The 121,896-nt window shown below is 37.5% G+C and overlaps 3 protein-coding genes and 1 non-coding gene across 8 annotated transcripts; 1 reads left to right on the top strand and 3 right to left on the bottom strand.

Annotated features, from left to right (window-relative positions):
- Nucleotides 1-15,333: 15,333 nt before the first annotated feature.
- Nucleotides 15,334-17,730, bottom strand: METTL18 (methyltransferase 18, RPL3 N3(tau)-histidine). The gene is made up of 2 exons (XM_063106683.1): nt 17,622-17,730; nt 15,334-16,686 (listed from the first exon to the last, which is right to left on the bottom strand). The coding sequence occupies exon 2, from the start codon at nt 16,476-16,478 to the stop codon at nt 15,357-15,359; it is 1,122 nt and encodes a 373-aa protein (XP_062962753.1). The 5' UTR covers nt 16,479-16,686; nt 17,622-17,730; the 3' UTR covers nt 15,334-15,356.
- A 214-nt stretch (nt 17,731-17,944) lies between these two features.
- Nucleotides 17,945-61,865, top strand: FIRRM (FIGNL1 interacting regulator of recombination and mitosis). Of its 2 annotated transcripts, XM_063105486.1 has the most exons (24): nt 17,945-18,055; nt 20,975-21,014; nt 22,292-22,380; nt 23,782-23,886; nt 24,365-24,505; nt 25,257-25,422; nt 32,993-33,077; nt 34,854-34,992; nt 39,337-39,417; nt 40,459-40,523; nt 42,929-43,077; nt 43,348-43,477; nt 44,578-44,764; nt 45,741-45,823; nt 46,172-46,223; nt 47,565-47,654; nt 52,051-52,236; nt 54,042-54,164; nt 55,322-55,417; nt 55,977-56,090; nt 57,790-57,894; nt 58,585-58,665; nt 60,261-60,380; nt 61,546-61,865. In XM_063105486.1, exons 1-24 carry the CDS (start codon nt 17,945-17,947, stop codon nt 61,732-61,734), a joined length of 2,727 nt encoding a protein of 908 aa, XP_062961556.1. In that variant the 3' UTR covers nt 61,735-61,865. The 2 variants fall into 2 exon arrangements, with proteins under 2 accessions (XP_062961556.1, XP_062961557.1); XM_063105487.1 differs by lacking the exons at nt 32,993-33,077; nt 34,854-34,992; nt 39,337-39,417; ... (13 more) ...; nt 60,261-60,380; nt 61,546-61,865 and having other exon boundaries at nt 25,294-25,350.
- On the bottom strand, nt 45,001-45,074 carry TRNAI-GAU (transfer RNA isoleucine (anticodon GAU)). Its single transcript has one exon. It is a non-coding gene; the product is annotated as a tRNA-Ile (tRNA).
- Nucleotides 61,021-99,698, bottom strand: SCYL3 (SCY1 like pseudokinase 3). 4 transcript variants are annotated; one of them, XM_063105490.1, is made up of 15 exons: nt 99,349-99,698; nt 94,266-94,480; nt 83,552-83,737; nt 81,638-81,751; nt 79,624-79,680; nt 78,140-78,242; nt 76,776-76,887; nt 74,404-74,481; nt 72,423-72,562; nt 70,745-70,929; nt 67,372-67,543; nt 64,671-64,832; nt 63,116-63,810; nt 62,491-62,558; nt 61,021-62,029 (listed from the first exon to the last, which is right to left on the bottom strand). In XM_063105490.1, exons 2-14 carry the CDS (start codon nt 94,428-94,430, stop codon nt 62,499-62,501), a joined length of 2,229 nt encoding a protein of 742 aa, XP_062961560.1. In that variant the 5' UTR covers nt 94,431-94,480; nt 99,349-99,698; the 3' UTR covers nt 61,021-62,029; nt 62,491-62,498. The 4 variants fall into 4 exon arrangements, with proteins under 4 accessions (XP_062961560.1, XP_062961559.1, XP_062961558.1 ...); XM_063105489.1 differs by lacking the exon at nt 99,349-99,698 and adding an exon at nt 98,578-98,636 and having other exon boundaries at nt 61,021-62,558; XM_063105488.1 differs by lacking the exon at nt 99,349-99,698 and adding an exon at nt 97,024-97,151 and having other exon boundaries at nt 61,021-62,558.
- Between the last annotated feature and the right edge of the window lie 22,198 nt (nt 99,699-121,896).

A 121,896-nucleotide genomic window follows, 5' to 3' on the forward strand; every position in this document is an offset into this window, starting at 1 on the left:
AAAAGTTTACCTGGAAAAAAATAAGCATGTATGAATCGTGAATAGCTCTCCACCCATCCCCCAAAAAGGTTTAAAAGGGAAAGAGAGCAAGAAGAGTCTTGCCTGCTGGACACAAAATTACATTATAAAAGTATATTGATTAAAGCAATTTAATACAAGTGCAGCAATAGGCAGCAGAACAATGAAACAGGATAGAAAGAGCAGAACTGTACTTATGTGTGATGTATTAGTCTGTTTCTGTTGCTTGTAACAAAAATACCTGGAACCGGGTAATTTGTCAGACAATGAAATTTATTACTTACAGTTTCTGAGGCTGGGAAGTCCAGGGAACACATCTGGTAAAGGTCTTCCTTGGTGCTGGCTTCGAATCAGCAGAGAAAAGATAAACCTAGACAGGATTAAAACAACTAGCTAATCATTGGAGTGGAGAAGGGACAATAAAATGGAATTCCTACCTCACAGAGGGATTACATTTAAAATTTTTTAAAAAGTAAACCGCAAGATACTTGAAGAAAAAAAGAATTATTCATCATATAATTTCTGATTGGACATTTTTAAAAATAATGCCATGTTGTCATAAATGAGAAGTTTTTTAAATACTGATTTTTAAAATTAATTTATATTGAGACTTTCCATAAACAAAGTTAAAAAGTAAACAACGAACAGAAAAAGTATTTGCAGCACTTAACATCAAATGTGTGTGTGTGTGTACACATATATCTACATATATATACAAATGTAGAAAAAGCCTTTACAAAACAGAAAGAAAATAACGAATGCTCCCGGTAGGAAAATGGACTGCTAAAAAAGCAGTTCGAAACCAAAAAAAAAAAAAAATCTAAATTATCCATATGCATATGTGAAAAAATTCAACCTCATCAACATCACTCTCAACCAAATAAATAAATACTGAATAAGAAAATAGTATTCCCTCCCCTTTCCCTCCAAATAAGCAAAGATATGAAGGAATAGTTGGGCTGTTGGACTGTTTCTGGAAAAAAATAAAATACTTTCATCCACTAATGTTGGGCATGTAATGGGTGCAAATTTTCTGGGTGGTAATTTGACAATATAGATCAGAAATCTTAAAAAAATATTTATACAGTCTAACCTATTATTTTGGCCAGCATAATTAGGAGTGCGCACAAAGATTTAGACTCATATCACAGAATGCCTATTGCAATATTATTTTCAATACTAAAAAATTGGAAACAAATGTTTGAAAGATACAGATCAAGATTTTAAATTGTGGGGCCGGCCAGTGGCTCACTCAGGAGAGTGTGGTGCTGATGACACCAAGGCCCAGGGTTCGGATCCCATATAGGGATGGCTGGTTAGCTCACTGGGTGAGCGTGGTGCTGACAACACTAAGTCAAGGGTTAAGATCCCCTTACTGGTCATCTTTTAAAAAAAAAAAAAAGATTTTAAATTGTGGTACAGTCATACAATGAATATTATATAGCTATTAATTATTTCCAGCCCCTCTCCAAAATATAGCCCACCCTGCAACAGTCTGTTAGAATGTCCAACCACCATGAGGAGTTCAGCTGCAGAGGTCAGTGTCTCACATCACGCCTTCTTTGCTAAAAACCTTAAATGGCTTTTGACTGCCTCAAGAATAAAGGCAAAAGTCCTTAGTCAGCCCTTAAGGATCTCTATGATTTGGCTTAAATACCATTTTCAGGAACACTTCCCCAACCCAGGCCGTGGTATTCTCTCCCCCTGGAATACATTCTGCCTTTCCTTATCAAGTTTTCCTTACATCAATGCCTTCTTCAGGACTACTTTACTTTTTTCCTTAATTTAGCAGCTTTACCTCAAGACCTACCTTGACGAAGCCTGTCTTACCCACCAGACCCCGGCTTTTTCTCTGAACTCCTAGAAAAATTTTTCTTTTATCTTCCCTTTAGACAAAAAGGTTTCTGACATTTATTACCTACCCAACAAGATTTTAAGGCCTTCAAAGTCAGGAATGATGTGTCTTACACTCTTCTGTCAGTCATGGCCTTGCATGTAGTAGGAGTTTGTTAAATGTGGTTGATGGGTTAATCCATGTGTGGAAATATTAGTCCCACCAGAGAGTAGATATTATGTCTGTTCTCATCAACAATCAAAATTGAGGAAACAGCAATTCTTTAATACAGGAAAGCACAAGACATTGAATTGTGACTTAAAAAAATTCCCCCAGCAGAAGCCAACCTACTTTTTCATCTTGATCCAAGTTAGCAGTATTTAAAAAGATAGAAAGCACTAATGAGTAGAAATTTGAGTAGAAGGATTTTTTGAAGGGGCTATCTTGACTAGATCACGTTTTTGGCACTATTGGAGGTGCCATATGTGTGTGTTTACCCTAATCCTTTACCTCAGGCAACACATACAACCCACGGATTCTATGGAGTGTTATCATCAAGGGTCTGTTGGCAGCTCATGGCTCCAGCATCGTTCCCTTGCACTGGGAAGGAGACATATTCCGGCCATAAGTACTTCCCATTCTTATCCCACAGATGAGATGCGTTGTTGAACTTTGTATCATTAATCCCTCTTGGCTAAATTCCAACCCTGTTTTTTGGGGGGCATTTTTTTGTTTTGTTTTTTCACAGAGAATAATCAGGAAATCCATTTTATTTATTTATTTTATTTCTATGTTATTTATTGGCTTACATAATATTTGACTGATTTATGAAAGCACAGTATCCAGTACAACTGGCATAAACAGCTTTGGGAACAAACACAAGTAAGTGATTGTAAGGTTGTGCAATTCAACGGACAGGAGCAGAAACAGGCAGACTCACTAGAGAACAGTTTCCTAGCCATGAGCATTCAGCATGATATAGAAATTAGCCACTTATGATTTACAAAGGAAATAGAATGAGTTAATTGGTTAGGGTTTAAATGTAGATAGGGTAAGAGAACATCTACTGTACCCCAACCCTGTCTAAATCCCACTCTCTTCTACTCTGAGTCTTCACCCCTGAAGCTGATCATAGTTGGAGAAAAACTATAAACCCTTGTTCACTGGTCTCCCTTTAAAGTCATTACTAACTTCAAGCGGGCCCTTTATTGTTGCCTGCCAATCATACTACCTTCCCCAAGTTCCATTATTGGCCCACTGTCCCAGATGACCACTCCATACCATTCCCTGTCTCCTCGGACCTCCATTATCACCTCCCATCCCTGCACACCTAACTGATAACTTTGTGTCCTACTTCATTGAGAAAATAGAAGCCATTGGAAGAGAGATTCCACAAACTCCCTGTGCCTTATCTGCCCCCATACCATATACTTTGCATTTCCTCTTGTTACTTTGGATGCACTGCCCATCTGTGCATCTAAGGCCAACCCTTCCACTTAAGCTTTGAATGTAATCAGTTCTGACCAGCTCAAGGCCATGGCTCTATCAATTCTCCTCTGTCTTCCCTTTTCTTCCATAGAATCCTCTCTTTCTGCAGGATCAGTCCATCATCATGCAGACATTCTATGTATTTTCCCCCCAGCTTAACAAACCCTTCTCTAGATTCCACTTCTTCCAGTTGTCACCTCATTTCTCTACCCCCTTTTACAGAAAAACTCCTCAAACTAGTTACCTGTGATTTCTGCCTCCAGGTCCCCCCTCTCAAATTCTTTTTAAGAAAATCCATTTAAATTTTCACTCCACCCAAACAGTATGTATCAACATCAACTTTGACTTCACATTCCCAAATCCAATGGTGTTTATCTTACTTGGCCAACCTACGGCATTTGACAATATCAATCTCTCTTTCCATTTATCTCTCTATTTCCAGGACACTTTCCTGGCTTCCTTCTCACCTCTTTCACTCTTCCAGTCTTAGGCTCCTTTGGGTGCTTGGAGGTATATTACATTTTGCTATCCAGTGAATGATGACAGGTAATGGTCACTTAAGGCATCAAGTGGTCATTTCCTTATTAGCATAAAAGTAATTTCTTTCCCAACAAAAAGCATATTTTAATTTCCAATCTGACTGTTCTATGTCATCCTTTGCACTTCTTGGCTGCCCCCTTTCTGTCATTTGATCTGCTGTCAAGGAAACTGGACGAACATTTGCACTGTTGTAACCAAACGTAGTTGGACTTTTGGCTTGAGTCTTAGCTAGATCCACCAAAAGAGAATTTCTGTGAGGGACTGAGGAGTCTCCTAGGAGTAGGTTTATCAGAATTAACAAATGTGTAAATTTAAGATACAGTTAAATTTGAATTTCAGATATGCAACAAATGCTTTTTCAGTATGTCTGCTGAAATATTTTACATCAGGCAATTCTACCTGATACAGAATTAATCCATTCTCAAGACAAAGGTATAATATACCCTTAGGTGATGAAAGGGAGGTGTGTTTCTGATTATAGTTTCTTCCTTCCAGTTTTGTATCCTGGCTCTGATCTTCAATGAACTCATGACAGAGTTCACAGGTGGTGAAGGTGGGTGCTTTGTTGTAGTTAAGAAAAAAATTTAAAAACACTTAAAAGGGCTTTTGCACTAATAGAACATAATACAAAAAGGAGACAGGAGAAGTTTCTGTCTGCTTCTCACATCCGAACAATTTTGGCGTCTTGGAGCTGTGCCCTGTGGGAAATAGTGGTGCTTGGTAAGAGATGCCAGGCCCAGTGGTGTCCACTGGAAGCACTGTCAGTACCTAGCAAGCAGGTGGGGCCTTAAGGGAAGCATGGTGCCCAGGAAGAGATGGCATTGTGATTCAGCATAAAATAACGATATAAGAACATCATGGAGAAAAGCCCAGACTTCCTTTGTTTAGAGCTCAGAAATATCTCCTGAGAAATGACGGTGCAAAGCATGCTTGGATGGTCCATTGCAGACACAATTGACTAATACAAGGGCCTAAGACCCAGAGGGTAACAGTGCATAGAACCACTGCATCGTGTATTTGTGACATGAAGGTTCATCATGACCACTGTGGCTGCCCCATACTGCCCTGGAAATACAACTAGGTCAAGAGAGCCCCACAAAAAACATAAAAAGTGACCCAAGTTTTCACCTTTTGGCTTTGTACATCTCGTAGACTTCCCTAACTTTGGAGCAAGATTTGATGGCTGTTTGGGGAGTTCCTCTGTGCCTTGGTTCAATGTTCTGTTTTCTCTTGTATTAGGGATTATAGTTTTTCTCAAATTTGATTTCTTGCATGTAAATGTTAATGATTATAGAAATAATAACTAATTAATAATAAGAACATTTCCATACATCTATTAAACCATCCATCAATATTTACCAAACTCGTGTTACACATAAAGCACCAGCTAATAGAAGAATTTAAGATATGAGGTTCAAACTTTGAGGACCTTAAAATTTCTCTGGGAGGGTAATAACCATTGTAACTAGGAACCACCTATCCTGGTTTGCTCGGAATGGTCCTAGTTTACACCTGTTGTCCTGGAAAAATTATTATTTTGGGTTTTTATTTATTTATTTATTTTTGGCAGCTGGCCAGTATGGGAATCAAACCCTGGACCTTGGTGTTATCACCACCATGCTCTAAGCAACTGAGCTGACCAGCCAGCCCCTGGCAAAATTATTAAAACTGCTTCATTTTATTTTCAGAAGTGTCCCAGTTTGGATGATAAATTTTATAGTCATGCTGACTATGTTTTTATTTAAATGCTTAAAGGAGTTATACAGACACATTCTAGGGAAGTTCAGAGAAAAGAGTCATCACAGTGGATCAAAGTGTTAGGGTAGGCTTAAGGTAAGCCTTGAACAGGGAGTACAAATGTTAAAAACCAAGAGAAAAAGGAACGTCAAGTAGGCATAATGGAGTGAATAACTTCTGATGATGAAAGATAGAGATTGTTTTAAGAGGAATAGTTCTTGAGACAAGATGGGAATGATAATCTTGGCTAAATTAAGAGGAATCTTGAATGCAGAATAAGAGATTTGAGCCTTATTCTTGAGATAATAAAGAGCCATTTAAAATTGGGGGGTAAGGGCCAGCCCGTGGCTCACTTGGGAGAGTGTGGTGATGATAACACCAAGGCCATGGGTTTGGATCCCTATATAGGGATGGCCGGTTAGCTCACTTGGGAGAGCATTGTGCTAACACCAAGTCAAGGGTTAAGATCCCCTTACCGGTCATCTTTTAAAAAATAATAATAATAATAAAATGAAATAAAATAAAATTTGGGGGTAAAGGAGCAATGTGTTAAAACTGACCCTTTTCTCAGGCACCTGTGCCTTTCTCCAGAAGTCTGTTAGGGGCAGTTTGCCCTTGAAATAATCAGTGATACCAGTGAAAGTCCTTCTCAAAATTTCCCTTGCTAAGTCTTTCATGATAACCCCACTTTTACCACTTCTTTATGAAGATATCATGAGCCCTCTTCCCTTTGGACATGGTCCTCATGGTCCTGAGGTTATGTTGACAAAGACAGAGATAGTTATGTTGGCAGAGTATTAGGAGTTGTACTAATTTCATGGTGTATTTTATGCCATGGAAAATAAATCAATAATTAATTTCTTTCCTGTGTTTTAAATTAGAAAACGCATATGATGGAGTTTGGATGTATTGTTCCCTCCAAAACTCATGTGGAAATTTGATCTCCAATGTGGCAGTGTTGGAAATTGATTGAGTCATGGGGGCGGATCCCTCATGAATGGATTAATGCTCTCCCTGGGGGAGGAGGGGCAGTGGATGAGTTCTTACCTGTTAGTTCCTGCCAGAGCTTGTTGTTTATAGGACCCTGGCACCTCCCCTCTCTTGCTTCTCTCTCTTGCTTCCTCTCTCCATGTGATCTGTTTGTACCTGCCAGCTGTCTGCCATTTCCGCCATGAGTAGAAACAGCCTGAGGCCCGTGCCAGATGCAATTGTCCCAGAATTATAAGCCAAATAAACCTCTTTTCCTTACAAGTTACCCAGTCTCAGGTATTCTGTTATAGCAACACAAAACATACTAATACAGCATACAAATATATGATCTAGTATTTTCTTCCTGCACTACCATGAGATGTCCTATATACCCACTTTGGAGACCATAGTCTTTGAAAATGGGAAGCTGTTAAAGATTTTGATCAGGGAAGGGATGGGATAAAATTGGTGTGCTATGAATATTATTATCTAGTGGTTTGGGTTGAATGGATTAGCATCAGGTGGGATGAATTGGGGAAATCCTGGATTAGAGAGAGATAAACAAAGGAAGCAATTAATGAGATATTGGCAGGTTTAGAAAAGTTTGTTTTACTCAAATAAGGAAACAAAAAGGAAACACAAATCAAGAATGGCAGTTTTAAATAAGACTACCGGGCCAGATTTATATGAAAGTTAAATGTACAACATTTTATTTGAAACTCATAACTCAGTGGGGTAAACAGAACAAATATTTTCCAACATTTTATTGAAGAGAAAACTATTAGAGAGATCTTTTGTCACTTGATGAAGACATACGTGTTTACTACAGGCAAGGGTCAGACCTAGGGCATGGGTCTATTTGACTTTTATTCCTGTAGCCTTTCCACCCTGCCATACCACCTGCTCCTTTCTTGGATGATTATCTTTGCTTTGTGCTGCTGGTTCTGAGATATGCTTAGTTATTAAGAAATAACAGAAGGTCACAACACTCTAGAGTGAAGATACTTACAAGAAATATTCAAGCCTGTAATGTTCCCATTTCTTTCCCTGAATGTTTTGCAGACATGCCAGCCCCTCAGTCAGCTAGGCTAAAATAAGAATGCAGCCTGAGGCTACATTCCACTTCAAATACATCATGTATTTCCTTCCTTACAAGAAACAAACACACTTCACAGATGGATCATTATGTGTGTTAAGTGAAACCCTAAGGATTTATACTGAGGTTTGTTATCTGCTTAACCGATAGAAATGGCAGCATTTTCCCTGGCAGCATTTTCCCTGAAGCTTGGGTGTAGGTAGGTTTTTTAAAGACTGAATTTATTCTTTAAAAAATTCTTTCTCAATAAAATTTAAAACTAAAGGACTATACGGTGTTAGACTGCTTTAAAAGAATGTCGGTTTTTAAAAGTGTCCATAGAACGTATCATTTAGATTGGTAATGTGAAGTGTTCTCTTTTTGTAACTGGCCCACACAGGGAACCAAACCCTTGACCTTATGTTGTTATAAGGGTGTGCTCTATCCAACTGAGCTAACCAGCCAGCCCACAGTAAAATGAAATTTTGAAGAACTTTAATTGATGGCAATTTTTAACAGGAAAAAATAATGAATTGGGAAGTTTTTTAAGCAATCACTGAGCCAGCTTCATATCTGACTGAGGTCATATAGCTCAATGATTTGGAGCTTTGCTACTTAGGTGTTGTCCATAGTCCAGCAGCATCAGCATCACCCGGTGACCTGTTAGAAATGTAGAATTTTCAGGGCCGGCCTGTGGCTCACTTGGGAGAGTGTGGTGCTGATAACACCAAGGCCATGGGTTCGGATCCTATATAGGGATGACCGGTTCGCTCACTGGCTGAGTGTGGTGCTGACAACACCAAGACAAGGGTTAAGATCCCCTTACTGGTCATCTTTTTTTAAAAAAAAAAAGAAATGTAGAATTATCTCCTCCACCCCAGCACCTAGAAATGTGCTTGGCACAATTCAGTGAATTAATGAATTAACATGTGCTCAGAGTCCAGTGTTTTTTCATACACTAGTCTCTCTGCCCGTTAAGTCTCAGTTCTCCACCCTTCCAACCCCACTCCCCTACCAGTGTGATGAAAATTCATTTACGTTCACGTCTGAAGTCAAGTGTTGTCTCTTCTGAGAAGTCTTTCCTCACTGGTCCAGAGGAATTTCTCTTCTATCTCAGCACCGTCCCAACATTGACTGTCATTATTGCTACTCTCCTTTTTCATGTTAGTTGTTTGCTTGCATATACGGATATATGGAGACTAGTCATTTCTCCTAATAAAACAAAATCCCTGACCTTTAGGGTTGGCAATAGGGGGAGGCTCCAATTGGGAAGGGGGAAGGAGTGTTCAACTAATATTCCTCTTATGAGATTTAGGTTACTCATCTTCAGCCTATGCCCCCCCGCCCATAGCCTGCCTATACTTGGCAGAGGCCATTTGTCCCCTTACCATGAGGAACTGTCTCAATTCTTGAAGTCCAGAGTCAAAAGAAGAGAGGCAAGATTTTCTAGCTCTTTGATCAACCTTACAAGTTCTACTTCTGTCTAAAAACCTATCAAGTCACCACCACGTGATTAACACTAGGAAATATCCACCCATCCTTCCCCTTCAACTTTCTCCCTTGTATACCCCAATACAGAGATATGGTCTTCCTCTATAGCTCAAAAGGATGACCCTATCAGAAATTTGCACAGTATATGTAACGTCTTCACAAGAGGTTCACTAGTTGTGTTACTGTTTTCACCCTATATTGGAAGCTCCCCAGAAGGTATCATTGTAACTTTATATTCTATTACCAACCTCCGTGCCTGACACATGATTGAAAGTTAATATTTATTTACTGAGTGATTTTTTTTCAATCATAATTCACTGGACAAAATTATAAAGTTAAGGATATTGCTGTAGGATTGGTATAAATAAGCTGATCATAATCAATACACTGTTGAAAGTTCTAGAATGTGAAACCAGATGGGACACTGGGACAATATGCATAACTTGGAACTGTCTCGGGAAAACTGGGGTGTGGGTTATTCCAGGTATTAAGTTCAGCAGTGTTGTTCCACAGTACAAAACTCCAACTGGAGGGAAATGCCAGGGGTGCAGCAAGGTCATTTGGGCTGTCATCAAGTGCTTCTCCTCAGGCTCTTGCCAACCTTGTCTCTTGATTGTCTCCTCCACCATGAGTCACCAGCAGTTCCACCCCAGTCCCCTGTTTAAAAGTTCAGCTATTGTTGTGAATTCCAGGCAATGTCTTCACTCCCTGGGCTCCACCATCTTACCTTTCCTGGCACTCTTTCTGCTGCTCTAAATTTTTACTAATATAATTCTATGTTTGTCTCTATCCATTTTTATCTCTTTCTTCTCCTTTACAACACATTTTGTTTGTTTTGTTTTAATACATCTCCCTTTTGGGGGGAGGCTTGAGTCCAAAGCTATCAGTTATCTATTGCTCTGCTTCCTGTTAATCTCTGACCCTTCATAGATTACATTTGACAAAGTCCCTTGATTAACAAAGGAAATGCACAAGTCACAGTAAAAGGGGCATACAGAACACAAATATGCTCGGGGACGTCTGCTTATCACCCTGGTTTTATAAAAGATTCAGGAGAAACGGTTATATTATAAGATAACTGCAGGTATCTTGAATGACTATCCAACATTAGAATAAACTTTTCTTACAAGTAATACATTTTTTAACAGAAATTATTGAAAGTATGAATTGTCTTCTCTACACACAGTAAGTACTTGATGAATTCTTGATGGAATGAGAATGTGTGTGGGGATTAGAGCAGAGTCGTATCTGTTTAATTTGCAAGTACTGGAGAAAATTAAACACAAAGGGACTGGCATCTAGGAGGGGACATTTGGGAGTGAGCACCTGGCTCAATTCTTCCTATTAATAAAATACTCTAGAAATAGAAAATTTTGTATGCATGCTTATGTATGATCAAACAGTCAGCCCATTTAGGATGTCTCTTTAAATCAATTACGGGTAAACTAATTTACATTCAGGTTCTGACATTTGGCTTTGTCATTTATTTTTAAGCAATTGGGTAACATATCTGTATGATAGTAATTAATAGCAAACTAATTAAAATTACCAGAGACATAATCTCTAATGAATTTGACTCTAAGGTTATTTCTCTTAATGTTGAACTGCTAGGAGACAAGACATAAGAGTTTCTGAAGTATTTTTGTTGAGGGAGTGGTTACATAGAAGATCTTTTTTCACTTTTGGAAAATAAAAACCAGTCACAAAGTTAAGAGAGCGGTTGTTTTAATGTTTAAGATACAGACTCAAACACATTTCCTGTTAAAGGAACTAAAATGCAGAGCATTAACAACATCTGTGCCACCCTTCCTAGCAAATGTTTCTCTGAGGTATTTTCTGTAAAGAGAGAATCTTCTTGGTTCTCTCTGTAAAAATCCTGGAGAAGCTCGAAGACAGCAAAGCAAACAGGAAGCAGAGTGCAATTTGTGGACAGTTTAGGGAAGAGAAGCAAATCACTGAAAATGTATCTCCCTTTGAAGATGCTTAAAACATGGAGGGTGGAAAAGCAATGATGTTAACAATGCAGGCGTAGAGATTGGTTATTAAGAATGTGTGTGCCAGTGAGCTGACTGGGCACGGTTTGAATTTTGAGGCTTTACTCTATACCTTTCCACACAAGCTCTCTCCTAAAAAAAAAAAAAAAAAAAAAAAAGCTCCACTTAACTGCCTTACTGGAATGTCACCTGGCTTGTTTCACTGAAAGTTACCAGCCTATACTGTTAAAATATAACCCCACCTATGTCTCTTCCTGTAACTTCCTGGTCTGGAAAATAAATGCAGGAAGAGAACCCCAATTCGGTGGTAATTTCCCAAGGAAGGGATCCCTCTCTCTTGAGGGTTCCTGTGGGAGATTAACCACTTCAGGGCCTCTCACTGCTCAGTAGAGATGGGCTTTGAGTAATCCTTTGCGTGTCCGTCACCCAGGGGAAGTGGGGTGACAAATCCGTGGGGGGCGAAACAACACAAAGCAACAGGAAGAAGCATCTTTTTCTTTACACAGAGGCACCATGGTCTAGCAACAGCCTGGCTAATGCATTTAAGGTTTCATGAGACCGAGCATATCTGATTCTACTGTAAAGGCTTAAGATATGTACCACCACGGGCTGGCCCCATGGCTCACTCGGGAGAGTGTGGCGCTGGTAGCACAGAGGTCCCGGGTTCGGATCCTATATAGGGATGGCCGATGGGCTCACTGGCTGAGCGAGGTGCAGACCACATCACGCTGAGGGTTGCGATCCCCTTACCGGTCAAAAAAAAAAAAGAAAGAAAGAAAAAGAAAAAAAGATATGTACCGCCAAAGGCAAGCCTTCACATTTGCTTTTTCTATCCCATTGGTAAATACCATGGAAAAGGATAGCTACAGCATTCCTTCATATTTTTGCAGGTCACAAATTGATTGGCCATTTACCCTGTTCTGTTAGGGGTAAAATGCCCCACTTCCTTCAGTAATACTTAAGTTATCCAGATGTTCATTATAATTGTGATTTTTATATAGTCTCTTTCAGAGTAATAATTCCTGAAAAAGCACTTCCCTTAGACAATTTCCCCTATAGATGAAGAAACTACTTTCAAGGGTTATCTGAGTTCACTTTTAATTCTTCAAAAAGGCAGAAATGAGAGAACATCGAGTGGTGATAGATGTACCGTAGCTTCCCCCAACCATTCCTGGTTGCGTAGAAGCTGCATTCCTGGGCTGCAGTAAAGGATTCTTTTATGACGGGGGCAGCTTCTCCGTTGGTCTGCACACAAGTGATGATGGCAATTTTGGATGTATGCTTTTACCCAGAGAAAAGCCTTAATATCGGCAAGCACAATGCCACCATAAACATGCTGTGAGAAATTGCAGATATTCTGGCTGGAGTCGAGGCAAAGAATCAAGTTCATGGTGTCCCAGAATTTCCTTGCTGTTCCTCTTTTTCAAATGGCTGTTTATGAAGCACTTGAATAAACCATTATGGAGTGCACTGAAAAGCAAAGACAGGTTTCCTCGCCTCAAAAAGCTCATTCTCTCTCTGAGCAGCTGACAGCCATTGACCCTGCAGACACTACAGCACCTGTGTCACTGGCCATTGCATTTGACATGGGTAAGTCACAGCTCTTAGAACGGAGACATTTCCCAACATCCTGTTTCTGAACCATGGGCAGAAAGCTGTCTGTGAGAACGTGGAACTGGAACTTAGAGGATTGGCAAGTCTGAGAAATGGGAAATTTAATGGCAAAACATGGCATATATGTGACTGAGTTTTTTTAGGAACAACTGTACAAGATGTGCTCTTCATCCTTAATAATCTGCAACACCAAAGCTTCCAAAAAAAGACAATTTAGGAATGGGGAGGTAAGGGGTGGGAGTGGAATAATTTCCATTTAAACATAGGAACCATGTGATAGGAACCTTGATAAATGTTCAATATTAACTCTTATTCTTCGAAGAATTCTGTTATAAAGATACTATTCTACACAGTTTTACGGATAAGGAAAATGAATTTTAAACCAAGGTACTAGACTCCAAAACCCATTGTCTCAACACATACGCCTCCTTAAATGATTAAGTGAAACTTTTTACATGAGAAAGCTTACTATGCTCCCTTCTCCTGGATTTGTAGCCATAATTCCTATGTCAAGTGCCTTTTGCTTCCAGCCATCTTGAGTAGCTCTTTCCCCTTTGGGTTGTCTGTTACCCTCAGAATTATCTTTAATGACCAGAATTATCTACTTCCCAGGACTGGGATTCTGCTTTGATACCTTCTGCTTTTGCTGGACCCCCTCCCTGGGGTCTGAAATTAGGAATATATATATAATTTTTAGTGGTGTGCAAATAAGTCTTTAAATATGACTTTCATTTCAGAGTAATAAAAGGGTGCTTAAGAAATATTTGTGATGAAAACAGGCATTGGCAGGGTTGAAACCATTGGTCGGTAAAAAAGGGTGAAGCTTTTAAAGACTTTAGTTCAGATTCTGGTTCAAGGTGAGGAATGTGATGGGGTGCAAACTACTTAACTTCTTTGAGTCTCAGTTTATCTATGAAACAGGGATAATAATTAGAACCTAATCCAGGGCTGTTATGAATATTAAATACTAGTATATGTAAAGCTCTTCTTCCCTGCATATAGTAAATGCTGAAAATTGTTAGCTATTATGATCATTAATAAAATAGAGATGACATAAGTCAGTAGTAAGCAGGATGTGTTACACCTCTTCTCTGTGTAACAGATACGAGGAAAAGAATTACGTGAATACTCAAGCACTATGTATGCATTGAGGCCTGGACGGACTGCACTTCAGTAATTTCCTCATCATGAGGGGCAAAACTGAATGTGGCAGCCCCTTCCAAAGTTAGCCTCTTCCTTTTATTGTAAAGATAAGGAAGGTTTACAAAAAAATTCAGTTGATTTAATCATTACAAAGACATAAGGATATCGACAGAATTATGGCTAACAAATGGAAAACTAGTAATATCATTGAAACAAAGTGACATTCCATAATAAAATTTGCAAAAGGTTAAGTCGATCCACCAACAAAAGCTTGATCTCAGCAAACATTCTCTTTCCCTACAGCAGCTTTCCCAGCATTTTTACATATCAATCAAGTAACTTGTCTGTCCTTGAGTCAGCAACCTTGCTGTGTTACAATTCTTTACCTTAACAACAGAGACTAGCCTGGGGAAAGTTTCCTGTGTTTTGCAAGGTTAACATTTCTATATGTACTTTTAAGAAGCTAGGCTAAACCTGAAACTACAAGAAACTAGGCCCTGTGAAATATATTTTCTTTATAGTATACTCCACAAAGATGCTATACAAAGTCCCTAGTTAACAGTAGATGTCCAGTAAATATCACATTTAATTGAATCCGAGATATTAGGCACCTCCAAGAAAGAAAAAAATGCAACTAATTATACTATTGTTATAGATAGCACGGCAGATCCCAATTTTAGATAAGTTACAATGTGAATATTTTTGCACTAGAATTAACAAAATACTTTTTTCCTCCTTTTCTTTCCTACTATTCAATGACTGGTGGGGAATCAATACTCCCCAGAATTTGGAATTTACCTTTCCTATTCTTTTTCTTAGGATCTCTTACTCACTTGGCTAGCAGGGCTTAACCTTAAGCACTGTAAGTTTTCTGTATCACTTTTATATTCTCCATCACCAATTCCCCTTTGTTTCCTCATCTCAATGTGCATTCAACTGCTCAGCACCTTATTCCTTATTATACAAGGTAAATGAATATAAAAACAAAATGCAACAAAAACTTTTTCCTAGTTACCTAAGGCCTTCGACCTAATATTTAGGTTCAGCATCACTTAGTGATGCATATTATGTATGTCCTTAAAATCAATAGCATGGTGATCTGACCAGGCACTTCATGTCAACAAGACACTCACAAAGAAGAAATTCACACACTTGAGATAAGAAATGGCAGAATTTCCTGGGAACAATTTTATGTAATGTTGAAGGTGGTATGAAGGTCAAATAGAATTAAGGTGGAGAACAGAGAACTTTTACAAAACAGTCTCATCAAATGCTCAGGGACACTTTCTAGCAAGCACAAGGTTGCTAACATAGCTGACCTATTATTTGGATAAATGAAACTAAACAAACAACATCATAATTTCAGAAAAAAAAAAATAGCAAAACAGAAACCAAACATTGAACACAAGTTTTTGTTCATCCTGTTTATTTTACTCAGGACACTCAGTGAACTTTAACTGGAGAACTTAAAAGTTATTTCAATTAGGAACCTCTTTAATCCTTCATCAATTATTTTGAGGGTTCTAGTCTCAAATACATCCCTTTCTTCTACAAACTTCTGAAACAGATGAACACCTCCACCTACACCAAAATAATGTGCTTTGCTGGCCAAAAGCACCCGTCCATTTCTATCTAAGAGTCCAAGGAATATCTGGTGCAAAGTATTATAATAATCCGGATTGTAAATGGTTTCTGAGGTGAGAATGAGATCATATTTTACAAAGAGTTTGTCACTGCTTAGTACAAGCTTACAAAACTCAGACCACTCCCCAGAAAAGAACCGGCATTTATATAGTTCTTGTGCTACTTTTGATTTCCTGCATCTTTTCACCTCTGGTTCATTTATACTATTTTCTTCATCTTCCAAAGTAGAATTAGCCACTACATTAGGTAAGGTCACTTCATCAATTACCATACTGTTATAATCTTGAAAATGAATTTCTTTGGCCCCTCTCTTGAATGCAATTATACCCAGCAACCCTGATCCACAGCCAAGATCCAACACTTTTTTCCCAGCGAATTTCACTTTGGCTTTTGTGAAATAAGACAGGAAGTCAAAGGTACATTCCCAGATTTTTAAGCCTCCTTCATAAACACCTGTAATCAGATCAGAGTGAGAAGAAAAGCTTTTTGAAACTATGTTTTCTCCAGGGAAACTGTCTTTCAACAACATGGTTTTCACTACTGATATGTTAACATGCTGGAGACCTGGTAATGTTTCTAGGACTTTATTTTCTAACACTTTCTTTAAATCCTTAGGCAGAGCATGCTCTTTGGCAACTCTCGAGCAGGGCTGTTTTTCATGTGGCTCCAAGTTACTTAAACTGTTAGCTGCACTGAGTGGGCTGTCTGTGTCTTGAGAGAGAGCTGCATTTTTCATTGATTTATGTTCCAACAAGTGATCCTGAGGCAAGTGAAATTGTTCTGTAGAACCTTTTTGTTCCTTCTGTTTTCCTTTTTGACTATCTGAGATTGACGACTCTTTTGAGGAATCCAGGGTTAAAGCTCCATTTCCTATGGGTGTTAATTCATTTCCCAAATGGTCTTCTACAATGAAATTAAATTGAAAGGTCATCCTCTTGTTAAATGCACACAATCCTTAAAGTCAAAGAATATTCTTCCACTTCTGGATAAAATTTAATAATACACATAAATCTGTCTCAATTATTCAATTAGTTTTTTGGGGGCCAATTTCTTTTTAGCTGCTTATACACCGTAACAAATATTTAGTGATGTTTCCAAATGACTTTTTAAGAGGACTTTGCTCTTCTTTCAATTTAGCTCTGGAGAAAAAAAAAAAAAAAATGAAAGAAAGAAAGAAAATGATAAAGCAAGTCACATTTCACTGAAATGTAATATTAAACATCCCCTGCTTCCCCATATACAGCTATATTTTCTAAAAATGCTTGGAGGAGGGAATGTGGGATGGAGATAAGATATTTGGAAACACATACACACACAACCCTTAAGGGTTCAAAAGTTGGAGAAAAAAATAAACTATAAAAACAAACAAAAGAACAACAGCAGTAGCAACAACCCCCACCACCAGAACAAACATAAAATCCAAGATTTTCAGACAGGATAACCTAGCATCTTGGTGTCTTTCAGGTGTCCTGTGACTGTGCCCAAACCCATTCACCCCTTAAACTTCCAGAATTTCTTCACTTCTGTCTGTTACTGTATCAAATAGCAGGGATTCAAGATTTTATTTTGGTAAGGGAGCATCGTTTAAAAACTTGCATAGGTGTGGTCTGGTGTGTGTAAATTCATCCAAATGACTTCACTACATTTAATCCAGGCTAGCAGCCCTAAGCATCTGGGAGCCGGGGTAATTCGGGAGTAATTAGTAAAGATTAGTTTAATGGTAGAGGAGACACTGCACTGTTTATAGAGCCTGTGAAAGTGGAAGCAACTTATGGAGAATCTTCCTTGTATCTACTATGCTAGGCACTTCATACCATCTGCTTCAATTTGCACAACAATTTTGGCAGGTGGGATCGTTACTCCCTTTACATAAGGTGTACAGTGTGTGCATGTGTGTGTGGGGGGGGGGGGGCGTGGATCACACAGTTAAGCTGGCAGGAACGTGCCCAGTTTCTATCCCATCGCGCTGTAAGGCCTGGAGTCATTTCCGGTTGTACGTCCCAAGTCAAACCCGACTCAGATGTGCAATCTCAAAACCCGATGGGTAGCAAATCTAGGGGCATCCTGCTCTTACCTCTCCGCAGCGTCCCATCTCAGTGGAACGTTTACAGCGATCCAGACCGGGGGATGCTCGCTTGCCCGGAGTGTCCTAGGACCTCCCGGCTGAGAAACCTCGCCTCAAGACGCCTCTACCCGACTGAAAGCGCGCACCAGTGAGTCGAGTCCTCCGGGGGCCAGACTAGCCCGACCTCCTTTCCGGCTCACTAGAGAACCCAGCCCGCTTCTTCTCTATGGTTTTGGAGCCGGCGAAGAGCTCGCAAGGCCCGCCGGGACGGCGGGTGTTTCCGGACTGGGCTGTGGCGGGACTGGTTTGAAGCTACGCTCTCCGGCGAAAACATGTCTCAGGAACGCGCGGTCCCGGCGAGCGCCGTTCCCCTGGAAGAATTAAGTAGCTGGCCGGAGGAGCTTTGCCGTCGGGAGCTGCCGTCCGTCCTGCCCCGTCTTGTCATATCCTTGGTTGTCACGACCACTTAGAGGTGTGGGGCGGATCGCGAACCTTTCTCCTCTGCCTCCTCACACCCTTCGCCAGGCCGTGTTTTGTTACTGCGGCCTGCACCGTCTCCTTCCTTTATTGAGGAGTGACATGGATAACGAGGGAGACACCGTGGCAGATCGGAGGCATGCATGTCTGGCCTTGGTTCTGGGAAGGCTTGCAAACTTTTTCTGATCTAAGATTTTGGATGTGGGTTTTGTTACATTCTTCTGTGCCTTTAAGTATTTCTGTACTCGTTGCTTGCAATTAAGTGTAAATACTTTTGCATGGGGGCAGTGAGAGCGGCAGAGACTCAGACCTGAGCTGTAAGGCCAGCTCTGGCTCTTAATAGCTGGATGAAGTAAAGCTAGAGAGAGAGTCTGAGCTTTTATCATCTGTAAATGGGTGACGAATGAGAGTAATGCCTTTTCTCAGTATTGTGAGAATTAACGGACGTATTTCTACCGTGGTGCCAAATCTTTAAAGATGTTTTCTAAATAAAAATGTTTATTCCCCCTTCCCCTCTCGAACCTCTTTTCCTTTATTGCTGTTCAAAAAGAGTTGTTTGTTGTTGGCTTTCATTTGCTGGATTTGAGTTAGCTTAATGTCTCTGTTGTCCAGCTGCAGACCGTTCTTTAGTAGTTCATGCCTTTGTGGCTGTAAATGTGCCTGGTGTTCTAGGCCTTCATGTTAAATGGTTATTTATTATTTTTATTTTTACATCTTTGAGCAATATAAAATTACACTCAAAAGAAAAAAATGACATTCACTTGAGAGAATCTCAACGCTGCACAAATAGTTTTTAACAGCTTAAGCCTAATATAACTAAATATTACCATCATGTAAGCGTCATTCATCTAGGCATTAGCAAACTCCCAGAAGGTAGCAAAACCCTTTTTTTAGTCATTGTGTAGACAGGGAATTGCTGCTCTCAAAGAGTTTCGCTTTGGAAACAGCAACAAATAGCCACCCTCCTACTCCAAAAACATTTTTTTGCATACATAACGTGTATCAGACTTGGTGTTAGGCCTTGGGGGAACAAAGATAAGGAACATGATTCCTCTTCCTCCCCTTAAGCTTATAGGGGTACTTCACAAGAACCCAAATATGTTTTTCCTCCAGTTTTTTCCATCTGAGTAAATCGTTTCACAAACCAAAACCTCGAATCCTATCTGTCACACCTAATCAGCAAGTTCTTTTGTGTCTGACCCTAAACTGTATCTTGAATCCATCCACTTGTCTCCATCCCCACTGCTACCACTCTCTTACAAACCCCTATCACCCCATACCAGGGCTATTTTTAGTAGTTTCCTTGCTTCTGCTCATGTTCTCCTATAATTCATTCTTCACCAAAAGTTCAGAGTAAAAAACACAGATGATGTCATTTACCTTTTAAAACCACACTCAGTGGCTTCTTATCAAATTAGGAATAAAATCTGAATTTACCTTCAAGGCTCCCCATGATCTAAGCCTTGCCCTTCTCCCATACCTAGCTAGCTACACTCTATCCACAGACCATTAGGCTTACCTCCCTTAGGATCTTTGGGCTCAGCCTACTTTGTTCTTTCCCAGCCTTTTGTACATCTCATTTGGTCTTGGCTCAGATGTCACCTCCTCAGAGGAGCCTTTTCAGAGCCTTCAGTCTTAGGTAGTTCCCCCAAACCCATTGCCCTCTTCAGTTTTCTAAAGAGCTCTTTATCATTAACAGAAATTATTTTTTTTGCTTTGTTTATTTTCCACTTTTCCTCACTACACAGTAAAGTTCATAAAGGCAGGAACTTGGTGTTTTGTTCACTGTGTTATCCTCAGGACCTACAGCAGTGCCTGGCACATAGTAAGCATTTAAAAGGGCTAAAAATATTTCAAGTTTTTAAAATTCTTGGAAGTATCATTAGACAGTATTTTTTCAGCATATGGTAGTATTTTATCTTCACTGTTTTCAACAAATCGAAGAAAAGTTTGTAATAAATCCTCATTCTCAACACCCAAGCATTATTTTCATGTTTTGCATTTTACATATTATTATCTAGTCCATACTTGCATGTCTACGTAAATAACTTATGATTAATTTCGAAATGGCTAGGATTTTTTGAGCTTTAGTGAACTTTTTCCATAGGGCAAATTTTACCCTACTGAACTCAGATGACTATACCTTTTGATTGCTGCTACCTTAATGACTATACCTTTTGATTGCTGCTGTGAAAAATATGCAAAGTAAGATATGAGAAGATTATGTTAAATGTGATAGGGATATGTGTTATTCATTTTTCTTGCTGATGTATTCTTTAGTGATTCTTATATTGTTTTTTAGTAAAACATTTCTAACAATTATTCTTGGTGATATACAAGTGTATCGTTTATATGACTGTAGTTTATAATGTGTTTATAATATGATAACTGTTAATTTTTCTATTGAACATGATAATTTATTGTCACATATTTATAAGCTCCTGTTATGTGCAGAAGAATATTAGACTGATAAGGTTGGTAAGACAAGTATGCAGGTAACATGAAAAAAAGTGGTGAGTAACTTAAGACAGGTACAACTAAAGAACTATGGAAATGCTAAGGAGATAGAAATTTCTTTCCTATAATAGAAACCAGAAGTTCATGCATCATTATAATACTGTTTTTCATCTGTCAAAAATATTTCATGGCTACACATGGTTTGAAAAATTATCCTTGAGCACTTCTGAAAATATTTTCTTAAGGTATTTTCATGATACTTTTTGTTTACCTAATAAACGTTAAGTTTTTAAAAGCAAAATTAAGCCAGTAATTTGAGTCTAATTTGATTCTCTTACAGATCATTGCTTAAATTTCAATTTTTGAATTCTCAGTAATGAATAAATATCCTATTACCATGATACTAATATATTCCTTAATTATTTTACTCTATGTATCAACATTCTGACAGTTGGATTGAGCATATTCGTAAGTAAAATTACTTTAATTGTATAATTTACTTTGATGTCGTTAAGATTTTACTCCCACATATCTCAATGGATGTGACTTTACAGTTTTGTATTCCCTTTAAATTTAATAAGTTTCTATGTTATCACCTCTGTAACCTTCAGTTACTTAAAATGACCAAATTCCTTTAAATTACAGTACTTAAAGTTTTAAATTCCATTTTGGACAGACACCAGAAGTGTTGGTGATTGTGTATGTATGGTGATATACGTATAAGCACATTGTAAATGTTAAATATTAGTTGTTAGTTGTTTGGTGTCGTTTAGAAAATACTTTCTAAGTTACAAAAAGCTGATTGTCTAGGTGATGACTGATTTGTTGTTTGGAGTAAGCTGACTTTCTCATCTTCATCTGTCTTTTTCGATCTTGATTAGATTTACTCTTAGTCACGAGAGGAGGTACAGCATTAAGACTGTAGATTGCTCAGTTTACCCAAATTTTGAGTTAGCTTATTCTATTTACATTTCACTTGGTTATGGAATATTTGTTTATAATTTTAAATCTGTGTTGCCTGGTAGGGTCTAATTTTTTTAAGTAACAATTATTTTTTGTTTTGAGTATAAAATTACTCATTTTTATTGTAGAAAATTTGAAACATGCAGAAAAACAAAAGATTATAAGACATCCATTAATCTGACATGATTAAGAGTTTGATGAGAATAGTCTCATCTCATTTCTATATTTTCCTGCCAGCTTATCATTCTTTACACGTTTATATATATTAAGATTGGGATTATACTATTTTGGAAACTATTTAAACTTAAAGTATTGTGAACATTTTTTCATGTTTTAAAATGTCATTTTGGGCTGGCCTGTGGCTCACTTGGGAGAGTGTGGTGCTAATAACACCAAGTCAAGGGTTAAGATCCCCTTACGAGTCATCTTTTAAGAAAAATAAATAAATAAATAAAATTAAAAGTCATTTTAATGGTAGCAGGTCCTATTCAGTAGTACCACATCCATTTAGTTGGTCCTCAATTGGTTATATATGTTATTTCCTTCTTCATCATGATCATCTTCTCTCTTCCTTCTCTTTTCTTTCATCTCTCTTCTTTCTTCTTTCTATTATAGATACTTTTTGCTATTGGATATTTAATATTTTCTCTACACAGAATATGGCATTTTGAAACTGTACAAAGCTTTAGATTGGTACATAGTGCATTTGGTAAAGAGCAATGACCTTTGTTGACTGATGTGATTTAATATTTTTCCATAATATGTTACTATTTACCTTATAGAAATTTTGAAAATTATTGTAGAAATGTTTTTACCTCATATGAACCACCTGACATTGGAACAGACTTTCTTTTCACAAGTGTTACCAAAGGTATAGTACTTTTATTATCAAAATCTACATGTTTATAAAAGTTGAAAAATCTAGTCTCAGTTTTAGATAATTTATCTTTAGTTGTGGTTCTGTTTTTTAAATATATCAAACATATTTGAAATACAAATAAGTAGTAAAAAATGGATCTCGTGAGAATACGATGGTGTTAGTGTGATCATTAGATGATTATAAAATATTATATTTTCAGATTGTATGGATCCTTTACTAATAGAATTTAAATTATTTGTATTTAATTTTAAACACTCTTATTTTAAAGCTATTAAATGAAAATTTGGGGTGGATGATGAAGTTAGCTAAGGCCCTTTGTTTTTTTCTTCTCTGTAGTGTTTATTAATAATAGTTAAGTTTCAGTGTCTGGAAAAATTGGAGCCCACGTTTCTTAAAGAAATCTTAGAATAGAAAAAGCTGAAATATTGGTAAAATCAAGTAAGAAAAAACATTAAATTCATAGACTACGTTATTACTTTTTAGATATAAATGGTATACTTTTTCTCTGAAAGTCTTTTTTTTTTTTTATTTGAGGGAACTAAAGGTGCTTTGGTGCCAAAATGAAACAGACTTATTTGTGATAACTTATCTATTACTGGAATGGATTTCTGTGTTTAGCTTTTCAGCAGATAATCATCAGAATTTCTTTTACTCACAGTCATTGGATTCTTCTCTATCTGAAAAGTTTCTGAAAATTTATTCTTGACCACCAGAAAAAGGTTTAGCTATTGTATAGATGAAAACAGGGATGTTGAGCATAAACGGGCCTATAGGGAACAATATCCTCTTTAACTACACTGTGTTGTTATTCTTGTAATTTTTATTTTATTTATTTTTATTTTTTATTTTTATTTTTTACTTTTGATAAATTTTATTTATTTATTTATTTATTTTTTTACATTTTATTTTGTCGATATACATTGTGGCTGATTATTGCTCCCCATCACCAAAATTCTTGTAATTTTTAAGCTATTTAAATTGTTTAGGAAGTTCCGAAAATTTAGATCTTAGAGTGGCTAACTTTTCACAGACAAAAAGCCAAATCCAGGAAGGCTATCTTTAATCAGTCTAAAAAGGGAACTGGTTAGAATATAAATGAATAGTGAATATGTGATTCAGTACAAACTTATTACCACTACCAGAAAATACCCTTGTAAATGCCCACATGAATGTTGACTGGTCAAGACAGTCATCTTTTATTGTGCAAATAATAGTACTTACATTGGTTGCATCCCCCCAAAATGAATTTTGAGTGATTTTTTTTTATTGATGTTATTAAATAAATTTAAACCATAGGAATGGAAAATAAGTCAATTTCTGTTTGAAGCGTTTTTTATATGTCTTTCCTTTTCTAGTGATTTCTCTTGTTTATAACCTGATTTATTTTCACAGACCGTGAAATTGTTTGATGACATGATGTATGAATTAACCAGTCAAGCCAGAGGACTATCAAGCCAAAATTTAGAAATCCAGACCACTCTAAGGAATATTTTACAAGTAAGTCAAGTGTATTTGAAAGGGGGAGAGAGAGAGGGAGCTTAAAGAATGTGAGGATTTTTATACTGATATTGATTAGCCATGTATTCTTTATATGATGGCCCAATGATGGAATTAAATTTATAGAATTAAAGATAAGAATACAGAAACATGAATTCGGAATTTTTTATACAATTTCATGCTGAGTAAATATCTAAACTCTTACAAGAAGACAAGTCATCAGGGTAGTGTGCCCTACCTGTAATTTCAAGGCATATGTGTAGAACACTTGCCATGTGCTTTGAAGTTTGAGTTAGGATTCCAAATGGCTAGACAGTTGTTCCAATATTTGTAGTTCTGATAGACTGAAGTTCTGTGAAAAGAGGAACAGAGTGTCCGTTTTGTTTACTGCTATATCCCTAGCACCCAGCATATTGTCTGCTACTTTTTCAGTGCACAAAAAATATATTTTGAATGAAACTTCTTTCCTTATTTCCAGACAATGGTGCAGCTTTTAGGAGCTCTTTCAGGATGTGTTCAGCATGTCTGTGCCACACAAGAATCCATCATTCTAGAAAATATTCATAGTCTCCCCTCCTCAGTCCTTCATGTAATCAAAAGTACATTTTTACATTGTAAGGTAAGTAATAGGTATAAGTATACTTTTAATGGTTTAGAATCAGTAGGCAAAGGGGCTGAGTAAAATAGTGTTTGTACATGATTTACATTTTAGCCTATATTCTTGAAATATGCTTTTTCATGCAACAAAGAGCATGTATGTAAATAATTGTTTCAAAGTAAGTGGTTAAAGGAAATCATAAAAAATGGGCTTTTGAGGTTTTTTTGTTTTATCCTATTTCCCCTCTATAAAGAAGTGATAAGGATTTGTGTCAAGTCACAGAGATCCTAGAGTCATTCTGTCATACGGCATTGGTGGGTCAGTGATCAATTACCTTAATGATTAGGTGTCTGAATGTCCCTTTATAAAGGGAAGTTAACCCTTATTTAATCCCTCAGGAATCTCTACAAAAACTGGCCTAGAATTTGTGGAGCGCAAGCAGTTTTGATACTGCTATTTGTTGGGTGAATGAAAAATTGCTAATTAATAAATACTTCTCTTTGGAGATAAGATGCTGAGATGTCATGCAGCTGACCTAATGTTGTCTCCTTTCTAGTTTTATATTTACAAGATCATGGAAGTCAGAAATCACATTTTATATATGCTTATCTCTCTCTCTATATAAAGGATGTTCACTAAACATTTGTTTAGTGAATGAATATGATTCAGTAAAAAGTATTAAATTTATGATCTTTAATAGTATGAGTTAAAGTAAATTTGGCTGTTGAACTTTTTATGATTTGCTTTTTCTCTTGTTTTTATTTGTGATCAGAATAGTGAATCTGTGTATTCTGGGCATTTACACCTAGTTTCAGACCTTCTCCAAGCTCTTTTCAAGGAGGCCTATTCTCTTCAAAAGCAGCTAATGGAACTGCTGGACATGGTTTGCACGGACCCTTTAGTAGATGAGAATGATGATATTTTGAATATGGTAATAGGTGAGTGAAAAAAACTAACTTCTTAGTATATGATATATATTGACTGCAAATCATGTATTAGTTAAAATTGTTTCTGTTGATGCATGTTATCTTCTTATTCATTATGCATAAAAATATTTTCAATCTTACTGGATATATTTTTAATCTTTTAAAATTTTGGAATTTGTAAAATTGGTTTTTGGTGCCTTAACATAGATTTTCATATTCAGTTAATGTTCATAGTAGGTAATTTCCTCACAATGATTAGCAAAGAAAGGTATGCAACTTTATACCTTCTAAAGTTGTCCATATTCTGAGGCAGTAGTTTTCAGGTTTTTAACCGTAGCCCATAGTAAGAAATATAGTTTACATTCCTTCCCGGAATACCTATAAGTACATGTGTATGTTTGTGAATCTGTGTATACAAAGACACTTTTTTTGTTATAATGAAATCATACCCATTTTACATGTGATTTATTCTGTAGTATTTCATTTTTAAAGAATTGTTGATTATAACATACTTCATTGATTTTATCACTTACTGATAGATTATGACCCAGACTTTGAAAAACAGTACTCTAATGTGTAACAGTAAAGATTGCATTCATAACTGGTATGAAGAGAGTATATTGGTTTTGTGCACTGTATCCAGTATCTTTTACTCTGTAACAAACCACCCCCAAATCTATTTTAATTATTTACAATTCAGTGAGTCTGGAGTTTAGGCTGGGATCAGCTGAGACAACTTCCTCTGCTCCACACGGTACAGCTGGTTCACTCAGTTTTATGGTCAACATCACTCACATCTGGCTGTTGGCAGAGGGAGAAGTACTGAGAAAGCCATGTGTAGCACATCATCCAGCAGACTAACCCTGGCTCAGTCACCTCATGGTGGTCTCAGGGTTTCCAAGAACAGCAAGAGAGGGCAAGTCCCAATACGCAGGCACTTTTCATTTCTGCTCACCTCAATTTTATTATTGCCCCCATAGCCAAAGCAAGTCATGGGGCTAAGCCCAGAGTCAGTGTGGAAAGTAGTGGATGCAAAAAGGGCAGTTATGGCCTTTTACCATAAGCAGAGTAAAAGCGTTACATGAGTACTGTGTAAAGTAGTTTTAATTCTTCCTTGTTAGGCTTTCTTTCCTTAGCAGTTGATTTCGTGATGTTGGATTAGAATTGTAACTATCAAATATTTCCCCTATTTATAATAGGGCACAACTTTTATTCCACTGAGCATTTTTAGTTTTTTTTAGGTTATAGGGTAGGTATAAACTTCAAAAGTTAATTTTCCATAATTTATAAAAACCTTAAATCCAAAGTCTAACACTTATTTTCAATAATTATTCTGGTACAGTTATTTTTTAATTCAATCAAATGTTGAAATTTTTCAGTAGATACTTTTTTTAAATTTAATTTTATTTTACTTCTCAAAATACATTGTACTTGATTTTCATGCCCCTTTACCATTCCTCTCCACCCCGCCCCCACATCGTATCTGTGGACTTGGCTTAAATAGCTCAAGGAATTTTTGTGGTTATTTGTCTTCTTTCCCCCACCCTTTATTTGTTTGTGTGTTTATTTATTTATATATTTTTAGCTCCCACAAATAAGTGAGAAAATGTGGTATTTTTCTTTCTGTGCCTCATGTGTTCCACTTAATATAATTTTCTCCAAGTCCATCCATGTTGTTGCTAATTTTAGTATTTCATTCTTTTTTATAGCAGAGTAGTATTCCTCTGTGTAGATGTACCATAGTTTCCATATCCACTCATCGGATGATGGACATTTGGGCTGGTTCCAGCTCTTGGCTGTTGTAGATAGAGCTTCAATAAACATTGGAGTACAGGTATCCCTTTGGCATGAGATTTCCATTCTTCTGGGTATATTCCCAGCAGTGGGATCGCTGGGTCATATGGTAGATCTATCTGTAGTTGTTTGAGGAACTTCCATATCATTTTCCATAAAGGCTGCACCGTTTTGCAGCCCCATCAATAGTGGATGAGAATTCCTTTTTCTCCGCAGCCTCTCCAGCACTTATCATTCTCAGTCTTTTGGATGTTAGCTATCCTAACTGGAGTGAGATGGTATCTCAGTGTGGTTTTGATTTGTATTTCCTGGATGCTGAGTGATATTGAGCACTTTTTCATGTGTCTGTTCGCCATTCGTATATCTTCCTTTGAGAAATGTCTGTTCAGCTCCTTTGCCCATTTTTTAAATGGGTTATTTGTTTTTTTGTTGTAAAGGTGTTTGAGTTCCTTTTATATTCTGGATATTAATCCTTTGTCAGATGTATATTTAGCAGATATTTTCTCCTACTCTGTTGGTTGTTTTTTTACTCTTGATTGTTTCTTTTGATGTGCAGAAGCTTTTTAATTTGATATAATCCCATTTATTTATTTTACCTTTAGTTGCCTGTGCTTCTTGGGTCCTATTCATGAATTCTGTACCCACTCCTATTTCCTGGAATGTTTCCCCTATGTTTTCTTTAGGGAGTTTTATTGTTTCAGGGTGTATATTTAATTTCTTTAATCCATTTTGAGTTGATTTTGGTATATGGTGAAAGATACAGGTCTAGTTTCATTCTCCTACAGATGATTATCCAGTTTTCCCAGCACCATTCATTGAAAAGGCAGTTTCTTCCCCAGTATGTAAACTTGCTGCCTTTGTCAAAGATCAGATGGCTGTAGGCATATGGGTTAATTTCTGGGTTCTTTATTCTGTTCCATTGATCCATGTGTCTGTTTTTATGCCAGTACCATGCTGTTTTGGTTATTATAGCTGTGTAATATAGTTTAAAGTCAGGTAGTGTTATGCCACCAGCTTTATTTTTTATGCTCAGGATTGCTTTGGCTATGCATGGTCTTTTGTTGTTCTATATAAATGTCCGGATAGCTTTTTCCATCTCAGAGAAAAATGTCATTGGAATTTTGATGGGGATTGCATTGAATTTGTAGATCACTTTGCATAATATGGACATTTTCACAATGTTAATTCTTCCAATCCAAGAGCATGGGATATCTTTCCATCTTCTTGTGTCCTTTTTAAACCTCAACAGCGGTTTGTAGTTCTCTTCGTAGAGATTTTTCACATCCTTGGTCAGCTTTATTCCTAAATATTTTATTTTTTGGTGGCTATTGTAAATGGGCTAGCTTTCTTGATTTCTTTTTCTTCATGTTCACTGGTGGAGTATAGAAATACTACTGATTTTTGTGTGTTGATTTTGTACCCTGCACCTTTACTGAAATTGTTTATCAACTCTAGGAGTTTTTTTTTTATAGAAGCTTTAGGCTTTTCGATATATAGGATCATATCATCTGCAAAAAAGGACAGCTTGATTTTATCGTTTCCAATCTGGGTGCCCTTTTATTTCCTTCTCTTCTCTGATTGCTCTGGCTAGTACTTCCAACACTATGTTGAATAGGAGTCGTGAGAGTGGGCATCCTTGTCTAGTTCCTGTTCCTTCCTGTTCAAGATGATATTGACAGTGGGCTTATCGTATATGGCTTTAATTATGTTGAGATAGTTTCCGTCTATGCCTAGCTTGTGGAGATTCTTTATCATGAAAGGATGTTGAATTTTGTCAAATGTTTTTTCAGCGTCAATAGAGATGATCATGTGGTTTATGTCTTTGCTTTTATTAACATGGTATATCACATTTATTGATTTGCATATGTTGAACCAACCTTGCATCCCTGGGATGAATCCCACTTGATCATGGTGTATAATTTTCTGTATGTGTTGCTGTATTCTGTTAGCTAGTATTTTATTGAGGATTTTTGCATCTATATTCATCAATGATATTGGCCTGTAGTTTTCTATTTTTGATGCATCTTTGTCTGGTTTTGGTATCAGGGTGATATTTGCCTCATAGAATGAGTTTAGGGGACTGGCCTCTGTTTCAATCTTTTGGAACAGTTTGTAGAGGATTGGTATGAGTTCCTCTTTGAAGATATGGCAGAACACTGCAGTGAACCCATCTGGTCCTGGGATTTTCTTTGTTGGGAGCCTTCTGATAACAGCTTCAATCTCCTTTATTGTTATTGGTCTGTTCAGATTTTCTATATCTTCTTGGCTCAGTTTTGGTAATATGTATGTATCCAGAGATTTATCCATTTCCTCCAGATTTTCAAATTTGTTGGCATATAGATGTTTATAGTAGTCTCTAAAGATTCCTTGTATTTCTGAGGTGTCAGTTGTAATATCACCTTTTTCGTTTCTAATTTTTGTTATTTGGGTCTTCTGTCTTCTTAGTAAGTCTTGCTAAAGGTTTGTCAATTTTATTAATCTTTTCAAAGAACGAACTTTTTGTTTCATTGATCTTTTGTATTATTTTTCGTATTTCTATTTCATTTAGTTCTGCTTTGATCTTAATTATTTCTTTCTGTCTATTAACTTTAGGTTTGGATTGTTCTTATTTTTCTAGATCTTTAAGGTGAAGTGTTAGGTTATTTATTTGCCATCTTTCCATTCTTCTGAAGTAAGCATTTAATGCAATAAATTTCCCCCTTAAAACTGTGTTTGCAGTATCCCACAGGTTTTGGTATGATGTGTCATTATTTTCATTAGTTTCAAGAATTTTTTTTTTTTTTTCCTTAAAAGATGACCGGTAAGGGGATCTTAACCCTTGACTTGGTGTTGTCAGCACCATGCTCAAAGTGAGCTAACCGGCCATCCCTATATAGGATCCGAACCCGTGGCCTTAGTGTTATCAGCATCTCACTATCCCAAGTGAGCCACGAGCCGGCCCTTCAAGAAATTTTTTGATTTCCTGATTAATTTCTTCTTGGACCCACATGTCATTAAGTAGAATGTTGTTTAATTTCCATGAGTTTGTATAGTTTTCAGAGTTTTGTTTATTATTGATTTCTAATTTTAATCCATTGTGATCAGAAAAAATACATGGGATAATTCCACTTTTTTTGAATTTTTTAAAACTTGCTTTGTGACCTAACGTGTGGTCTATCCTGGAGAATGTTCTATGTGCTGATGAGAAGAATGAATATTCTGAGGTTGTTGGGTGGAATGTTCTGTAGATATCTGCCAAATCCAGTTGATCTAAAGTATTGTTTAGATCTTGTGTTTTTCTGTTGATTTTTTGCCTAGATGATCTGTCCAATGATGAGAGTTGGGTGTTCAGGTCCCCCACTATTATGGTGTTAGTGTCTGTTTCTTTTTTTAGATCTAATAGTGTTTGCTTTGTAAATCTGGCTGCTCCGACATTAGGTCTGTCTATATTTATGATTGTTATGTCTTCTTGATGGATAGATCCTTTTATCATTATATAGTGGCCACCTTTATCTCTTTTAATGGTTTTTGCTTTAAAGTCTATTTTATCTGATATAATAATAGCTGCTCCAGCTCATTTTTCATTTCTACTTGCATGATATATCTTTTTCCATCCTTTCACTCTTAGTCTATGTGTGTCTTTACAGGTCAAGTGAGTTTCTTGGAGACAGCATATTGTTGGGTCCATCTTTTTAATCCAGTCAGTCAGTCTGTGTCTTTTGAACAGGGAAAGTCCCTTTATATTCAGAGTTATTATTGAAAGGTGTTGATTTACTCTTAGTATTATACTGATTTTTGTTTAGAAGTCTTAAGTATCTTTTGTTCCTTTCTTTCAAATTTTCTGTTTGTCTTTATTTGTTGGTTGGGGTGATAGATAAACTATTTTTTCTCTCTTTTGTTAGCATTTTTGTTTTGCTGGTAGGTGTTGTTCTTTCTCGTGTATTCATGGTAGCGATGGTTGTTTTTGTGGTATCAAACCCAGTACTTCCTTGAGAATTTCTTGTAGGGCTGGTTGTGTGGTAGTGAACTTCCACAGTTTTTGTCTGTGAAATATACTATTTATCCTTCATTTTGGAAGGATAGCCTTGCTGGGTAAAGTATTCTTGGCTGGCAGTTTTTGTCCTTTAGTGTTTTGAATATATCATTCCATTCTTTTCTAGCTTTTAGAGTTTCTGATGAAAAGTCTGTTGTTATTTTGAGTGGGGCTTCCTTATAAGTGACTTGACACTTCTCTCTTGCAGCTTTTAAGATTCTCTCTTTGTCTTTGATTTTTGTCAGTGTGATTATCACATGTCTTAGAGAGGACCTTTTTGGGTTGAATGTGTTTGGTGATCTTTGGGCTTCCTGAATCTGGGGATCTGTGGCTTTCCCTATAACAGGGAAGTTTTCTGCTGTTAACTCATTGAGTATGTTTTCAATGCCATTTCCTTTTTCCTCCCCTTCAGGAATACCCATGATTCGGATATTTGAGTGCTTACGGTTGTCAGTTGTCTCTCTTAAATTTTCTTCAATTTTTTGGATTCTTTTTTCTTTTTTCTGGTCTGACTGTGATAATTCAAACAGCCTGTCTTCAAGGTCAGAAATTGTCTCTTCTGCTTGCTCAAGTCTGCTGGTTAAACTCCGTTGTATTTTTTATTTCATTGAATGAATCCTCCAGCTGCACAAGCTCAGCTACATTCTTTTTCAAGGCATTGATTTCTTTGTACATTTCTTCTTTCAGATCCTGTATGTTTTTTCTCATTTCATTGTGCTGTTTCACTGAGCTTTCTTGTATCTCATTTAGTTTCCTTAGAATAGTTACTCTAAATTCCTTGTCTGTCATTTCAAAGACTTCCTGTTCTATAGGATCTAGCACTTGTAAGTTATTAATTTCCTTTTGTGGTGCTGTACTTTCTTGATTTTTCATATTACTGGTTTCTTTCCTTGGTGTTTTGTCATTGTGGCTGGGGTATCACAGTCCACTCATTTCACCCTGATGTCTGGCTTGGATCCTGAAGGGTCTGCTGCTTCTGGACAGCAGAAACTAGCCTGGACTGGAAGTACCACCCCACCTGTCTTCACTGGCTGGTCGAGTGGCATGGAGGTCCAAAGCCTCTCAAGTTGCTCATGGAGACAGGCGGCCTGGGCCGAAAGTCCTGCCCCACCTGCCTTCACCTTGTCAGGTTCGGGGCTTGGAAGCCTGTGCCTCTCGGGTCGCTCACGGAGACGGATGGCCTGCGCCGGAGGTCCCACGTTGCCTGCGTTCACCAGCTTGTCTGGCTTGGAGCTTGGGAACCCGGAGCCTCTCAGGTCGCTCATGGAGATGGGACAGCCTGGGCCCGTCAGCCTTCACCAGCTCGTCTGGCTCAGGACTTGGGAACCTGTGCCTCTGAGGTTGCTCATGGAGACGGACGGCCTGTGCCGCCTGCGTTCACCACTCGTCTGACTTGGGGCTTAGGAGCCCAGAGACTCTCAGGTCGCTCACGGAGATGGAACGGCCTGCGCCAGAAGTGGCGCCCCGGCTCTGCCTATTTTCTCTGGCCGGCAGGCTCGGGGTGTGTGGGTCCAAAAGCTCTGAAGTCTCTCTGTGAAATGGAGAGCAACCTCAACTGGGGTCCCACGGTAGGCAGCTCCTGTCCGTTCCAGCACAGAGTTTGAGTCCTTTGTCACTGCTCCTCAAAAGCTGCAAATTGGTTGCTCTGTGGGAGAGAGTGACACCAGGAACCGACTACTCCACCATCTTGACCCCTCCCCGATACTTTTAAATATAGAAGAAACTCACCCATATGATATTTGAATATCCTAAGAGTTCTATTATTTTTCTTTGTAGTTATTCACTCATTATTGGATATCTGCTCTGTTATTTCCAGTATGGACCATGCATTTCATGCCAATACTTGGAAATTTATAATTAAGTAAGTTTGTTTGTTTTTACTTTTTATAATATATTTTCCATATCCCAAATCTTAATTATTCATAAGTTTTCTTAGATTGCATTTGAAACATTTTGTGGAGGTGTATATAATGTTTACTGACACTGCTGTCTTATAATCCAGAGAGTCTACATGTAGCTCAAACCAAATTGGACTTCTTTGCTCTGCTGCTTCTAAAATTTTTTTTCAAAAGTTCCAGTTAGCTAGTTCTTCTGAAATAATGGGCCATGGGCCAGACTAGACCTTAACCACTTGCCTGCTCATATTGTTTAACCAACCATCAAGTATCCTATTACTGGGCTTAGACAAATTAGTAACTAATTAGAGCTGAATATTATCCCTTCATTATGCACTTTAAAGTTATTCAAGTGTGATTCCATTTATAAAGCAATTTTAATCTTCTGAAACTGGAGCATTGTGAGTGGTTATTATGGAGAGTGCTCATAGCATTTATCAGCATCTTAGGAGTGGGAGCAAATACAGTTGTCATGTACAAATGGTTAAGAAACTCTACTTTATACACATGCCTAAAACATTAAAGGTCAATGTAGTACTTTCAGGTCTTAGGTGCTTTTCTTGCACCACGAGGACATTAAGTAGTCAACAAGTAATAGCGCAGTGGTTAAGAGTGTCACCTCTGAGCAGTACTGCATGTGCTTGAATCCATTCTGAGATCGCTTACTCCTTCTGAGCCCTTGGGAAATTTGGTTAATTTCTTTTTCTTTCTTTTTTTCTTTTTTTCTTTTTGCTGGCTGAACAGGGATTGAACCCCATACCTTGGTGTTATCAGCACCATGCTCTAACCAAATGAGCTAACCAGCCAGCTGGTTAATTTCTTTGAACCTTAGTTTACTCATCTGAAAATGGAAGTAATAATAATAGCACCTTTTTGATAAGGTTATCCTGAAAATTGAGTTAATCACTTTCAAATGCTTAGAACTGTGCATGACACATAGTTCTCAATGAAGTAGCCACATCACCATCGTCATCATCAGATATCTTCCACTCTTGCCACCTTCCAATTCATTTTCTACCCAGCATTCAGAATAATCTTTTATAAAAGTAAATCAGATCATATTACTCTACTGCTTCAAGTCTATCTCATTTTACTAAGACTAACAACCTGATCCTCTCTGGACTTTCCTTCAGCAACCCATCTCACACTGCTGTCTCCGTGCTCTTAGTTCTTCAAACATACAAATTCTCCTTGTCCTGGAGCCTTATCATAGCTTTTCCCTCTGTCTAGGATGCTCCGTCCCCTATTCTGCACCTTGCTAACTCCTTATCTTTAAGTTCGCTTAAGTGTTATATCTTAATGACAGCATTCTTTGATATCCTCACCCTAAGAATAAGTTAGATTAGGTCTCTCTACTGTAGCACCTTAGACTTTTCCATTTTCGCATTTATCACAACCTTAATTAACTATTCATTAATTATTCTCAGAATTATTTAATGTTCTTTCATGGTAGACCACAGGTTCCATGCACATAGAAACCTCTTTATCTTTATGCTAGACCTAGCAGAGTGCCTGGCACATAGTAAAGTTCAATTCATATTTTACATGGAATGAAAAATTAGCAACTTACTTAGACAAACATAACTGCTTCAGAAGTAAATTTGGCACATCTTAGTTATACCATGTCTAATGTATGTGACACATTATGATTTTTTTAAATGTTCTGTAAAGTAGATATTTTAGGGTCCTGAGTTATGTGATGTGTTAGTTGTGGTGATTGTATTTTCTTTTTGTTCATTTAGGCAGAGCCTCAAGCACCAGTCAGTTATAAAGAGCCAGTTGAAACACAAAGATATAATTACTAGCTTGTGTGAAGACATTCTTTACTCCTTCCATTCTTGTTTACAGTTAGCTGAGCAGATGACACAGACAGATGTGCAGGTAAAATACGGTCTAATAGCACTTTAAAAAGCAACTCTTATTTCCTCTGGCAATTACTAAATCTCATTTGAATGTATGGATCAGCCTATTTAAGAGGGTTTTTTTTTTTTTTTCCATTTTTTAAAAAAAGTCTGTGGGATTATTCATAGCCCGTAATTACTTTTCAGCCAGGATATTGCATTAGACTCTAACTGCTCTCATTGCCTTTAGAGTTCCACCTATCCCCTCTGTTTGTATACTAACTGCTTGGTCAAGACATTCTCTTCAGAATCCTTTCATTCTTTTCTGCTTAATTAGAGCAAAAATCTAATCCATTTTTCCCATATTTATTTAAGGTCTTCTTAGTATAGCCATAATCAACCTTTCTGTCTTTTCCAATGCATTACAACCTTTAGTTATACAAGTGTGCTTGTGTGTTTATGTGTATGCATTTGTTTTTAAAATTGTCATGTATTTAATGTTTATTTTGATTTCAGAAAGCTACAGTGTTGAATTGGCATCCCATTTATGAAACAGATTGTCTTCTAAAAAATTATTTGTAATATGATGATGGGAATTATAGCTTATTTTCCTATAGCAATGTTGTATATAATATCTTTTTTGTTCTCAGACTAGCCCTCTAATTTTATTTAACTCCTAAGACCCCTAAATTATAGGATGAACAATACTCAGATCTAACAGTTATATGTAACAATTCTAATGGGAAAATGAATTGAGTGTTTCTTCCTAGAACAGCAATAACTCAGCCCCTCTTGTTGTAGACCTGCAATCTAATACAGAGAATTCTTTTGTACCTGTGTTCTTCCCTGCCAAACAGCTGTGGGGATGAAGGCGTAGGGATTCATCCAGGTCCTAAAACTGGTATCAACTCTTTGAGCAGGGATGATTTGTAAGGACAGACCCTAGAGGAGGGTAGAACTTTGAAAAGGAGTTCTGAAGGTAGTAAGAAGGATGTGAGGATTAGCTTGGGGGGGCTTACCTTTTTCTTCTTGCTTCTCTTCTTTTTCTCTTGTCTATCCTCCCCTTATATCCCTTCTCTCATTTTCCCTTTTCTTTCTTTTTGGTCCCCACTTCCTTCAACTACCCTTTCTGATTCCCCTCACCATGCTGAAAGGAGGAGTTTGGCTGGATATCCTATGTCAATGGCAGAAAAGTTGTTCCATTCTACACCTTTATTGTCTGCAGTTATATCCTTAGCCCTAACCTCCTCCTCTTTCAATTTCCTTCTTGCTTTTCCCCATCTAGTACTTGTAGAGTAAGATTAAGCAGAATATTCCTGGACAGGAAAAAGATAAGGAAAGCTTAAGCTGTAACAGTATAATCTATACTGGCAAGAGAAAAGAGTCTGGGATGCCTAGCCAGGGTGGTTATTCGTATATTAGTTCAGGTTATATAAACTGCTCATATATGAAAATCAGAGGATTTAAGTTGTAAATTCTCCTAACTGTCCAACCAAATTCTTATGTTTTTACTCATTTGTGCAAATATGGGACTGCGCATTGTCCATTGCCTGAAATGGAGCTTTGAGATGGACTGTATAATTTCTCCAGTCTTCAGTCTACATTTTGATCAGCAATGCCCTCTGCTGTTCACTATTAATATTGACTTAGGAATAAAACTTAAAAGCTTTTCAAGCAATTTTCACTTTGTGTCTTAGTCTGTTCAGGCTGTTATAACAAAATACCTTGAACTGGGTAATTTATAAATAATTTCTCACAGTTCTAGAGTCTGGGAAGTTCAAGATCAAGGCAGCATCAGATTCAGTGCCTGGTGAGGGCCTGCTTCTGCTTCAAAGATGGTGCCTTCTTGTTGCGTCCTTACTTGGTGAAAGGACAAGGGAGCTCCCTGCACCTTCTTTCATAAGGGCGTTAATCCCATTCATGAGGATAGAGCCCTCATGACTTAATACTTCCCAAAAGGCCCTACCTCTTCGTACCATCATATTGGGTATTAGGTTCCAACATATGAATTTTGAGGGACACCAACATTCAGCCCACTATATCTCACTTTCAAAAATGTCAAAACCAATAGATTTAATTTCTAGTATGCTATGTTCGGAAGCAAATGGGTGTATCAATCTCAGTTTTAGTTTTCGGGGGCTTCCATAACAAATTACCACAAACTGGGTGCCTTAAGACAACAGAAATTTATTCTCTCACAGTTCTAGAGGCAAAAGTCTAAAATTTGTCAACAGGGCCATGTTCTCAGAAAGGCTCTAAGGGAGAATCTGTTCCATTTATACCTTTCTCTTAGCTTCTAGTGTTGCTGGCAATCCTTGGCATTCCTTGGCTTGCAGGTGTATAACTTGTATCTCTGCCTCTGTCATCACCTGATATTCTCTCCCTGTGTCTTCACATCATCTTTTTATAAAAACACCAGTCATATTGGGTTAAGGGCACACCTTACTCTAGTATGGCCTTATCTCAACTATTTATGTCTGCTGTGACCCTACTGCAAATAAGGTCACATTCTGATGTACTGGAATTTAGGACTTCATCATATCTTTTCTGGAGAGACACCCATAACAGCCCCTAACATTGATATTTATTCTCTACTGACTTGAACTTGAGGTCAAAAAGAGAATATTGTATTAAACCTTTTAACATTAGGTTTTTTAGCCAACAATTATTTAGTTTTTCTGTAAATGTAGGGAAGTTTATTTGTAAGTCTCTTCTATATAATTTAATTTCCACTATAATTCCTACTTTTGTTTATATGCTTATAGAAATTTGTATTATTCAGAAAATAAACATACCATTATATCTATTGCCTGCACTTAGATTTATTGCCTGCTACATTTAGATTTTATCAGTATTTTGTTTTATTTAAAGAAAGGAAAAATGGGTACTGTTGGAAAAGAAATAAAAAATAGTCAATTAACATTAAAGTTAAGATATATTATTTTCATATGAAATAATTCTCAAAATTAAAGAAAATAATTTATCTACTTGATCTAATTTTATGGCACTAACTTAAAGCTCTTTGGATCGTAGTGAGTATTATACATTTGGGTGACAAAACAACCAATACTTACTGAGCCAAGTTACATTGTCAGACACTATTTAAACCTCACAACTATCCTAGTATTAACTTCATTGGAGATGAGGGAACTGGGCCACACAGAGGTTTAAAAACTTTCACATGGTCACATAATAGTTGAGGTAGGGCTAGGATTTAACCCCAGGCAAGATGACTTAATAGCCTTCTGTCTCCCCTGCATGCACATGCTATTGGCACTACCCACTGTTTTACCAATTTCAAATGTAATACATAATCAGAAAACTCTCACACTTTACACAAATATCTAGCATGGAAAGTCTAATCCTGCTTTCATCTGCTAGAGAGAACCACAGGAAAGGTTTTGATATATTTGAGTGGAGGGGGAGAGCAAATATTAACACATAACACATTTTAAAATAATAGGATTACTTTATACATATGTATTGTTTCACAACTTGATTTTTTATTTAACTGTCTATCTTAGGGCTTTGTTTGTCCGTGATGGGGTATCTATCCCATTCTCTTTAGCAGCTATATGGTATTACAGTTTGTGGCTATACAATGAATTTATTTAGCCATTGTCTACTTGATGGACACTTGGTAGCCATTGTCTACTTGATGGACACTTGGTTTGTTTCAGTTTTCACTATATAAAAAAGTTGTATTGCCTATCTGTGCTAGTATTCCTATAGGATATATTTCCAGAAATGAATTGCTGCTCAATTAATGAGTTTTAATACTTTATCTTTTCATAATAATGAGAAGATTATTTTATATTCCCACCAAGGGTAAAAGAAAATGCTTATTACTGTACTTTCTTACCAGTTCAGAGATATTATCAGCCTTTTAATCTTTGCTAATTAAATAGACCTCAGTCCTTGCCACTCCCAAAAGATATATAATTTGGTCATAATTTGGATTTTTTCAGTATTAATTTATTAGTAGTTTGTTATTTCTTTTCTGCAAACTGCATTTTCATATCTTTTACCTGTCAGTAATACCTTTTCTTTGATTATTCATTAACTTGATCCCCACATAGCAAAGAACAATAAGGTATTTAAATGTCTTTCACTTTCAGATCAACCAAGAAGGATCACCTCTTTTGCTGTTGTAGGTTAAGATTTCTTTTCAGTAATATAGAATTTAATTTTCTGAAATATCTCTATAGTCTTTGTTGTTTGTATTGCTCCTGCCAACAATTCAGAGAATTATGTTTTTTTGGAAATTTTTATACTCTGTGTTTATTAAGAGGTCTTTTTAGATAATATTGTCTGATTTACAAGTTAGGTAAATTTGTCTTTTTTTCTTATTTACCATGCTTTGTTATTTCCTTTTTTGGAACAGGATAATGCCGACTACAGATTATTTCAGAAAACACTCAAATTATGTCGTTTCTTTGCCAATTCCCTTTTGCACTACACTAAGGTAAGGTTTTATATAGGTTACTTTAATTTTAGTCCTTTCAAAAAACTTATCATGTATTATTCCTATTTCACAGAATATAAAGCTGAAGCTGAGATATCATACCTTAACTTGATCAAGTCACATAACTAAACCAGTAAAGTTGGAATTCAAATACAGGTGTGATTTCTTCATCCATTATGGATAGGCAATCTCTTATAAAGTCAATGAAATAGTTTTTATTGCATTACAAGGTAAAGAAAAAAATTTGATCAATTCCAAAAAAATTTAAATTCCCCTGAGAGAAAGGAATTGTTTAAAAAAAACAAAATGGCATAATTAGGGAAAATTTTGCCTCTTATACACCAAGCAAATATCAGATGGTTAACTATCCATCAAGTGCCATTGGTGCACTTCCCACAGTGTATCTCTGCCACTAGAATACATACCTTGCAAGCTGCAGGGAACCAGTATAAGCAGCAGCCAACTACTGTAATTGGTAGCTGCCCAGAAGCACCAGTCCAGTCAACACACCAAATAAAATGGCAGTGTGTCAGTAGCCAGTATGCCAGCCATGAAATTCTGACTCTTAATAAAGTCATTGGAGATCTTTACCTTTCCTCAGAAAGGAGCAAGACAAGGTCAAAAACACATTCAACATGGACGATAGGTTTTATAAAAAATCATTAATATCTATTACTAATAATGTTTCTTTCACTTGCTGTAAGCATTCTCAGATGTTCTTCTCTCCAAATAATCTCCCTTGACAATTTATCTATTGTATTTATATCTCTTCAGTTATCACTATTATTCTGATGACTCCCAATATGTGGGTCTCCCTAAAATTATGACACAGTTTTAAAGGTTTGAACACTGGTTACATAAAACAATAAGGCTTACTGGCTTACTTATTTAGCCTCATCCTCCTTTTTATTTTCATGTAAGATTTTTTTTTTTTAATGGGGCACATCCAGAATTTTATTTTATTTTGCATACCTTTGGGAGAGGATATATATTAGAAAGTCACATTGTATACAAAGAATGAATAGAGTTATTTTATTTTAGGAATTTCTTCCTTTTCTGTCTGATTCTTGCTGTACCTTGCACCAGCTTTATCTTCAGATACACAGGTAAGAAGAGTGCCATATGATAATTAAAATTTAACAATGTCATTTGTACTATGCAAACCTTAAGTGTATATCATTTTAAAATAAAACATCAGATTAATTTTTCTTAGTGCTTTAGTAAATTTTCATCTGTTTGCTTAAAAGAATTGGAGATGGAAGCTTTTGAAGGACAGATTCCACATGAGTTTTACTTATCTTTGTATTCTTAACTTGTACCTTATATGCAAGTGATAAATAATTGGTATGGTGATAAATTCAATAGCAAGAAGAAAAGGTTATATATATATATACACATTTATATGTCAGGCTTCTGCTCCACCACTTCACCAAAACAGCTTTCGTCAAGATCATCAGTGACCTCCATGTTGGTGCATCCATTGGTTGGTTTTAGTCCTCACCTCGTGTAACCTGTCAGCAGCACTTGACCCTTTTTTTTGAAAACTCTTTTCTTTTGGCTTCTAGGACACATCTCCTTCTTAGTTCTCTTCTGGGCTTACTAGCTGCTTCTTACTAGCTTCCTTAGCAGGTTCCCCCTCTTCCCAGCTTCTTTAAGTTGGGTGTGCCCCAGCACTCAGTCCTCAGGCTTATTCTCCATCTGTTGTCATTTAGTCTCAAGACTTTAAATTTCTCTCTCTCCCCTTTAATTTCTCACTGCCAATTAGGACATTTGCACTTAAACTGTTGCAGACTGAACTCTTGATTTCCACCTATTCCATCCCCACCACAGTGAAATCTGTGCCTATTGAAGCTTCCTCATTGCAGTTTAAATGGCAACTTCATTCTTTCAAATTGTTCAGGCCAAAAAACCTTGCCATCATCTTCAGTGTTTTTCTCTTGATCTCATACCCCACATCTAGTCCCTTAGCATATTCTGTCAATATTACCTTCAATATAAGTCCATATATTCAATATTATATATACAGAATCCAACCACTTCTCATCACCTGAACTCTTACCATCTGATTCAATCCACTGTTATTTTCTTGTCTGGATTTTGCACAAGAGCATCCTTCATTCTCTTTATTTCCACCCTTGCCTCACTCTATTCTGTTCTCTATACAGTTGCCAAAGTGAGTAATAAAAACATAAATCAAATGATGTGACTTCTCTGCTGAAACCCTCAAATGACTTTCATCAATAAAACTTTCTGCCCACCTTTCCTTGTTTTATTTTTTCTCCATAGTATTTACTTAACGTCTGCTATGTATTTACTTGCTCACTTCTTTAACTGTCCCCTTTCATTAGAGTGTAAATGCTGTAAAGGAAGTGACTTTGTATATTCTGTTTACTCCTGTGTCACCCACTCCTGGAACAGTGAATGGCATGTATACATAGGCACTTAATGAATATTAGTTGAACAAATTAATTTTAAAGTACATCCTTTGATTGAAAAAATATCGCTTTGCTCAGTAGCTATAGTTCAAGTCTGTGGAATTTCACTACCTATATTTTATTTATATGTGTCTTTTACCTTACTTACTATTTATTCTTCACAATAACTCTGAATCAATGTCACAAATGAAGAAACTGAAGCTTAGGGAAGCCAAATGAATGAACCAGAGTCACATAACTAAAAATGAACAGACTGGTGCTTTTTTCCATCACACTACAAAGACCTCAAGTGTTTGTCTTAAGTGCATCCTTTTAAATGCTGTTATCCCATGCTAGACAGTGTTCATGTACTATCAAGTTTACTACAGTTAACATGGCAAAAAATATTGAATACATATCTTATTTCATGTAGGTTTTGATTAAAGTTTAGCTCAAACCCCAGTTACTGAGACATTTCCATGAAAAGGTCTTTGTCCTCCTTCATTGTTAGTATACAGTCTATTTCTTGTAAAGCTCTGCTTCTGAGAAACTGAGCATTCATAGTAACTTCAGTGTCTACCTGTGTTAAAACAACTTTTTTTTTTTTTTTTTGGTGGCTGGCCAGTCCGGGAATCTGAACCCATGACCTGGGTGTTGTAAGGCTGCACTCTAACCATCTGAGCTAATTAGCTGGCCCTGAAACAAAGTTTAATAGAAGTAATTAAGCCAGAATTTATCAAAAATTTCTTTTTTTTTACACATGATGTTTTTACTAGTCGATTTAATTTTCATATTTTCACAGTATTTTTAAGGATACCAGTCTCAAAATGGTATTAAAATACCTCAAAACAATACTAAAGATTTTTCCAACATTATAAACTTTTCATTTTATAGAATTATAGCCATTTATTTAGTTCAGAGGTCTTTACACAATTCTGGTATCAATTCAGTACTTTGAAGTTTGTTTCATGAAATGTACACTACTTTTTTTTATATGTTTCACTGCTAGCACATCAGATGTTATAGAAACTAGATGTACTCTACCTAAGATTAGAAAATAGCTACTAATGAGTGAATTTTTTTCTCTCCTTTTCCAGCAAGTTTCCTCCAAGCCTATATGCTGCCAGGATTTCTAAAGCACAAGAAGAAGAAATAGTGGGTGTTTTCCTAGTGACACTGGATCCACTCATCAGCCACCTGCTCACATTCCAGCCTTTTGTGCAGGTGGTTTTGGACAGTAAATTAGGTAAGCTTCAAAACAGATTTAATGTTAAATCATCTCCTATTAATTATGATATGTTTGAGACAGTTATTTCCCCCTATGTAGTCATTCTTAGAATTTTCAAAATTTTATTTAAAATTCCTTCTTCTTCCTTTTTTTTAAATATATTTACTCATTTAAAGAAATTATTCCTCTAATTTCTTTACATATCACAATCAGATTTCTGCAGAAAATATTTAGGGTATTTTTACAAATTTGTTGTAACTTAATTAATGTGTTTCTGTTACGCATAAGACCTGCCATGTGAACTGCAGTTTCCACAGTGTCTACTCCTGGTTGTTGTCATGGATAAGCTGCCCTCTCAGCCTAAGGATGTGCAAACCCTGTGGTGCACAGAAAACCAGGTCTCAGAAGCTACAACCAGGTAGCAAACGTGTTGTTTTTATCTAATATTTCTGGTGGGTTAGAATGCCCTATTGCTTGCAATGGTCTTGAAGTTTAGTTTTTTGTTATGGCAGATATTCTAGTTAATAATTACAGTGTAGACCTCATATATATCTTCCTATTTTATAAAAATAAATATAAAATATATAAATCGTATCAGATACTAAAAATATTGTAATATTTTAATTTTGTTTTGTGTTTATTACCTAATGGTCAGCATTATACATATTGACTACACTAGAGTAAATGTAAGGTAGCAACATTTAAAAATAAGTGAATTACATATGCTATATACTATAAAGTATCTCCTAGGAGATGTCACTTGTAATCGTTCTCCTTGCCCACACAGCAATCCAGGTTTTAGTTTCTTACTACTTGGATTATTGCTATGCTCTAATTTTTTGCTTCTTCCTTGAGTCCATACTCTGTATTGCTATGAGGTTAGTCTTCCTAAACCTGGCTTTGAGCTTCCTATTCTCCTGCTCAAAAACTGAAGCGTAACGTCAGCACTCCTCAGCTTTACATTCAAAGCTCATCTCATTGTGTTGTCGTCTTCTACTTTTGCTCTTCTTCCTTTTATTCATTTTCAACACATACACCTTGCTTGTCAAACTGGTTATTCGTGACTGCCTTTTATTTATGCTTTGTCTTTACCTATTTATATCTTGCCTATTTTTAATTTGTCATTTAAATCCTGTTAGTTTCTTCAACCATTTCAATCTTAAAATAACCCCTCCCTCCCTGTCTGAACTGTAATACTTACTTTCTGTTTTACGTATATAGTTTCAAGTTCTTTGAGGAACTTTGTCTTTGACATTGTACAACAGTACTGTGATAAACAGTTGGTAAATGATGAAAAAAAAGTTCAGAAAAATTTTTTCTTTTAAGGAATTTCTCTAATAGTGAATATAACTTATTTTCATGTAAACATATTTACACATATTGGAAACTATTGTTGATTATACTTTTTTGAGACATTTTGCTTTGCTATAAAATAACTCCATGTGACAGATTATTATTAAACCTGTTAATTATTAAATGTTATTAATATTGGGTTTAATGTTCTCCATTTCCCCACAGGGTATCTCTACTCAAAGCCATTTTCTACAGTTTTGAGCAGTGTTCTGGTGAACTCTCTCTACCTGTTCAGGTACAGGGAGTAAAGAGTAAAGGGCAAGCTGAGGTGGCTGTCACCTTGTATCAGCATGTCTGTGTTCATCTGTGTACGTTTATTGCTTCCTTTCATCCCTCTCTGTTTCCTGAACTGGTAAGCATGTTACTTGCTGGGCTAAGCTGAGGTTACACTTTTGCTTTTTTTTTCATTGAAATTGTGATTCGTATACAGAAGAAAGTATGGGAATAGTTTATATTCCTTTTGAATGTCATTCTCTCAGCTTGTACACTTTACCCTTTAATTCAGTTGTGTCCTAGAAAATGGTAATCCTAAATTCCTATAGTAAGTAGATGTAATATTTATTTATTTTGATTTATTATTTTTGGAACTGGCTGGTACAGGGATTGAATCCTGGGCCTTGGTGTTATCAGCACCATGCTCTAACCAACTGAGCTAACCGGCCAGCCCTACTATGTAATATTTAGCTAAAATATTTGAGAAGACATTTTGGGTGGGAAGGTATGGAAAGACAGTGTGAGAAGAGGGAAAAATGTGTAGGATTTTACCTAATTAAGTTTCCTAAAGAAAAGTACATAGCAGTTAGTATGTAGTACCAGTTCTTCTACAGATCTTAGGCATAATGTAGAGAGTTTTTTTTTTTTAAAGGATTGGATTTTTTAAAAGGTTGAGAAAATTTTAGGAAAAAATTCCTAGAATTTACATAAGGATCATTATCATTTAAGATATTATACAATGGGTAATGTCTAACACATATTAAATACTGTATGTGAATAGTTACGTGAGAAAGAAAAGTATATGCGTATATGTTATTTATGTTGTTTTAAGAGATTTCAGGTGCTTAAAGAATCTTTGTGGATCTTAGTGATTGAGTTACCACATTTAAAAACACTTTTGAATCCCCGTAGCCCAGCACAATGCTTAACATAGTGGTGCTTAATATTGAGAGAATGGCAGCATGTTTTTCATATACTAGAAAGTAAAGCTTTCGCATTAAGGATCTGTTATTTGAATTCTAATAGTGCTTTCTTGTTTTGAGAAATGTAATATCAATGATAATTTATCATTAATTTTAGCATTTAAATGAATTAACCTTTCTGTTTTTCATTAGGATGCTGCTCTGTTGAATGCTGTGCTTAGTGCTAATATGATCACCTCTTTGTTAGCTATGGATGCATGGTGCTTCCTTGCTCGGTACAACATACTTGCTTTTTTGGTGTTTGTATTGGTTATTAGTGGTGACTGATAAATGATTGTATATTTGTAAGTTTATAGAAAATTCTGTTTCAGTAATCCTTTAATATTGTGCCCAAATGGCTTGATTTCATATCATAGCAGTAAGTTAAGAAATAGTTTCCCTCTTTCCTTTCTTTGGTTCAGGCCAGTAGATGAGTATTGCCTAGATGGTTTTGTATATTGTGATATTCATTAGCCATGAAATAATGGCAGTTTATATTTCTGTGTGAGAATACTTAGTGCTTTATGGAAGTTCATTCCCTTGCTTTTATGAATAATTGTATAAACCTGATTCCATACAAACAGATATGGAACTGCTGAGCTCTGTGCACACCATGTCACCATAGTGGCTCATCTGGTGAGTAGAATTACAGGCCTAAAGTACTCACTTTCCATGTAGTTCCTTTAGGGATAGAATAAGCTTAAGGAATGTAAATATCAACAGGACAAAGAGCATGGTAGCTAAATTGTTTTGACAGTTTCTTTGCTGTGCATTAATGTTGCGGCTTTTAAGGATTTATTTTAAAAATTGGTATGAAACTGGGGAAATTGTCTCATATTTTCAAAATTTTATAGAGTTCCACTAATTGTTCTGGGAAAGAAAGACTAGGTTAATTGAGAATAAGCATAAAATTGAATGCAAAGTAGATAATAAGAAGAGTGAGTTGCAATGTTGACGGCCAAGAGTTCCATCTCTTTCTCTCTCTCTTTAATATGATTTAGACAAGCTGACTCTTGATTTTGTTATATTTCTTTCAGTCAGGATGATTTGAGAGGGACTAAGTTTGATAGAGTTAAATGCCTTTGGAAAAAGAAGTGATCTTTTGTGGATGATACAAAGAAAAAATGATTTAATAATGATTTCTTTTCATTTTTTCAACATTGACTTTTTTTTTTTTTTTTTTTTGCTTTTAAATTCTGAGATGTTTGTTGTGATCCATATGAGATGGTTGTGACCTGTTATTGTTATGGTTTTTTGTCCCCAGCCTTTGATAAACATCTTAGCTGGGCTCATGCATCTTTTGTTTCATCTTAGCTGGGCTCATGCATCTTTTGTTTCCTGGTAGAGTTATTGTGTCTTATATCTCCTGGTTTATCTTTTAACGATTTTGTAGACTAAATCCAATTACCTGAACAGCTGACATCTACATCTCCATAGCTATCACTTACCCCTTTACTAAATCCTTAACACATCTTGCACAAAAAAAGATAAAGAGTGATTTTTATGTCATGTGTTTTATGTCTCAAGTATCCTTTAGATAAAATCTCTTTTAGTGTATTATGATAGGAATTGATTCCAGGATTGAATGACAGTGCATTGATAGGAATTTATAAAATTGAGTTTATGAATCTTTTAATGAAGCTTCCATCTTGTAGAGTTATATCCACCTCTGCACTATTGTGTTAGATCTTAAAAACTTCCATGAATTGTCTTTCAGTAGGAGGATTAACATACTAAGTTATTATGAAAATGGGAAATAGAAATTACAAAGTGTTGATTTTAAATATAATGTCAAATTTTCTTTCTCATTATAAAAGAAATCTAGATTCATTAAAGAAAAAAATTTAAAAAACCAAACTAAGAATTAAAATTTCCTATAATCTTATTCCCCCAAATGAGCCACTATTAATATTTTGACATATTCCCTTCTTATAAAATCTGATTTTAAATTAGTCAATGTCTCTTGTCTTTTTCCAGATAAAATCATGCCCTGGAGAATGTTATCAGCTCATCAACCTGTCAATACTATTGAAGCGTCTCTTTTTCTTCATGGCCCCACCCCATCAGGCAAGGATATCATCTTTGCCATTTTCTTGGAACCGCTGCTGAGAATTGGATTCAGACTCCTCCTTTGAAGGCCTTTAAACCCCCATTTATTCTGAATTTAAAGGGATCTAAGCAAAATTTTTAAATTGATTGCTTTGCTTATTGCTTTAACCTGGGTGTAGATTTTGATATCCTTGCATCAAGTTATTCCATCTTTCTGAAATATACGAGTATATTTCTCCTTGTTTATCATATATTTGAGATATATGAAATGAAATGGTTCTATATCCCCTGTCCCTTTTTAACTTATTTTGAAGAGCTAGAATATTATTTATGCTCTTAATGATGTCTCTTATTTTTTCATAGTGAATAAGTTGAACTTTTAGGGGAAAATTATAAGTGTGATGAACCTTACTTGTTTGCTATTGTGAGGAAAACAAGCTCTGCCATGATAGAAAATCTCTAATTACATGAACCTGTGTGGACCAATGTAGTCCCTCAGACTGGTCACATTGGAACTCCTGTAGGAGCTTTTTAAAATAATACAGTTTCCTAGGGGCTGGCTGGTTAGCTAACTTGGTTAGAGCATGGTACTGATAACACCAAGGTCGAGGGTTTGGATCCCACACTGGCCAGCTGGCAAAAAAAAAAAAGTTTCCTATTCTCTAACCTGTGAATAGGGAGGGTTTTGAGTGGTGGATATGAAGAAAGGCTCAGTAATTTGTTTTTGTTGTTACTATCATTAAGTTCCTATGTGATTCTGACATGGATCCAAGTTTGGGAAACCCTAGGTTAGTGAAGTGAATTGGACTTTAAGGTCCTACCGTCCTTGGTTTGAATCCTGGCTTACTATTTACTTGGACAAATCATCCTTTCTGAACTTGTTTTCGTGTCTGCATAGTGGAATATGGAATATATGTGTAACTATTTTGAAAAATTTTGTAAAGACTTAGAGATAATATATGCAAAACACTTAGCATAGTGCCAATCTTAAGAGGACTGCTCAATAAATGCTTGGAGTTATTTCTGACTAGGGTATTTGCCCCAAGTCCAAGTCTCCTCTTGCCCTAGAGAGGCTGGCCTAGTACCAGAGGAACTTCATTTATCCCCATAACCCTCTTTCTTAAAGGCACAGCAGTCCTACCTATTAGCCCTGTGGAAAGTGTGTAAGGGTTGCTGTCTTCCTTCTAAAACTCCAAAAGAGTGGTCTACTCCAGGTCTCTTAGAAGAAGTAGGAGTGGGAGTGAAAAGTCACTAGCCATGTGACTAAGAAACTCACTTTCCTTTTCATCTCAATTTTCTCATTTATAAAATAGGAATAAAATGATCATTTTCCCAGGGTGGTTGTGAAATTTTAACTTTTAGAATAATATAACTCAGAATAAATCAGTGCTGAGTTAGTGCTGTGTTATAAAGTGGATAAACTTTAGTGTTCAGAGATCTCTTATTGTCAGTTTTCTAATTTCTTCCAAATGAGGCTATCGGATATGTAAATTATGGATGATGAGTTATTTTTAATTTGCATCTTCAGTTATCAAATACTGATTTCCTTCTGTGAACAAGTTATTGGGATAAAATTTAAGATTAAGAGACAAACCTGAATTGGAATCTGTTCAGAGTGTCCTTGGAAGAATTAATCATAAAATTGACATACTAATACTCACCTGGCAATTATGAGACTTAGTGAGATATAGAATATATATATAGGCATATATTAGTAAATATTAGTTCTTCTGCTCTGCTCAGCTATTTTTTCTTTTCCCTTAAGACATGATCCCTTCTGTTAAAGGAATAGGGGGCCAGGGGGAGAGAACTGACATTTTTGAGGCTATAATATGGGCCAGGCACTTTAATTCATTTAGTCCTTACAATGGCTTTGTGGGATAGATGATATTATGTCTATTTTACAGATGAAGAACAGTAGCTAAGAGAAGTTAAAGAACTTCCCTAAATTCACACATAATAAATAGCTAAGCTGGGATTTAAACCAAACCTGTTTTATTCCAAAGTTTGTACTCTTTCCACTGTTCCAATGTTCTTTTCCAACTGTTCCTTATATAGCCCTTTCTCTGTTTGTGGGATGTTGATTCTTCCTCTTTCCCCTATAACCAGAGAAAGTCTGCTTTCATCATTTTGACATATAAGGCTTTCTCATAAATTATTTTTTAATAGCATTTGTTGGTTAAAATAACACTTGGTAACCACTTTACTACTTCATGACATCTCAAGGAACATATAATCTAGTAGAGATTATAAATTTATAAAAATACTCATGATGAAAGGTGGTATGTGATGAGTGCCAAAACTGAGGCACAAATCAGGTTTTGTTGGGTGTTCATAGCTTAGAAGATCATTTCTGGGGAGGGTATGGGAACAGGTAGGAATGGGGAAGCTGTTGGAGGTGGTGGCATCTGAGGTACATGTTAAAGGATAAGTGGAAATAGGAGGGAGGTGGTGGGGCTGGGGGAGCAAAGGTGAGAAAGCACAGGCTAGGGAAAAAAGGAGAAGTGAGTAGTGAAGCTAGAAATAATTATTCTGTCATTTGCATACAAGATGGTGTCTTTTTAAATCATGAAATAACCCAGATTTCATATCAGTGATGCAGCATTGACATGAACGAAAGTTGTTCATCCCTGTATGGTGCTGTTTTACTTTAAAAAAAAAAAAAAAGTGTCTATGATGATAATTTGGGGGAAAATGCCAGTATATATGAATGTTAAAACATGCTTCTATGCTTGTTTTAATAGAGGGAGTAATCATTAAATACCACATTATTTCTTTTAGTATGTAACTATTAATAGTATTCTTGTTTTATAAAGAAAAATAAAAGTACAAGAAGATTACCTAATTGGGGGAAAAGTATTTAATATGCCTTACTTAAGCACACTGATAGTTGTACTACCATTTTCATGTAAAGTAAAAACTACTATATTTATTTGCATTGTAAGCCCACAGGTGTTTTTTTCTCTTTTCTCAATTTTAAGGAGAGAAGTCATAATTCTGTATTACTCCCTTACATCTCACTCCTTAAGAACTATTGTCAGCCCTCATAGTTTTAAATCTTCAAAATTGTGTTGAAGCCAGGGTTTTCAACCTCACAATAGAATTTGAACTCTGTGTAACAAATTTTTGGCAACACCTACTCTTTTGTGTTGTCTAGGGCACTATTATTTATAGTTTCTCTTTTGGGAAGGGACCTAGTTAATTCATTCATTGTACTTTATTATAAAGAAAGTTGGTGTTTGTACTGATGTTCAGCAGTTAGCGCAGTTCTCTTTGGCTTTCTTGACGCAGGTTGATTTTGTGAATAAAGCTACTCATTATAATAGACACTCAGCTCATCAAGGGATCTGTTTTTCTGGCTATAGACTCTGTCACAGCAGATAGTCAAATGCTTGTTTTGACAGCTAGTTTCTTTAAAAGAAATAAATTCACAGTGTTGTAACACCAAGGTTCTAGGGTTTGGATCCCTATGCTGGCCAGCCACCAAAAAATAAAAAGAAGAAAGAAATTCAAATACAGATATAGTATATTGACAGAAAAGCTTCTTTGTCAAATTTAATATGGTGGGTTTTATTTTTAGTTTTTGATGTAGAAAAGTTTTCATTAAGTAGCTTTTGGATATTGTGAATTGAATTATTCTACTTCTTAGAAAAACATACAAATATAAATATACTTCCTAGTTGAATTACACTTAATTTAAATAATTAAGCACACCATTGTTTTGCTGTTTTTCTGCCAAAAACTAATTCAGCATTTTAAGTGTTTTGTTAGAACTTTAGTTTCCCATTTTTATCTAATCTGTTGACACAACATCTTAAAACAGTGCTCACTAAGCACTTTGAATTATTTCAGTAGTAGAATGGATTTGCCAACCACTGTTTTTGATTTGTGGCTTACCTTTGTGAAACTAATTTAGGGTGTTGTTTACTGTAGAGCAGAGCCAGCTAACCTATTTAAAAACTGAACCTAAGATCTTTGCTTCTTTAAGTTCTCTACTATAGTCAACTGGGATAATAGTAAGACACAAAGGTTGGCTACATCAATCTTCTTTGCATATATGGTATGTTACTGTCAACTGTACAAGGTGATGCATACTTAGGAAAATCAGACTTATTGGGTAGGAGCATGATAAAAATATCTGATGCTAATACTAATGAAATACATTATTTAATATTTCTTAATGCATTTATATCATGCTCCACTTAACTGTTTTTCATTTGGGGAACAAATGCAGCAACAACAAAAATAATAATGCATATTCATTTAAGTTACCATGGTCTGGTACCTAATGATATTACCATGCAATTAAAAAGTGTTTTTAAAATATGAAATATGGAAGCTAATACTTAACTCTTGTGTATCCATTCATCTGACTGTCTCATGTATGTCTTGTTTCTTTAACAATTTAATTCAGGTGGAATTTATCTGGAAATTTTCACCCAAAGAAGCAGAAAATCTGCCGCTGTGGCAATGTATTTCCTTCCAGGCGTTATCTGCTGAGCTTAGGAAACAAACTGCACATGAGGTCATCAGAGTAGGCACCGCACAGTGCAGGAAATGGCTGAACAGCAGTCGCACTTTGGGAGAACTTGGGTCTCTGGTGAGATGATAATTTTGGTTGATGCAGTTCATTCAGCAGTTGTTTATTAAGCATTGTTTTAGGTACTAGGGACAGGTTGTTAGTAAGGTTGACACAGTCTCTGCTAGAACCAAGCAAGATTTTCAGATTTCTACATTGTAAAAGGACCTATGAGAAACTTACTGTTATCTCCATTGATATATATGCAGGGGAGGAATCACTCTGTCCCTCTATTGATAAAGACACATTGGGACAACATGAAACACACTATGAAAAACTTCAGTTGTCGCATTTTTGCTGAGACATCTCTGGATTTGGCAGACATGATTCTTGTTTGACAAAATCCAACCCCCATTTTATGCACACCTACTCTCTGAGCCTTTATATACTTTTCTACTTAGAAAGTTCCCTCATGAAATAATAGAATAAAAAAAGACTCATCTACTATGTGAAGCAGAAAATATATGATTTTTAAAAGTTGGCTGGATGTAGTGTAGGAAGTTGAATTTTATAGTTTAGTGTTTATTTGCTCATTCATTCATTCAACAAATATATTTTGAGTGCTCTTATGTGCCAAGCTCTGTTCTAGGCATTGGGGATATCTCAGGGAACAAAACAAATAAATTTCTTCTCTCATAGATTTATCTTCTAGCTTAGCAGTGGACCGTAAAATAAATAAGAAATAGCATTGGAAAAAAATCAAGGATAGGGACAGCATTCAAGGAGCTGGAGGCCTGTTTGCAATTTTAAATTAGGAATTCAGGGTTTTCTCAGAGCATATATGTTTCCATACTGAGTATAAATTTTCTGATAGTCTGTTATGTAATGGCACTTGACCATAATTATTAAGAAAACTGAAAACGTATATATCCGAAGGAAATAAGTTTTTATATGCCTGTATTTTATAAAAGCTATTAAATACCTAGTTAGGAGCGGGTTAAATTTGTTTAGGTTTTGCATTTAACGTGCACCAGTGTTGATAGGAAAGACAAAAGATCTTTTGTTTTATATTAGGTAAAATAAAAGCACCAATTTTCAAAAACTGAATAAGTCTCTGAGCTAAAACCAAAACTTTAGTCTAGCAGGTCACTGAATATGTTTATTTGTAAAAGGAAATAGGTAAATTTTAAATAAGAAGCTATATGGTAATTACATAAAATTAGATGTGGCTGTCGATGTATAATGGATTAAAGGCATTCATTGTTATTGATCATTAGATTCTCATATGGCCTTCACCTTCACCCTACACCCACCACAGCCCAGACGACCCCTTTCCTAGCCAGTTAGAGACATTTGAGTATCTTCACATGTAGATAAGAGTGAATGCAAAAAGGATTTTTAGTTTCAAATTCCAGATAGTGTACTTCTTAAGTACTAAATATGCTTATTAATTGTACTGCTGCTGAAGAATTTTAAATTTTAAAACAGGAACAGTAAACATTTAGAAACCTATAAAGATCGCTGAGTGCATAATGTGAACAAATAGAGCTTTTTGTTGATGAATATTGTAAATTAGCTTGACCATACTGACCGCTGTATCAACCTATTAAAATACAATGCTGTTTCCATTTTAAGTTATTAAGTTTTCAATCTAAAAGGAAAAAAGATTTATTTAGAAAAATGAAGCAAACTTTCTGAAAGTTATTTTTACTAAAATATATATGTATTAGATAAATAGCTGAGAAGATGTCTTTGGCTCTTAGGAATATTATTCTACATGGACTTTAAAAAAGAGTTATAAGTAATTCTTACAACCTCTAGATTGGGCTCTTGGTCTTTTAGACTGGTGTCTAGATTCAGGTCCTTTTCCTCTTTCTCTCCCTTAGAATACAGTACTCTCTGCTTTGCTAGCTGTATGTAATTCTGCTGGTGAAGCTTTGGATATTGGACGACAAACTGCAATTATGGAAGTTGCGTGTCAGCTTTGGGCATTTTTAAACATTAAACAGGTAAGGGAAGCAACTGATCACTTTCCTGAAGAATAAAAAAAAAATTGAAAAAAGAATAGCACTGAAATTTCCCTGTAGAGTAAAATTTATATAATTTCTTTAGGTGCTTGTTAGAACTTGTGATTAGAACTTAAAATACCTATTTGTACTTTCTTAGTTCTTTTCCAGAGTGTGATAGCATTTTATTAATAAAATTCAAATACAGTAAAGTAAGAGTGACAGTCCATCTACTTATTTTCATAACTGGTTAGACCCTTTTTTTAAAAAAATCTCTTCTATTGTCTTTCTCTCAGGTTAAGGCAGCCTATTTTAGTGATTCTAGGATCTTTTATAAAATCTTTTGGGCAATGGAGAGTGATCTGACTTAAAGGTGGAAGGAACAAGTGATTGGATGTGGCTAATTTGTATTCTTCTTTCTCAGCAAAGCCAAGAAGCTGAGTGATAATTGGGCTAAAATTAGAATGATAGTATCCCACACGATTGTAAACTTAAGTTTCTTAGTTTAACAGTTTAAAATATGTTTGTTTTCTTTGACTAAGTAGAAGTAAATGTGTTTCCTCTGGCAACTGAAGCTGAAGTTGGAAGCTGAAGGCAACATCCATACTTTGGGGAAATAATAGAAGTGATTTTGCAGATAATTTTTTATCTTTAATATTTACTTATGGTCAGACTGCCCTGCCCTACTGCAGTATTTTGACTTCAGGTGCCTTCCCCTAATGCTTACAAATCATTGAATAAATAGTCATTCAGGATGTCTGTGCTGAGGATATAGCTTACAGAATTATGATGTATGTAATAATTATGGAGAAGAAAAATGCAATTTTAAAAAGACTAAGGAACATATAGGCTTTTCAGTGACAGACAAAAGTAATTAAATCTCCTTTACTGTTATATCTGGATTTGAATCATGGCTCTTTTTCCTAGCCATGTGATCTTGAGCAAATTATTTAACCTCTCTGACCCTGTCTTCTTACTAGTAAAGTGAGGGTAATAATATCTACCTTATAGAGTTGTTGTAAGGCATAAGTGAAGTTATAAATATTAAAGTACTTAGCATATTGCCTGATAATCTGTAATAAATGCTCAATAAAAGGTTGCTATTACAGATCATGTAATTGAAAATTTTTACCAAAATTATTTTGTGTTTCTTATATAAGGTAACAGGTCAACCGTATGTTCAACAGACATTCAGCCGTTTACTTCCACTGTTGGGAATTTTCATTCAAACTCTAGATCCTCAGTTGATAATTCAGGTAAGAACAGTGTCCAAGTTGGATGATTTATACATTTTTAAAGATTTGTAACATAAAAAATAAAAGACTGTGCAACAGAGAACATGTTCCCTGCAAAGCCTAAAATATTTACTATTTGGCTCACTACAGTAAAAGTTTGCTAGTCCTTGCTTTAAATAATGAACCTCTCTCAATAGAATTTAAAATACAAAATAATTTTTAAAGGTTTTATACAGTGTTATAATGCAAAGGTCAAGGGGTTCATATCCCCATACCACCTAGCTGCCTCCCCACCCCCGAAGGTCTGACATATAAAGTTTTTCAGGAACACATGTATTTTTTTTTTTAACAGTGACTGTAGGCAGGAGGGTGTAGTAAGAAGAATGTTGTAGTAATTGACTTGTTTGTTCATTTGATTGCCTTATTTAAATCCCACCTGCGAAGTTCAGGCTCTGCGGAGTATTTGGTTGTTCGGGGTTTTACTTTGTTTCCCCTCCCCACATTCTCATCCATAACTTAGGTAGTCATAGCGTCAGTATTGTTTTCATTCATAATCGTCCTTTGGTCTTCGCTTCTTTAGGTAGTAACTCTGCAGACTTCACTACTTAAAATAGAGCCTCCTGACCACGTTCGTTTAGCAATGCTGGATTTTGTATCTTCTCTAGGAAAACTTGTTATACCTCAAGCTATCCAGGTAATACCTGTTGTTCTTGTGTTATTAAAAACAAAGTCTCTGAGGGATTTGTAGGCTTTTAATTTCTGAAATTCTGTGGATTACTGATAATGAAATTTGGGAGAAATGAAATGGATTTTCCAGAGAGTGTGAATGTCAAAAATAAAACTCATTGTAAATGATTTTCTTATAGAAAAATATATAATGACATATACATAATTTATCAGGTTGGCTGTAGACCAAGATGAGATTCTGATTCCAGCTGGGCTCTAGCACACAGTTCCTGAGGGTGGAAAATCTATTTATATCTTTTAGAGAACAGTGTATAATTAGGAAATTTGGTAATTTATTGAAATTATTTTCTTGGTTTTATATCCATGAAAGGGAGCTGGTTCTTTATAAAGAGAGTACTTTCAAAAATGTTGCAAAGTATGTATTGCTGACAAAAAGATATTTATTTATAAAATTGTACTGAAATGGCCTGGCATTTACACAACAACTGAATTTTAAGACCTCACAGTAAAAGGAGTTCCTCCTAAATTAAGAGTTTTTCCTTCCTTATTACTATAATCAAAATCCAACAATTCTAGGTAGCTGACATTTTGTTTTTTAACCTCCAAGGGAGAGACTGTAGAAGGAGCTCACTGATAAGAACTTTATGTGATCAGAGCAAACACATGATAGACAATATCTCAGTACCTGTTGATTAAAATCTTTGAAACCAAAAATTTAACTGATTAATTTCTCAAGTGTTCTTTTATTTGTTCACAAGTAAACAACACTATACTATCTGTCTCCATCATGTAAGGCTATGTGTTTCATGAGATAAGTGTAGATGTTGACAGCTTTTTTCAATTCTCTTGTCAAAAGTATCCAAAGATACTTGCATTTGAGCTGTCTACTTCTTATCATAAAATAAGTTTATTCCAAAATGCTGCTTCATTTGTGCATAGCTATGGACCATGCATGGGCTCAGAACCTATGGAACAAATGTTTTGTTAGCAGAAATTATAGTGACTTATATATTCCCAGGTGAGGTCAGGGCCTGAAGAAAGTTTGGGGATTCATCAGCACATAGTAGGCATTCACAGATATGAGATGGATTCATTTATCCATTCAAGAAAAATTATTGAGTTCTTGCTGTATCAGGTGCTATTTTAATCATTGGTGATATGATAATAAACCACATTAATAAATCCCCACTCTCAGACTGTTGAGATGCAACAGATAATAACATGATGATATACGTAATATATTAGATAGTGGTGAATGCTGTGGAGAAATACAGAGCAGGGAAAGGGGACAGGGAATATGTATGTGGCGGTACAGTTTGAAATGGGATATAGTCAGTGGAATCCTCACTAAGGTGACATTTAAATAGAAACTCGAAGGCAAGGGAGCAAGCCATGCAGGTATCTAGAGAAGGAGTCTTCCGAGCAGGGGAAATAGCAGGTGAAAAGCGTCTGAGATAGGAGCATGCCTGATATATCCAGGAAAGCCAGTATAGCTAACAGAGGTTGTGGGGGCTCTGCAGGCCTTTACGACTTTGGCTTTTACTCTGAGGGAAATGGTAAGCTTTGGGAAGGATTTGAGCGTAAGGAGTGACATGACCTAACATTTTAACGTGAGTTCACTGGGACAGTGGACTCTGAATGTACATGGGCGTATTGAACGTACCCTATTCTTTTTGTCTATTTAATATGGTTTGATTCTCTTTTAGGACAAAATTCTGCCCCACCTGTCATGTGTTTTTGCCTTACTCCTAGCTGACAGGAATTGGCTGCTAGAACAACATACCTTGGAGGCATTTACTCAGTTTGCTGAGGTAATTATAAGACCAATTTATCACTTTGACTTCCAGAATATTTTAATATTTCAAATATTCCAAAACATTCTAGAAACACTTATTGTGCTGCTTCTGTATCTTAGTTAAAAATATTCTGCTGGAGGGCATACTAATTGTCAATTTCACATGACCTCAAAATGAGGCCTAGAGAAACGAAGTGACTTCCCTACTAAGGTATACTGATCAACAGGGACTGGAACAGGCATTTACACCAGGTGTACTACCTCAGACACTGTCTTCCAGACAGTATTTTTGGGTAAAATAATCCATTTCATTTCGAACTATTATGAGAGTTAGGTTGATGAACCTAAACCTGTTAGTCTGGCTCTGTGGAGAAGGTAACCCCTGCCATACGTTACACTTACCCAGTGCTGTTTACTCTTACCTGTTGCTCTGCTGTCATGCCTTTGGTCATAAGGGAGTCCAGAGGCGTGAGTATGACTGAGCAGAAGTAATTAAAGCTTGCAACAATAAACTTGCACAGAAGTTAACATTATATTATCCAAAGGCACCCTGAAAGAACTATGAGCTTATCATCTTTGAGTATCCTCTGGTACTGAGGATTTTCTTTTTAAATAAATTTTTATTACGGTAGCTCTTTAAAGTCATGTGTTTGTCTTTGCAAGTTGTTGAAACATGGTAAAATTGGTCTTATCAATCTTTTAATAGGGAACAAATCATGAAGAGATAGTTCCACAGTGTCTCAGTTCTGAAGAAACTAAGGACAAAGTTGTATCCTTTCTGGAGAAGGTATTTTATTTATGTAGCCCATATTTTATTCTTTATCATATTACCTTTTCTTTTTTTTTTTTGAAATCATGTAATTGTAACCACCTTTAATATCTTTTTAGCCTACACTTTTCACAGTGCTTAGCACAGTGCTGACAGAGGTCATTACTAAGCAATCGAGACCATAATGTAAGTTACAGAAGTAAAACACCTTAAGTTTCTCTGCCTGTAGTTTGGGATACACTTGCATTGATTATCCAGGCAATGAGATGACTGAGGATCCATAAGCTACTATTAAATCATAATTAGATACACCTATACTTACGTAATTTAGTCCTGAGAGGATCATGTTCAATAATATATTTTAGGTTTAATTTAAGCATGGCTTTTCTATAATGATTGAGGCCAAGGCCTATTTTTCCAAGGCTGCGATGTTATTTTTAAAGCTGTTTTTACAGTTAGAACCAAAATTTTGAATCACATGGCTCCCAAGTTTCCACATACTTTGAATCATATATGGTGATAGGATGTAAGTTAAAGGTTAATTGAAGTAATAACAGAACTGTTAAACCACAAATTTAGAATACCAGGAGAAAATGAATTATGCCTATTTCTTTGTTTTTTATAATATTCCAATTATTAAACTGGGTTATATATATTTTATATATTATGTGTAATTATATACACATATATACAGATATATGCACACATGTAATAGATATTTTTCACATATGTACAGGTTGGGTATCCCTTATCTGAAATGCTTGGGACCAGAAAGAAGTGTTTCAGATTTTGGAATATTTGCATATACATAATGAAATATTTTGGGGATGAAACTCAAGTCTAAACAACTAAATTCATTTATGTTCCATATACACCTTATACACATAGCCTAAAAATCTTTTGTATAATATTTTAATAATTTTGTGCATGAAACGAAGTCTGCATACATTGAGCCATCAGAAAGCAAAGGTGTCACTATCTCAGCCACCCATGTTGATAATCTAGTCGTTTGGCATCACCATCATCCTGACTCTGAATTTATATGCTACCAATAAGCAATCATTTTCTTATACTTATTCACACATAAGTTCTTAACAGCAAAAAATATGACATACTGTTAATACAGTAGGAAAATGTGTGTGAAATTTTCCACTGTGGCATCACATCAGTGCTCAAAAGTTTTGGATTTTGGAGCATTTTGGATTTTAGATTTTCAGATTAGGGATGCTCAACCTGTACTATATTACATATTTTACTTATATCACATGGAAGCTGGATTTTAATTACACGTGTATACACTGCTGTTGCTAATTTCTTAGCCTGTCATTTTTTCCTGGAAAGAGGACTCTCTAACTTTTCTGTAGGGAAGAACACTGTAGAGTGTTTTTTTTTATCTAGATTACACTAATGAGAGTCATTTACAGATGGGTACAACTAACTTCCAGAATTTGCCTCATCCACAGGCTAAGCCCAGAATGGTTTAACAATCAGCACCGAAACACACAAATTATTTGGCCTTTTCATTTTCTGAATATTACACCATGTGATATCTAGTAGAGAGTGCTTGCTAACAAGTTGATGTTTATTACTTGGTTTTTCGTGGTCTCTGGCAGACTGGGCTTGTAGATGAAACTGAAGCTGCCAGAGTTGAACGCGTGAAACAGGAAAAAGGCATTTTCTGGGAACCCTTTGCTAAAGTGACTGTAGAAGAAGCAAAGTGGTCATCTTTACAGGTATTGATGTAAAGATCATGTGCTTTTCAATATGGGTCAAACTTTAACAAGGGAAATTCTGTCTTTATTACTGACAAAACAAAGTAGTTTGGCTCATGGCCTCATGTAGAATTTCAAATCAAACAGATCAGACATGTAAAATTATCCTGTTTTATGGTAGTTGCTTTTTTTTTTTTCACATTTCTATGTTATCAACACATAAAACAGAAGTGAAACTACAAAAAAAGTTTTAAACATCATACCAAATATACTCTTTCAATATAAATTTAATTATAGTAACCTTTGGGAGAAGTTATATATTACACCAATGATACTATAAATGCAGTAGTTTGTGCACCAAAGAAGAAAATCAATTAACTTACCTTCCACAATTTTAGTTTGATCCCTTGCCTCATTCATCAAACCAACCTCCCAATAATTTTAGTCAGTGTCTATAAATCACATTTAAAAAGGCAGAAATTTGACAGCACTAAAAATATTCAAAATATTCTTTTGAGCACTAGCATACTTAGAATAGTAATCCATAAGAAGAACAATGTCCTGATAAGTTTGTCACAACTCTTATAAAAGGAAAATAAGGTTTTATTAGTAACTTATTTTCAAGACATGTAACTTTTATGTATGACATCTATAAAGTTCAGCGTATCAGTTATGTAAATAAGCCCTCATGAATTTAAATTTATTGCGACCTTCCTTAGGAAGACTGCAGTTATAAAAGATGTCCTGACCACAGCTTCCCTCCTGCCTGTGCAATAATTCCAAAAGCCTGACATTTTATTGAACTGGCTCCAAAAGCATCTGGAAGACTACAACTCTCACCAATTACAAACTTGCATTAAAAAGAAAATGGAAACATTTAGAAAATACATACTTGGGGCTTTTTTGTAAGGACAGTTTAGCACTTTTTATTGGGAGCCCTTTGAACAGGACACTCTTTGTTATATGCCACATACAAACTCTAGGACACTGACTGCAGGGGCGGGGGGGAGGCAGGTGCCCTCCTGCCCTTGTAATACAATGACTAGAAAAAAATTTGTACATAATTTTTTTTGCAGTTTTAGAATTTGTTCTAATAAGCTTTATCCCAGTCCAGGAAGAAGAGTCTTTGTTATTTTCTGAAGGGGTATTATGGCATTACTTATCACCTGCTTTTCTCATTTTCCAGCCTGATGCAAAAAGAGCCCGTCATGAGGTCCCCTTGGAAGGAGAGTATAGGTCAGCATTGCAGGCAGCAGCAGGGGCCTTGGAGGCAACTGAGTCATTACTCCAAAAGGCTCCTGCTCCAGCTTGGCTTCTCATGGAAATGGAAGTGCTCCAAGAAAGGATTGATAAGCTAAAACGTTGTATACTCTAGGGTGAAACTTTAATGCTCTGGACCATATTATCAGTAGGCAGAAATGGGTTGGATGCTTTGTCAACCTATGGTATATTTTGTAAATGAAAATACTGATGTAATTATGTTTGTACATTTTCTAACACATATAAAACAGCTTTTGTAAAGTTGAATCTAGTGAAAATAGTCTTTATTTGACATTCAGAGAACAGGATTGTGGGGAAGATTCTCATGAAGAACTTTGGTTCACCTTAACACATGCAGAACAGTCAATAACTGCCCAGGTCCACGTAGGACCATTCCTCAGATAATGAAACTGTAAACAAATAAACTGCCTAAGAGACCTTAGCAATTCAAAATCATTTATATAATTTATAGCTACAATTTTTTCAGTAAGTTGTATTTCATAATAGAGCTTACTCTTCTGACTGTTAAAGAAATGGCACAAAATTAAGCTAACCAGCTTGAATGTTCATATTTTCTTTGCTTCCAGAATTGCTCTGGAAAAAGCAGTAAATTCAACTTTTCCTCGGGTACTTGCTCTTCACAGACACTGGCCTCAGTCAAATGCACACGGCTCTTCCTCTGACAAGCCAGTACTGGGAGCCTCTTTACCACCCAGGGCTTTTAGCCAGCATTCAAGGTCTGTCTCACACTTCAGTTGGCACAGACTGGGAAATACAGGCTGCTTTGGGGTTTTCTCGTCCTCAGAGCCTGCTTTTGAGGTATTAATTGGATTTTTTTAAAAGGAAATCCTTTTCCTAAAGTTTAACTCACATCTGTTGTCACCAGTTATTATCTTCCCAGTTCAGCTCCCCTTCTTCTCCCCAGCCTTCAGCCTCTCCCTGCAACAAAATAAAGCACAATATGAGCAATCTACTAAGACAAATCATATCCAAATTTGAAAAATCAGGAATTTAGGAAGGACCTAACAGTAGTCTTTTGATGCCAGAATATATACTGCCTCATGCAGGCTAATAAATAACATAACTTAAAGCTATAACTGAAAGTTGAAAAGTAGGATTACTTTGGTTCCAGTATTACAAATCCACAGCATTGGAAAATAACTTTTCAAGAACCACATAGTCCAGTAAAATCAATCTTGATGACACCATATTCTTGGTTTAATACTTTTTCCGAATAAAAAGGTTATTTATGTGACAAGCAGACCATTGAACACTTAGCCTAAGCATTGCTACATTTTTTCTGGGGAAAGGAAAGATATCATTTATAGAAATTGACTTTATTGATTTTATGCTTGACTTGATCATTTTAACCCATGGTATCTTTTCCTTTACTGAGAAAACAGCATGTTATTTGTTATAAATGGTGCAGTGCAACTGGGACCTCCTAGGAAAATACTTAAACTAGTAGCACAATTTAATCCCCCAAAAGTACCCACCTCAGTAATTTCTGCTGCAGCAAATTTTGAGGAAAACTGCATCACTTGTGAGACACCATCCTTTTTGGGGACCATCATTTCTGTCCTCAGTTCAGGTAAAATAAGAAAAGCAGCTGAAGGCTTAATTTCTGGGATCATATCGGCAAACCAATCCAACTCAGGATCTTGTACTGGCTTCTTTTTTACTTGAATGGTAAACTCCTCTCCTAAGCCAAGTTCTAATGGAACCTTAAGAGGCCTTCCTTGTGATGTCACTTTTGGTGGCTTGATTTGGTCTGGGTCATCCCTGCATTGGACAAGACTGGTCTTTTGGGGTAGACTTGACTTCAAAGGCTTCGACTCTTCAGTTGCCAGCAAAGCAGGAATAGGCTTCTGCTCCCCTGAGGTAACAGGTTTTACAGCAATGACTCCATCTCCTTGGTTTCTTTTAGTCTCTAAGCTGCTGGACTCACAGTCATCACAAGATGACTCCTCCACATTCAAGTTAGTACATTGGGACTTGGCAGCATCACACGGCTCTCTAGGCCAAATCTGTATGTTCTCAGTTTGGTTCTCAGGCTCCTCGGGCTCACTCCAATCAGGCCACTCCTCACACTTTTTAGAATCTGATGGGAAGTTTTCATTGTCCTCTGAAGTATTTTTCACATCTGAGATTCCATTCATGGGAAATTTAATAGGCTGAGAAAATTTATCACCTGTGGGTATATGTACAAGAATTATTCTCATGCTGGTTAAGAGTAAGAAATGGGGAAGGTTAGCAATAACGAAATGTATACATCAGTTACTTGGAAATATACATGCATGCTAAACTAACAAAAGAGATCCCAGCAGAATATCACTCAAAATCAATGATGTCATATAAGTTATCCAAATACTTACTATATAACATCCATATAATATTGTTAACTCAATGGAAGCCTATCAAGTAACGACTAACTGGAGCATCCAGTCCTTTACCAGATATCCAAACACAGTTTATAGGCATAACTGTCTATAAATGAATATAGAAATGCTCTAAGCCAAGCAATGTTACCCTCAAGATGTTAATTACATACACCCTGAAAAAATGTCGTGTGCTTAAATAAGTTTGCTTGACCCAACTTATCCTCATTTTAAGCAAATTTCCCTAAGTGTAAAGTAAGGCAGTGAGAAATTTTATGCAATGTGTGCTCTGCTACAATTTCTCCAAACTTATTTAACCACAGAACTCTTTTTTTCACAACACACCTATCAACATCTTTCAGAACTATCATTCTTGGTACAATCTGGAAGATGCTGTATAAAGGCATCAGAAGTCCCAAAGTAAAGTATCTAGTCCAAAAAAGAATTCAAGTAATGTCAACCTGCTCTTCTCACCAGTAATGAAGACAGGGTAGGTATATACCCAATAGTCTAGGGAAAGACAATGAGACCAAAATTGACTACATAGTTATAAATAAGAGAGGTCAGTCTCAAAACTCCCAAAGTGCCCTAATTTTCAGAATTTTAACTCATTTATTCTCAGGAAAACATTCATCTAAGAAATGGAAAAGCTATATAAATTTAATATTTCTACCTGTCTGTAAAAGAGTATTGCAGTAATCTCGCTGTATGTGCTTCTTGCTGTTGATGGGCATGTTGCCAGAAAAGAAACACTTAGGAAATATGCTAGAGGAGGGGTTCTCCAAGACTGGCGAGATCTGACTGTGCTGGTTGCAGACGACGTGCATGGGAGAATCTGAAGGTAAATAAAAACTCCAAAAAATGAAAGGGATAGTAAATTTCTTCTTGATCGATGACATGTTTGGTGAGCAACAGTTAAGGGAAAGGGGTACATTTAACACAAATGAAAGATAAGCTGCAGGGAGAGAACATCTTCAAATATTTGAAGAAACAACCTATTAGGGAATGGATTGCCTGTCCCTGGAGGTGTTTACAAACAGACTGTGTCCACTCCATGTGGTGGTGATGAAATAGAGAGGAACCAAGCACTACATAGATATAACCTTTAGGATACCTAGTTAAAAAGTTACAGCCTTTAAAAACATTTTGGTGCTGATTTAAAAACCATAAGTGATTCTACGTACTTTTAAGAATAAAATCCGCACGTAAAAGCACAACAGCATGAATGTACATAATACAACAAAATTGTACACTTAAAAACGGTTAAAATAAGAAATTTTATGCCATGGATATTTAACCCCCAACTTGGAAAAAAAAAAGAAAGAATTGTTTCATGAAAATGTCCTTAACAATTTACCAAAAAGTTTATACTCAAGACTGGACAACGATCAAAAAGATTCTAGCAAAATTTTGGCTGAATAGTTCCTTTGCCTTAAAAAAAGTCAGGGTGAAGGTAATGGCCTGGGGTAAACTATCACCATTAGGTCCCCAGCTTTCTTCAGCACATTTCCCCTCCTCCACCCCAGCCCTCTAAGGCCTGGCCTTTACAAGCTCTCCACTTCTCTCGCTTATTTATGCCACTCTCCTCCCTACTGAAGTCTTACTAATTTTTCTTACCTAATGTCCTCTTCTCTAAATCGTGTTCCCCAACTCACTGTCAGGCAGATGTCTTTATTTCCCTTAGTTACACCTTTCATAAACCTCAATATTAGCCCTTATTCTTAAGTCGGACCATGCAGGTAAACTGCAAAAGATGGAAGAAAAGAAAAAATGTCCAAGAGTAGACCTACCTTATGCATGTATAGACCCTTTCCCCATCAGTCCTCCTACATCTTTCAGAAAAAAAGCTGCTATTAATTATAAACTTGGAATATAGACTGCTGGCAGGGCTCACTCGTCCTCAATGAAGAGTCTAACTGGGATAGTCAGTGGGATAAGATGTCTTATCAAGTCGCCAGGAAAATCTTAAGAAAAATTCATCTACTACTGCTGCTCTTGTGCCTTCCGAGTTTCCTATTAATACTGCAAAGTAATCCAGATGGATGTAAACAAATGCATATCTTTAGTATATAAAATGTCTACAACTCTAATAATACAGATGTTAGGAATGGGAGCTTTTGCTAATTCAGCATGCAAAGCTGCCCCAAGGACTACCCACTAAGCTTTATCTCAAAACTACACACCCCTCAAAAAAAAATTCCTCTGGTATAATATAAGCCTCTCACTTGCTATTTGATGTAATCTGCTAAAAGCAGAATTGGTAACAAACGGACCCCACCCAATCTGGTAAGTATATTTCACAATCAAAAATGAAGCAATAGCCTCTACAACACCCTTTTCAAGCTCCTTGGAGCCACACTGACATTGTTTCATTAGCACCAAGGAAGAGATGAACTCTCTTCAAAACTTCAGGTAGCCAGAGTTGCTTTAAAAATTCTCTTGGCATCAAAATCAGAGAAAACCCTATCCAATTGCTCTTTTCTACTAACAACTTTTCATGCTATCTACTCACTATCATCAGGAAACTGAATTGGAGATCCAGAATTTCATAATGAGGTCATTGTCCTATTCAAAGTTATACAAAGAAGCAATGACACTGTTAATACAAAATTTTTATAAGACCAGAAATTATTGCTACCTCCCAGGTAACATCAAATGGGAACATACCAGAAATAAGGATTTCTTGAAGTACTTAAAAATCAACAACTTTTCACCCAATAGGCCAGCAAAAATCAAAAGAATTTAAACATCTAGTGTTAGTAAGAATTGCTATAACCTTTTTGTAAACTGACAATATCTACTAAAATTTAAAATACATCCTTTGACCCAGCAAGTCTACTTTTGAGGCTTTATCCTATAGCAATGAAACCCAAAGTACATAAAGATACACATGTAAGGATATTTATTACAACCATTGTTTGTAGTGATTAAAAATCCAGAAATGGATGCAAAATACATGAATAAGGGAATCACTGAATGAATTATATTTAATGAAATGTTAGGCAGCTATCAAAGAGTGAGCTAGATTTCTATGTATTAACATGGAGAGAGGTCCCTGATATTCTGTTACACAAAAACAAGTTGTAGATATGTACATGGTATTTTCTTACCATTTTAAAAAATCACCAACATATGTATGTATGTATAAACATACATCTGTGTCTCTTCTTGTGAGCTTAAAAAAAGGTATGAAAGAATTCCCATTGGACTATTAAAATTGGTTACCTTATAGCCCCTAGAAGTAGTTGGGAAAGGGAAACTTTTTCCTTATACTTCTCTGATCATTTGATCATACAACCCTCCTGCATTACTTGTATAATATTAAACCTAATAAAATAACAACATATAAAGCTAGATCTTTTAGTCATTCTTACCTTCTGGGGAAAGGTCAGTAGTTTTAGTAAAACTTGGGGCAGTGCGTTTGAAGATCTTAGTTCGTTCTCCTCCCACAACCACCTCTGGTCCAAGTAGAGAGACCAGCACGGCTAGGCTATGAAGAGTAATGGCCACAATGGAATCACTGGTATCACGCAAGCCCAGTAATACCTAGGAGCAAGTGAGGTAATAAGTGTAGACAACCACATCACCTATCTTTTTCTCCCTTTGTGACCAAGCAATTGGGATGCAGTCAGACTGTGCTTGCTCAGATGAACTACATTTTCTTAGATACGTGTTATGTCAGTGGATCTCAAACTACCTGTGGTAAAGGACCACTATCTTCCCCTCCCAATCCATAAAAGACTGATACTTTTTTAAAAAGTACAATCAAAACAAAATTAAACAAATACGTTGGAAACCAACATAAAATTACTCCATCAAATTTCTACAAAAGGATTTAAATATTAACTGTCCATTATCTGTACTCACACCTCATCACAGAACTATTCAAACAGTTCATGGACTGGCAGTGTTCTGCATAGGGCACTCAACCACTCATACAGGACACTAATAATTCCGTTCCTGGTCCTTGCCCCTCTTTTCAGTTCTACACATCCGCAAAGACAGGACCTTGAAAACTTTCTTAATATAGGATGCATGTAACACCTGCCCCAAACTCAGCCAATCATGATCACTTGTCCAGTAAAATAAATTGCAGCTTATAGAAACTGGTTATCTCTATGGTTTTTTTAAAATGAAGACCATAAACCTGGAAGTTATGGGACAACCACGTTAGGCTTTGTGCACACCAGAACAGTGAAAGTTCGTCTTCCGAGAAACTAAAGTGGAACAGATACACAGAGAAAGGAAAGGCAGGAAGAGCAAATGGCTGTGAGATCCAACTGCACTTGATTTCCATGTAAGGGAGTCTCACATCATTTCATTAAATTCTTTTTTTGCTTCAGCTGGTTTAAAATGGGTTTTAGTTACTTGCAACCAAAAGCACCTTAACCAAGACAGTCAAATGCAGATATCAGGAGAAGTTTTGCTCTGTATACAAGGAAGGAGATGACCTGCAAAGCATCTGCACCAGCCCTATGCAAGGCCAGGGCAATTAGCCTGCCTAGTGGAACAACAGAGCATGGCACATATCAGGAATCCTGGGTTCTGGTCCTAGCTCTACTAGTAGTTCTCAATATGATTTTACAAATTATTGTTTTATTTTTCTGTTCTCGTTTCCTCTTTTATTATAAGATCAAAGATTCCCAACAGGACTCAATAAGAGTTTATTGGGTCCAATGCTAACAGATCAGGCACTTTCTCAAAACAAGGCTATACAAGTAAACTAAAGCCTGTTTCTTTTGCATATGATTAAATTCTATCAACTGAATATGGTAATCATATAATAGTCCACCCAAGCCAAAAATCCATCATCCTCAAAGTCTCTTCCACCTAATGAGAAACTGAGTCCTATCCCTTTTACCCTCTAAATGTCCCTCTCCTATATCCACTGCCATATTTTCCCTAGCCACTGTCATCTCTTAACTGAACGATTCTAGCAGCTTCCTAGCTGATCTCCCTTTCTATGTACTGCTACTGTAGTGAACTTTCTAGCACACAGAAATTAGCCCAGTTACTCTCCTACAGGGGCAGTAGTTTCCTGAGTAATGAGAACATTCACTATCTTCCACATGCTGAACATCTACTTATCCTTTGACCTCAGTCCCAATTCTGAGACCTATGAGGACACCTCTCTTTCAGAGTTAGAGGGCTTCATTCCTCTTCTAAATCTCCAATCATAACTATATATAAGGTAACAATTATTGCTACAGATATAAATACAAATCGCTATGTTGTGGCAGCTAGGCTCTAAAGGTGTCCCCTGTGACCCACACCTTCAGTATCCATAACCTGTGCAAAGCCATCCCACAGTGAGCCTGGGATGACTTTTTTGACTCACTTTAACAAAGACAATTTGCAGAAATAACACTGCCAGTTCTCAACCTACACTTTAAGAAGACTGCTTTTGCCTTTTATTTTTAGTACTTTATTTTTTTAGTCCAATCATAAGAAGTCCACCTATGTTCCTAGAGAAATCATGTGGAAACGTCACATAGGGGGATATAGAAGCCCTAAGACCCTGAGAGTTCATGAAGAAAAAGATCTAGTTTGCCCAAAGTCCCAGCTAAGCCCAGACTTTCAGCCATTTCTTCCAAGGTGCCAAGGAGCCATTTTTGATGTCTCAGCCCTGGTGAGGCCCCTGATGAGTAAAGCCTCAGCTAACATCTGTGGAGCAATAGAATCCCCAAGTTGAGCCCTGTCCATCCAAAGAACCATGAAAATGGATGAATGAAATGGTGTTGTTGGAATGCACTAAGTTTTGGGGTGCTTTGTTGCACAGCAACAGGTAACTGAAACATCTATCTTTCCCACTTATTAGCTCCCTGAAAACTAATCTCATAGGAAAACAAATTATTTGAAAGATACTATGTGATTGGTATCTTTTAAAAAAACACTTTTTAAAAAACCTCATACTGTATTGAATACTGTCTCCCCAAATTTCATGTACATGCACAATATGACCTTTAGATGAGATCATACTGGATCAGGGTGGGCCCTAAATTCAATGACTGGTGTCCTTATAAGAACACCATGTGACAAGAGGCAGATATTGTAATAATATCTACAAAGCCAAGAAATGCCAAAAACTGCTGAGAGCTACCAGAAGCTCGAAGAGGCAAAGTAGATTCTCCCAGAGCCTTCAGAGGAAGTGTGGTCCTGCCAACACTTTGGTTTTAGACTTCTTGCCGCCAGAACTGATAGAGGATAAATTTCTGTTGTTTTAAGCCATCCAGTCTGTGATAATTTGTTATGGCAGCCATAAGAAACTAATACAAACCCAGAGCCCTTGAGTGGGCAAACCATAATAAGGCTCTATGGTAGCTGATAAACAGGCTAAAAACCACTGATATGAATAATCTCATGCTCCTCTCAGTCCTACTTTATTTTATAATAATTTAATTACAGACAATCATAGTTTATGTTCTCAAAGCATTCGACAAATGCTTCTTCTTCATTTACCCCCAAAGAATTAGCAAACAGAATTCCACTTTCTCCCAGGTTAAGACAAATATGTAAGTTTAATTGATTTGCCTATTTGAATGAAATGGAAATATAATTTTAATTTCAGCTCTTTGTATTCCAGAAGGCTTTTAAACCAAACTGCTGCCTCAAGGCTTTCTATTATTTGAATACCCCAAAACCCTCTTCCTTTCAGCCCCCAAATGACCAGCAGAGCTTTGCCCACTCTCGTCTTGCCCTCCCTTCGGACGGCTCTGTGACAAGCCCACTGTCGATCTGGGCTCTGACCTGCGGCAAGATGACCTTCTTCAGCTGCTCCTGAGTGAAGTGCTCCACGTAGGCCTCAATGTGAGACAGCAGCACCACCCGCACATGCTCCTCGTGAACCTCGAACAACTGAAGGAGCACAGGGATCACCCGTGCCTGGAACAGGGCTGGTGACAGCAAGCAAGGGGTTTCTCCCGGTGCATTCTCTACCCCCAAAAGCAGATGAAAAAACGAACTGTCATTTCAGTGAAGAGAATACTAGGCATAATTCACAAACTGAGCCCAGAACTTTACACATATTCTAGGTATTCTTTTAAATTCTATGCCCTAAACCAAAGCTCCTTTCTTGACCCCAAATTACTCAAGGCTTAGTTATCTTAAGTATTCTCTACCTTATAGAAATGTTTTTGAAATACTAGAGCTCATAGTTAATGTACTACAGAGAAAACTTGTACGGTATTATAACAGAATCCTAAACGGTAGTAACTATTTATAAATTTATTCAGTGAGGCATTTCATAGACTAGATTAGATTAGTGACATATTCATATTGTTGCCGCAATTTTATTTGCAAAACCAGGAAGTGTTAAATGCTACAATGGGACTTTGATGCTGGACAGTCCTCTCTTTCCAATAGTTAATGGTAGTGAGCATCAAACAGAGCAACGTGTGAGAATCATTTGGAGACCTTTAAAAATATATGTGTACCTATGTCTTGGCTCTGTCCCAGAACCAGTGGATCAGGCATACAAATTTTTAAAATGCAATCCAGGTGATTCAGAGGTACACCCCTATCTACTGAGTAATAGAATGGAAGAGCTATAAATAAAAATTCACAGCTAAAGAGAACGACATGAAAGTAGACTTACAGGTTGAGTGAGTATCCCTTATCCGAAATGCTCGGGACTAGAAGAGTTTTGGATTTTGGATTTTTTCAGATTTTGTAATATTTGCATTATCCAGTTGAGTATCCCTAATCCAAAATCCTCCAATGAGCATTTCATTTGAGCACCATGTTGGTGCACCATCTTGGAGCACTTTGGATTTCAGATTTTTTGATTAGGGATGCTCAACCTGTATTAGGAAATTCCAAATTGTAAAACAGTAACCAGTAACACTGCTTTGTTAAATTGAGATCTTTTAAGAAAATAAATTCTGAAAGCAGGATCCTACCTACCTCAAAATTCTATAGTATTATATTAATACTGTATTCTTAAACCTGATGTGTTACCTACCACCTATAGTGCTATAAAGTTACAAAGTTTCAAAGTAAAAACCTCATTTCACATTCAGGAAAAAAACTGAAGCCCCAAGAAGTAAAATTATTTCAGTGCTTTTCAATCTTTTCACTGAAAACAGAAAATAAATGTGTTGTTCTTGGTAAGCCAGGAGGCACAGGCCTAAACGCACAAGTTCTGTGACGACGTGTTACCTTAAAACTTCATTTGTATTTCATATTTTAGTCCTACGGAACTACTTACTAGACTAAATCTGACTCACAGGGAAGATGCTCCATATTTATCTTGCGGACTCTGGTACCCAAGTTTGAGTTAAAGCTATCACACAAGGGGCCAATAATTGTTCTCTGTTTTTAGAACCAAACATTAATTATACCACGTAGTAATCTCATCCTGCTCAAATATGGACTAATTATCACCAAATTCTTTAATCACCAATAATAATTTTTTTTTTAAATTCACCTTTTTTGGGGCCAAGCAGATGAGGAAGAAAACTCTTAACAGCTACTGGCTCTGCAAACACCAACTGATTAAGCAGAAGAGGCACCAACCTCGAAGCTATTAATTCTTCTGACAAGCAGCTAACTCTGTCCAGCAGAAATCTGAGGACAAAGAAGGAAAGACTGTGAAACTGGTCATGATGCTCAATCAGTTTACTCATACAGCTCAGCCACATACAACCTCTTTCTCACTTCTATCAAAGTGATGCGCTTTGAAATGTAGCTAGGGAAGGTGAATAGGTCAGTCCCCAGGTACTTAAGAAAGCTGCAGAAAGTGTGAGGCAAGGCCAGCATACCTCCAATCCAAGCTAGGACATGTTTTCAACAAATTAACTCCTATTAATAGCAAAAGTGCCTTCCTTTTCCCCCTAATGAGCCAGAGGCTTTCTAGATAATAAAAGGCACTTTTTCAAATTTCAAAGCTATAGGATATTAGATTATCTAAAGATTCCACCATAAACAAAATATAGGCTTTTGTTATTAACTTCTATAAAGACAACATATATAAAACTACTTTATTAAGATTTACAGATCTTACATGTTAATAGTAATAATACTCCACTATAAGGTTATCCTTAGCAGATAACCTGGCCTCCTGCTTTGTTAGGAAACAGGCCACGTCATGCATTATCACCTTCACACCCATATGCCAGCATAGACAAACAGGTCCACATCCACACTCATTCCCACCTCCTTTCCAGGCACCAAGGATTGGAGGGCCTCCTCTCACTTACGGCCACCCCACCCAGCCACTGCCGCAACATTCCTTCTCTTCCAGGACATTCACTGACAGTCGTCCCAACACTGCAGACACAACTGCTCCCTCCACTCTTCCACTAGCTCCTCTCCCTCAGTCTATAAACATGTTCACATCTCTTCCATCCTTAAAACTTTCTTCCATGACTCTATGTCCTTCTTTAGCAATAATACGTTCTTCCCTTTCCAAATTGCCCAGGTTTTACCCAGCATCTACTTTCTCACCTTCCATTCACTTATCAGCCCATTGCAGTCTCACTCTGCTCAAACAGCTCTTGCTAAGACAAGGTTACCAGTGCCTTCTTGATTGCTAAATAAACAGGTGTTGATTTCTCCTAACTTTCTGAAATTCCCTACTCCTTTGGGAAAATGAATTCCTTCCTGGTTCTCTCTGAATCTCCTCTAACCATTGCTTCTTTGTTTCACTCATTAGCCACTCCTTTCCACAAGTCCTCTTACAATGTTGGGTGCCCCAAGGGTTACAATTTGGGCTACTCATTTTCTCTGGGAAAATACCACCAACCACAGGCTGATGACACCCTAATACTGACCTCTAGCTCATCAGCTTAAGAATTCACTCCTGAGCTTCAGAACTGTCTGGCCAACTGGCCATGTACATCTCTATCCCACACCTCTGTCCCACACTTCAAACCAACACATCCAACACTGAATTCATCATTGTCCTGCATAGTAGGTCTTCCCCTCTCTCTTTCATTTGGTAATAATCACTAAGGCTTGCCAACTTTATCTTTTAAACCTTTCTTATCTCAGTGTCTTCTTCTTGACTGGTACCATCAACGCCCTTACATGTGGCCTCACATCTACTGCCTGGACTGTTGTGGTCGACTGACTGATCCATGAGCTAAGCCTGCCTCCTTCACAGACAATAGAGTGATCCACCTAAAGGGAGTTTTAACCATTTCACAGCCTGCTTTCAACCCTTCAATGGTTCAATGCCTCAAGTCCACTATTTGCAAATGGTGTCAACACTCTTCAGTTCCACATACAAGGGCTACCTCTTACCTGTCCTTGTCTCAGAATTTGCCCCCCAGCAGGACTCAGCTGCTTGTGTTCCCTGCACAAGTCATACTGTGAAATAAACCAGATGTCTGACTCATCCTCTCTGATGTGATTACATGGACTTAATCCAAGTTACTGAATTTAAAGTCTTGACTTTCTGAACTTACTTGAAGAATTCAGTTTTTTCCTCTTCACTCTTCAATGTTAAACTTTTCAAGAAATTCACAACTTCTAGAAAATCATTTCTAAATGCCAAAAAGAAAAAAATGTAGGACAATAGATTAGAGAAGGTTGTTAAACATTGAAACCATAACCACAGGCCACACCATTATAATTTTCAACAAAGAAACATTCTCCTGTATAATTATTATGTGTCAATTAAAAAAAAACTTCTTTTAATTAAAAAATACTCTTCTCAGTGGATGGAATATTGGGAGACAGCACGTGCACTGCAAAAATTCAAATACGGGCCGGCCCGTGGCTCACTCGGTAGAGTGCGGTGCTGAGAACACCAAGGCCTCGGGTTCGGATCCCATATACGGATGGCCGGTTCGCTCACTGGCTGAGCGTAGTGCTGACAACACCAAGTCAAGGGTTAAGATCCCCTTACTGGTCATCTTTTAAAAAAAAAAAAAAAATTCAAATACACTGCATATTTCAGAAAAAAATTCTCCTATACTATTTAAAACTCTGTTATAACTAAGTTGCTTATGAAACAAGCTTATAGGGAATCTACTATTTTGAGAATATCAAAGAAATCGATAAAGACAATACAAACATTATTAGCTTCACACATGCTAATATGCTTTACGGTTTTAACTGTCATCATCATTCTTTTTGTCGTAATAGAATGTTGTTAAATGAAATATCCTGGAAATGACATTACCATTACAAAATAGTTACTGATTCCCAAGTCTTCTTTGGTGAAGTAAAAATTATTAAAGGGGGTTGGGAAAAGCAGAATTTCTGTACAAGTGACAGGAGTCTTCTCACTTCTCCTGCTTCAAGTCATTCAATCGTTCTTTCAGCCAGGCAGGGATAAGTGTGAGAAGAGAGCCAGTTTCCCACAGGGCCAACAGAGTCCCAAATACTGTAGACTGCTAAGCTCCAAGAGAATGTTGCTCACGTCCTACTGTACTGGACTGTTGCCCCTAGATGCTTCTGCACACAGCTGAACAACCTACAAGGCAGACCCAGTAAGTACAGCTATAGCCTGGCTCTCCACATCTTACGTTTACACCCATTTGCCTCTGTCTTAGTAGCAGAGATGTCTTAACTTTAACCAAATCGGCTCAGCTACATCCACAAGAGGTGCTAGCTCTGGCTGCTTCTGTTGTCTCTGACTGGGTTTCCTCCTCACATGTAACAATGGGATTTGGGGAAGGGGGTGTTGATGTTTGTAGCTTTCTTCTCCCCTCTCTATTTAAAATACATTTCTTAATAAAGAACTCACATTACATACAGTGATGAAAGAATATATTTACTGTAAAGGATTATTCTTTGTAGAAACTTTATATCAAAGGGAAGAAAATATTTCTAAGAATCATCCAAAAGGACACAGAAAAACCTTGGTTAGAAGACTCTCATAATGGTTAATATACACAATTTTAATTTGTCAAAAGATTCTCATAATAGGAAATGTTTTGAACAGTTTCTTTGAAATATAAATGACAAATATAACTACTAATACTACTTATTTAATAATATACCCCCCCACCACCACCCCACCCCCTGTCCTACTCTACAGGTAATTTTTCCCTCTTCAGGGATGATATTAGCTTTCCCTTTGCTCTGGCTTTCCCGAGGCAAACACATAAGTATATTTACTTTGAAAACTAATGTTTCCAACTGCAAACACATAAGTATATTTACTTTGAAAACTAATGTAAGGTTGGCTTTGCTAATTAAAGTCACGTATATGGAACTAACCTATGCAGATTTCTGTAGTCATGGAAATAAAAAATGAAAGAACACATAATGAAAACCAACCTTGAGAGGTTCAAAAACCTCTGAATCCAGTATTGTTATATTGTGCCCCTCCCCATAAACCAACTTCTTTGCTCTTCTATCAAGTATTACCAAAGAAAGAAAATAATCTCCTACCGGAGGAAAAATAAACTCATCCCCTGCCCCAAAAGAAATATTTAACAATAACAAATTCACATCAAAAATATAATAGCAGCAGAAAGGAGAGGCCGTGTTTATTAACTTTTCCAATTACCTTACAACTGTAAACAACCAGACACAAGCTAGCTTCTTCACAATCAGAAGCTCTAATGAATTTAACTATAATTTCTAAAACCAAACCTCCATGACAATCAAGGATTTCTAAAACTTCGTATCTGTCACAGGAGCCTGAGAGGCAACCACTTTCTCTCCCTATTTTCTTCTGCAGACATGATTCAACCTCTCCTAAGAATTAACAACAACAGGGCCTGCATCCTTGGTCCTCCACACCCCCCACTGGTGCTTATACAGTGCACAGGAGAGCAGGAAATCAGCAGGAAGCAGCCAGCTTCATCACACCAGACGCCCTCACCTGAAGAAGTCATGGGACAGTAAGGTGCAGAGCGCTGGCCGACATTTGGGAATGGGATTCAGCAAAGTTGAGTGCAAGGTCTGTTGAAAGCTGGAGAGAACATCCGCTGAAACTGAAATCCAGAGCTACAGTTAGTTTCCAATGCCTTCTCCCTCTTTTCAGGACCTCTATAGCTGGAGACTGACGAGAGCAAAACCAACCTGTAAAAGCCCAAACAAAAAAGCCCTGGCTGTTGCTAAACAGCTTCCTGCTTGCCTTAGGCCAAACTTCTTGGCAGATATAGAAAGTTCTTGTGCCATGCGAACACATCCAGCCCCACCCCAGGTGCCTCCCCCATTCTATTCCCTCTCTTTTTCTGACTGTCCGTCTAACCCAGCTAGGACCCAAAGGAGGTTTAATAAGGGGCAGGTTTGAGGGCCTTTCTCAATCAGAGTTCCTCATTCACAGAACACAGAAAGTTACTTGAATTCAGTTCTTCAAAGGATGGTACAAAACTGCCACCATTCTACAAGCATAGGAGAATAGTTAGTTTACTACACACAACAGATGCCTCAGGGCCTTAGGGCCTTATGTTTTAATTCTCAAGAATTTAGTCTGGGACAATTTAGAGCTGACATCCAGGAGGTACTTGTAACATCAGAACACTGCATCAGCTTGGTAGAAGAAACTGTATTAGAACTGCACAAAGCTTCAGCAATGTGAGATATAGGCCAGTAAGGGGCCTAATATGACATGTGTCTCAGTAAACTTAATGAGTGGAAAATTAAAGGCCTAGAGTGGTCACAAGAGAGTGAAACAGGCTGCCAAGCATGAATTAGAGAACACAGAAGAGAGTAGAAAATAATGTCTTTCGTAGCCTGGGCTTTAAGGAGCAATGAAAGAAAAAAGTAATGAGTACATTACAGCAAGAAGAAGATAAATCAAAAGGACTTTGAAAGAACAGAGATAAAGAAATGTTAAGCCTGATTTAGAAATTAATTTAACAAAAAATTTTGAACCTTACTCTATTATGCAGATTATTACATATAAATCATCAAAGACATTCATTTACTTATTGGTTAGCTCAATAAGGAATAGAGTCTTTAGACCATAAATACTGTTACCAATTAATAAGATAATCACACCATACTGACAGCCATAGTTCAAACTGCTTCCGGCTTAAAATTCTTTTCACTATGAAAACTAAAGGAAACCTATAGCTTCTTTCTTAACTGCTGTTCATATCTGCCCTAAAAAAAGTTACTTGGTAAGCAATAGGTTTCCTATTGTAATCAAAGACTACAGTCCTTTGAATTCCACACAAAACAGGCTGTGGATAATTTTCCTACTTAATCTGTGAATGCAGTAATTTAACTCCAACTCACCCTGTCCATTTAAGATTATGAGCAAACTTTCCACCAATGTTCCGAATGAATAAGCATCCCGGGCATGTCCATGAGACTCTGGAAGAGTTGTGAATTCTGGAGACTAAAAGTAATAAAGACCATTAAAACAAGAAGATCTGCTTATGAATTGTTTCTAATTTTCTATGTAGCACTTTTTCTTATATTTGCATTTATTTACACTCAAATCTAACTTTATGGTACCAAGTACTAACACACTAATTTATGGGCTCTTAAAACTATTAGTGAATAGGGCTGGCCAGTTAGCTCAGTTGGTTAGAGCATGGTGTTGATAACACCAAGGTCAAGGGTTCAGATCCCCTTACCTGCCAGCTGCCAAAAAATAAACTAATAATAAATAAAGAATCCATAACACCAAAACTATAATAGATATAGAAAGAATAGATAAGTTAGTATTAACATTATTATTAAGAGCGCTGGCCAGTAAGCTCAGTTGATTAGAGCGTGGTGCTGGTAACACCAAAGTCAAGGGTTCAGATCCCCATACCAGCCAGCTGCAAAAACAACAACAAAAAAACTGTTAGTGAATGGAATTAATCAAAGATTTTAAAATATCAAACTGGCAAAAAGAAAGAAAAAAAAAGGTCAGACTATGATACATGTCTGTGGCTTTCAAAAATATTTTTAACTGTAACCAGAGCAAAAATTTTATCTTATATCATGACCCAGTATACACACATATGTATAAACGTTTACACACATACTGGAAATAAAAGTTTTATAAAACAGTACATAGCCTTATCATCTGAGATGCCCAATGATATTTTCTCTTTTACTTTTTTTTTTTTTTTTTTAAATGCTGGGCAAGACCCCCTGAATTGACTTAAAACCCACAAATCACCAGTTTGAAAAATGCTGGCATAGATACATCATACTGATTTGGATAAACCTGATTCATTCCAAGTCTTAGGACTAAACTTAAGTTTATAGTTGAGTTTGTATTTCTGTAAGGGACACTAAATATAACTTTGGGGATCAATGTTTATTTATAATGGTTACAAGAATGAATTTATGTGAGCATCTGTTTTTGAATATATTGGTAAACAGAATCTTTCTTTATCAACATCATAGTATTAATAATCACTCTTTAATGCATCTTGGAATCCTAACTAATGGCCAGCGAGGCAGATGAATGACTTGGGTGAAGCACAGGAAAGGTCTAGGGATGCTGCTTCCTCAACTATTGTGGCTTCCAGCAAAGTACAATGACTTATCATGAAATGACTATGACACCCTGTCTACACTGAGTCACCTCTATCTTTAAACAATATTGTAGGTGTCTATAGAACCAAAAAATGTAAGCTGTGGTGATAAAATTAATCTCTGAAGCCTTCAGGGCCAAAGGAATTATGAGACATCTATAACTTAGAAAAGAAAGTGATGAGCAGAAAAGTTTCCCAGTCGGTTACACAAGCCTTCACTCCATCTGAAGCGTAACATCTTACCATCTCTTCAGGAGGGACAGATGCTGTGTCTCTTACTGATTGAATACTCCTCAGAAACTATACGGAGAAATAAATTAAGGAAAATAATTTGTACATATGTTTGGTGAACCAATCTTTTATACCAAGTTACAAAAGCAATGAGCAATGGAAACAGCAGCAATGAGACCTTCAAATCAACGCCACCCATTAAATTTAAAATCTTCCTAATTATAAAAATGTCAATGCAGTACCTGGCACAGTACAAGGCTTAGGAGAAAGTAAATTTTAGTTTCCTTTCCTCTCCCCTTCAGCTGGTTTAACAGACAACTTCTGCTATTCAGGGTCATGTGTGCATCTGATTTGTTTATATGGAAATTAGGAATACTTCTTTCTCTTCCTGCATAGATACTAACAATTAAGAGGCTTTTCTAGCACAGAACAAATCTATCATTAATCTTCTCACTAAATCAAGTGAATCTTAAGTCTTGTCACCACAAGATATAAAAGTTGAGGGCCTTATGAGCTATGAAGACTAAATCAATATCCACAGAATAAGCGCATACATTTGCTAATTTAAAGATTATTTTCGGAGAGTTTATATACGTCCCAAACACCATTTAGAGCACCAGGAATTCAAAATGAATGCCATCAATTCCCTGCTCCCACACAGGTGCTCACAACCTTGAATGTGAACGAAGAATCTCAGTAAATGTGCTGAGTGCCTGGGAAGCACAGAGGAGTGACTAATTTTGAGTAGGGGAATGCCTGGGGGAAGGAGTCAGAGAAAGGAGACTTAAGCCGGATCTTAGCTGCGTTTCCACTTTCCAGGGAGTGGAGGGGAAGAAAGGCATTCCAACAACAGAATGGCATACAAAGGGAGAGAGAGGAGTATGGCCCATCTGGGAACACAGCTGAGGGGATAGGATATAAGCAGAGTGTAGCTCAAGAACTGTGAGTGGTAAGTGGAGCTGAAGGTAGGCTGGGGAAGAGACTGTGAAAGGCCTTGTACGCCACGGCAAAGAATCTGGAATACAGACCACAGAAAGGATAGACATAAGATGAATCCAAAGAAGAACGTGATCAACAGGGACAAAAACAGTCTACGTATCTACGCAGTAGAAATAGCACTGAAGTGAGTAAGAGCCCGTGAAGGTGCACAGCAGACAATGCCCAAGTTAAGTGTGGGCACAGGGGAAATCAGATTGAGCCACTGAGGCAAACAGAGAGCCACCGCCTTCAGTAGGGATATTATGATGGGAGGGATTTCATGTTCTCTTTTTAGGAGGAGGAAGTCCAACAGCAACATGCAAAATAGTGGAAAGAAGCAAAACAGAAAATAGAAAGGTTCGTCGACCTAGGAGGGAAATGTGTAGCACTCCATCAGACAAAATTATAAGTAGTGCCACTGGCAGCAACAACACAGCCCTTGAGGAGGAGTTAAAAAGCACAGGTCATCATTCCAGCTGCTTCATGTATGACTTTGGGCAACACGGACAACTGTTCAATGAATATTTCTTGCATACCCGATATACACCAGGCACTACTCTAGGTGGAGCTATAAAAAGATAAATATAAGAGACTATCACACCCTCAAGAAGCTCAGCTAATGGAATAAAAGACAGACACATACAGGTAATTTCAATATTAAGCATTAAGTGGTATGATCAAAGTAAGTACTCTATGGGGTACTACAGGAGCAGAGATAAGGGGCATCTAATTAAAATATTTGAACAAATCACTTGTTCTCTCTCAATCTCAGGGTCCTCATCTATAAAATGAGGAGAAAAGAATATATGACCTCTAGTCCCTCTTTAAGGAATGAAATCCTAAAAGTCTATCAACATAGGCACTGACAAAAATTCAAGTCTCCAAATCTAAGATCACACTATCATGGAAAGAAAGTGCCTAGGTAACTGGCCAGATGCCAATAAATAAAAATTAAAATTAACAAAATATAGAAAGTACCTGGGTAAAAACCACATTCCACGATGCTATCAAATCCTAAATAAGGAAAAAGAGCTGCCACCTGGCTTACCTCTGGTGTGGCCTGAGGAATTTTACAAACAGTTTCCATTCCTCCTAGCTTCCAGTGCCCATCTTCACTCACAAACACAGATGATAAGGAGACATTGTTGTGTGTTAGGTGACCCTGGAAGAAAACGACAGGAAGAAGACTGCCACTCCCATTTTTAAGGTAGAAATTTTAAAAAACTAAATACTCATCACCAAAAAAAAACTATAACAACACACCTTCCCACTTGTGGCATAATAAATGGAACTATGTCTTTAAGGAATGGTAAACTGAATGAGGTTAGAAAAAAGGAAAAATGCAATGGCAAGGCTTATATTATCTCCTCCTGCCTGGTGAGACAGGTTAATGAAGACATTAATGCCACTGCACTGATGTAGTCACCTCCCCATTTCTATGGGAATCAGGAAATACATGTGTCCTTAAACATAAATTTACAAGTCTTTATAACCTATATTATTTGCTGCCAATGTCTCAAGATAAAATTTATCTTTGCTCCCCTGGGTTATTTTATTAATTATCTCCTCTAAATTCTTTCTCACCTACATTCTATCACAAACACAGATCTACTTCACCTGAAATCTTGTCAGTAGGCATTAAAAAAATTCTGCCTAAAGAAGAGGAAAAGGGAATGATAAGGACCACCAGAAATATCCCACAGACCACAGAAGAGCCAATTTAAAAACTATTAAAAAAACAGAACAGTCAAATAAGTATGAAGAGGGAGAAAATGAGAACAGGGCTAAAGTATTTAAGTTTTCTTCCAAACCAGAAACCATTCCAGTAGATGAAAGAGCACTTTAAATATTCTACCCACTAGATCAAATATGAACATATTTTTATATAGATTACTCTTATATATATATTTTTTTTAAAGAAAGATTTAGAATAGTTACGTATGGTGTGTTTCCATTTGAGAAAAAAATAAAAGAATAAGCATACGGATATTTGCTTTATAAGCAGAAAGAACATCTTTGGAATAACAAATTGCTCACCATGGCTGCCTTTGGAGAAAAGAATTAGAGCACTGGATTCAAGGATGAGAGAGAGACTTACTTGGTCCTATATGCACTCTCATACTATGCAAACTTTTTACCATGTGCATGCACTTTCTCCAACAAAGACCTCCCCAGTGAAGCATCAATAATTCTTATTATGTGAACTTGTAAACATACATTTAAGAGATTATAAATCAAGATATTTGGAGAATCTCTCTCCCATTAGTAGAAAAAAATTTAAAAACATACATTAAGATGAATCAAATGCAAATGTTTCTAACCTATGACTAGTGTTTTTTAATCTTAGGAGGCTGCCAAAGACCTTAATGCTTCAGAATGCAAATAAAAGAAAATAGCTCAATAATACTGTCAAGAAATAGACCAGAAGTAAACACAGGAACTACTATAGTAACAAACATTGCCACAGAGCCAAGCACACCGGCTGCACCACAGAATATCTCTCAATTTGCCACACCTACTCAAATCGGAAAGAATATGTATAAAGTCTGCCTCTTCCTAAGAAATGGTCATGTCTTTTCTTCAAAATTTATAATGAGACAAAAATCCTGAAAACAAATAGGAACTTGGGTCTATAGCAGCACTGATGTAAACCATTATCTTTGGCTTATAACAAATATCAGCTGAAGCTATTTTTAGATAAAGACTTAAAATAGAGGTAGACTATAGTAAACTGAAATAAATTTCTATAAATAACTTCCCAGGGACAGGGAACTAAGTTGCCCATTCCCCAGACCATCTGTCTGTAGCACCTCTTGTGCCTTCCACTGTGCTATTTTTTCTCAGGAAGCTTTCAAATAATAACTCACAATTTCTATATACACCAAAATTTACAAGCACTATCACACACATCAGCCTCTGGTCTACCTCAAAGCCCGTGAGGCAGACTGTACAAGTTACTTACTCTGTCATGAAGGAAGATAAGGGCCAGCAATATGTCATAGATCCCAGCACAGACCTCTGCAGAAGACAATGTTTCCAAAGCCACTTCCAGAGGCTGCACTCGCTCAGTGACAAGATGAATTCCATCTGCTTCCACAGTACATGATAAAAATCTTAGCAAGCAAGGATGACGAAGTGTCTTCAAGTGCTTTAAAAATACAAACAGAAGAGTTGATGAAGTTAGACTCAAAACCAGATTAATTACAGTTTCACGTACATCATGGTAAGAGTCAGAAAATATATACTTGCTTTTAAGGTCATTTCAGCTTTCCACCTTCTCCCTTATCTTCCAAATTTCAAATAAGGCAAAAGAGAATCTGTAACTTGTTCTGACTCTATTCAGTTTATAAACATTTAAATAATTCTACAGAGACTTCTAGTTCCTTTATGGTAGTATCAGCCCCCTAAGAGCCCAGATCTCCCAACGACTACTGCTATAAACTGTAAACAATGTGCCAATAACTACTACCTGATAACTCTGAAAAGTAAACAAAAGCACACATATTATGTAGAGGAATAAAAACTTCAGGAAGCAACACTGACACTAGACACCCTATCCAACACCAGACACCCCACCTGGTTTGGAGAATTTTTCCCCTTCTCACAACTATGCCTTGATGGCAGGCCCCATTGCAAAGCAGTGTAACAAAGGTGCTAAAACTCCAATAAAAACCTTGCCATCTTTCTGGCTAGAAGAATCACAGAAAGAAACCCAGGCAGGCCAAAGTATGAGGAGGATAGCCCAGAGGGGAGAGTGCGGGATGCCCTAATTTTCTGCATATCCACAAATCCTCAAACCCCTAAACCAAGCATGCACAGGATACACCCAAAAACCAGCATAGCAGAGTTTTGTGAAATGAAGTGAGATTTGAACTACCATTCACAGGAAAAGTGGGAGGAAAGCAGCTCAAAAACCTGAGGCCTGAACCTAAAGGGATTAATTGCCTGCTAAATCAAAAATGTCAACATTCTCAAAAGGATTAAAACAGAATCAAGAGTCTATGCAACATGACATTCAAAATGTTCAGGATGCAATTCAAAATTACTCAACATACAAAGAACTATAAAAATGTGACCAGTTCTTAATGTAAAAGAAAGCCAACAAATACCAATGCTAAAATGACCCAGATATTAGAATCATAAGAAAGAATTTAAAGCTGCTATTATAATCATTTTCCTAAAGATAAAGAAAACAGTTATAAAATAAACGTAAAGACAGAAGTTCTCAGAACAGACGTTAAAATTACATGAAAGAACTACAGGGAAATTTTAGAAATGAAAAATAAAATATTAGAAATAAAAATTTAATGTATGGACTCAAAAGAGAAGAAAGAGTCTCTGACCTTGAAGACATTAACCAATCTGAAGAATAAAGAAAAAACATTTTTTAAAAAGTGATCAGTCTCTGAAACTTGTATGACAAGAACAAAAGGTCCAGTGAATATAACTGAAGTTCCAAAAAGAGAAGAACAGGGACATAAAAAATTTAATGGCTGAAAAAACTTAAATTTGGCCCAATACTTAAATGTACAGATTTAAGTAGTTCAGTGAACACCAAACATGACATGTTCAAAGAAAACCACCTTTAAACACACCATGACCAAACTGCTGAAAATCAAAGATAAACAGAAAATCCTGGAGGCAGATAGAGAAAAACAACACATTACACAGATGGAATGATGACTTAAATAATTGCAGACTTCTTATAGGAAAATACAGAGACCTGAAGACAGTGGAACAACACCTTGAAAATGCTAAAAGAAAAAAAAAATTATCAACCCTGAATACTACATACAGCAAAAATATCCTTAAGGAACAAAGTGAAAATAAAGGCGGTTTTTTTTTTTTTTTTTTTTAATGTCTTTTTCGTGACCAGTACTCAGCCAGTGAGTGCACCGGCCATTCCCATATAGGATCCGAACCCGTGGCAGGAGCGTCGCTGTGCTCCCAGCACCACACTCACCCGAGTGCACCACGGGCTTGGCCCTACAGGCGTTTTTGATAACAAAAAAATCAGAAAATTTCTTGCCAGAAGGCCTGCTTTATAAAAAATAGCAAAGGGAGTTCTTCAAGTTGAAGAGAAAATGATACAAAGGGAAACTTGGATCTTCAGGAACGAAGGAAGAGCATCAGAAATGGTAAATATTATGATGAATATGAAGGCTACATTTTTACCTCTTCAGTTATTTAAAACATATATGACTATTTCAAGCAAATATTCTAACACCACCAGGAAAGTTTTCAATGTGTGTGATTATGAATGTGTGTGTGTGTGTACAGTTGATATATACATAGCAAAAGGACAGTAGGGGTGAGCAGTTGGAGAAAACTATATGATTACAAGTCGTCTACATTTTACGTGATGTGGTACAATATTAGACTATTAGGATTAGTTACGTATACTAAGACCCCTAGTGAAATTATTTTTTAAAAAATAAATACAGCCAAAAAATCAAGATACACTAAAATGGAATATTAAAAAAAAAAAATTCAATTAATCCAAAAGAAGAAAAGGAGGAGCAGACAAACAAAACCAGGGGGAGACAAACAGAAAACAGATAATAAAATCCAACTATATTAATAATTACATTAAATGTTAATGATATAAACACTCCAATTAAGAGTAGATAAAAAGGTAAGATTCGTCTATATCTGTCCATAAAAGACACATTTTAAAAATAAAGACACAGGCGGGTTGAAAGTGAATGGATAGAAAAGGATGTACCATGAAAATTGAAGGCATAAGAAAGCTGGAGCAGCGATATTCCTGTCGGACAAAACACACTTCAAGGTAAACAGTGTGACTAGAGATAAAAAGGGATATTTCTTAAAAATAAAAATGGACAAATTATTAAAAAGACATAATTATATATGTGCATGTGCATAACAGCAGAGCCTCAAAATACAAATGAAGTAAAAACTGGCAAAATGAAAGGGAGAAACGGGCAATTCCACAATCACAGTTGGAGATTTTAATACCCTTCTCTCAACAATCAATAGAACTCGTCTCCTCCCACAAAAAATAACAATAAAAACACAAAAACCATGAATAACATCAACTATTTTGATCTAACTGACATTTAAAAAACACTACATCCAACAACGGCAGAACACATTCTTTTCAAGTGAACGTGAAACATTCACAAAAATAGGACTATATGCTGGGCCATCAAACAATTTTGAATGAATTAGTACATTAGACTTACCCTAATGCAGGCACATCATAGACCAGGGTTGGCAAACGCTTTCTGTAAAAGGCCAAATAGTAAATATTTTGGTTTTGAAGGCCATATGGTCTCTGTGGGCTCTTTTTTTTTTTTTTTTAAACAGCCCTCTAAAAATGTAAAAATCATTCTTAGCGCATCCAAAGTTTGCCAACCCGTCACAGATTATCAATGAAGTGAAATACTCATGTTTACAAATTATTTTAATTTTGTTTATCTTATTTTCTTACTTTTTACCTTTTTACTTATCATGTATTTAATCACCTAAAAGTATTTAAACATCTTTTAAACTTTTATCTTTTTATTATCTAAAAAGTAATTGCCAAACTTTTTTGTTCACACACCTAACCAGTAAAAATATCAGATAAGTACCTTACACATATTATATGTATATATACTACATATGTAGCATATATAAAATATATACACTATAAACACCTACAAAATAGAAAGTACCAAAAGATAAAAGTAAATTTATTATACAGATATTCCCAATATTTTTTTTCCCCAAAACTACAATGAATCATGTTGCACAACCCCTTCGGTATGGCTACCCCACTTACAGAAACCCTCCTACAGAATACTCCCTCTCCTCCACCCATTTTGTTCCATCTCCATAGCAGACAGGCAGGCAGAATATGCAGATGGATGACAAGTATAAGACAATTTTGTTTCTGAACATGGGAGGTTAAATCTGTGGGGTTTCTTTCCTTCTCCGGTTGATCCTATAACAGCTCTATCAGACCTGGATTTTCTAATCCTTCCCTATGCTGCACATTCTGAAAATTTTGACCTGAGTAATTTAGGCAATCCATAATCCAAAATTCCCACCCCACATAATAATTTCATCATTTATTTACATAACAATTTTATCATTTATTTACTTAATAAATTTATCATTTATTTAAACTGCTAGAATGGTGATTTTATTTACAAATCATCCAGTCTTTCTGAAAGAAATTTCATGACCTTAAAGCTCTGGGGTCTACCCTGTACAATCCACTGGTCCTTGAGAAGCCTTGTAAACCAATCATTAGACAGTGAGGAGAATGAAAGATTTCATGTGGAGAATAACCCTCAATATAACACCTATAACACCAAGTTTCATTTTCACAATAAGCACTTAGTATTGAATGTTCCAGAACACCTCCTCTGAAGAATATGGGATAGCATGAGTCCATAACCTAGTGCAGTTACAATTTTTGTATCAGTTACCTCAAATTTGTCTATTAAATTTCTCTTAGGCAGGGTCATGGGAAAATCTTCTGAGCGGGTTAGTTTCTCCAATTTCTTTTATTTTCTTATAATAATCTCAAACTTTGCCAATTCTGATTTACTATTTCACTTTGAGAACTACACAAAGTTAATTGACTCAGTGTTCTTATCTACAGTTCAAATCCACCTGCAAGCTTTTAGATGAGGAGAAAGCCATAATCGCACACTCTTAAATAAACACAACAAAATAACCAATATGCTCAAACTAGAGAGCAAAGATTTTCAGAGAAATATTATTCTTTCTTCCCCAGAGATGCAAATCTGAGGCAAAGATGCAGATACATTCTGGTTTTTTTTTTTTTCTCTTTTTCGTGACCGGCACTCAGCCAGTGAGTGCACCGGCCATTACCTATATAGGATCCGAACCCGCGGCGGGAGCGTCGCTGCGCTCCCAGCGCCGCACTCTCCCAAGTGCGCCACGGGCTCGGCCCAGATACATTCTGTTTTTAAATGCCCACTGTATAAAGGTTGGATCATGAACTAGGAATAAAATGCAGAAAGGGAAAGGGATGAAGAATCCCACACTGTAGAACTTGCATCTGAGGTGCTGGTGAAACATGTAGCTGGAGATATTCAATAAGCAGGTTAAAATGTAGATCTAGAGCTCACACCAGAGATTTTGGCAGATAATTATTTTGAGGTAAAAGTTTGGATGGTTGTAAGCATTAAAGGAGAAAAAGTGAGAAAGTGAAGTCTGAAAAGTGTGGTGGGGAGTTGGGAGATGGGCAGTTTTGTCTGGTGGTCCCACCATACCTGAGGGATGGGGAAATACTCTTGAGGTTCTTCCAAGTGGATAATACTCAGGAGCCATGTAAGAGCACCAGGTTCTGATTAGGAGGGGAAAGAAATAATTTCTTAAAAAGTTAACAACGTAGAGAAGTTGATTTACAATGGAATAAGGGTTGTAAACAGTATGAGAAAGGGCTAAGAGGAAGGGAAGAAAAAGATAACGTCAATATGAGGAAGAGCAGAACAGCATTTCCCAACCAGGATGCAAGCTCCTTGAGCACAGCAATCATTTCTTCCATGCCCACACAATGTGAGTTCTCAAAGATGTTGACCAACTCTTCCACAAAGCAGCCTGAGTCCAGCAGGGAGAAGAGCATAATGTTTCCCAGGATGCTAAATAGAGCAGCTGTATACCATTTATACAGCTATTCCTAAAGTCCTATGTGATTCCTGGTATGAAGACACTTAAAATCACTTGTATAAGCTGGTACTTATTCTAAAGCCCTAACTAAGCACTTAAATTATAGCAAACTACAGTACAAATTCTGATTCAGGATTTATCATTCCTTACAGACTACTGGTTAGAAATGAGTCATAATCACCAGTGATCAAATGATACTATTAATTAATTATAACTGAAGAATTCAAGATAAAATGAGGTCTGATGGATCTAAGTATTTCTTATATGATTGTGGCCAGAGCTTATACCTGCATTTCTTTTTATTTCAGAGACCTAACAGTATACTGTGATTGTTATTGTTTTTTTTTACTTATGATGATAGAGGAAGAGTGCAATCGTTACCCAATAATATTTCCTAAGGAAAACACTACAAGTACATATCTGCTTGAAATGGCCATCACAACTACCAAAGGTAGGATCAGGAACCCAAACTCTAGAGAAAGTGAGGCCAACTAACTATATTGATGTATTATTTCAGATATTTGAAACATCACATTCCTGAAAACTAATGCACTGAATGCCATACATATATATCTCAAGTACTGTGACCTAGTTTTTCAGAATATCAGAAATACTCTGATAATCTAAACTCCTTAACACTTTTTTATCCATTTCAACATTTCCCAGATTCATGTCTGAGGTTTTCAAAGCCAAAGGACAGCTGAAGAGGAGACAAGTACAAACTCTTTGCAAAGACTTAGTCATGGCTTAAAAGGTTATGTATGGATAAAAAGGGAAGGAAAAATCTTCTCTCTCAAGCTTTGAAATTCCTATAGCACAAAAGCCCTCAGAGAGTGGAACACTGTTTTCTTCCATTAAAAACTTTATGATATGGAACCATGGGCCCCAGCCCCCTCTTCCCAGAAGCAGGCAAGAGAGCATGCTGAAAACATCCCTTCCGCACAGGTGGTCCACCATAGCTACCGCCACAGCTATGGCTGTCACAAAAGTGGTTCAACACTACGGCAGCAACCACAGTCACCATGCAGGCAGCCCCCGGACACTTGACTGCACCAACACAGGGAGAGTCACCAGCAGACAGCAGGAAAAAAAGGACATCTCTCTCCTCAAAGCCCACTCCAAAGTAACAGAAGAGCAACTACTCTACCAGATGACCAGACATCAAAGTAGAGATACTAGAAATACAAAAACCCAATAAAATATGATACCACCAAAAGAAGACAGTAATTCTCAAATACCAAACCCTATAGAGCAGGAAACCCTTGAAATGAGTGAAAAGTAATTTCCAAGCAACAATCTTAAGGAAAGTCACTGAGATACAAGAAGACTCAGTTAGACAACATAATGAAACAAGAAAAAAAATGTAGAATATGAAGGAGGAAATTTACAAAGAGATTAATACCTTATAAAAGAATGTAGCAGAGCTCATGGAATTGAAAGATTTACTCAGTGAAATAAAAACCATAACTGATAGCTTAAGCAGCAGGCTAGAACAAGCAGACAAAAGAATTTCTGATCTTGAAGATAGTCTTTTCAAAAAAAACCCAGGCAGACAAAATAGGAAAAAAGAATTTTAAAAAACAAAGAAAATCTAAGAGAGCTAGGAGAGAACCTTAAGCACACAAGTATTCAAATCATGGGTGTTCCAGAAGGGGAGGAGAAAGGAAAAGATATGGAAAACCTATTCAACAAAGTAATAATGGAAAACTTCCCAGGTACAGGGAGAGACACAGACATTCAGATCCAGGAGGTTCAAAGATCCCCAAACAGACTGAACCCAAAATGATCTTCTCCAAGACACATTATAGTCAAACTGGCAAAGCTCAAAGACAAAGAGAGAATCTTAAAAGAAGCAAGAGATAAGCATCAAGTCACATATAAGGGAGCCCCGATCAGACAAACAGCAGACTTCTCAACAGAAAGTCTGCAAGCCAGAAAAAAATGGGATGATATATTCAAAATATTAAAAGACAAAAACTGCCAGCCAAGAATACTACATCCAGCAAGGCTATCCTTCAGAAATGAGGAACAAATAGTGTATTTTCCAGACAGACAAAAGCTGCAGGAGTTCACCACTATACGACCAGCCCCTATGAGAAATCCTCAAGGAAGTCCCGCATCTGGAATCCAAAAAACAATAATCACTACTATGACTACACAAGAAAGAACAAAACCCACTGGTAGAACAAAAATGCAAATGAGAAGAAAAAAGAAACTAAATCTTATACCACCACAAAAAGCCATAGTGACAATGTAATGATGCCCTTACTTTATTTAAGTTTACAAATATTGTTGATCTTTTTAAAGAATCACCTTCTGATTTTGTTGATTTTCTCTATTGTTTCTTAATTCCCTATTTCATACAATTCTGTTGTAATCCTTGTTATTTCCTATTTATATTCACTTTTAGTTTAATTTACCCTACTTTTTCTATTTTCCTAAGGTAGAGGTTTACATTACTGATTCAAGATTTTTCTTATTTATAATATAGGTATTTTTTTCCCTTGAGCACTGCATGGGCCCTTCATCCTATAAATTTTGATATGTTGTGCTTTGATGTTTACCTCAAAGTACTCCCTAATTTCTCTGTGATTTTTTTTTTTTTTTACCCATGGCTTATTTAGGAGAGTGTTGTTTAATTTCCACACATTTGTGAGTTTTCTAAATTTCCTTCTGTTATTGTGGTCAGAGAACATATTTTCTATGATCTTAGTCTTTTTAAAAAAGAAAAAAGGAAAAACGTAAACAAAAGTTCATGGAGCTTTCTATTATCTTCCAATTCTATTTTTCCACAAACTTTTTGAAGTGCTCTTGTGTTTATATTTTGTTTTATTGATTTCTTTATGCAATTTGTCTTGCTAAACTTAGATATTTAATCTAACTTCTTGATTTCGTTTTATTAAGTGGACTTGCTGATTTGCTTAGAAATTAATTTGCCTTTGAACAGTTAATTCATCTTCCTGTATTGAAATTAATTTGATATTGGCATGCTTTTGGAAGACTTTAGAGAGCTATTTCAAATAATTGTAGAGATTATAAAATGAAATATGCAAATTTTAATAAGTTTTACATCTCCGGTTTTGGTGAAAATTTGGAGCCCTACTTTCTACAGAGTACTCTGTTATTCATCTGTTATTCAGTTTATGTATGTTATTTGAACAAATAAATGTGCACATCCTTGGTAAAAAAATAAATAAAATGTTTTTAAAGTAAAAAAAAAACTTTATGATCTGGGTTATTCAACTTTCTTGGTGCACGTGCAATAAAGGGTAATACAATTTTTTAAAATGTTATAGTCTTCAGAAAAAAAAACTAAGGAAGATTATAAATCTCTAGTACCTTGCTGATAATAGTCACTCTTAATATTATAAAAACTACAATCCTTTTGGGGGGAGGCAGGGCGGGTATCAGGCCAGCACGGGGATCAAATCCTGGACCTTGTTATCAGCACCATGCTCTAACCAACTGAGCTAACCGGCCAGCAATATGCACAATCTTATTAGATGAAAATAACAGGAGGTATGTTAGACAGTAACTGCAGATAAGAATAAGATAGTGAAGCAAGGCATTTTGTCTTTTGCATAATCACAATAAAAAATTAACAATGCCTAGATGGAGTGCCTAGATGGTTTTACGAAAAAGCAAAATTAACTAGCAATAAAACAACCAGCTATACTTTTTACCATAATGTGTTACTAGAAAATGAATCCTAAAGGATTGTTACACACTTTTTTTTCCCTTAGCAACCACATTATAGCTGTTAATTTCACGCCTGATCAAAGACACATTAATTAAATAATTAACTGGTGTGACCAATGAAATGCCAAAATTATATTACTAATATAACCCTTGATAATCATTTAAAAAAGTAAAAACCATTTTAAAAGTCCTATGAAACAAATGTCAATGTTCCATACCTGTTGATATTACAAAGAGACACAAGATAATATCGATCAGAATTCCAACAAAATAAATATATCATATTCAGCTTGAAAATACTGTGCCTGCCATAATAAACACTGAAGAATTAATACAACTGTATTTTCCTTTTTAGAAACTTTCTTTTTTTTTTTTTTTTTTTTTTTTGTCGTTTTTTCGTGACCGGCACTCAGGCAGTGAGTGCACTGGTCATTCTTATATAGGATCCGAACCCGCGGCGGGAGCCTCGCCGCACTCCCAGCGCAGCACTCTACCGAGTGCGCCATGGGCTCGGCCCCTTTTTAGAAACTTTCTGAAGATGACCTACCTGAATGGGTGAATATCCAAAACGTTGGCTATCCAAGAAAATATCAACTAATGCCTTTGTTTTCTCTAATTTGAAAAGACACTTGGATTTATTTTATTGAATTAAATTCCAAAGTACAAGCATTTTTTTCTAATAAGAGACCAGGCTCTCCTGACAGTATGTCAGACAACATGCTAATGCACTGGTACCCTTTGCCAGGAGCAGCAGTTACAAAGTACAAAAGGACCTCTCTCCTAAGGAGGAAACTGAAGCCTCCAGAAGTTAATGACCTGTCTAGGGTTCCGCAGCAAGAACCACAGTCCAGGTACAATATTCTTTGTGGGGCATCCAGTCCAACATTTATTCTGGGACATCACAGTATCTCAGGAAAAGAAAATATTTTAAAGTTCAAAAAATTCTTTATTTCCAATCCTATCAAACACACTAATCAAAATGTCATCAATACTTAAAGCATTCTTGCTAAGCTAGATTAATCCCTTTATCTTATATTAGCCATGTAAGACTGTCTCCCTAACTTTCTCACTAAAAAAATAAACTATGATGACAAAAGCCATCACACTGAGTTTTATGAAGCTTTTTGGCTATAGCTATGGCACCTGACCATGGCATGCAAGTTGGAGATATGGCCATGAAGTAAGGACAACTATGTTTTTAAAGAACATGAATAATAAAATAGTATTCCTCATGGCCTTAACTCCTTTGACCTTCATTAATTAAATTCAATTTTTAATGGAAAATAAGATAGTAAAAAGTACTATTAAGTTGTCACCTATTATGGTACCTTGGCAGCTTTATTAACCTTGTCTTCATTTTCTCTCTTATACACAAAAACTGAAGCAAATTTGCCATCCTGAAGTACAGCGGGATAAACAGCAAGTCCAGAGGGTAAGACAAATGGTGGTTCTTTCAGTGTATAGTTCTTTAAAGCACTGTTCTCTGATCCCATCCCTTATGCAGTGAGGCAGTACAGCAGCTCCTCCTCAAAGCCAAGCAGATCTAAAAGAAAACAGAAAACAATTTAAAACATTAAATCTCTAACTGCCACATGAGCAAGAGATATCCAGGAAATCGAGACATAGTCCCTCAACCTTACTAGTTTCTGCAACTCTCAGGATATTTGACAATAAAAATGGTAAATGTTCGGCAAGTTACTAGCAATGCTTGTTAATTAATAACTAACAACTCTAGAGAAAATGCACATTACCAAGTAGTTACATGCAGTTATCTTTCCCCAAAACCCCCACACGCAAACTTTCAAAGTGGAAAGGCAATCAAAAATAAAATAAGGTAATTCATACCCCCTCACATCTCCTGTCTTACAAAGGAAAATGTTGCAAAACTAGATTATTCAAAAACAATAAAATTTCTGTATGTCTAAAATAACTTTTAATTATAAAAAAAATACAAACTGGAGAATATTTGTAACGATGATGAAAAACATGCTAACAAATGGAGAGATCATGTAAACCAAGTAAAACAGTAAAACACTGAGAGAATAATGGGAAAGAAAACACACAACTCATTGAAGAAATACAAATAAACATAAGAAAAAGTGCAATCTCACCACTCTTCAAAGCCACGCCAAGTAAAAGAGGGAAACTGCAAAACTGTGTAATCTCAAGTGCTAAAAAACAGACACACACATACATAAAATTCTAGAAAATGCATATCTACTCTATGACAGAAAATAGATCAGTGGTTGTGGGGGTTGGGAGGGCATAGTTAGAGAGACCAGGGGGTAGGCAAGGATTACCAAGGAGTATCAGAAAATTTGGGGGGACAGATACATTCACTATCTTGATTATGATGATGGTGATGGGTGATTATAAGCGTCAAAACTTATAAAACTGTACAATTTATGTTCAGTTTATTCTATATCAATTATACCTCAATAAAATTGTTTTAAAAAGAAAGATATAAATACATGCATACACAGACACAGAGAGACAAAAAAAAATTTGCTGAAGTATTAACAGAAGTTTGCCACGGTGGGGTCAGACTGGAGGTAATTTTATATAGACACACACACACACACACACACAGTGGGGTCAGATTGGAGATAATTTTATATAGACACACACACACGGTGGGGTCAGATTGGAGGTAATTTTATATAGACAGACACACACACACACACATACACGGTGGGGTCAGATTGGAGGTAATTTTATATAGACACACACACACACACGGTGGGGTCAGATTGGAGGTAATTTTATATAGACACACACACACACACAGTGGGGTCAGATTGGAGATAATTTTATATAGACACACACACACGGTGGGGTCAGATTGGAGGTAATTTTATATAGACAGACACACACACACGGTGGGGTCAGATTGGAGGTAATTTTATATAGACACACACACACACACACACACACGGTGGGGGTCAGATTGGAGGTAATTTTATATAGACACACACACACACACACACACACACACACACACACACACACACACACACACGGTGGGGTCAGATTGGAGGTAATTTTATATAGACGCACGCGCGCGCACGCCAGCAACTTCCAAATCTTCTATTTTATGAACATATCTTTCTTTACAACAGGTATACAAACTCACATGGTTACAATAGGTAATATTATCACAGTAGTCCAACAGTATTGCTACAGCAGCAAAGGGCCTACTGTATGTGCACAGTCACCTACTGTGACAGGGCTGGCATTCTGAAACCAGGAATGCAGTTCCAGGGTTGTCAGATCATGAGAAACCAAGAACCTGAATATTTATGTGGAAATTTCCATATTTTACAATGGTGGCTCAATTTTTTAAAAAACCTGTATAGGCCAAACAACATATGTCTAAAAGTTTTGTGGCATTCAGTTTTTAGTCTGGATTTACCATAATATAAAAATTAAAAATAAAGAGTTCTTACTAATACCGGCAATGTGGCAAGCAAATTACTAGTTCTAAGTAACACAGACAAAAATTCCACGTAGGCCTTAAAAATTTCAGTTTAAAATCTGTATTCTTTGGACAAATATAAACTCAATAATCATTACACATAGTCCCTCTACTTGGGTTTTTTTTCCCACTCTGGTGAAGTTCCATACAATACTTTCTATGTTATCAGAGTATGTAATGATGCTCAAAACACATGCCTAAAACAGAATTTAAAGTACCTACAGAGCCATATACGTCATTATAAAGAGTACAACATGTATGATGGCCAAAACTATCTAAAATTGAAGTTTTCCAAAATCTAAGAGTGTTTCTGAGGATAAGAACTAAATCTGCTTTGTAACAAATCCACTGAGTTCCTCTGGCAATTTATCTTTCTTAAGAATGATACAAAAAGAAAAGAAGGATATAGAAGTAAAAAAACAGTACTAAAAATTGCAAATTGCAAGTATCCCAACTATATGCAACATTCAACTTTTTACTGGGACTACAAATAAAAACAGTTTATGTAGGATCATGGACAAAAGCAACTATGCTAATTTCCCTATTCTGGTGATGTAGTGGTGCCCGCCCAGCCTACCACAACCTCCTACAAAGTAGAGAGTCATGCTTACCACTTGGATCTTGCCCCTCTCTTTTGGCCATAGTTAATGGGTCATGGGCCTACCCTGGGCCAAAGGGCAGTTAACTCACAGAAGAACCCATGGGCTGAAAGAAGAGTTAAACTGGCCTGATCACTGTCTTCCCCAAGATATTTGTCCATTAGCACATAGGTGAAGGTAGAAGGATACCATGAGGAAGAACCGGGGCTACGGCAACCAAAGCTACATGAAAGCAAAAACTTGGCAAGCACAGAGGAAGTCAGTTGGTAGCAGGATATAAAAAGCAAACGCTGGGAAAGTAGCTTAGTCACATTTATAGGGGCACTTTACTGCCCTCCATCTCATAGCTACAAAAAGTCCAGCTTCAAATGCATTTCCCTCATTGCTTCACTGACACCATACACTCCCTGAGGTAGCTAGAGTGGATCTTTACTTTTTTAACTGATCTCAACTCAAAGCTCAGGGTCTGTGTTCTTTGAAACCAACTGCCATTTCATAAGCAGGAAGCTCTACTTGCCTTTAACTCCTGAAAAACCAGTCAGACTAGAGGAATGAGTTACAGAAGTGTTACTTGAAAAGTGTATACATTTGAAGCTAGTCTAACCTTCTATGTATTAGACGCAAGACACAGCTTTTCAAAATCAATACACAATAAGGGAAAAACTGAGAATAAGGAACTGCATGTAAGTAAATACATTCTTGGCAGAAAATCATGCTGTTTATTGAGTTTTATTACTAATCCCCAAAAGAGTTAAGATGGTCACCAGGATTCAGCGGCAGCGCTCTGGCTAAATGAATGGCAGTCAGTGGAGGCAAGAGCAATGGGCATTTATTTTACTTAGTTATTTCTAAATAGCCAAATACTTCCTTGTGGAAATACTGAGTCTTACGACATCTATAAAACTTTGATTTAATATTATGAATTCTTCTGCAAGATATTTAACAATTAGAGTTCTGAAAACATTAGGAAGAGGTTAAAACTGGCGATTCTTCATAGCAGTGTACTTCAGCTCTAAGATCCTAAGAAGTATCACTTAAAATTTAAAAAGGATGACTTAGTTTCTTGAGAACTCGAGAGAAAAGATATCTGCCATTTTATTGTTTTGAAAGCATCCTGCGATGCTGACCAGAGCTGTAGTTATATTCTATGTCCAGTGCAAACTTTATTAGGGGAAAATAAAAAGATGTGCTGATGATTGCAATTTGAGAATGTCTTAAAGCAGTAATTCTTAAATTTTTATTTCACACAACTGTATCTAAAGAGGCACAAATACCGTTGATATAAACAGTGCTTGAAAAATGATAATTCAACTAAAATGAACTTTCTGCAATGTAAGACAGTTTAAAATACAACACTTGGATTTCCAAAATGCTCTTTCTTGTTACTTTGATGAGTGTGTGTGGGGGGGGGGGGGGGGGCGGGGACATAAAAATTTGTTTGCTAGCTTTGAAATTAAAAAGTCACAAGAAGGTAGAAAAGAATAGTCTAATATGAAAGCATAGGTATTCTGCAGAATTTATCATCTCCATTCACTTTAATAAAAGATTGAGTGGGCAGTCTCTTACTTCAACACGCGCCATAATCTTCCGTTTAAATTTTGTTTGCCTATCTTCCTCTATCCCTTTGCTTCCTAGGGAGCACATGAAGTTTCTGGACCACCTGTGGATTGAGAAAACCCTCGTCTAGGTCACTAGGCAACTCACACTCAACTAAGAAACCCGTGTCCTCTGGGGAAATATTTCTCTCAGTTCTTTTCCCAGCAATAAATTGAGATTATCTTGGTCCTGGATCCCTTTGCTTCAAAATTCCAAAGATAATGGCTTGCACTGTGACTTCTAAGGATACACTGTACTGATACTTTGGTATCTAATGATAACATTACTCCCCTTGCTTTGATGTGCTTCAAATATATATTTCCTGTATGAAACTCAGTCCAGCATTGCCAGCTGACAAGCAACACATAATGAAGTCTTTATAGACCAAAAGAACTATAAGATACTTTTATCAGCTAAAAGATACTATGTGGATACGCACATGGGTCCTTCAAAACAGGAGTTACAGTGATTCCAAAACTCATGACCGGACTCTGGAGTATTTCACATGGTTTCCTAAACATGACCTTCCGAGAAATGCCTCATCTTTATTCTAAATAAATCACTACGCAAAGACAAGAGGAAGCTGGGCCTAGAGGGACCTGGCACTGGTCTTGAATGGAGAACGGAGCCTCCTTCCCAAGGGCGGGCGCGACCCCGGCCAGCATCCCCAGGGCTCGGGCAACGCCGGCCCCCGTGCAGTGACCTGGCCTGCCGCCACCCCCTCGCTTCGCTGGCCCTCACCTTCCACACCTCCCCGCGAGAACCGACTCCGTGGCTTCCTCCGAGAGCTCTGGCCGCCGGTGCCTCGCTGGGCGAAGATTAGAAGGGCGCCCCGCAAAAAGCAAGGGGAAGCTGCTCCGACGCGGAGCGCAGAACTCAACCGGCAGCCGGCGCCGCGCCGAGCTCGCCCCCGCGCGGGCCTAAAGCGCGGACCCGCGAGCGGGGCGCGCGCCCACCGCCTCCTCTTCCGGCCCGGCCCCCACCCCCACGGCCCGGTACGTCACTGACCGAGGAGGTAGCGAGGGGCTCCCTGTTACCTACGGAAGGGTGTCGGGGAGGAGCAGAGTGTCTTGACTCTGGGCCCCTTTTTTGCCCCCTTTTGACATCAACCACCCTCGCCTCCCCTGTGAGGTTATGGCCACTGCACCCACAATTTCTGGGGTAGGCTCCCTCCTACACCATAGAGACGGGTCCGGAAACGGGACAGAATGCCTACCTTCGCCCCTCCGAGGCCACCACAGAGGCGAACGAACCCGGAACCGAGCTAGAGAGGCCGCACGGCTGATTCTCAGGCAGGTGCCATCTTCAGTGTGGGCGCTAGTGACCACCTCGCACTTAATTCACAGCTCCCAGCAGCCTAGTCAGCAAAGATGTCTTCTCTGTGGCCCTTTGAGTTGAATGCCCAAGATGTTCTTAACTTTCAATTTTTGGCTTTTAACAGCACGGTTTTAATTACACTTCCGCCCAAATCCAAAATGGCCACTAGTCACTTCTAACAAATGGTAAAGAGGTTGGGGGAGAAAGGGATGATGGAAATTAGCGAGGAGTGACGTAGCTAGCCCTTGCACCTCTGATTGGTTGCGCTCTAACTACGGCTAGGGGCTGGAGCTGACTGAGGTCTTGGGGATTCCAGCTTGTCTTTGGGAGGGAGGTCCCAAATCACGGTTAATTTAGCAAAAAGTGAAATTGAGAATGTTAATGTTAATACAGTGGCCCTCCCTTCATCTGCCATTTTACTTTCTGCGGTTTCAGTTACGTGCGGTCAATGGTTGAAAATATTACATGGAAAATTCCAGAAATAATTCTTAAGTTTTAAGTTGAACGACGTTCCGGGCTGTCTAGCTTTAACCCGCCAAGGGACATGAATCACCCCTTTGTCCAACGCGTCCATGCTTCATACGCTACCCGCCCATTAGTCATTTAGTAGCTCTCTGGGTTATCAGATCAACTGTCCTTATTGCAGTGCTTGTGTTTAAGTCATCCTTATGTTACCTAATAATGTCCCCAAAGCGCAGGAGTAGTAGCTTTTTCGATATACCAAAGAAACGTTGTAAAGTGCTTCCTTTAAATGAAAAGGTGAAAGTTGTCAACTAATAAGGGAAGAAAAAAAAAAATCATATGCTGAGATTGCTAAGATCTATGGTAAGAACAATCTTCCATCCATGAAATTGTGAAGAAGGAAAAAGAAATTTGTGCTAGTTTTGCTGTTGCACTTCAAATTGCAAAAGTTACAACCACAGTGTGTGATAAGTGCTTAGTTAAGTACTATAACAGTACCTATTACTAATGATAATGGTACCTACTTAATGGGGTACTATGAGTATTGAAAGGAAAAACCTAGCCCCAACGCAGAATGAGAAACACACCAGGAGACAAAGGCTTAACCACCATGTATTAAGCAGGCAAAATGGACAGGCGGGCTGCTCTCTCGAAAGTGGGAGCAGCAGCAGGGAGAGTTGGGGTGGGCCTTTTATATCCCGTTAAGCTGAGCTGGACTGTTCTTATTGGCGAGGGAGGGAGGGGAAGGCAGTGAGCAAGGTTTAAGCTGAGTTGGGATTTTTCTATAGGTGGAGAAATTGTGCACCTGGGAAGGGGATGGGGCAGTGAGGAAGAGGGGGGGGGGTGTCTTTGTTCTCGGAAAATGTGCTGCTCTAGGGGCCTTGAAACTATTCTGCAGCCATTTTGGCCGTTCTGCTGCCACCTTAGACTGTCCTGGGGTAGAACATGATTGCCTAACAAGTCTAAAGTGAATATACATAATGATTTTAAAACCAGATGGCACAAAATAAATACTCAGTGTAGTATTTTCAGTATTATTGTCTTCATGATCGATAGTAGTAGTCATCACTACTACTTAGTGCTTCTACAACTTCATGGTTGTATCTAAATTCTTTGGTCGTATACAACTTTTAGGTCCTTTCTGGCCAGTAACAGTAGCCACAAAGGTTTAAAATGGATAAGGACTCAGCGATTTCTTCACCAGGTTAAATGAAAACAAACATTAGATCAAATTTTGCCCCTTATTCAGGAATGTATCAAATGAATATTAGAAGACAGGCACGGTTAGTTTATTCCATCCTATAAGCTTGATGAAGTCCCAGCTCTCTTTATATGTCAGCACTGTCCTATAGAAATAGAAACCGAGCCACATATGTAATTTTAAGTTTTCTAGTAGCCACATTAAAAACAGTAAAAAGAATGAGGTGAAGTTAGTTTTAATATTTTATTTTAACTCAATAGATCCAAAAGATTGCTATTTAAACATGCATTCAATATAAAAATTATTAAAGAGATATTTTACATGTGGTAGTTTTTTGTAGTGTCTTTAAAATCTGATGTGTTTATTTTATAATTTGGACTAGACACATTTTCATGCTCCTTAGTCACATGTGGCTAGGGACTACTGTATGGAAGAGTGCAGTTCTAGGAAGTCTGACCACCATCTTGCACTAGAGTTGAGAAACAAAAGTACAGTGCTGAATTCTTTTACCATCAGAGCATCAGCATCTGGAATCCAGATATCCTCCAGACTAATGGTAAAGCCAGTACCATTAGGGATAAAACATCAGATGACATTTCCAAAGGCTGAGGACTTCTTGAATTTTTATGCCTGTTTTATTTGAAAATGGAGAGCAGTCTCTAAAATATTTTAGCCAGTTCGCCTATCTTGAATTCTTTTGAGAGCTCATCATTAAAATTCATCATGATAATTAATATGCTGTTATTTTGCCAGTAAAAACCCATTTCTGACACTCACCGTGATAATTACCAAAACATTTAGTGCCATCAGAGATCAAGGTGGCTAAAATATTTGTGGCTCCATATCTGGAATGTGGCCTTTCTGCTGTGATCCTAGCTGACCACCCTAGAGAGGGGATTCCTGATAACTAGAAGGTGAGCTGCTCCCGGAAAAGAGCTTTAATCAATTAAACCATACAGAATATTAGGCTGTCTATGCAAAAGTAACTGAAAGTCAGCCATACATGTTATGACACCCATGTTGTTGTTGTAAGGAATATTGGCCTGCATTGTAAACTGTATGTAAACACTATGCAAATGTTATAGAATTTACAACCTATGTTACAAACTATTTTTATTCCAAGATATTTAACACACCTCTTCTGTGTCAGTCATTGTGCTGCTCACGAAGAAAAGAAGAAAGATGGAGACACAGTCATTGCAGAAAAGTGGCTTTTTTGAAGGGCCCAGATATGGCCTTTTTATTTAAGTACTTGGAGATACAAAGTAGCTTAGTGCTAGGAATTTTATTTTAGTTTTGCAAAGTGCCCTGCCCCACTGCCAACATAGAAATTTCAAGCTAGTTGTGTGAGGCTGGATGTGAGCTAAATGACTACATGTCCCTGGTTCTTCTGAGGCCTCTCTGACATTGGCTCCTTGTTGGTTTATTTAGTCAGCACATTCTTTCCAAGTGCCCACTCTGTGCCAGCCTCTGCTATGGAGACTGGGGAGACATCAGCCCACCTTTGCCACTGGCCATCTGGAGTATCCTTGGGCAAATTCACTTTGCTCAGCCTCCACATTCTGAACTATGAAATGACAATGGTTGTACCCACCTCATGGGTTTTGTGAGGGATGAGATAAAGCATGTAAGGACCACCACATCCCGTAAATATCAGATGCTGTTCCTGCTGTTCTGTGACCAGTCTGGACACCAGAGGGCATGGCTTCTGTCCCCAGGGCTCTCATTCCTCCTACTCTTGCTCCTTGCCCTTTCTTCCAAATCAGAGGTGCAAAGTCCCAACCCTAGGTGAAGCCATCGTAACAGTGAGGAAAGTCACGCCGCCCACGTGGGCACCACTGCAGATCTGTGTCATCAGCCTCAGCAGGGCCTCCCACCCGGCCAGGAGATCTCTCCTGTGGTCCTTAGTCCGCATAGTTTCTCATTTAGCTCACTGTATGTCATCATCTGACCTCCCATCCCATTATCTTTTATAAACTTTCAGCTGATGATATTTTCCTGTTTTTGTGAAGAAAACAAGCTCCTTTAGAGAACAGCATCCTACCTTTCTCTCCCATTCTCCACAAAAATATATCAGCATTTGTTTACACCAATAGCACAGTTTTAGTGAATTCTCATAGTTTCACGTTGCCTCAATATCTGTGTGGAGTATAAGCTCCATGTTCTCCTACCAGAAGCGGCACTCAGTCACTCTCAACAATTGCCAGTTCTCCATCTCCTCCCAGTTCCTCAGTGTGGCCAATTCAGATATCTGCCTTATACAACTGTCTCCTGGTGACCACCTCTCCATGCGACAGCTAGACACAACCTACGTGGCTCACCCCGATGACCGCCACACACCACGTAGACTGCACAGATGTGCCTCAGTGACCACCTCTCAGTCCCAGTGTGACTCCAGTGAACTTGTGCTGGCTTGCTATAAACCTGCCAATGGGAACTCCTCAAGGGAAACCTGGTTGGGTAATGCCCTGGACCTCAGTAAGGCTTTGGCTCGCAGGCCCTTCTCTCTCCCTCCCTGCCCACTGGTTGAGAGTGCATGTCCCAGATGCCTTCCCCCCTCCTGTTGGACCTGGGAGGCGTGCTGCCCTCTTCATTTCGATCTGTAAGTAATAAAACTGCTTGTTATTTCATGTGTTTTATTGTACTGCCTCCTCTGTGTCTCACCTGACTGTCACATCTGAACCTAACTTCCTTCCACTCAGAGAGCTTCATGGACAGTGGCTATCTTGCTAGGAATAAACTGGACACAGGTCAGACAGGAGCCACAAAGGTGTCTGCCAGTATAAACAAGTTTTCTGTGAGAGGGACACCTGGTCACGGGTTGGACACTTGGTCATTAGGCCATCCACTAGGATAAAGAAGTGTCCTGTGAAAGGTACGCTGTAAACACCCACAACCAAATCCCCTGGAGCCCTATCAGAGCAGAGCTAGGGTTTATAGCCACTCAGAGAAAGAACTCAAGACTGAATTGGGAAAAAAATACGACACATATTATAGGTTACTAGTTCCAACATCCATTCCCTCCCCTAACCCCCTTGCTCACCTCCACTACAGAGGGTAAGAACCCAAAATGGTCACTTTCTGAGCCTCCTTTGCAGCTGTTGTGGTCACAAGTTCCGACCAGTGAGACAACAGAAATTGGGGAAGGGTTGGAAGGAGGACGGGCAGGGCATCAGGGAGAGACATCGCCCTCCTGATACAGGGAACGAGTGGGTGAGACAGCAGCAGGTACCCAAGCACCTGAGACAACAAGCGAATGTGTCAAGGGGGTGGTTGAAAGATGGAAGGAGTGGGATTGTTTTGATGCATTTCATACCATCCCCGGAGAGTTCATAATTACGTTTTTCTTCCTTTCACAGGGGGACTAGAGATGAGTGCCTTCAACCAGTGCATGAAACCTCCTGCAATCAGCATGCAGCTCAGCAAGCCCACCTGCCCCCAGCAGGCTCACCTCCCAGTGCTTGCTGACTGTCCCACCCCTTTCTCACCCCCAAACCTCACATCCACATGTGGCTGAGTCCCCAGGTAGCCTCTATCCTCTTTTCCTGGCCTGGTGGTCAGAACTCTGCACTTCTTTTCATTTCCCCAAGGTAAGCCCACTCCCCCAAATATGAACAACAAAAGAATATCGTACTGCCAAATGAGTGGGACAGAATGGGAGGGAGTTTGACCCTCTCACTGCTTACTCTCCCTGTTATTCATCTCATTTATTTGCTCCACTCAAGTCTCAGACAAACATCGTCTGTTAAGACTCTTGATTAAAGATTCCAGACTTAATGAAGTCACAAGTTAACCTGTACATTTTTGTCCAATAGGGATGCAAATAATTGTGGGCAGTGGAAAAGATAGCCCCAAAGCTCATCATTATTGCACTAGAGGCCATTACTCATTTTGTATCTAACCCAGTAATAATACCCTCATATTTCTTTATTGAATTGTCTATAAATACATAGCTCTACAAATACTTTGTTTTTTTTGTTTTTTTTTTGTTTTTTTTTTTAAAAAAGATGACCAGTAAGGGGATCTTAACCCTTGACTTGGTGTTATCAGCACCACACTCTCCCTAGTGAGCCACGGGCCGGCCCTACAAATACTCTTTGAACCAGACAATGTTGTTTTGGTTCCCTGATTAAATAATGCATTGATTTTGTATTTGCATAAGACTCATGATTACTTTTTGAAAATTCTACATGAATGCAATTTAACAGAGACAGCTTCCTTGACAACACTGTCTAAAATAGCACCTTTCCTGCCTCTTCCTGTCTTTTGACTCTGCCTTATTCTTCTTCTTAACACTTATTACCAGTGCATGTATTCATTTATTTGTTTGTTCAGCATCTCTGTCCCACAGCTAGAACGTCAGCTCCCTGAGAACAGGGCTTTCTTTCTTGTCTTTCTTTCCTTCTTTCTTTTTCTTTCTCTGTTTACTTCTCTCTTTCTTTTTCTCTCTTTCTTTCTCTCTTTCTTTCTTTACATGTCTAGCACATAATAATGCCCAGAATATGCTAAATACTCAATAAATATTAAATACACAGAAAAATGTATTGCAAGCCTGCTGTGTGTACTAGGCACCCTCCCTTCATCTCTCTGTGCTCCTTTGTTCTTGGTCTCTCTCCCTCCTATCCCTTACCTCACACAATTCTCTCTCTGGTTCTAGTTCTGAGTCCCCTAAAGCTTCCCTCTGAGCTCTTTATGCCTCTCTCCCTTTCCTATGCATAGCAATCGTGTATTCCCTCACGATCCATCATTACTCATTTCAAATGTCTAAGTCCAAGAAAGAAAAGAATCTCCAATGACCCATATTCACTGTTCTTAGAATGTGTGTGGTCAGTTATAAACAAATAATTTGTTCTTTATAATAAATAATTCTTCCCTGTGATGCTATTTAAGACCCAACTTGAATTTTACCTTCTACCAATCCTCTTCTGAATTCAAATCAGATGTCATTTATTGTATTCAGCTTAACTTTTAGGTTGTCTTTTGGTTCATCTTTTCTGTTTCTAACCTAGTCTCCCAAGTAGACTGTAAGCAACTTGGAGACACTCCTGGTTCTACAAAAGCATTAACCATCCAACTTCATTTCAACTAAATTTTCACAGGCTCTTCCTGAGAACCAATAAGGAGAGTAAAAATTTGGGGAGTGGTTTTTGTTTTAATTTACTAACTCAGTAATTTGTGTAGTTGCATTAGGGCATCTGCAATCAGAATTTGGAAATGTAAAAGGGGGAGAACTTCTTCCAGTGAAGCACAAACACTCCTTCACACATCTTTCAGACAAATATCTGTAACATTCATATGTAGTGGATACCTTGTAGAAGACTGACCTTGACCCAAGCCACTTTGGTCTTTTGCTATTTTTAAGAACTTGGCATAGATATGGGAAGATTTCTGTAGTGAGAAGTACGTGTTTTCAAATTTTCCCAACACAATGTTGCTACCAGTTCAATGAAAGTAAGTCAGGTGGATTCTGCAACACATTCACATGTTTATTAGCAAGATTTAAAGAGAGTCATAGGAGCTATTCTGCAAACACAATGAGGTTCCACTGCCTGGTTGTTTAGGAGCTTGGTCTGCATCTTACATGAAATATCCATCCACTGCAGGAAGATGGGACAGAATTCTAATAGATTCAGCTATCCTAATTAGAGTTGGGTGGGAAAATCTTTTTATAGTCTTCTGCATATGGAGCTGGTGTGAAATCCTAAACCTAGAGCACTTTTCCAAAGTGTGCAGATTACTAGATACTTAGACACTATCTTGTAAGGCTGATGCCTTGACAACATTTCTATTTATTCTGCCATCTTGAAAATACTCATTTTGGCAATGAAAATTCACTTTTAACATCCTTAAAGCCAATGGTATTGATCTGAGTTAGAGATAGCTGAGGTGCTTGTAGTAGCTGTCCCTGGAGTATAGACTTCTGATGGAAATCTTTCACATGCTAAAACCTTCTGAAGTGTGAATTGCTTCTCAACTTCAAAGTGCATATGAATCATCTTGGAATCTTGCTTCCAGAAGGAGACAGACTTGGGGCAAACAACGGGTGCATTATATTGTCTATATTTTCTCTAAAATACTTCAGCATTGAGAGAGATACATATGGATGTCAGCTTAGGTCTGTCCCTTAGGGGCAGTTAATTAACATTTAAAGTGCAGCATGAGCATCGTCTGGAAGCATGATAAAAATGCAAAAACTGAGGCTCACTTGAGATTTTCAGAGGCAGAATCTACAGTTTAACAGGATCCTCAGGTGATTTGCAGGCACCTTCCTTGCAGGAAGGTTTGAAAAGCAGTATCCTGCACCATCTAGCACCTTCCTCCTTTGACCTCATTTCCTACTGTTTCTCCTCACCCAGCCCAGCCCACTCACACTGGCCTCTTTGCTGTCCTTTTAACATACCAGGCCAGCTCCTGCCCTAGGACCTTTGCTCTAGCTCCTCCTGCCTGTCATTCTCTTTCCCTAGATATATCCATTTGGCTAAGTCTCTCACTTCCTTCTATTTTTGGCACAAATCTCATATTCTCAATAAACCTTACCCTGAACCATCCTATTTAACACTACATCCTAAGTTCCTCGAACAATGCCTGGAACATTGTAGGTGCTCAACAAATATTTATTAATGAATAAATGAATGAAAGCATGGAAAAATGTATACTAGTCTGTTAACATTCACATGTGGAGTAGAGAGATATTACTTTTATTCTTTATACAGTCATTCATTGCTTAACAATGGGGATACATTCTGAGAAATGTGTTAGGTGATTTCATCCTTGCATGGACATCATAGAGTGCAATTACATAAACCTAGATGGTACAGCCTACTATACGCCTAGGCCATATGGTATAGCCTGTGGCTGCTAGGCTACAAACCTGTACGGCTTGTTACTGTAATGAGAATGGTAGGCAATTATAACACAACAGTAACTATTTGCAGATCTAAACATATCTAAACATAGAAAAGGCACAGTCAAAATATGGTATAAAAGTTAAAAAAAAAATGGTACACCTATATAGGGCACTTATCATGATTGGAGCTTGCAGGACTGGAAGTTGTGGGTGAGTCAGTGAGTGAATAGTGAGTGAATGTGAAGGCCTAGGACACTACTGTACACACTGTAGACTTTATAAACACTGTACACTTAGGATACATTGAATTTATTTAAAAACTTTTCTTTCTTTGATAATAAATTAACCTTAGCATACTGTAACATTTTTACTTTATAAACTTTTAAATTTTTTATTTTGACTCTTTTTAAATAACACTTAGCTTAAAACACAAACACATTGTACAACTGTACAAAAACATTTTCTTTATCCTTATTCTATAAGCTTTTTTCTATTTTTTAATTTTTTAATTTTTCTTTTACTTTTTAAACATTTTTATTAAAAACTAAGACACAAACACGCACCTTAGCCTAGGCCTACACAGGGTCAGGATCACCAATATCGCTGTCTTCCACCTCCATATCTTGTCCCACTGGAGGGTTTTCCGGGGCAGTAACACATATGGAGCTGTCTTCTCTATGAGAACAGTGTCTTCTTCTAGAATACCTCCTGAAAGAGCTGCCTGAGGCTCTTCTTGAGAAGCCGCCACTCTTTTCAGAAATATGTTCAGGTCATTAGCTTGGTTTGTTTCTTTTTTTTGTTGGGGCCCAGAAAGCAATACCCCAAAGTGAAGGCCTCAGAAGTAGCCTCAAAAGCAAAATTTTTCTCTAACCTTCTCATACCCTCCTGTCTCTCAGCCTCATTCTCCCCTGAGGCAAGGCATGGAAACTAAAATCCCTATTCCCCAAGGAGAGTCACTACTCTAATCTTCCCTCTTGCCCTTCTGTCTTGGAGCTGGACATAAAGACATTCTCTGACCTACTTTTTCTGATTGTAGGTCATAAGACCCCCATTCCAGAAAGGGTCCTCCCCACACCCTGGAGGAATGAAGGCTACACAGAGAGGCCAAGAAGAATCTGGACAGGCCTTGCTGGGTTTCCTTACTCAGTCTATCAGAATTAGATCATACTCTTTTCGTGTCCAATCACATTTCTGCATAGCTGTGCCTTCCTCATAGAACCCAAGCATAAAAATGAACAGTTTTCCCTATATCTTTGGGTATTCATTCTGAAGGCTCCCATGTCATATAAAACTATGATAAAATAAAATTTGTTATGCTTTTTCTTCATATTAATCTGTATTTATCAGGTGTTTTTGTCAGAGAATCTTTAGGGGCTTGAAGGGGATGTCTTCCCTTGGCCCCTACATATTCATCATAGATTTGATTGTAAGAGGATAATGTACCATGAACATTCCTCTCTATTAATAAAAATGTTTTGTTGTTGGAGTCTATGTTTTCAAACTTGTAGAGAAGATTGTTGAGGTCTGCAAAAGCTTCTGCTAAACCCTTTACTGTGAATTTCCTTGGGGTTTCTTTTTTTTTTCTTTTGCAGTTTCCTTTTCTCTTGTCTCTTCTTCAGCTATGTTTCCAGTTCTAGTTCCAACAGCTCATTAGTCAATTCCTCAGGATCCACCTCTATAAGTTCCTCAATGTCATCATCATTCACACTCAGGTTAGAGTTTTTTGCCATCTCAACCACAGCCTTGTTGATTTTTGCAACCGCGTGATACTTGGCAAATCCTTTGAAGTCATGGACAAACCTTTTCAGACGCCATTCATACACTCCTTGGAGACATCACCAAGCAAGGTTCTTGATGCAGTCAGAGCAGTTGTAATCCTTCCAGATGGCAGCAATGTCTTCTCCATCTTTTTCTGAGTTTTACCCATAGCCTGGGCAAAGTCCACCTCAAGTCATAGGTTTTAAAAGCTTCCGTAACTCTGATCACTGGTTGGATTAAAGAGGTTGTGTTTGGAGACAGAAACACCACTTTGATACTGCAATGAAGATCACCAATAAGAGGAGAATGTGTGGGGGCATTATAAACAATAAGCAAAATCTTAAAAGGTATCTTATTTTTCAAACAGCACCTCTCCATTTTGCTGGCATGGCAACTCAGGAGAGCATCTTGGAAGAGGAGCTGGGTCATCTATGGGTTCTTATGGCTCCTGTAGCACACGGGCAATGTGTGCTTACTGATTTATCTCACTGAGCCAGATCACAGAGAGCTTCAATGTGTAGCCTGCAACATTGCCCCCAAGTGAGACTATTATCCTGTCTTTAAAAGCCTTGAAACCTGGTGTTGCCTTGGCCTCCTTATGGATAAATTCCTTTCAGGCATCCATTTCCATAACTGGGGAGTTTCATCCATATTGAAGATTTGCTCTGGCAAGTAATTTTCCTTCACAATCAGCTTATCAGGGTTTCCAAAAATTCTTCAGCTGCCTTCACATCAGCACTTGCAGACTCACCAGTCACTTTCACATTATGTAATGAATAACGATTCCTGAGTCATTTAAACCATCCAGAGCTTACAGTAAATTCAACATCGTAGTCAGGTCCAGTCTTTTCTTTCAACATTGCAAACAAACTTAATGCTGCCATGCTCATCATGGTGCTGAGCGGGATACGCTTCTGTGTATGGTCTTCAATTCTGGTCACTAGAAATTTCTCCATATCCAGTACAGGCCCTTCTCGAATTTTTGTTAGTCCCATTGCCTTCAGTGAAGAGATCCTTTAACAGCTTTTGTCACTTTGTTCTTGTTCTTTGAGATCGTAGATATAGTGCAATAGGACATGCCTAACTGGTGAGCAATAACCATCACTGATTTTCCATCTTTGTAGTTCTTAATCACTTTTAACTGCTTTTCCAGGTCGATCACTCTATGTGGCCTCTTACTGGCAGTATTAGCAGTGGATTTTGTATGTTTAGGGGCCATGATGAACAAAACAGCACTGGATTAAATCAAGCACAAGAGAAAATGTTGCAAACAAGAAACCCGATAAACAGGAGATGCATGAGGCTGCTGCAGCAAAACACTGCATGCTGTATTATAGCAAACTTTTTTACAAGCTGAAGGAGTACACTCTAAAATAACATTAAAAATTGTACTATAGTGCTTTTTATAATACATATGCTAGTAACATAGTCATTTATATTATTATCAAGTATTATGTACTGTACATAATTGTGTGTGCTATACTTTTATACCACTGGCAACACAGCAGGTTTGTTTACACCAGTGTCATACAAACACGTGAATGATGTATTGCACTACGACTTAGTGATGGCCATTATATCACTATGTAATAGGAATTTTTCAGCTTTGTTATAATCTTATAGGACCACTGTCATACATGTGGTCCATAACTGACTGAAATGTTTTTTTTTTTATTTTTTTATTTTTTTATTTTTTTATTTTTTTAAAAATGACCGGTAAGGGGATCTTAACCCTTGACTTGGTGTGGTCAGCACCACGCTCACCCAGTGAGCGAACCAGCCATCCGTATATGGGATCCGAACCCGGGGCCTTGGTGTTATCAGCACCGCACTCTCCCGAGTGAGCCACGGGCCGGCCCGACTGAAATGTTGTTATGTGGTACATGACTATATATATTTTTTCTTTATATATATGCATATTATTTTATGTGTTACAGTGAACACATATTACTCTGTCATTTTAAAAATAATTTAATAAAGGAATAAAGTTCTGAATGTAAGTTTGTGTAGGGAAGAAAAAATAATTTTTTCTTCTATCCGTCTTAAGTTCATTGGCTGGGGGCCCTATAAAAAAGATAGATTGATAGGTGAAAAACAAATAGAAGTTTATTAACATATATATTTTATATATACATGGGAGATACCCAGGGAATGAGTAATTCTCAAAAGGCGGCTTAGAACTCAGGCCTATATAACATCTCCAACAAACAATAATACATTTTTAGGGAAGTGACAAGACAAAATAAAAGGTGGTAGATTATGGGAAGGCAAATAAATGGGAGTTTGTTATGTAGATTACTCTGGTGTTGTCTCCAGGCTGACAACAGTCTACAGTTGTCTTTGATGATCAACCTTTGTCTTTCCTGGTCGAGAGGGGAAGAAAATGTATATCCTGCTTTTAGGGAAGTAGGGGGAAGGCAGAGAGCTTTTCTTATATCTGCTTCTTCTCAATTGCCTTCAGCTCAAAATAATCCTTATACCAAAAAGGCATATTTTGGGGTGGCATATTCTGTTCTTGTACACTTAGATTGGAAGCTCTTGTGGTCTTACATCTATAAAACAGTGCCCGTAATTCCTCATCATATGTAACAATCTGGGGTGCCATGTGATAGCGGCAGCAAAGCATTTGATAGAAAAGAGGAAGGAATACAGCATGTGCTGACAGTTAAGTTAATGTTACATATGTATGCCAAGAAATAGTGACTGTGCTCTTCTGCTAGTTTCTTAGTTCTCTCCAAAGCTGTGCTTCTAGCTCAGGACAATACAAAAACTATTTGCTCTGTTTCCTCATAAAAAAAAAAAAGAAAAAGAAAAAAAAAATAGTCCCCGTTGCTCAGCACACCACTCCCATAAGTCTTTCTCAAAGAATCTCAGGTCTCCTGAGTTACTCCCATCTTCCCTACAGATGCCCATCCCAGCCTAAGTTCTAAATTAAGGAAGAAGCAGCTAGATTGGGCAATTTAGTGCTTGTGGGACAAAGGGATTCTGTGAACAGTCTGTTCCCTGGTCAGCAAACATATTAGAAACAGGTAAACAAACATTTTGGAGCTCCTCTTATAAGCTTTTGCCCTCAGTTTTGGTACTAAAGTCTTTTGAAAATTATTTCCCCTCTTTCTTACAGCAAGTATTTTCTTCACCAATTTTTTCAATTATTTCATATGCTTTTTTCCCCCAACTTTGCCTCCCAATGTATGGAGTAAATAGAGTCCATTAGGCATGAATTCATCATTCCAGTGACACTGTGAGCAGTAAAAGGTCACAACGGTGTGTACAACCAAGTGACAAGAAAGATGCCCATGTCACAAAAGCACCAGGGATAGCACCGCTGCTGCTTCTCTCCATTTTTGATAAAAGAGGTGAAGAGGAAGAGGAAGGGTTATTTGTCTTTATTCTGTAAGAAATAGAAAAGCAAGAAACAGCTAAAAGAACCAGGTAGGAATGTGCTGAAATCAGAGTATCTCTAAACCAAGTTGTATAAACAGGGGGTTTTAATAACAGGAGATTAGACCAAGAAGAGTAATTAGGAATTACATGAAAATGTGATTACTAACAGAGGCTTTTTTTTTTTTTTCTTTTAGAGAGAACAACTATAATAGAAGGAGATGCCACCAAATTAACTCTCAGAACAAAGGCTGGGCTGGGGAGTGCATTTGGTTGGGTCTCAGAGCGGGGCTCAATCGTTGGTGCTCTTCTGCTGCCCACGGTAGTAAACATACAGTGAAGTCTACCTGTCTGCTTGGGTGGATGTGCACAGTTGGAACTTTGCCATGTCTTCATTGTGAGTTCTTTTATTGCTGCCTAAAGGGTGGCTAGACTGATGAGTGGATGAACAAAATGTGTATCCTTACAATGGAATACTATTCAGCCACATAAAGGAATAAGTCTTCATACATGTTACAACATGTGTAAACTGTGAAAACATGCTATGTGAAATTACCCAGGCACATATTGTATGATTCCATTTATATGAAATGTCCAGGTTAGGTAAATCCATAGAGATAGAAAGCAGATATGTGGTTGCCAGGGGCTAGGAGGAGGGAGGAACTGTGGGGGGAGGGGGTGACTGCAAACGGGTAGAGAGTTTCTTTTGGGGGTGATGAAAGTATTATGGAATTTGACAGTGGTGATGGTTGCACAGTCTTGTGAATATACTCAAACCCGCTAAATTGTACATTTTAAAATACTGACTTTTATGATATTTGAATTATTTCTCAATGTATAAAAAGACTATGATACACGTATGAGCGTACACACACATGCACACAAAGGGGAATGAAAATCATATTCAACAAGGCATTGAGCAATACTTGTAACAAAAGAGAACTCTGTCAATAGCACGTGCCTTATAACATGCTCTATGTTATTAAAAGTCAAGTTTGAGAAAAACTGAAAATAAATTGGGGATAGAGATAAAGACATTAGAAATGTTAAAAAACAAGTGGCTAGACTTAATAATTTAAATGAGAAATAATTGATAGGCTTAGCTATCCTTTCCAAAGTATTTCATTGCATTTCTGGAGCTGAGCCCCACAAACTCGTGTGGTTCACCTTTTCAGAATCACTGAATTAAAACGGATTCCTTTCCAGAGATTAGAATGGTGGTTGCCAGGGGTTAGGGGTGGTGGAAATGGGGGAGATGTTGGTCAAAGGATGTAAACTTTCAGTTTTATGATAGTTAAGTTCTGGGGATCTGACCTACATAAAGCATGGTGATTACAGTTAGAAATAGTGCACTGGATACTTGACATTTGCAATGAGTAGGCTTTCTTAAGTGGCCTCCCCCCCCCCGCCCCACCCCCAGCAGTTACTAATTGTGGTGATGGGTGTGTTAATTTGATTGTGGTAATCATTTCATAGTGTATATGTATATCAAGTCATCACATTGTACACTTTGAATATATACAACTTTTATTTGTTAATTATACCTGGATAAAGCTGGAAAAACACCCAGCCATCTGATTCAGCCAGGATCAGAAACAAACACGTTCTGACAGTTGAGCTAACGGACAGTTGAGCTAACTGAAAGGCAACATTTCCTTAACTTGCCCTCTTGGAATTTGAGCCTTAACAGGCAGCTCCATACAAGCTGTAATATTCATCATCTATGGGGTTCAGTTTCACGTTCATGTACTAGCGCCGTGCTGACTACACAGCAGACTTGAAACGTGGTAAATTGTAGGTAAGGAGGGAAAAACGCTCATCTTGTAAGAGGGGCTTTCTTCTGCCTTCAAGTAGCAGTTACCAACCTTCAGACTCCAGAACCATTTACCTCAGTTTCCCAAACTATCAACCTAGCAAAATTAAATGGCTTGGGAGTTGAGGGGGGTAATGTACATGCTAAACGTTTTTGTTCACAAGTTAGTTAACTATAGGGTTTTTATATTGAGCTGTCATGAGAATCAAAAAAAAAAGTGTTTGTTAATACTACAAAGCCCCATATATTGAACCTTTGGTAATCAAAATATTTCTGAGTGGTCGTGAGAGATCATGACTTGTAGTGGCTGATAATTTTGCTGAGAAATATATTCAAATTATACAAGCTACAGGGTGGCATTATGCTGTTTTCTGTTGCTCTTCATTTAGGTAATAACTCCCATGAGCTCATCAGTTTCACATCTATGAAAAATGCTAGTGCTGGTGATAGAAGTGAAGAGACAGTGAAGAGGTTTGAGGAAGTCATAGTATTTGTAATTTGAAGGATTTGTATAGCCCTTCGGATACATCCCTGATATAATTTCTATCAGTTATCAATTGCTGCCTAATAAGCCATCATAAACTTAGTTCACTAAAACAACACTAGTCATTTATTTTGCTCACAAATCTGCAATTTGGGCAGGGTGTGGCAGGGCAGCTCATCTTGGCTCATGTTGCATCAGTTGGGATGGTTGAGCTGGGGGCTGGAGTCATCAGAAGTCTCATTCACCACGGGCAGCTGATGCAGGCTGTCTGCTGGGACCTCGGCTGTGGCCATCTACTGCAACACACCTAGATGTGGCCTCTGCATGTAGCTTGGCTTTCTCACAGCATGGCACCTGCTTCCAAGAATGAGCATCCCAAGAAAACAAGGCACAAATGAGAGCATTTTTATGACTTAGCCTAGGAAATCACATAGCACCACTTCTGCCTAACTATTGATTGAGATAGCCAAAAGAGTCCACCCAGCTTCAAGGGAAATGGGCATAGACTCCACCACTAGACGGGAGGAGTGACATCACATTGTAAGATGAACATGTGGGATGGAATATATTGCTGGGGCTATCTTCTGAAATACAATCTGCCATGCCAGCTTAAAACTCAGAGGCTTAAAACAATAACAGTTCATAACTTTTCACAATTTCATGGGTTGGTTGGGTGTCTTTCTTCTGATCTCACTTGGGCTCACTCACATGACTGCATTCTGGTCATAAGTCAGCTGGGATGGCTGGGCTTCTCCGAGTTTTTTCCACAGCATGGCAGTCTTAAGGAGAACTCTGAAAGGGCAAAGGCAGAGCTGCCAGTCTTCTTGAGGTATAGGCCCCAGAACTTAAACATCATTTCTGTCTCATTCCATTGGCCAAAGCAATTTATAAGGGGAGCCCAATTTCAAGAAGTGAGGAAACATCCGTCTCTTGATGAAAGGAGCTGAAAAAATACCATGGCCATTTTTTTTCAATCAGTTACACATCTCCTTCTGCCACAATTATTTCATTTCATCCATATGCAAAATATGCCACCTCCTTCCTCCCTCAAAAGTTTCATACCATTATGGACATTAGACTCTGGTTCGAAGTGCAGAATCTCATCATCAGAGTTATATCCAGGCATGGATGAGAATCCCTGTGCATAGTCTTCAGGTTTCCTCTTTATCTAGGAACTTGTGAACTGAAAGAAATTATCTTCCACCTCACCTTTCACTCTCCCCTAACATCCAGTGCTGAGACAGGGACAGGACAAGCACAAAGGACACTCCCATTCAAAAAGGGGAGCTATTAGAGACATGTAGGAGTTATTGGTTCATAGCAAATCTGAAATGCTGCCAGGCACATTTTCCAGTCCCCTTTACTCTGGGAATGTTCCTTAGTTAGAGCCCATTTCCATCTCCTTGGAATGGTTCTTTACTGTATAATGGTCCTATAATTGTATAAGAGCTAATCATATAACAAATTCCACAGGCTAGATCACTTATACTGGTTCTGTTTTTCTAATCAAACTCTGACTGTTATAAGACCAATTAAAATTACTTGACCCCATCAGTTCCAGGATTCTCTTTAGTGGCATTACTCACTGTGGGTTTTAGATCTTAGATCTATGGATGATCCCTATAGGGTCAGGAAAAGAGAAGTAGCCACCAGTGGGATTTGGGTGTAAGAAATTCTAGGGGACACAGACTAATTTATACCCTTAGAAAAATAACCACTTTCTATCTAGTTGAACCTGTCTGAGTCGGAAGGCCTCATGGGGCTGGTGCCTATAATCTCAGCCACAAAGCTTCTAATTATACTTTGGATCAGATTAAACTTTTAACAGTCCAGAGTGATGGCCCAGATCTCAAATCATAGCAATGGTACTTTAAGGAAAGGGCCTAACTATTACACTAACAAGGAGATGGCAAGGTCATCACTGGTTCTCCACTATTCCAAGGGATGGCCATGTCAACTGAGATCAAAAGGGAGCCTCTTCTAAAATGGAACAACCCTTTAGGATTACAGTGGAAACACAAAGACTACTTGTGAGCCCATGATAGCTATGCCACCATAACCTGGAATTAGGTTAAATGCTAAGCTTCTGCTTTCCATCTGATGATTCATTCCCTTTTAGAAGAAAAACCAAGCTAGTTGGCACAATATGCTTAGCTCCAGGCAGTCTCAGTTCAGACAGTGCCAGAAGCCAAGTGATTCGTGGGCTGTAGCTAATAGACTGATTATATGGTCAAGTAGATGGAAACAAAATGGCTAGAAAATTAATGGAAAACCAGTATGAGAAGAGAAACTATCAAAAGCACTGGCAATATATGTAAATACCAAGTTGATGAGAGAGAGGTTCACAATGAAAGAGATGCCATAACTTGAACCACAAGCCTGTAAAAAAGAAAACTGGGACACTAGGATTTATCTCCATCACTGACTCCTTTCATGGAAGTGTTTGGAAGGTGGGCTCACACAATATCCTGAGTTGGGCACCACCCATATATGTCACTGAAATGTAAAAACTGATATCTAAGTTAGTGCAAGCCAAATAAAATATACTCCAATTTTGTGTCCCAGCTTGTCAGATATTATAAATAGAGCCTAGGGCTGTGTTCCCAGGGGCCTATTTCTGAGGTAACATTTTACATGCATTATATAGGACTCCTGAGGAAATGTAGCATCAGTGTTGATGTACAGGCTCTGAGCTGCATTTGCTTTTACTATAGTGATTTGCCAAAACGCAATAAAAAGGTTGGAAAAATTATGTGAAAGATATGGAATCCCCAAGACTGTTATCTTGACCAGGAAACACTTATTTTAATCTCAAAATCCATTTGCTGTGGCTTGATAGTGTCCCCCAAAGTCCATGTATTGGAAATTTAATCCCCATTGCAACAGTGTTGAGAGGTGGGACCTTTAAAAGGTGATTAGCTCATGAGGGCCTGGCCCTCAAGAGTGGATTAACTGTGTTAACAGCAGCAGGAGCGGGTTAGTTATTGTGGGAGTGGGTTCCTGGTAAAAGGATGAGTTTGGTGTCTCTCTCCCTCTCTCATCTCTCTTTTATTTTCCTTACAGAGCTGACTGTAACTCAAATAATGGAATGATAGAATGGCCTATTTTAAAAGACAGTCGAAGGGATACCTGCACTCCCACATTCATCACAGCTCTGTTTACAATAGCCAAGATATGGAACCAACCTAAATGTCCATCCATGGATGATTGGATATGGAAACTGTGGTATATATACACTATGGAATATTACTCTGCCATAAAAAGGAATGAAATACATTTGCAACAACATGGATGAGCCTGGAGAAACGTATGTTGTATGAGTGAAATAAGCAAAGCACAGAGGGATAAATACTGCATGTCTTCACTCATATGTGGGAACTAAGAGAGAAAGAAGGAAGGAAAGACAGACCACAGTAGTGCACTTGACTTGCAGAGAGAGAGAACGTTCTATGGGCTACAAAGTGGAGTGGGCCAGAAGGGAGGAGAGGAGGGAGGTTGGAGATAATTGGATGGGGGACATGGATACAAATGCAATTTGTGGTGATGGGTATACAGCCAATATGAATCTGGCCCCCACGTCATGGGCACGAGGGGTGACAATCAGCTTTGTAGCTCATGAATAAATATTCATAACCAATAAAAAAAATAAAAAATAAAAATAAAGTACCTAGTTTCAGGTAAAAAAGAGAATATATTTATATATGGAGAAAAGATTAGTAGATGCAAATACATTTATTCTTGCCGTGTTTGGGGGGATTATCTTTTTCTATCTGAAGTCAGGATAGTAAATTACCATCATCACCACTTTACTTCTTTTCTATGTAATTGCAGCCTTGTCACTATCCTGTAATTTGAAGTCTCTTTGCTGCTAGAGCACATGCTTGAATGCTGACACCTTTAATTTGAACTTTGTGAAATCAAAACTGAGACAAGGAGGTCTTAAGAGAATATTATTAGATCTTTGGAAAAAATGCGAGGTTAAAATCGAATTGTAAAACATTTTCAGCAAAACAAGCTTCATTTCCTACTGAAGAATTTGTACCTACTTTACGTATGTGTATATATGTATATATATTTTTAAAATGACAGTTGAGAAAATACCTGGGGCCTGAATTGATCCTAAATGGGCAAAATGGTGAAAACAATAGATTAAAGACCTAAATGAAGAATATAAAGAGGGTTCTAAAACACCTGGGAAACAGTCTGAGGCAATTCCATACCTCCTCAAGTAATGATAGCCAACCAGACATGGAAGAGGAAAATAATTTTCAGAAAGGCCTGTGAGATTCCTGCTGGGAAAATATAGGAAAATGGTTAGGGTCCCTCAGATGTTCAGAATCTTGCCAAGCATTTGATGTAAATAGGCATGTGCACCCAGGTGTTCCTTGTTTATTGTCTAATTTAAATTGCCAGTTTACTGGACTTAAGTATAAAGTGTGAGGTATTGAATAGCAAGCTGACAAATTCCTTGCTATTCTGGGGGATAAGCCAGCAATGCTGGCTTCTCATTTTGACCTTTTCCCCTTTCTCCCTTCCCTTGAGGTCTGACCTTTGATTGAACCCAGGACCCTGGAAGATTTGTAAATGAGAAACTTGTGTTCTTATTTTGTTGATAAGTAGTTAGCTATGAATCTTCAATCACCATGGCAGCTGAAAATGTCCTATAAATAGCTTGGTACCAGACATAACTGATTTAATCAGTATGATTTGTTATTTTCACTGGCTTGTATAAAGAAACCTAAATAAACTAAGATGGCTTACAGGTCAGCAGCCTGAAAGGTCCTCCTGATCCCTTAAAGCGTGTCTCTTCATTTCCCACTGTCTCCCCTTGGGGTACTGGTTGGCAACAAGCGGCGCTCAATACAGGGACATGAGAATGGAGAAACTTCTTGGAAACAGGTGAGGAAAACTTCGTGTTTTAGGGTGCGCACCTATTCTGTTTAGGAACTAAGGCATATAGTCAGATAGTCAGGAGTAAAACTAATGGGGCAAGGAGGGAGCAAAGAGCTGGATCTCTTTCTCCTGGGACTGCAAGGTCTCTATTGTTCAGTTAGAAAACTTGGGAACATGTTGGGAGATGGCTCTGAGAATATTATTGTGCTGTGGATCATTCTAAGGTCCCTGTTGACACCTTTTCTTTATGAAATTTGATCAGAGACTGTTTGCATCCTGGCCATGAGGCTTCTTTTTTTAATTTTTTAATTTTTTTGTGACTGGTAAGGGGATCGTAACCCTTGGCTTGGTGTCGTTTGCACCGCGCTCAGCCAGTGAGCGCACCTGCCATCCCTATATAGGATCCAAACCCGTGGCCCTAGCACTCCCAGCGCCGCTAAGCTCCCAACACCACACTCTCCTGAGTGAGCCACGGGGTCGGCCCCTGGCCATGAGGCTTCTAAAGTCCCTGTGGTCTCAACTGTCTCAAAACCTATTGAAGTTTCTGATATACTGTCTTCCCCCACTGATGTCATTGAAAAACCTTGGTTTGGGGAATGCACTGAAGAGATAGAAGATAAAAGAGGAAATAGTGAGGCAGAATTACCTAGGGACAAGCAGTATGCAAGTATCAAATGCTTCCTTTTAAAACTCTGAAGGAGCTATGGAACTATGGCTCTTTACTTTGAGTTTACTTGAGACAATGGCAGTCGAAGCTCTCCCCCCAGCATAATGGAAAAATACAGCAAAAGCCTGTCTTTGTGGAGGTGAATACCTTTTGTGGAAATCAGAGTTTTCTGAACATGCTCAGGGACAATCTGAGTGCAATCACAGGAAAAGACTTGAAGTCACTTTTGATATGTTGGCTGGTGAGGGTGACTTCTCCATGGTGGCACAACAGTTAGGATTCTCTGCTGATGTTTACCAACAGATTAATACCATTGCCCAGCAAGCTCAGAGGAGGCTTCCCACAGCCAGCACTAAAACAGAAGAATTTAATAAGATCCATCAGGGTCCTGATGAGCCATATCAGGACTTCTTGCTCTGTTTGCTGCAGGACGTGGGATGCCTAGGGGTAGATGGGGAGGCTGGAA

Source organism: Cynocephalus volans, chromosome 8 (assembly GCF_027409185.1).
Source record: "Cynocephalus volans isolate mCynVol1 chromosome 8, mCynVol1.pri, whole genome shotgun sequence".
Classification (NCBI taxonomy): Eukaryota; Metazoa; Chordata; class Mammalia; order Dermoptera; family Cynocephalidae; genus Cynocephalus; species Cynocephalus volans.

What these genes read in the sequence shown, in the direction of transcription:
- METTL18 (XM_063106683.1), bottom strand. Translation starts at nt 16,478, where the DNA reads ATGACCTTTCAATTTAATTTCATTGTAGAAGACCATTTGGGAAATGAA.
- FIRRM (XM_063105486.1), top strand. Translation starts at nt 17,945, where the DNA reads ATGTCTCAGGAACGCGCGGTCCCGGCGAGCGCCGTTCCCCTGGAAGAA. An exon ending in GGTTTTGGACAGTAAATTAG is followed by an intron (nt 43,078 to 43,347) that starts GTAAGCTTCAAA and finishes GTTACGCATAAG; the next exon opens with ACCTGCCATGTGAACTGCAG. An exon ending in ATCCTCAGTTGATAATTCAG is followed by an intron (nt 55,418 to 55,976) that starts GTAAGAACAGTG and finishes TCGCTTCTTTAG; the next exon opens with GTAGTAACTCTGCAGACTTC.
- SCYL3 (XM_063105490.1), bottom strand. Translation starts at nt 94,430, where the DNA reads ATGGGATCAGAGAACAGTGCTTTAAAGAACTATACACTGAAAGAACCA. An exon ending in CTGTCCCTCCTGAAGAGATG is followed by an intron (nt 78,243 to 79,623) that starts GTAAGATGTTAC and finishes TATTACTTTTAG; the next exon opens with TCTCCAGAATTCACAACTCT. An exon ending in GAAAAAACTGAATTCTTCAA is followed by an intron (nt 72,563 to 74,403) that starts GTAAGTTCAGAA and finishes CTTTGTCCTCAG; the next exon opens with ATTTCTGCTGGACAGAGTTA.